The sequence below is a fragment of the Melanostigma gelatinosum genome (genome assembly GCF_949748355.1).
Source record: "Melanostigma gelatinosum genome assembly, chromosome: 18".
Lineage (NCBI taxonomy): Eukaryota > Metazoa > Chordata > Actinopteri > Perciformes > Zoarcidae > Melanostigma > Melanostigma gelatinosum.
In genome coordinates, this window is record NC_136651.1 from 4,574,152 (window position 1) to 4,709,843 (window position 135,692).

The 135,692-nt window shown below is 41.9% G+C and overlaps 1 protein-coding gene across 1 annotated transcript; it reads left to right on the forward strand.

The window, feature by feature from the left end:
• The first annotated feature begins 31,310 nt into the window (after positions 1-31,310).
• lamc3 (laminin, gamma 3) lies at positions 31,311-120,400 on the forward strand. Its single transcript, XM_079289946.1, has 28 exons — positions 31,311-31,829; positions 39,260-39,564; positions 54,835-54,965; positions 57,704-57,870; positions 70,431-70,619; positions 71,638-71,755; positions 74,306-74,404; positions 75,184-75,320; positions 76,077-76,196; positions 83,251-83,449; positions 91,267-91,376; positions 93,673-93,900; positions 105,374-105,562; positions 105,849-106,094; positions 107,408-107,561; positions 107,670-107,812; positions 107,959-108,137; positions 109,620-109,800; positions 110,881-111,113; positions 112,292-112,368; positions 112,666-112,800; positions 114,165-114,384; positions 114,861-115,007; positions 116,348-116,450; positions 116,760-116,962; positions 117,910-118,050; positions 118,134-118,233; positions 118,788-120,400. Exons 1-28 carry the CDS (start codon positions 31,442-31,444, stop codon positions 119,048-119,050), a joined length of 4,905 nt encoding a protein of 1,634 aa, XP_079146072.1. The 5' UTR covers positions 31,311-31,441; the 3' UTR covers positions 119,051-120,400.
• Positions 120,401-135,692: the final 15,292 nt, after the last annotated feature.

Here is a 135,692-nt window from a genome sequence, read left to right on the forward strand (position 1 = left end):
CCATCCCAATATCCAGGTGTGAGCTGGAGCTTTGAATTATTTTTGGTTTACTCTGCACCAGCTTGCACCTTGGAGAGATGCACTGCTGTGCACCGGGTATCTTCTGTTTTGTTTTACATGTTTTAAACAACTTGGTCAAGGTTTGGGTAAGACCATGGTTTGGGTTAAAACTACTGAGTTAATGCTGTGGGACCTTTGCTGTCACGGTTACAACAATAATTAGTCCTTGTTGGGCATTTGCTGAAACAAGGCGGAATTTTCTATTCTTTGGAGGATTTGGGGTCAGGATTAAAAACCAACTATATAATTACATTTCTGCTGTATTGAAGCGATTAATAGTGTTTGTGTAAGCTCAAAACAAAGTTGATTTACTTTCTAAAATGTTGAAAAAGAGAATCATGCACAGCATGCCTGTTTATGCCTCAAGACAGGTGATGCTTAATTCTGCTGTCTTCTGGCAGTGTTCCTCACTCCTGAAATGAACAGAGCATCATACATGTAATTATATAACAATGTGAGTGATGCGATTGAAACCCCGTTTGAAAATTTGTTGTATTTCATAGGGAGCTACGAGGTCAGGGCTCATTGTTGCAAAGAAGTAATGGGCTTCGCTAGTGGGGGTGTAAACTCTATAGCTGCAGGCTAATCTTCAGAACGCACTAGAATTGTGGTTGTGAACATGTTTTGAAAACCAGATATTCATCGTGTTGCTCTAAAGCTGACAAATTTACCCTTTGTATTCATCCAGTAAATTAGTGATCTTATTCCACAGACCTTTCTTTGTAATAATGATAATAATAACAATAAATACATTTGCATTATAATCATAATATAAATATGATTAATAATAATACGTATTAATGTTATTATTATTAACTATATGATGTCTTTGCCGCCTTTTGCACAAATGAGAGAACCGACACTATCTTGAAGGTAGTGGATGCAAAATGAATATTTTGCAAATATCCCACAATATACTCTATTTTACCATTTAGACAACGACTTCCACAGAAGCAATTCTTTCAGATTCCTCCAGTCTTAATAATTCCAGTATTGGATTGTTTGTTCCTCAGCAGAAGCCTTGAATACAGAGGACAACACGTTCCTCTGTCGGAGAATGTAAAAGTGTGACGGTTTTGTCTCCTTCAGAGGACTTTTCTCACATTAAGTTTACGTTTACTGTGGTGAGATCAATCCTGTTCAGTTTGTGTTTCACTGGGATCCATCACTGGCAATATTTAACATCTGCTCTTATGCAGATATATATCTGAGGTGAAATAATGATAACAAGTATATGGGTGGTTGTTTAGGTGGTAGGAAGCCGCATGTAGAGTGGGAATAAAAGATACATGAATGAGCATGTTGTTAAAGACAAACTAAGGTTAACAAACCAATGCCAAGAGAAATAATTCAGGATGAGATGAATGCATTGTCAAAAAGAAGAATATCTGGTCCATGCCATGCCAAACAGCATTTAGGATGTTTTATTTTTATGATTATCTTCAAGCTCTATGATGCTTTTGGTACGTGTAGCCTGTGGTGTGTTCCTCGGGGAAGCAATGATACAGAATAATTGCCCTCCAAATTATCTTCCAGTCGGAAAATGGTAAAACTAAATGTAATGTGGAACCAATGAAACCCGAAATAACATATTGTCAATTAATTTACCTCTATAAATCTTTGTTTGGTCACATACAGGAGAATAGGAATTGACCAAAGACATGCGTCATCAAGCTTATTTATCAATAAGACAACTGTAAAGAATATGACTAAAACATATTTGATTATGAATGGCATATTAAGCCTCTTTATTATCTTTTAATAATGCTCCTTTCCAGAAATCAATAGTCTTTTTCATGATTCATGTCTGGTCATATTAAAGAACTGTATGCCCTGCACAGAAAGTCAATGCATCATGCATGGCTGGCTTTTGTAGCAATGCTCCTGAATGTGAATATGCTCAAATCAAAGGTTATAAACATGCATCACCACATGGCTCCTTATCTCTCAACAGGGAATAGCTTACGCCTGAGATGAAACATTGCTGTTATGCATTGGGATCTGGGAAAACATGATGTAAGCCCATAGTCACAGTCCTTTCGGACTATATGCCACTCATCTTGTTTTTATTTCTTATTCAGCTATCTCAGTAATACGCCACCGGCAATGTTCTCCAAAAGTATTAAATTCCCTCATCACAATCTTGTACCAATCTGTGTACCACTCATAATTTAGTTGCTACAGCCAGCCTGTCTGACCATGTTGTCTTAATTTCTACATTGATGAACTGCTTACATGGATCAAACTTATATGGATCAAAAAGCTTGAGAAGGAATCTGTTATTTGAATAATTTGCTTTAAATAGTCCACTTGCAGTGTTCATTTTGGGTCCTTTCATACATTACAATATATGGAAACACTTTTAGAAGTACGGTAAGTCTATATTTTTTACTCCCATGATACTAGCTCGCTGGTGCTGCGTGCACATTAAAATCAGGAGGAAAAAAAGAGTCTCTGAAAGAGAAACTTCTCTCCTCCAAACGTATCACAAACTGCCAAAAACAAGCCAACGGGATGCAGCAGCAACACTTGGTGTTGAGAGATAATCATAGTGATGGAGACAGAAAACTAACGTGCACAGAGAACGCACTTGTGTTTGAAGCCGCCCTCATCAAGTGGACTGATAAAGACCGGTCATGTAACGCCTCCTTGAGCGAACCCTTGCTGAGTAACAGAGTCATTTGAAAAGTGTTTGAAAGAGTCAATAAAATGAAAAGTGGAGCTGTCCCGTTTCAGTCCTTTTATATTCATGTAATGAATACAAAAAAAGTAAATTACATGGTACTCTGGATGAGAAATAAAGAAAAAGAAATTCCGTTTGTAATAATCAGCCACTTATGGTGTTCAATTTAACTTTGGAAAACTCTGTCTGGACTACATTAAGTCATAATGTTGATTAAGTCCCGGATAACTTCAAATTATGATCAAGAGATAGAAACATATAGAGAGAGAGAGAAAGGGGGGGGGGTGGGAGAAACACAAAGGATTTTTCTGTAACGACGATTAAATACCATGACCCAATGGTATATGATGGCTCTGTGGCAAAACTGATATCCAGCTTTGATTAATACAAGTTTATTAAAAAGGAATCCTTCGACTCGAGGAAACCAAACACGGCTGGCTGCCCTTTCCTGAGTGGAATAACTCGGACATGCCTATTGAAATGAGTCATTGTGGAGTCACAATAGTACGTCTTAGTTATTATATACTGTCGTTTTAGAAGTATATTCTAATTTGCATCACCATTGGAAAACCTTTTTTAAACGGCATTTTGTTTATCCAGAAATGACTTGAGGTTCTTGGTAACAACAGGTACGAACACCAAGGAGCAAAAACAATGGGGCCAGTTGACTGCAGGGTTTTTAATTCGATTCCATTTGCTCAGTAATTGCATCAGGAATGCTCATAATGAACTCTAATTACTTGTGGAGGTCTAAATGAGAAAATCAGTGGCGGGCAGTGGTGGGTGAGGGAGAGTTCAGGCATGCTACTGGTGACTCTCCTTGGGGAAATTTGCGTGACAAATGACTCGGTGTTCATCTTCACTTATCCATATTCAAACAGGAAGAGGGTTCTGCACCACGTGTAGCATTGTTTCGCTATGTTACCTGTGAATATTGCCTTTTGTCTTTTCTGCTGTTTTGCTTCGATGTCATTTGTTTGGAATTGTCATCGTCTGCATTATAGCCTTTGCTCTCAGTATATTCATCATCATCATTTTATCCTTTCACTTCACTTCTTTGTCTCTCCGCCTATATCCCGAGGCTAAACGCACTGCAGTGTTGCCAGGTTGGCCAGCTCCCTCAATCTCCTCAGGCTCTGTGTCTTGGTGTACTTTCAGCCTTGTTATGCTGTCAGAACAGGAGATTAGTCATTCAATCAGGCTGAAGAGGAGTTGTTGGGCAGATAAGGCCTGTGCTGAAGGACCTCCTTTTCCACGCTGCTCCATATGTCGCCTGAGATTGGCTTCTTGCTTAGCGGCACGGGACATTTGCATCTTCACAATTTTCTGTCTCTCCGTCTCCTTGCACCCTTCCTCAAACTCGCCCTATCGATTAGTTCCTCTCTGAACTATGAGGATTACATTCTTATTTTCCTCTGCTCTCCAACTGCTTCTTATTCTGCTCTCATCCTGCCATCTTCAGCGAATGCTCCGTCAAATTCTGCTTTTATCTATAGCATTAGGGGTCGGAGATGTAAATTAATTTTCTTTTCATTTGCTGCCACTACAGTTTTAAATTCAGCCGTTCAAAAGACATAAGAGATCAATTGTTGAGCCTGCAGCCATGTTGGCCCCCCCTCTGTGTATTATAAGCAGCCATTTTTGTCAAAGTGACTGCGCAGCATGCCTCAGTTAGTGAGCGAATAGACATATTCAAGTGGCACAGAATATATGTGTGCACCGTACGTGGAATTAAACATTTCACTCAGCAGACAATAAGGCATTTCAAAGTAAAGGCATGTTTTTCTGCTCATTGTCCCTCCTGTTATGTGTGTGTGAGTGTGCCAGTATGTTTGTTTATTTCAACAGGGACAATGCACAATGAATATTTGCGTTATATAAAATAAAGACAGATGCAATGTTTCAGCAATTTTCTATTTTCTGCCCTTAGTCCCTGGACAGCTCGGTAGAATAATACAAAAACCTAAATCTATATGCTCAGTCAGCTTATCAGACCAGCTCTGCATTAGTGACTGAAGAGTAACCATGAAGTCACATCTGCTGACATGCCGCCATCAAACCAACATGATTGAGGCTGGAGCGTTTAAGCAATGACATTTAGTTGTATTTTTGTCATCACACGCTGTGATGGTTTTCACACCAACACGGTTGAGGCAACGAGCACATTTTGTTTGCTAATGAAAATAAAATTGGTCGCTCTAGTCAGAGGAACATCAATCAGATGGTTTTATTTGTGATCATTAATAGCAGACGTGATTCTATCGTCCCACACCATATGGAGCCATCTTGCAAAAGAAAGGCAGGGGAAGCCACAGCCAACAGTTCTGTCTGTTCACATCTAATACCCACCCACTCAAGGCTATTCCTCAAGCTTACATCTTGGCAAGGTAAACATAACCTATAAATATAAAACAGTGCCATTAAATATATCATTTTTATGGATTTATTCTTCAATCTATCCAAAATGTACGATGTTAGTATGTATCAATTACCAGTGGGATGTGCACGGTAACAGGCCAGACGGATATCAAGGTAAGCAAATGAGCCCTGAGGTGAGGAGGTGCTGCTCTATACTTGATTTTAGCCCAAAGATTCTCACCCCAGGGACACCAGGTGAACGTCATTCCTTCCCGTTCTTCTGTTCTACCTCCTCTGTCTTCTCCTCCTCATATTCCTCTCACACCTCCTCCTTACCTACTCGTCCTCCCTCCTGGGCTGTGTGGCATGAAATATGATCCGGAGTGCAGACAAAGGGCCAAACAGTGCAATTTATCTTCAGAGACATACAGGAGTAAGGCACAGAGCGTACAGCCACAAACAGCCTCCTAAATGGACCCGACTACTAAAGGTAATCAGTGGTAGGCCCAAGTAATTTCTGTTTGTTACGCTGCATCTCAAAATAACTCGACCATTCGAGAAATGTGCAGGGGTGTACAATAAATGAACCACAGGCACATTTACACATGTGTAAATCCAAGCTCTGCCTCTCTCCCTCTCACATTTACCGTTCACCTAGCTCGTCTCTTTCTCTCTCGCGCTCACTTTGTCTTTATCGCTTCATCTCCCTGTTTCTTTGTTTACTTTTCCTGGCCTGTCTATCTCAAGACCCGCTTCTGTTCCTCACTCCTGAGTCTCTGCTCCTTCTCATCTTTATTTCCCTGCATCCGCCGTCTGCGCTGCCAGTCCAGAGTACACAAATACACCGGTCTGCACAAGCAGCCTAAACAACCAAGTGATTCACTATAGCCCCCTGTGTGCTATATTGCTCATATGTGTCCATAATCTCCCCACTCTCACCGAAAAAAATCCCCTTGCGGATCTGGACTGTTTGTTTTGCTCCCGCCTCTCAGCATTAGAGCCTCTCCGTGCCTTGTTTTGAAAACACCACATGGTACGTGTTGCATTTGCCCGGGGCTTGCATTTGCCAATGGTTGCATTTGCCAATGGTTGCAAATAAGCAAAGAGTATATGAATGTCTGAAGGACAAATAATGATTATTATAATGTATGTATATATATATATATATATATATATATATATATATATATATATATATATATATATATATATATATATATATATATATATATATATAATGGACTCTACTATCATTCTCTAAATAAAAATGAGCAAGATTTCATGATAAGCTGTTTTATGTTATTATATTTACATTTTATTTTTACACAAGTTGTATTTCATGCATGGATACTCAAGAAACCTTGACTGTAAACTGAAATAAATGGAACCATGTCTTAGTCCATGGCTGTCTGGTAACCACAGCAACAAATGATGATGATGCGTGGACACACAAATCAACTCGACTGCTTGCAAATTACGGTGTGGACGGTCAATCCTAAAGGTCAGATTTGAGAAACAAATTGGATTTGCCAGGAGCAAATGGACATCATCATTTTTCTCGTGTTGATGACACAAAGGGGTAGAAATAGGGTTAGGAGTCAGCCACTGTTAGCTGTTTACGTCACTGCGTCATTACATGTCTTACATCTCAACATTGCAGTTGAGATCTAATTGTTCTCTGGCTGCGTTTTTAGAAACAACGCAGCAAGATTTCATAGTTTTCACCCTAAAACATCAACTTCCAGATACGTACTTCAGCCAAATAACATTATTCTGACAATCAACACTTGAAATGATGAAGGCACTTGCAAATGACAGGTAGTTTGTTTTTTACAAAATGTACCAAAACACTGGGCTATTGTGGCTCAGAAGGTAGAGCGGGTCGTCCCCCGGTCACAATATCGGCCATTCGATCCCCGGCTCCTCTAGTCCACTTGTCCTTGGGCAAGACACTTAACCCTAAATTGCTCCCGTAGGCTGTGCCATCGACGTGTGAATGGGTGTGAATGCTTAGTTTGCCATCAGTGTATGAATGGGTGTGTATGGGTGAATGACATGTAAAAGCACTTTGAGTAATTTACCATTTACCATACACACCTAAAGAGTTCACCTTTGACGCTTTGAATAGTTTGGAGTGCTATATCTGCAACAAGTGCTCATCCATCATCGATTGCACTTGAACTTGTAAGCGGGATATAAATGAACTGGCCTCAGGAATAGGTGATCCTTAGTATCATCCCCATTTAACTTAATGGTGAGTCCCAGTTAATTGTGTTGTTTCTTCCACAGAGTCTCACTTGTTTCCAGCTAATCCTACGGCCGATCTAAATCAATACTGACTATACTGTATTCAAGAAAGTGTCAATTGTCTGCACATTTCATGCAGCAGGACAGTGGGAAACATTTCATGTGTGAACTCTCTCCGAACATATGAGTAAGTGTGTAGGTGTGTGTGTGTGTGCAGGGGTGGGGCGATGCACAATCACCAAAAGGGCACTTCTGTATGGATTTTGTGCTGCCGTGGAAGGAAACCGGCTAATGAATCTCAATGGCTTGCAATTACAGCTGCTGTACTTACATGCCAGAATCTGCCGAGCATGTCGGGGGAGCGAGGAGAGGCAAGCTGCTGTTACTGCAGTGGGGCGCCTTCCCCAGGTGCTGCGCTGCGTTGTGTGGAGAGGCTCTTATTGATTCCTGCTGGAAAGAGCTTCTTCATTAAAACCCGCATCTCAACCATCTGGTATGAGGATCCTAGAGGTGTCTGTACAAACTTCGTGAAAATTTAATCAGCGGCGTCTGTCCGAAGTGACTGCACTTTACCCTCTGAACACAGCATGGATTATTAATTCGCCGACATCCGTCATAATGACCTTTGAATCACAAGCCCTTTGATCACTTCATGTGAATGTAAAGCTGACATTGGAAATATGATTCGGCATGGCACGATACTGTTGACCTTATGTAACACTGAATATAAAGAACATGCTTAGTGAGGTCATTCACTGCCAACACAAACTAATGTGCCAAGTTGCTTTAATTCACTCAACACAATCATTGTACAGACATGCCCATATGGAATATGTCATGGTCCAACATTGTGTAAAACAGCTAAACCCAGGCTATATGAGTCATGAGGCCAGAAACTTGTCATTTGACCAAGACTGACCCTCTCTTGCAAAATCACAGCAATTCTATTTCATCTTCATACTTTGATGAGGTAGATTCATTAAAGCGGTTTGTTGTCGTGGATGCGAGTGTTGCTAAATTGTCTTTATTTATAAATGATCTGCAAGCTAAGCTGGGGGCTGAGCATCATCATAGCAAGAGCCAAATTAGGGTTTTGGATGCTTTTCATGTTCTTAAGCGATGCATTATAATATCTGTTGATGGGATTGTTGTATCAGTTCCCATTGTTAAAAGGCCTGTTTGTCTTGGCTTTGTCTCATTATAAGTGCACTCAAGTCAGCACTTACCAGTGAGTTTATTGAATCAACGTCTCCTTTAGATCAGAGTAAATAAAATGAACAATACAAAAGCTACTGCTTGCTACAAATTGCTGAATACGCATGTAAAAGAGGACACGTGCATGCATTTGACACACCTCTCACCTTTTCTGAAAAGCTAAAGATGTATCACCTGGCTTGTCTCTTGAATAATTAAAGGCCATTGTGAATAATGATGTTTCTATCAACCCAGCACACGGCTTGATTCGATTTATAATATTTTCCAATCTCAATACATTGATTTGGTAAGTGGCGTTAAAGTTATGTAACTATGAAAGGGCAACACAAAAATAAATGAAGGTGTCTTTCTGAATACTTGTCAATCACAGGTGCTCAACCTAGTTTAATCACATTAGCTCAAATATCATGTGCATCTGGCTACAGATCTATTTTTGTGAGAAAACACACCTCTATGAAGGCCATCAGTGAGTCGATACAGACTAGAAGGGCAGCCAAGGGTATGTCATGCACACTCATAATGCATGTAGTTAATTGCGATTCAAAACACACACTTAACGACTTGACAAATAGTTAAGCGCCCGTGTCTGAGGTTTGGGAACCTATTCCCGATGCACATAACATTTTATTTGTCATATATTCATTGTTGATATGCTGTATGCCTTCAAACAAGGAACATCCACAAGACCTGCAACCACACTGCCAAATCAAGTTGTGCCATCTGCATAATATATCATCACGGTTGTGACAGACATGAATGAGTTGTGGTGGTGTATCCTGGACACAGGATACAGGCCTTTATCTTCGAACCGCTTCCTTCTCATCTGCCCTACCCCCTTCCTCTCCTCTGTCACTGTGGAAATGAATGCCAGCATCTTGCCAGCCATTCCAAAGCTCTAACTTTGAGATATCCTTTTTCCAAAGGCATGTATCAATGCTGTCCACTCTCACCTGTTTTCACTTATTTTGATAAGCACTTCAATGCAAATAAATCCACATCTGGGCATGTAAACCTGGTTGATGTTGCTGGCATCATTGAAAAAATGAACCAAATCCGAACATTAGTGTCTGAAAGGTGTTTTCCTGCTCCACAGTGTTAACTCTCTTCAGCCCTCATTGACATGTGGAATATAAGCTGAATTATAAAAGGTTTAAAAGCACTTTGTATCAAGGCATGTTTAGTCTGCCGGTATGTTTGAATGCTGATCTTCCTAAATGCAATCAAGGTGCACATCATGAAAATTTGAAGAACAAATGTGACTGTCAACCATTTTGAGTCAACCAAGCTTAGAGACAGGACAGAACAGAATAAAGACAGAAAGAGTTTAGCGGGATGGAAATACTGAGAAAATTGGTAAAATGACAGAAAAAGGTCAGAAGGAGAAGCAGAGGCGGATGACAACACGAAGGAACAAAATTATAGACAGAAAAGTGATTCACCAAGATCTGCAGTGGCCCAGCAGCAGCTGTCACTACATTTGTGCCACACCCCCCAGCGCCACAACTGAGTCCAATGAGGAATAATGAGCTTTAGAAATCCACAAAGGTCACTCACTGCAAGGATCTCCCTTCTCGCTCCAACCCAATCAGAAATGCCACCACCAGAGCTCAAAAGGAAAACTCTATAGTTAGGAGATGGGGGTGAAAAAAAAATATTAAAAGAAACCTTAGGGAGAAGAAAAGCAGAGCCAAAGACTCTAACGAAAAGATTCACCTTTAACTGACAACCTGGGAGCAGAGGAGCAGTAGGGGGCTACAGCGGGAGATGAAAGGAGAGAACTCTAGAGGGAAGGAAGAATGGAAGGACACAAAAAGGCGACGAGAAAAAGATAGCATTGATGATGACACAGGGAGAGTGTGTACTAAATGGAAGGCAGAGAATGTTGAAATGAGACAGTAAGGCCTTAGTAGTGGGGCAGAGAGAGAAAGAGAGAGAGAGAGAGAGATTATAGGATTGGAATCATGCGAGGGAGAGCAGGGCAAGAGGGAAAATATGCTCCAGCCTTAGTGTGTGAAAGAGACACACAGAGCTTCTTGAATCGCAGGTAAGTGTGCTGGTCATCCACTCCACACCCGCTCAAACTCAGTGGGAGAACAGAAAAATAGAGGGAGGAATGAATATATTATCTTTATCCAGCAATATATCATTCAGGAACATATGACACTTAATTGTCTAACTTGAACTTTACAACGGTATAACTATTCAACACCCTAGTAATGCATTTCATTTTAATAAAGCCTATATGCAATTAATGTACAGTGCTGTTTCTGTCATGTGGCGTGCATTCCTATGGCAGCTAATGCGGTAGAGTCCACATGATCAGAATATATAATACCTGGACTTTAATTGGAATGCAGACCGTGTGGATAACTGCACACTTTCTTACATTTTTAATGTTAAGGCTAATTTAAGAGCTTGGTGGTAGCAGCAAACCATTTGAGAAAATGAATAAAAAGTATGCAATCACTTAGCATCCAGACTGGCCAGCAGTTTAAGGCACTTCCACATTGGCTTCACTTTTCAGAACCGGAGGTTGCTGCCTGATAATAGCACATCTTAAGCTTAGTTATTCTACCAACTTTGGACTGAGCCAGGCTAACTGATTCCCCGTTTCCAGTTTTTATGCTAAGCTAAGCTAATTTCCTGCTGGCTATATGACCTAAATTTGATGGATACAAAATATTTCAATCCTTTGTGTATGGCAAGCAATCCGTTATTTTAGAGCCCAGTTCGGAGCTGAAACTATTCAAATGTATTCAGAAAACGATTTGGGGAGAAATCAAATGTGTCAAAAACATTTTTACAGTATGTAATTTGGAAACTGTAGGCAAAGACCAGTGACTGCCCAGTGAGTGGTGCATTTGTCCAATCAAGTGTTGGAAGTGTTCATTGTTGATGAGTGAGAGACGGGGAGAACTGTCAATTATCTATTGCACTGCCTACTTGAGATGTTTGTCTCGAGCTAAGTCATCCATGGCACTGCCAAACCAGTGAGGGAAGCAACACTATGGGGAAGGCTCTCCCAGATCACCTCTCTGCTCGAACTCATCAGGCCTCCGCACGAACAATTCTTTATGCTTATGACACGACTCAAATAGATAATTGCACAACAAAACTGCACCCACAGTGCAGAGTTTTTTTCTGCATGCATATAAATGTTGCTTATTTAAACACAGTAGTTTATTGACAGGCTCTGTCAGTAAACTTTGGCAAAACTTGTGGGTAGAAAGTTACACTTCATTCAGTATGTTGCACCCAGGATGATTCCAATTTGCCTCCCATCCCCACATAACTTTGATAAACCAGATGAAATTAGGAGACATTATATTGCATAACATTAAATGTAGTTGTACTCTGTGCAAAAACTAGCTATAAACGAACAGTACCATTCAAAGTGTCAACTGCTCACGTTGCTGGATGTGATGATGTACAATAGAAATAGTTAAACCCCCAACCAGGTAGGAGGAAGAAAAGAGTGCTCTGCCTTCATATTTGATGTAAAGTATGACATCAATATTAGATGAGTGTACATTGCTCATCCTGTTTGCTGTGGCCATTTAACCGGCTGTGCCGTTTCAATCTCCTTTACTCTTGAACTCTGATTCAACTCGTTTCATGTCCTTTGTTCCTCTGCCTCCTCCGGAGAGTGTTGTACTCGGTTATCAGTTGACTCATCACATACGTAGTTAGAGTGAGTCGTAGTTAGTATGACTACTTCAATCCCTGTTTGAGATTTTTACCGTTTTAAGCTTTCCCTTCACCCTAACCCTGGAAAATCTGCGAAACAGAGATTTTGAACCTTTGTGCTACTTTTCGCCTTGTGGAGTTGAGGTAATTTAAGTCTGGCCTGAAAGGCAAGGGCTGCCTCAGCATACATTTCAGTAGTGACATGCCCTCTTCATCATGCCATGCTGCTGGCATCACAAAAACGAAACATCAAAGCAATATATTGCTTCTATGAAGAGACAGTGAAATACTGACACGACTCTAAGGACAAGCTTGTCAGTTTAACTATTGCAATTTTGGTTTAGTCTCTACACACTAGGTTTTTTGTTGATTTGTGATATTGGGAATAGCATGCTGAAATTCAAAACTCTTGATGGTATATATTGTATGACTTGAGTATGCTGTTACTACCACAAACGTGTGTAACTTTATGCATTGCTTGACACTTGAATCATTTGGGCATAAAAAAAACGAATCAATTGATCATAGTTTTAACACAACAACATTGGGGGTGTGTCTACAGCGTTGGGGTTCTTGATATGTAATATGTGGACGGGTATAACACATATACACAAAATGTATAATTTACAAAACAGGTTACGTACTGAATGAAATCAAATGTCAGGGTGTACAACCTGTTTAGTAAGAAGTGTAGGAATGGGGAGTGGAATAATAATGAATAACTGTAGATGGCAAAGTATGAGGATACACACTGATATATGCTGAGGCATGTACTGTCCTCCAATTGAGTTCAGGATGACTTTTTCCTATGCCGCGCTGCAGCATCCCTAATGATTCAAACCACCGAAGTGCTTAGATCATCACAAGTGTGCTTTTACACAACGCACTCATTCAAACTTTGCACCAACTAAAAACACCCACGGACTACATGAGTCGACACAACACCGACATACAGGTTTAAAAAAGATCTTCTCTGAGCTGTGAAACGTCAGTATGAATGACCTCATAGCAAAAATCTAAAATATGAACTTCTTTAAATGACTTTACACTTACCGCAGGTCACTCTGACGGCAGACAAGTCGACAAGGTCTGTGTACTTGCATTTGGAATTATTTGGAAATGGTTGAGTTTAAGATCATTTGCCAAGTTTTCCTATGAATTATGGTTAAATAAATAATAGCATCTTCCATGCATGTTGGCATCAATTCTACAACTTTTGGATGAACGCCACTTTTCCAAATGATAATCCCTCGTTTGGTGTATGGACGATGGTGGTGTCACATAAAACTGCTTGGTTAGGTTTGGTAAAAGATGGGTTAGAATAAGTATTTAATCTGTCGATTCCATAACTTGACGTTATTTGGTCTGGTTGCTTAAATATCAGCTGAGATACATTTATTTCAAAATTGAGCTCTTTAAGCTTGTCTGAGATGGTGAAAAAAACAGTTAAGGTCACTAATTTAAGCAGCTCAGAGATGCATACATTTACCATGTAGTCCTAATCTCCTTCAGAGATTTAATTGAGCTTGCGAAGGGGTCATTACCACTAGCAGTGACGTGAGCATTCGCTAGAAAACATGCATCCAGAGCATACATCATCAGGCACTGAGGAGGTGTTAAGTAGATATGCATTAAAGCAGTTATTTACATACATCAATACACCAGCTCCTCTACCTTCCTGTTACAAATAAGCAAGGCATATCTCTCAATAGATATGTATTCAGCTACAGCACGGGTGTGGAGCCAGTTTTCTGTAAAAATGAAAACCTCTTGGGCAATTTCACTTCAAATTCTTATTTTTTTAGTATAGTCTTCTTACATGTAGAGGCTTGGCTGTTACAGTGCTTATTTCTGTCAATTGGCATGAGAAAACGTTTTTTTTGCGTAAGACTGAAAACATGGGGAGGTTGGTAAGTGTTCGAAGCTGTAACTGAAGGACTTGTCACAGAAGTTTATAGTTTTGTTTCAGTTGTATGCAGAGTGAGTCAGTAATCACAAAGTACCAACCTGTATGTTCAAAAAAACACATACTAGTTCAACTGCAAATGTTGGGAGAAAACATGGTGTACCGGTCGTTTAATTACACCAGCATGCAGGAACATGCATTATCACCTTGGAGCTATTCATCACAACTAGGGCACTTCCGAAAAAAAGCTGTATTTGTGACACAAGGATGTGCATACACAGACCCTAGTACACACACACATATTATCTCACTAAGCAGAGAGGGGTGCAAGAGAGTGTGTCCAGACCGAACCGTGACAGGTCAATCTTGCAGAAGAACATTTTAGGAGGAAGGAGTGGAAAGAAATAGGACAGTTATATAAGGAAAAGAGGGAAATTAGCCGGCGGACGTCACAGCACTTAGCCTCGGGGTTGATCACAGTCGCCACACTGAGATAAGCCTTGGAGAGGTCAATAAGGAACACCATTATCTGACAAGTGGCCTCCGCCATACAATGCCATTGTAAACTAGGCCTATAGGAATCAGAGGGTGCATATCAACACATTAAAAGGAATAACAACAGCCTGGACATTAAGACTCATGCTTCCCAGTGATAATCCCTCTTACTTTGAAATGGTCATTAAATTGCACCACTCTGATACAAATGGGACATTTCAGTCATTTCAGTACTTTAATCTATGCTTCTATAATCCCCCATTCTGTACTAGAGGCTCAGAGGTCAGGCAGTCTCACTTAAGGATAAGGCCAGCACCAGGCAAAATCATTTTCTCAACTTTCAATGTCTTTTTTTATGTCATCATAAAAACTGCTGATACACGTCGAATATTGAAGAATAACACTGGGCAGTAGAGGCCCGGTGATATCTTCACATTATTCAGGGTGCCTCAGTAGCCTCGTTCACACATACACACTCTCACCCTTCAGTGATAGCCCTGATGTGGGATTCATGTTGTCATTCGCATCTATTGTTTACTCGCCCCGCCTCCTCTTCTCCATCCATATGGCTGGTCCCCTTGTGTTGCAGTATTCTCTGTAGCCTCTAGCCTCTCACCATCCTCACCTCCTCCCAGCCTGCCTCCTTTTCTCCCTCCACTGACTTTTAAATGAGCAGAGCACCCAATGGATATATCACTAACTCCATTAAGCAGACACTGTTAGCCTTAAGGTGCAGCCCCGTGTGTGAGCATGTGTGCTTCTGCATATGGATGTACAGTGTGTGCATATAGTGAGAGAAGGGAAGAGAAGGAGGAAAACGGGCAAATAATGGCGTTAAGGAGTATATGCAATGGTGTTTGTGGATTAACTGTGTGTGGGAGGGCTGCAGTACTGAGGTAAAATGTGCAAAGATTGAATACAAGCACCCACCGTCACCCTCCTCAATTCGTCTCAGGTGGAATAGCCATTCAATGAATGACCTGGTCTTCCCGCTGGCATGTATGAGGCTGTATGTGTGTGTGTAAACAATGCATGTGGGTAGATAGGAGCACAAACAAGAACCTCAAATAATGTAAAATATTACATGAAAGATGAGTAGGGATAAAAGACCAGACAGAGGTAAGACCGTATGAAATGAACATGTGATTTACAGAACACCTCAAAACAGCCCTAGGTCTAGCTTATGAATGAATCATATCTGTCCGTCAAAACAGACATACCCCATTAGTTATGGGTGCTGGACTGGACGATAATCATCTTTATGTGTTTCTGAGGATTCCTAGTATACGTACTGCCTGTAGATACAGGAAGAAGCTTTCACAATATGGAACTGCGGCAGCAATGTGAAAAGACACACTCTTTCCCCGTGCGTCACAGATCACCATTAGTGCCATCACCTTACCTGTTATCTCAATGGTGGAGTCAGATTTGCTGGAGGAACTCTGAGCAGGATGTGTGTAACTTCAAAGTGTTACATTATTTGGATGTATAGGAATCATCAGACATTCTGCGCTTTAGCGAGATCTACTATTACTGCCTATATATTGTGAAGCGAATGAACAACATTTTTTCACATTCATGTGTTCTTGGTTTTTTAACGAGGGAGAAGGAATAGCATCAGACACAAGTTGTTGTTCCAAGCAGATATTTTTAGTGTGTCATAAATTAATGAATGAATGAATGAATGAATTTTATTTATATAGCGCTTTTCACAGACAGTACTATCACAAAGTGCTTAACAGAGCAGACATTTAAAAGCATAAAAAACACAATGTGACCCTAGGGTCAATAAATTACATACACAGAGTGAATAAAAAATGTTAAAGAATAAAATAAAAATAAAATAAAAATGTAAAACAAATGTTAAGAGCAGGTATAGGACATGGGTTTACTTTTACACAAACGCCAGCCTAAACAGGTGGGTTTTTAGCTGGCATTTAAAAGTATCCACAGTATCTGCGAGGCGTAGAGTTGCAGGCAGAGCATTCCAGAGCCTCGGGGCCACTGCCTCAAAGGCTCGGTCACCACGGCTCTTAAATCGTGTGCGTGGGACTGACAGAAGACCTAGAGCATTTGACCTGAGAGTGCGGGCGGGTGAATAGGGGCAAAGTAGATCAGCTACATAAGTCGGAGCCTGACCGTGAAGTGCTCTGTAAGTGATGGTGAGAATTTTGAAGTGTATCCGAGATGCTACAGGAAGCCAGTGGAGAGATCGGAGTACGGGGGTAATGTCTGGAGGGGACCTTTAAATTATGTTACAGCAAATAAACTCACCAACTTTCAGTTTCCCCTTCACCCTATACTCACTACTGTACTTTTTAGGAAGGCAGGGGAGGAAATTAATAACATTGAAAATGGACTTCGGTACGGCAGAAAAAAGTGTTTTTTTCTCCTTCTTGTCCAAACCTGTGTGGCCCCGCAGTCAGTCACACACAAATAGGAGGGCAGAATATTGGCTCCACTTACAAACCGACTCAAGCACAAACCGGCTATGTCCAATTACGGGAGGCACAAATAACAATTGCAGTGTAAAAATGTCAGAGTCAAATTTAAATGTAAACGTTGAAACCAGAGTGCGTGGAGCATTCTAATGAAGCCACTGAAGGGGATTAATATGCAGGGTAATTGCCGGATCTCTCCTTTCTCTCTAAAGCCCTTTTTTAATCAACAGTCAACTAATTACTTTTCCCACGGATGTTAGGAATAAAAAGCTGCTGGTTTCAAGAAGATGGGCGGACAGAGAGATAAGACAACGTGGCCTTCCCTGCTGTCCATTTTAAAAAAAAAGGGAAGAAAACAGAAGGACACTCTGCTCTGAAGGATGCAAGAGCCGAGACGAAGCTGCAAATTCTCAGCTCAGCTCAGACACAATAAATATCTGCAATCCCTGTTTTGTTAGAGGGCCTCTGTCCAGCTCTGGGACCATTAAATCGTTCAAATCATTTCCCCCCTATATGGCACCCCTGTGCAAAAGTGTCATATTACCATGTTTGCAGGTCTTGTGAAACTTTAAAGCTCTTTTGGACAGCAAGCTCTAAATCGATCCGTTTATTCCGTTCAGTGTTCCCAACACTGTAATGGTAAATTATTTTATATCAGCTTTGGAAGCTGGCAAATCCCTCTGAAGGAAGACACAGTGTGAACTAACACTGTATGGAGCAGCAAAGTGGGCTGAGTTGTATTGGGCAGCCGGCGAGTTAAGGGGTACAAGGCCTCTGCAGTGCACTGACAAAATTTGGATGGCCACAACATGGTCCTGATAAATTATTTGTGCAATTTGTATCAGTGTTGTAAAAAAAAAACGCTTTTTGAAACAAGTCAAATGTAGAAAAATGTGTGAATTAAATATTTCGTGAAGAAGTTAAATAGCAGTGCCACTGAGCATCGCATCTGATGGCCCAGCTTAAAAGCGTGTTCACTGTGCCAATAATGGAAGGTTTGCAGTCGGAGGTTTAAGCTTTTTAGAGCTAATTAAATGCATTCAGCCATAGATGAGCACTGTCTATGGCTGAAAGGACAGACATTTATAGACACACAAAATATAAAAAGGATAAGTAGTGTACTTAAAATGAAAAATAATTGTTGTTTTCAACCCGTGTGGGATGGTTTCTAAACACTAAATCTCCTGGTTAATCTCATTGACATGCATTAACCACCACTTGTCCTCAGTGTGTCCCTACCTAGCAAGTTGGGCTAAATGTTCCTTGAAAAAATGTCACATATTCTGTACTATTTAACACCTGTAGCAGAAGAAAACAGAGGCCTATAGGTTTTGAAGGTATACTTGCTGATTTTCAACAGCATTTCTCAAGAGAAGTCTAATAGGCCTCTTTCAGGCAGGACTGGTGCACTGATGACATTCCGCCGAGCTGTTCAGTATAAAAGGTACGGACACGGAATGCGGGGGTTATTGTTGTCCCGCCCCTAAACCTGAAAGGTAGACACAGCGCTACATTGATGTCTGTGTATGAGGGAGATCAGGTATGTCGTGAGTACACATACACACTAGATGCAGCATTATGCTGCCATTGTTTGGTTCAAGGTAAAATAGAAAAGCCAGCGTACTGGCGGATCTTCGTTATCTCCTGTTTTTGACTAGTTAGGGAGTTCAGTATTGTGTTTTCGTTTGGTTGTAGTTCAGCTGATCTCTTCTTTTCCAGTTAGCATGGGGGTTTTGTTTATTATGTTGGCCTTAGAGACCCTGACGGCTACGCTTCCTTATTTAGTTTGTTTGTTTCTGTTCATCCATAACGTTAATAAATGTGTCTAATTGCTGCTGCCTTATCCTCTTGGTTTTTGGGAGTTTCTCTTAACTCAGATAGTTAGGAATACATTTTTGCCTCACACTATATTGCTCATGCGGCACTTTGCGTAACTTAAGCACTGATGGTCAGAGGAGCACCGAGGCAGACGGTAGAACATATCTTATTTATGACAATATGTCTATATATATATGACAGGAGGGCAGATCATTTACTATTTATATTCCTCTACACACCCCTGACCTGCTGCGTAGACATTTAGAGGAGAACAATGTAAAAGGTGACATCACCCCCGCTGCATCACACTGAAAAAAGAAAGTAGACGATCACAAAAAAATGCAAAAGCAATGGGTCGTTCCACCCCGTCTGGCATGGTGTGTTGGATAACTGCTCCGATGCCATAGGCGGAGGCATCGCATGCTAAAGTCAGTGGGAGACTGGGGTCGTAGTGGGCTAACACCCGGTCACCAGTCAGCAGTTCTTTACACTTGACAAAAGCAACCTGTTCAACCTCAGTCCATTTCCAAATCACTTGTCCTCTGAGCAGTCTGTACAATGGTGCCAAGACTGTGCTTTGCTGTGGCACAAATCTTCCATAGTAATTAAAAAGTCCTAAAAACGCCTGGAGCTCTTTGACGTTAGTAGGAGCCAGAGCCTCCTGAATAGCTCTCACTTTGTCTTTTGAAGGGTGTATGCCCTGTTCATCCAGCACATGTCCCAGGTACTCTATTCGAGTTTTGCCAAACTCGCACTTGGAACACTTTCACGTTCCATCCCTCTCAACTGACGTGCGTCTCTGTCGGCAGTCTCCATGTTGAGCGCGATCTCAAAAGACTTTGCAAAAGTAAGATCATTTTCCGACAGTAGTCTCCTGTGGCAGCCCTCGTTTCTTATTCCACTGACGAACCGATCTCGCAGTGATGCGTCCAAGTTGGCGCCGAACTCACAGTTAAATGCGCATTGTTTCAATTCTGCTACATACTGAGCCACCGGCTGGTTAGCTTTTTGGTGACACCGGTTAAAGCGAAACCTTTCAGCTACTAATAAGGGCTTGGGCTCATAATGTTCCTTTAGAACGGCCACTATTTCGTCAAATGTCTTATCTTTTGGCTTCCTGGGCTGCACCAGATTTCTCAAAAGCCCATAAGTAGCCACACCCATTACACTGAGAAGCGTAGCTACTTGCTTATCTTCGGCTACGCCGTTAGCTTCGAAGAATTGTTCCATCCGTTCAATGTACGCGGACCATTGTTCATTTTCTGGCTTGAACTCGTCAATTCTCCCAAACAGGGCCATCGTACTCACTAGTACTGACACCGAGTGTCTCTCCTTCCCTGCGAGAACGTAGTTTTATCCTCGTCGCCAATTGCTGTGATGTATTCACGAGGCGGACACACACGTAGCGTTGTTACTTTATTCGGCCATGGTTAACTCTTAACTCAGTACTGCGCATGCGCGCTACATGTACTATGAAAGGACCGTGTTCACTGAGGTCCAAAAAGCATTTGTACTCATTTCAACCATGTAACGTGTAATGTGATCAATACACCACACTTACGGCACTTTAACTGGAATTCTAGCTCCTCTTTCCGTGCTTTTTCTTTTGCTTCAAACTCAAGACGAACTAAGCGCACCTCTACACGGGCACCTACACTAGACAAGGGAGAAGAATCGAGAGACAATGGATCAAACCAGAGAGGGGTGGTTTTTCCTCACGTGGCCTATCAGATCCTCAGAAAATGCTTTGCCTGTAGCAACTGCCTCAGGATCATCTGCTGGGGTCTGTTGCTCAGGACCTGCCAGAAGAAACACACCCTTTTCTGCCAAGCCATTCCAAATAATAGCCTTTAACTCCTGCTTAATCCAAGACCTAGATACAGGAATCGCATAATGCGCAGCAATTAAACACAAGTCATCTTTTTTACAACTGTCAAACTGTTTCAAAGTAGGATTATTCAAAAAACATTCCAAACTAAACAGAGCCATATCCCGGACGAGCCCCCACTTATGTTACGGCCTATATAGTGTGCCTAGGGGTACACAGGAAGTAACATAAAAGGTGACAGAAAACCTTCGCAAACGTTCACCAAAAACCAAGAGGATAAGGCAGCGGCAATTAGACACATAAGGCAGCGGCAATTAGACACATTTATTAACAGTATGGATGAACAGAAACAAACAAACTAAATAAGGAAGCGTAGCCGTCAGGGTCTCTAAGGCCAACATAATAAACAAAACCCACCATCAGGTATGAAGAAGCAACATGTGAATACAGTGACTGGAGTTATGGGGAGGAACATTCCTCTCGGTACGCCTTCAGCCCATCAAACTCTCAGTAAGACGGCAAGCAAGCAGAACCCCAAATTGTTGAAGGAACAGAGCGTTGATTTTTAACTTTAGACGGGTTCCCTTGCGACGTTTTGGGGTAGAAAACAAACCGTAATGACTGACTGCTAATGAGGGGATCATGAAAAGTTGTTTTTACACTGCACTACACTGTACACTGCTCAAATTGCAAAAGTAATGGGTGGAAAACGTTCGCTTTACCGAGATGGAAACCTCCCTGTTAGCTCAGACGACATAATTAGCTGTAGTATCTAGCAATCTGGTCTGAGTCCTGGGTTTTAATAAGGTGGTGGACAGTTCTGCTCGGAAAATGCAGGAAGAAATGTCGAATTTAAAACTGCTCATATTGTTACTGCACGTTGATGGCTAATTATTCAACACATTCTCACTCCCAACTCGTCACATATGGACACTTGGTCAGGACGCCTTGCCGTCACATTTTAACAAATGTCATTTTGAATATTTAAGGGTTTTTTTACTTCAGAATCTTGAATCCATTTTACATTAAAGTGAAAGTTGTAACGTTTTATATTTCAAGGGATTGTTATCTGTTAAAATGAACCAATTTTAACAAAAGCATACAGTGGATCCAATAAAAAGCCTCATGGCAGGTTTAATATATGATCTATGTTTACATGACCAACCCTTCTATCCCCTGCAGAGTCAGTCAAACAGCCTGCAGAATAAGACTGCATATGTAAAGTGTTAACAAAATAAAGCAAAATGGCCACCAAGCTAGCTGGCTTACGAAGCTAGCTAGCTTGTACTCATTTAGACTTACCTTCTCTCCTTGTTGGAAATTGAAATTCGATGACAGGAATGTGCAAGTTGAAATTCAGAAATTCGCAAGTTTGATGGTGAAATTCACAAGTTTGATGGTGAAATTCAACGTGAAATTCGCAAGTTTGATGGTGAAATTCAACGTGAAATTCGCAAGTTTGATGGTGAAATTCGACGTGGAATTCGCAAGTTTGACGTAGAAATTCTGAAATTCGCAAGTTTGACATTGAAATTTGGAAGTTTGCAAGTTGGACTTTTGAAGCATACATTCATCACATTCATTCCTGTGTGTCATACCTCAGGTCAGTGGTATGGAGCCCAGGTCTCTCGGGTCCCAGCTGGTGGCTTCCACCATTGGACAATCTTCACAGCTGCTCAATGGAACAGAGAGAGAAAGAAGAACAGGCTGAAGCTGCAGAAACCTCACCTTCATTGAGCTGCAGTGAGAAATTGTTCACTGGCGTAAAGCTGTTCACAATGCAACATGATCTCACTGAAACCTTTTCACACTGAAACATGTTCACCAAAATGTTTTCACACCAATTCTTCACAGTGATCCTGAAAGCATGTCTCTGAGTTAGCTCAGCTCTTTAAGGCGATGTTCTGCAATTAGAAGGTTGAGTATTCAAATCTGTCCTGGAGAATCTATTTTTTATTTTACCAATTTGTTTACCAATTACCAATTAAAACCCTTTTGATATATTGTCATCCATACTCCTATCCATTTACTAACCTAAAACGTGACGTGCCTGCCTCAAATGTGGTGATACTCCCTGAATTTAAACATTAAGGTTATTTTATAGGTGTACCTATAACTTTGGCGGACTCTGTCTGAGAGGCAAGGGCAGAGCAAATGTAAATGTGCACCACCTGCATGCGGTGGGGCAAGTAGGGCAGCTTATATAGCACGACATGCATTTTCTCCACATGGAAGGGCACCATTTTATCACAGTTCATCTACCATAGGGGCATCACAGAGGGCACTTTTGCATTGTTGCATGTTTTAGTTGGTGCACTGGTCGACATGGCACTGACATGAGTCCACCAGTGCATGACACTGTCTTTCTCTGTCTTTCAATGGCTGTGTACCACTACTCGGTAAGCTGATCCAAGTGCTGCTCATCCATACACACCATCACATCCAGTCAAATCCAAACAGCAATTCAAACAAGTAATTTCAACCCTTAAAAACACTGCTGTTCTTTAAATAGCAGTGTTATCATGTCTCCGTTATATTATAAGCATTCCTCAGCATTGCCCACGTTTGTTTACTTGGCTTTGCAGTTGGTCTTTTTTTCCCATTCACATCATATCGGAAGAAGCAGACACATGGACTTCTTATTGTGACGGCTTGAAAGCATTCCTCTCTTTTACTTATGTATGAAATCAAATCAAAAAAATTGGCTGAGAGTGAACATGACAGATGATTGTGAACGTTCCAACATTTTTTGATTCCTTGTTCTCTTGGGAACAGACATTCATTAGTTCTGATGCCAAAACAACACCGTTCTCACAATTATTCTATATTCATCCATACAGCTTTGGTCATCGACATATTTGTGCTTCTCTGACACCTGCATGTGAGCAGGTGGTTTTGTCTGTGTTTGTCGACAAGCATCCCTTCTCTGCTCATGATGTACTGCTTCATTTGGCATGTACTGTACCGGAAGAGGGTAGCGTAGACCCGAGGTCAGAATCAGAATCAGCTTTATTGGCCATGTGTGCTTACGCATACATGGAATTTGTCTCCGGTTTCCACTCCACAGATGATTGGTCATTTTCAATCTGAATTGCTCATACATAAGGGCATTGTTAACAGTCAGTGACTCTTGGACTCCTGCTATTATCACGCCATATGTGGTAATAGTCACGTCGTTGGACATCTGTCTCTGAAATGACAGGCCTGATGGTGCAGTATAGTCAAGGTTGTGGCATCGTGGATAATCAGCATGCCAGATTAAAATGGACTCGAGGCCCACTGTCCATCTTTCATTATCACATTTCCTTCAAGTACACTGGTGGCCCGATAATTGGTTTCATAGGCGTCCAAGGTTTATGGTCATGTAAGTCGTAGTTGAAGTTAAATCCACATCTCCTGGTCCCTAACAAGTGTCCTCCACCACTAGATCATCTTCACAGCTGACCAAAATGAAGAACCAGTGATTGAAGCTGCAGAAACGTCATCTTCATCAAACTGCAGAGAAGCTACGTTTACAGGCTGAAACACTGTGATGCTTTCACATTAATATCTCATCTCTCTGGTGTTGTCTTTTAGATAGCTCAACTGGTAGAGCAAGTGTTCGCTACAGTTAAGGTTGCTAGTTCAAATCCCCCTTTGCCTTTCTGTGCTTTTGAAGGAAACAACCAATTTAAGCCATTTTAAATGTTCTAATCCATATGCTTAAATGTTTACATTTCAGCAGTTATGTCAGTATAAAACAGCAAAGGTTGTTATTTTCAAATGTCCTCTGTATGTATGTAATGTAATGGACATTAACTTGTATTTAGTACGTTGTATGGAGTTAAGTGAGCCATTTGTCATCTTGGAGTTGAACCAGGCATCTTTGAGAAACAAGTACGGGAAGAAAAATGTGCGTGTATCTCCTGCGCGAGTGACAATAACGGGAAAGAAAGTGTCGTGTGATTGATTTGTGGCTGCATACTGTTTTGCTAGTCGTAGTTTAGAGGCTAAGCAGCAGTACTGCTGATTTCATTCCTACTGTAGTCAAATTGTTGACAGTGAGGATGGTATTTTTTTATCGCGGGTAAATCTAGTTTATTGATGAATTCAGACCCGTGGCATGCTCCCTCCTTGGTGATGTTGATGTTGTTGCCGTTTGACAAATTACAGTGTGGATTACAGCCTTGTGTGGCCTCTAGTTTCACGGTGGTAAACTGGTAGTAAAAGTCGTCCTGGGTGTGTTGACCCTGACGTGTGTGTTTTATGAATATTCTTGCCCACCCTGTTCAGCTGCTGCTGCAGCACCTGAGACTGGCAGATAAATCTCTTCCCCGTTATCTGAGGAGACTCTGGGCAGCAGGCACATTCCATATCATCAATATGTAAATGTCGGATATTCTTTGTTAGGTAATAATATTCACATCATATTATATGATAAAATAAAACTAAGACAATGTTGGGTACGCTGAGGTACACGAGGATTAAATACAACAGAGCAGTTAACGACTATATATCAGTATTTTAAAGTGATAATAGAAACTATGTAGCAGAATGTGATATTACATTACAATCATTTAGCAGACGCTTTTATCCAAAGCGACTTACTATTCAGATTCTATGACATACACCGTAAGCACAGCTATGGGAGCAATTTTGGGGTTAAGCGTCTTTCTCAAGGACGCATCGACATGTGACTAGCGGAGCCGGGGATCGAACCTCCGATCCTCTGATTGTAGGACCACCCTGCTTTCCACTGAGCCACATATCGTCAATATGTGTTGCCTTTAACCTTTAACTTAGGGCTGGGCGATAAATCGATTTAATCGATTAATTCGAATGTGTGCTTTAAGGCGATGTGTTTTATTGAAAATCGAGAAAATCGCCCCCACCCCTTTTTCCCGTAGTAGAGTGCGCGCGCATTGTTTACAAACTAAAACAATGGCGGCCAGCGGCTTCACTGCTGCCGCCGCCACCTCACAAAAACAACCCAGCATTTTGGAGACATTCACCAACTGTACTCCGCATGAGAAGAAGAGTGCCCGGTGGAAAGCCATCACGGATGCAGTCGCGATGTATATCGCAAAAGATATGGTGCCCATATACACCGTGGAAAAGCCGGGGTTTATTCACCGTCTCAAAGCTTTGGACCCCAGGTACGTGCTACCAAGCCGTAAACATTTTTCTGACGTTGCCTTGCCTCGGCTGTACAATAGTACACGCCAAAGGATCTCTGCGGAGCTGGAGGGGATGTCATTCTACTCCGCAACAACTGACCTGTGGTCCAGCAGGTTGACCCAGACACCGATCCACTTGACTGGTGGAAGCGTCACCAACTTAACTTTCCAAGGCTAAGTACTTTAGCAAAGAAATACCTCTCTGTGCCAGCTACAAGTGCCCCCTCTGAGAGGCTTTTCAGTGTGTGGGGGGGGGCATTGTTACATGCCACCGTGCATGCCTGAAGCCAGAGGTAGTAGACAGGCTTGTCTTCCTGGCAAAAAATATTTAGAAAAAACATGCACTACTGTTTAATACTGTTGCTTATGTTGTGAATGCACTTGATTTTGTTTACATGCACTTATTTACTGTGCAAAATATGTTATGTTGATGTTAGATCAGATGTTGCACTTTTGAAAATGTGAATGTTAAAGGGTCATATACATTTTATTTCATGCTGTGTTTGTATCAGTGTATTCAGTTAGAAAAGCTTACTGTAAAAAGTTACATTTGCACAGTTGTTTACAATGGAAGGCTACTATTTAATGCCATTTAATGTTATGTTTAATTTAATTTTATATTTAAATGATTCAGGCAAACAAAAGAGTGACCAAATACTTTTTGTATACTACAGGCACCTTTCTACAATGTTCAGGTTTTGTTTGCACTTTATTTTTATCAACCTACTTGGGAAAATCATCACAAAATAAAAGAAAAAATTGTTTTCAACAGCTTCTGTCATCTGCAAAAAAATTTTGGGGAAAAAAATCGATTTAAATCGTGAATCGGATTTTTTGTAAAAAAATCGGAGATTTTTTTTTTAGGCCATATCGCCCAGCCCTACTTTAACTAATTGTAAATTAGGGAACTGTGCCAAATATTATTCAGGATTTGAGCCAACATCCTTCAGACTGTCCAACTGTTACTCTACCTGGACACAGTGAGTCAGTGTGAACATGTTTCAATCTGTAAAAATCTTGTTTGTTTCTCCGCAGGTTTATGACATTTCTGCAACTTTAAATCTGTTTTTGCAATTCAATCATCTTTCTCTCTCTGGTTCTCAATGGTCAGCTGTGAAGATAGTCTGGTGGTGTAGGACATCAGCTGGGGACCTGGAGACGTGGGATTGATCCCCCACTCAGACATTCTGAAATGTGACACATGTGAGTGGTTGCATTGTGCGACGGTTCACTGATCAACTGATCGGCGCAGTTGTGCAAGCCCCTGCTGTGTTTAGGTAACAAAATCAACTACTTGGTAAGGTCAAGTGAAAGGTCTGGGTTAATAATAAGTGTAATCGTTATGAGAAAAATAAGTAAACTAAGACTTCTGGGTTTCACATGGTACACTAACAGCGGTCTCCTGGGTGAAAGTCTTGTGTTTTTAGACCCAACCCTCCACTCTGACCCCCTCCCAATATAAAAATTACTCGGTCACTCTTCCTGGCTCACAATTACATGGATTACATACAATTTGATAATGTGCGTTATGTATGAATTACATTGCATCACTTTTAGTAAGAATAGCTAAAGAGTTAATGAGAACAGCCTGGTGTGTGTGATGAATGTGTGTTTTTTTTGTGCGCTCCAAAGAACAAAAACAATACATCTCAACTTGCAAATGTCCACCATCTACTAATGAGGAGGGAACAGAGAAACAGGTGAGCCCAGATGGGCCAAAGCAAGCCAGTGAATTAAAAGTGCCACAGAATGAATGAATGAATGAATGAAATTGATTTATAGAGCGCTTTTCACAGACATAACATCACAAAGTGCTTAACAGAGCAGACATTTAAAAGCATAAAAAACACAATGTGACCCAAGGGTCAATAAATTACATACATATAAAATAAACACAGAAGGCACGACTGTTCTCAGAGGTTGAGTTGGGAAACAAACAGAATTTTCCCGGTAATATCTGAGAATTATTCCGTATTCCATTCATAATATTTAGCGAGTGGAAATATTTTTTAGGCACACTTTTTTTCTGTCACCAGCATGTGAACATGTTTAGCTTTGTGCGTGTCAATGTTGCGACCACAACATAATTAAACACAGGCATACAGTATAAACAGAGTCGTGATACATAAATGCAAAAGCTTGTTTTTTTTCACTCTGTACCAGAACTTTCATAAAGGTGTGTGATGCCAGGAAATCTTTGTGACGACGCAGCGCTTGTGCAGCGCTCATTATTTTGTCAGATAAAGCTTTCCCTGCGGGGATGTGGCAGCTGCCTCCTGCATTGCAAAGTGGAGCGCTGACAGCTGTGACATCAAATCACTGTTTGAAAGCGCGACTCATTGCTACGACATTGTGGCATGATGAAAAGGAGGCCGTACCTGCTAGTCTCGGTGCAGCGGGCTTCACATGGTGACAGCCCGCTGCACCAATCTGCGGTATGAAAGGGGTATGTGGCAGGTGCAGGCGAAAGGATCTGTGGCACTGAGGGAAGTGGAAACGAGGATGTAAGACGCAGAGGGAAAAGAGAGTAGAGAATGTGGGAGGGCAGAGAGGAAGTTTGAAGTATGACATGGCACCGGGGGAGAAAGATGTCAGTGCAAAGGCAAAACAGGACAGAAAACAGCAGAGTTACAGCAAATCTGAAGTATGAACAGACTGACAATTATCTCGTTTAAAACGAACTCCATCGGAAATTAATATTCTGTCCATATTCACATTGAGTTGCAGAGAGGCTGGGACCAGTGTATTATGAGAGTCAGACGCTTTGTCTAATCACTGGTTCCAGGCAGGGGTTCAAAAAGAGCTGGCCTTGCTCTGGTTAACACATATCATGCATCTTGTCTCCTAAACAGAGATGTGTCAGTTTTGTGACATCATGATGCCTATCTTTCAACAGAATAAAAACGTTTTGTGACACTGGTTCGGAAAAAGCGCATGTATACGAGGTGTACGTTTCTACATTTATATCGTAGTGCGGGTATTTGCGCATGTGACTTTCAAAGAGAACTAGTTTGTATGAAGTCAGAAAAAGTGACTCTCCTGCTCGGAGTGTGCGGCCTATCGTCTGTGCAGCTCTGTGGTTGGCTTGTCTCAAATGGTTTCGAAGCAGCAGGGGGTCCCAGGGAAGAGTACCGGTATACCCTTGGGTGCTTTGCAGACGTTCTCCCCTAGTTTCTGCAGGCCCCGTGCTGAGCTCATTCACCAAACTCAAACACTGCCCACAATTTTCAAGTCAAGAATACGACTCTGTCTGTTGATTGAATTTTTTTTTGTGGGGAAGAATTTGATTGTCCGCAGCTGTGCATCCATCAGGGCGGTAGCAGTGGGAGGAGTCTGGAGGCAGGTCCGAGAAAACACCAAGCACATGGCATAACAAAACAAACAGGGGAATGACAGACACATGAGGAGAGGAGATTGGGGGGGGGGGGGGAAACAGAGGTTAACACACAATGGGTCAGACAGGGATCCTGACACACAGGTTACATCGAAATCATTATTCTCGGCAGATGGATTCTGCAGTATCATGCTGACTTAACAGACCTAGACAGGCCAACTCATCTGCAGCTGCCCACAAGAGAAACTGCACTGCCAGGTTCTGATGTACAGCAACATTTTCCCACATCGCCCCTTCCTTACTCAGTGAATACTATTCTCTTTTTTGCATGTCGTTTAAAGACGTTGTCATCCCATGCAACAGTTGTGTTCTCACATACTGCATGTGGCGTACAGGTGGTGTCATAATGAACCTACTCAGTGAATGAAAAGAGTTTTTCCAGAGGGATTAGATTATTCATTATCATGGCTGATCCACACGCAGCCAAACAGATTTGACGGCGAGCGTGCTCTCATCCAGAGGATTTCACTGCAAATTGATGTGGTCCCTTTTACAATGTCCCCGCCTGAGTACTGATAGAGGCCCAATAAATCAAGGCAATCACAAGGAGATATGGGAAAGACTTTGCTGTAAATCCCACCGGGGGCATAAATGTACAGCATCTAAATGTGTCTGTCCACACTACCTGTCCCTCTCTGTCTCGACCTATCTGTCTCGATACAACTTTCTTTTGTTGTTCTTCCTTTTCTCTCTCATCTCAAACACTCCCATGACGACAATGATCCAATCATCATTCAGAATGTACTCGTCGTGCCGATGTGTGCTATCACAGTAAATGTTCCCGGGTTTTCTGGGTGATTGGGCCACATTTCTAAAGGGATTCGATGACAGTAAAATCATTAACGAAAAGAGGATTAGAATGCGCAGATTATTATGATGGACTTGTTATACCACTTTGACGATGTAGTCTGCACGGCTCTCTCATACTGCGGTTACCACTGATAACGCCGTCCTGACCCACGGCGGCCCCCCAGGTCAACACTGTCGGCTCTGTAAACACTCTTGCTGCTGTTTGCACTGTTCTTGCTGTTAGCTCTGATGGCTGCCTGTCGCTAGCGCAGTCCTCGCCATGTTGAACACATAACTTGAGAGCAAAACATTCCCAGCGATGGAACAATGGGGATATTACCACAATTGAACCAGCAGATAAAGAATCATTAACGAGTAGATGTGCACAGGAGTGGTGACCGTGGACTCCAATGCCTCTACTTTCCATTGTAAACTGTTGAAATATAGAACACGCTAGCATCCCTGCCAATAGGTGATCTGTTTATTGGTGATGACTTACATTTACTTGTCATAGTTCCGCCACCTTTTAATTCATGGGTAAGTCTAATCAAACACTGGCGGATGGGTTGCATAGGACCCCGAGCAGTCCGTATGAATTACAGGGACATGCAAACCAGTTCTCACTTTCACGGTGGCTGGGCCTTGACTGGATATTGCTGAAAAAGCAGTGCAGCTGCTTCGCTCGTCTATTTTTGCAAATAGATTGTCCCTTTAGGTCACAGAACTCCCCTGAGCGACATCTCTTTATGGAGATGACCCGTGCCGGCTGAAATATTCCAGACACTTTTAGCACCTCCAGTCTTCCACTGTGAATCACTGCAGTCAGCATTTAGCCGAACGTCCTGCTGCGAGGCCAACTGCCAAGCACATTTATCACCGTATCGATGATATTTTGCGTTCCTGTAAGTGCTGAATGCAGGTGCTTTGGTACTCACTACCTCAATGCCAAGAGGTGTAACAACAAGGTCTTATAGAATGTTTTTTTCCTGTCAAACGACATTAGTGCAGTCTGCTTTACATCTGAAGATAATAGTGGTGCGGAGCTTGTGTTGACCAGCAGGTGGAGAAGTTTTCATGGACTGTTCTACCCTCCGGCCCCCACCCCTGTCGCTCCTCTGTCCGTCTCATGCTGCCCCTGATGAGGAGTTCCTGCACAAACTTCATTCCACTCCACAAAGGGAGAACACATGTTGGAGACTCACCGGAGTTAGGGCAGAGAGAGCAGACAAACAACAGTCTGGACTTATTTCTTGTTGGATTTCTTCTCTCAAGTCAGGGTCTGCATGCGTTTGTCTTTGCATCAGAGTGTATGAATGTGAAAGTTTGTGTGTGAAGTGTGAGTGTAATTCAAAGTGCTTTTAGACATGGAAACATCCTTTGCCGTGAGGTCTCTTCTCCTGGCCCTGCTTCTCGCTCTTCATCTGCACTGCCGCCTCCTTGTTTGGGCCGCAATGGACTCCTGCTTCGATGAGGAGGGAGGCCAGAGCCGTTGCATGCCCAAGTTCGAGAACGTTGCCTTCAATCACACTGTGGTGACATCCAATGTGTGCGGCTCCCCACCTGAGGACTACTGCATGCAGACCGGCTCCACACGCTCATGCCACCACTGTGACGCGTCAGATCCAGACCGGAACCACAATGCCAGCCTCCTGACAGACTTCCACAGGAATGAGGAGCCCACATGGTGGCAGAGCCAGTCCATGTACTATGGCATCCAGCACCCCAGTTCTGTCAATCTGACCCTCCATCTGGGTAAGAGCACATCAGCACATCCATAATTCAGCCTCACCCTCCAGAACTCTTCGGTTTGACTTCCCTCCACTTGCAGTGTTTGTGGCCAGGCTGAGTGATCTAGGCCAAGCATGTGTGTCCTCAGGGTTCAATTATGGTCTCTGTTACGATAATGTTGTATATAATGTCCTATTTCATTTTAAAGTACTTGAAAGCTCTTCATGTGCACTGCATTTGCTGTGTCCTGGAACGAAATATGATTATCAGTAATATATTTAGCGCTCTACAGAATGCAGGTGTTTTTTTTAGTGGTGTATGGGATTTCACATCGATGCATGTTAGAAGTATATAGCCAAGTTGAGGTTTCAGCACTTTTTTCACTTTTCTTTTCTTTGCAGCAAGTATCTCGGTACATTGCTTTGAGTACTGCAAGTACATTGATGTGGAAATCTTTAATACAAAACAGCTGTTTTTAACAAACACATTCTTTGTATTATTCAGTCGCTGCTCTGAGCTGTCTTCATAAACACACACTTTGGCCCAGACATGGCTTAGACTTGGAGTGTTTGCGAGCACATATAGCCACAAGGGCATGTCTGAGAATTTGGTTGGATTTAAAGTGGATGAGAAAGACACGCACTTGCATCTGGCATGCCTAGATTAGCAAATGACTGATGGTTCAGTGCTGGCCCTAGTTTACATTTTAGCCCACGTACCACCATGGGTATTGGTGATGAACCCATCCGAATCTGGCTGCCACAAGCTGACAAGGATTTTTTAAAATTGGGCCAGAACTCAGCTAGAACACAGCCACCACACGCAGCCTTCACAGAAAGATGTAACACGATTTGGACCAGGCCATGGCAGAAAATCAACCTTTTTGTCAATATTTTGGATTGCAATCCACATTTCACATTAGATCACATTACAAATTCAACATCTTCTGCTGCAGGCTCCATTCAATGTTTTCATCTCAGCAATTTTCAGGTTTCACCGCAACAAATATACAGTGCAACGGGCTGAAAATCAACACTGAGCCACTTAGCAGCTGATGATCTTAAAAAAAAAGCCCCGACTTCGGCAGGAATAAGACTATGATAAGGAACCAACTGAAGTTAGCCAGGCATTTACATGAAATGTATTTAGAATTCTAACGATACGCTTACTTTCTAGGCAGGTACATTTCATAAACCCCCCTAGCCAGAGACGCTTTTGCATAGCCAGGGATTTGGCCAGCAGGTCTACTGTCACTTGAAATTATGCAAATTGTCCCTTTACTCTGGGGAAGGTTGTCTCTGAACTTTTGGAGACAACCCCTCAGCTATGCATTTTAAACAAAGTTCAGCTTTTGGAGTTTTTGAAATGTTGTCAAACGCCTGTGGTTAACACACAGTCACTGTCAAAACTCAGTTAAGCAAAGAATTACAGCTAAATATCTAAACAACAAACTAATTGTCTTGGCTGGATTGATTTAGACCAGCAACATATTAAATAGCCAAGAGCTCTTTGGGAAAATGTGCAACTATTGTACCAATTGAGAAAGTCTCAGTTTCTGCCTTTTCCATTTGCAATGGTTTTAATTGATACAACTTATGATACAGTAAGCATGAGTGCATTCTTAAACGGAGACCTTTGGGCATTTCGGGAAAAGATGTTGATCATATTTGCATTATGATATTTTGTAAAATTAGCCAAACTCGGAAAGACAAAATCATTTGTTGTTGGCACAAATTATGTAAACATAATTTCTCTCCAGCAGGGAGTGAATTCTGTGGCATGTAGTTTAATTCAAACTCTTTTCTTTTGTTCAGCATTTGAAAAGCTTGACTAACAGTTGCTCATACGCATGTCCAGGGAATTTTATCTGAGCCAACTCTCCTTTGTTTCAGATAAGGTTGAGGCTTTCTTGATTACAGGAAGATCAGTCAAGAAAAATGTTCGGGGTTAGGATTTAACCATCGTATGTAATGGGAGAACCATCAGTTTAAATAATTAGACTTCACTTCATTTTAACTGAACCTGGGTCTTCGCAGTTCAAAACAAATACCATGCTGCATTATTCCTGTGTTACAAATACAGAGTCTACGATTAACTCCTTCACGCACTCTTTGCCTTTGACTTACTTTTTTGTACACCGTGTATATATTTGCATTTGAAGACATTTCTCATTTTACAAAATTGTATGAGACCAGCTTGAGCCATGAGCACCATTATCCCATTGCCATGCTGTGCAAAGCTGCTGGAATAAGTAACAGACTGCATTTGTCACTTTAACTGAATTAAATTGTGGCGATTAATGTTACAAAGCATCATGAAATTACCTTTCCTACTTTCATTTATTTGCTGAGCTCTGTGTGTGTGTGTGTGTGTGTGTGTGTGTGTGTGTGTGTGTGTGTGTGTGTGTGTGTGTGTGCGTGTGCGTGCGTGTGTGTGTGTGAAGGAATGTCTCAGGAATGTGGGCCCCTCTGAAGAATATTGCTCTGGGGCCCCTTTGTTTATCAAACTAAATGAATACTAACTATTCTTTTTTCCGGTAAAGAGTACATCTGATATATTTCATTTATTCTCAGTTAGAGGTTGAAGTCAGCATTTCTTGTGGTGCTAAAGTTATGTCCTCTGGCTCTGTAAATGTGAAACACGATACAATAGAGTATATTACCAAATTAAGAGAACTCAGAAGTGGCTTTCCTGTAACTTGCAACAGGCCGGCTCCAAACAAGCCGGCAGTCCCACAACAAGAATAAACCTTTTCACAATTACTCCTCCATCTAATCTTAAAGAAATAGTCCTACATTTTGGGAAATATGCTTATTGGTTTTCTTGTTAGATGAGAAGATCGCTACCACTCTTGCAGTTGTCCATTGAACATAAACATGGAGCCAGGAGTTGGTTTAGCTTAGCAGAAAGAATGGAAACAAGAGTGAACAGGTAGCCTGGCATTGACCAAAGGCAAAAATAATAGCACCTGTAAAGCCCACTAATAAAATGATGTAGTTATATTTAGTTTCTTTAATATGTTGTCTTCTGGACCACCACCATATGGCAGCAACACACAAATGTTGACAGGTTATCAACCTTCCTACCTAACTCTGGGCAAGAAAGTTAATTCATTTTTTTTCCCAAAATGTCAAACGATTCGTTAGTCGTGAGAGTGGGCACTTGTTAAATAGAAGAGGGAAATCAATCAGCCTGAACATAGTTCATTTAAAAAATGTTCTCAAAGTCATAACCAATTAATTGTGTCATCAGACTAATGTTGGTTGATAACTGCTTAGACCTTAGTATGCATGCAGGGTGAAAAAACAGGAAAACAATACACAGGGACTTCTGACAAATCTCAGATTGACAACTCAGATCAGCGCATGGTAATGAATGTAAGTGAGAATCTGTTACCTTGAGGTAGACTAATGACCTGTCCGGGTTGTACCCTTATTTGGCCCAATGTGAGATGGGATAGACTCCACCCCTCCCTGCTTTGTACAGGATGACTTTATGGGAATTAGTGGACGGATGGATGGATATCCATGGACCCCTCACATTTTGGATCGGAAAGGTAACTAGATTAGGTTGAGTGACTGCTTGTCTAATTGTTAGCAGCATTTCGTTGAATTAAATGCAATGTAAAAAGGTAGGGCTATTTGAATATCACCGTAAACCTGTTATAACTATTTATGGCCACTTGGGGGCAGCGACAATAAGCTGTAAAGACAGACATTAGTAATAACCTTGAATAGGCGAGCTTGTTAGCTAACAGTTGCCAATTTACACTTCCAGTAACTGTTATTTGCGGAGCAACATTGCAGAGTTGTGTTTTTGGCGACTAACCTGGCGGAAGTGCGATATTAACTCTCTTTTAGTTTTCCTTCATTGTTGTTTATCTCCACAATGTCCTGGGAAATATCTGGCTCTTTAGCCGCTAACGTTGAATGCTAACGTTGAATGCTGAATGCATACAGTGGCATGGAAGGTTAGCTAAAAACAGCTGCCTGCTGTGGCCGGAAATGAAAATGAAACGAAAAGAACGTGTTTAAGAAATGCTTACAAAAAAAGAAGCTCAGGAGGGATTAAGGAAACTTCAGAGTCATAGACATTTTCTGGACAGTCAAGATTTCCTCCCTCCTCTTCCTCCTCTGTACCGGTGAAGTGGTCGCTGCCCATCAAAAAGCCCTTCTTCAAAGGAACAAGAGACGGGGACAAAATGATGACAGAAGTTGAAAATGTCAGAGCTTTGACCATTGCTGAACTGTCACATCACGTGCTCTGATAGCGAGCATGGCTTCCATCAACTGGAGAATATTGATTTCCAATAGCAAGCAGATGTCTGGCTGTGTTTTGAGGCTTTGTTGTTTGGAATCTGTCGTTCTTTTAGAGAAATCCGCCAGTGTTTGCTGCTACAGCGGTATGTTGTGCGCTGTCTGGAGGGTTTGTTATTCTTCAGACAATCTCAACACACACATGTCTGTCTCCCTCAGACTAAATTCACCTTTGCTCCCCTCTCCCAAACATGTGTTTTACTGGACCGGATGCATTTGAATGAATCTAGAATTCTTTAAAGAATGATTATGTTTTCTTAACACGCAATTTCATGTAAGTGAAAATCCCGGAATTGTGGACATATGGCATCTCTTTGGTTCATGTGAAAGCTCTGTGATCCATCTGGGTTGGTGGTGGGGGGTGTCTTCAACCGTTGCTGTTTTCTTTTGCCTCTCCAAACAAAACAAGCTCTCTCTGAAGGGAATACAGGCAAATGCTGGGATGATAAACACAGCAGTAGGACGCAGGGACACACATTGCAGCCAGGTCAGACTGGTCCTGCGAAAAGACTAGAAAGAAGAGGGGGGGAGTCGGGCTGCTTCAAGGGGAGTAAACAAAACATGATGAGGAAGAAGGGGGTAGAAAGGAGAAAATGCTGGGCGGGGTGTGCTGGTAAGGAATTGGGGTCAGGTTTTTCCCACAAAGACTTGTTGAGATACACACAGACCCTGCAGCTGGTTCTCATTCAGTGCCATCAAAGACGAGCAACATCCTGTCTCGGATGTAAAACAATGATAAAAGTCTGCCACAGTTGGCATGACGCTCTCACGGCCAGAATATCGGCGTGCTGTATGAGTCACAACTCTTTGTAAAGAGTTGTATTCTACTCAATACGCAATCTTTTGAGACGCAGCATGATTGGAAGATGAACCCACTCATCCGTGTGTTTGCTGATCCCAAAGAAATCTCAGCTTGGAGTAAACAGATTGTAAATATTGAGTCTGTGGTAGTCGTGGTGAGTTTAGTCTCAGCCTGTCTCGGTCTGGGCAGACGAGAGCAGCTGTGTTAAGTTGACACTAATGACGCAGAGGAGGGTCGGACGCTGTGCTTCCGCAGCTCCCAGCTTTTACTCTTAAAGTCGGTGTCCAAACAGTGGTTTTATTGGTGCGCTTGTGTGCAACACGAACAGCTTCAGTCGGATTTGTGTTGCCACAAGATTCTGGATCAGCCCTGAAACGTTACACCATGCTGTTCTTCTGGGTTTCCAAACTAACCCTCAAAGACCTATCGCTTGGCAAACAAAGACAGGCTTCTGCTTCAAACTGAGCTGTCCAAACTGCCAAAATAAACGTGTGAATTCAATCCTAGGGCGTATGTTATCTATAGTATATATGTTTTGCTTGGTTTGCGATTTGATATCTGAAAATCCACCTCTGTTGTGCCCACATAAACTCTGATGAACACAAAGTGTGCACTCCTGAAAGACAATGAATCACGAATCATTACACATTATGCATAACAACATACAAATATCATTTGCAATTACTCTGCATTTCGTCACGGGATATCCAACAAATGTTTCATCTTCTGCCTCTTTTATGTTTTTGCCTCGGTCCCAGCAGGGCTGAGCTCACCTCATGCAGGGAGTAAATGAAAGCTAAATGATCTTGGGGCTCCTGATACCATTAGAGAGAGCTGCAGAGACAAGAGGCAGAGCTGCTTCGATCTGACTTGGCAGAGAAAAGCAACAGATGTCATTATGGCAGTGCCAGCGGATGGTATCCCTCTATGAATGTGCAGAGCAGCAGAGACTTAGTATCTAATGATGTAGAAACAATCCCCAAGAGTGCAATGAAGACGCCCGTTGAGAGAGTTCCTACATGTTACTTATCATTCTGGTGTCAATAAGACTTCAGTTTGTGTCTGCCCAGTCAAAAGTAAAGCTGCTGAATCTGAATGTGTGCTCATATTCAGGACATATAACTCTGCAAGCCTCTCTGATACGGCTCCAGGATTACAGTTTGAAGTGTCCACAGTGAGTAAACAATGGGAGGGAATGACACACTCCATCAAAAACAAGCACTGACTCTGTGTTTGCGCTGAGATTAGGGAAGAAGATGCCATCTTTCCTACAAAACCAAATGAGGACAAAAGTTCCCACTTTGGTTTTCCACACAAGGAGACATCATGAAGCAAAATCACCAAATAATTCAAGCCATCTGAGGAGGCTCAATGTGAAAAAGATGCCAGAAGGCATTCTTTCCTAACCTCCCCCCCCCTCCCCCATTACCTGTGAGACTGATCCCTCAACGTATTACACCTTCAGAGAATACTTTACAGGCTTTTCTTCAATTACAATGCAACACCAATTACATCGCAACTTAGTCAGATCTGCTAAATCCCCCAATACCAACTCAAATGGAAAGACGGCCATACGCTATATCTCCTCGTCTTCAGTGGATCTTCTTCCATATGAGATTGGAATCTGAAACCCATTTTCCTTCTTCACAGATTGAAGGCAAATTGCTGTTTTAGGTAGAATACAAATCTATGAAAAGGTCTCCCTTCTCTCTCTGTCTTTCTCTCCCCTTACAAACAAATGGCTGATGTACAACTAAAACCTCACGTTTGGTATATCAATCAATGATGTTTAATTCTATGCCATACTCAGCGCCCCATGACACTCGTTAGTGTTTTGCATCTTTGACCAATCACTTTTTTTTCTATTACATCTGTTGCTTTTCTCCAATCAGGCTACATTGTAAGTGAGTTGACCAACAATTTCCACTGTGATTTTGCACTCTATTGGACTATTCTGTCCGACAGTTATTACAAGAAAAAGAGAGAGATTTAGTCTCTTTTCCTTTGACCTATGTTTCACTTCTGGGGCCCATTATAATCTGGATAATGAGAAAATAATCCTGAGTATTGTTCTACTCCTGCAGGAAGGACATTCATTTACCTTGCATAGAGGCATGGGAAATTAAGCCTGTCCCCCATTGTTTTTCTTCTTTCTATAATGCAATTATGTCCCCCCCCCCCCGTACCCTTTGCTCCCGGGCCCTAAACTATCACCCTGAAGTATTTGTCTCTTATACAACCAGCCCTGATCTAACTGTGTAACTAAAATGGATCTAGTTCCAGCAGTAATTCTTTCAACAATTCCATTCAACGCTAAACATATCTGTTTTCCACAGGGAAGGCTTTTGAGATAACCTATATACGATTGAAATTCTACACCAGTCGGCCGGAGAGCTTCGCCATCTACAAGCGCACGGAAGAAGACGGGCCCTGGCTGCCTTACCAGTTTTACAGCGCCTCGTGTAGGAAGACTTATGGGAAGGATGCCAAGGCTTACATTCGCCCAGGAGATGATGAGAGGACTGCTTTGTGCACGGACGAGTTCAGCGATATCTCCCCCCTCACTGGAGGAAACGTGGCTTTCTCCACGCTGGAGGGACGGCCCAGTGCGTACAACTTTGACCAAAGCGTGGTGTTGAAGGTGAGGGCACATTTTAGTTTTGTGTGTTTTTAGAAATGTAATGGCTATGATTCTTTGTTATCCACATAAATAATCATAATAACATTTGTACACATCACATATGCATAGCATGTTGTAACAGTGCCATGCAACTGACATCGTTACCACCACCTAAGGCGTACACTTTTACAAAAACAAACATGTGTACCAGCACGACTTCAAACCTATTTTCAATGCAACTGAAGGGAATTTAATGTTATATTTAGCTGATTAACATTGATGAAGGTTTGAGAGGGCTGAGCTGAATTAATGGTGGCCTCTTGGGGGAGAGTCCAGGAGGGGTGGGCACAGTAAAGTGTGTCTAAAAATGAGTAAATATAGCACTTAATGCAGCCCCTCCTCTTTCTCTGACAGGGCTGTAAGGCAAGGCAAGGCAAGGCAAGTTTATTTGTATAGCACATTTCAACAACAAGGTAATTCAAAGTGCTTCACATGAAACCATTAAAAGCATAAAGGCAAAAGTAAAGGAGATTTAAAACATACATTGAAACAATAATCGATGTCTCCCTGAGACATTACGCTGCACGCAATCAACCATACACTGCCGCAATTCTGCAATTACTCGCACACAAACCACATCTGGAAAAGATCTCTGCCGATCTGCGTTTTATAGTGTACGGCTTGCACAAACTCGGTCCCGGAGGAAATGGCGATATATTGTGCAGTCCTTTTAAAACCATTAAAAGCATCAAAACATAAGGCAAAAGAAAAGGAGATTGAACAGCAATTAAGAACAGTGTAAGAAATAAAATACAGTAGTAAAATGCAGAAATGCAGGAAATTGATTGATATATTAATTGAATGTGGTTCAATTAAAGGCAGGTGCAAACAGAAACATCTTCAATCTTGATTTAAATGAGCTGAGGGTCTCAGCAGACCTGCAGCTTTCTGGGACTTTGTTCCAGATATGTGGAGCAGAAAAACTGAAAGCTGCTTCTCCATGTTTAGTTCTGACTATGGGAACAGAAAGTAGACCGGTCCCAGACGACCTAAGGGGTCGGGATGGTTCATAAGGTAGCAGCAGATCAGAGATGTATTTTGGCCCTAAACCATTCAGCGATTTGTAAACCAACAGTAGGATTTTAAAGTAAATTCTTTGTTGGACAGGAAGCCAGTGCAAAGACATCAGAACTGGAGTGATGTGATCCACCCTCCTGGTCTTAGTGAGGACTCGAGCTGCAGCGTTCTCAATCAGCTGCAGCTTTCTGACGGACTTTTTACAGAGACCTGTAAACACACCGTTACAGTAGTCCAGTCTGCTGAAGATAAATGCGTGGACAAGTTTTTCCAAATCCTGTTGAGACATAAGTCCTCTAATCCTTGATATATTCTTCAGGTGATAGTAGGCTGATTTTGTAATTGTCTTGATATGGCTGTTCAGGTTGAGGTCTGAATTCCCAACTACACCTAGATTTCTGGCTTGGTTTGTGGGTTTTAACATCAGTGATTGAAGCTGAGCGGTGATTTTCAATTGTTCGTCATTGGTACCAAAAATAATTACTTCTGTTTTATCTTTGTTTAATTGAAGAAAATGCTGGCACATCCAGTTGCTGGTTTGTTCAATGCAGTTACCCAGCCCTTGTATGGGATTATAGTCCCCTGGTGACATAGTTATGTAGATTTGTGTGTCGTCTGCATAATTATAATTATTTGTGGAAGCATGTAGATGTTGAACAGAAGAGGCCCCAGTATTGAACCTTGGGGAACACCACATGTCATTTTAGTCAGCTCTGATGTGTAATCAGCTACAGACACAAAGTATTCTCGGTCCTTCAAGTAGGACTCAAACCAGTTAAATGCTGTGCCAGAGAGTCCCACCCAGATGTTTAGTCTTTCTAGGAGTATGGCATGGTCGACCGTGTCGAATGCAGCACTGAGATCCAGTAACACTAAGACTGAACTTCTGCCATTGTCTATGTTTAAGTGGATGTCGTTGAAAACCTTAACAAGAGCAGTTTCAGTACTGTGGTGCTGTCGAAAGCCTGACTGGAAAACATCAAAGCAGTTATTTACGGCCAAGAAGTTGGTCAGCTGTTGGAAAACCGCTTTTTCAATTATTTTACTTAAAAATGGGAGGTTTGATATTGGCCTATAATTTTTCATCGTTGCGGAGTCTAAACTAGCCTTCTTTAGGAGCGGTTTAATAACTGCAGTTTTTAGGGCTTGTGGGAAGACACCTGAGAGAAGGGATGTGTTTACAATTTGTAAGCGATCAGTGGTCATGCAGTTTGAAATATTTTTCAAAAAAGTGTGTTGGTAGAATATCCAAGCAGCAGGAGGATGACTTCAGATGTAGTATAATGTCTTCTAGGCTTCTACGGTCGATTGAATGAAATTGTGTCATGATATTTGAATGGATGTTATTCAGAGATCGGGACAACACATATCCTGTGGTTGATGTGGAGGCACTGACTGCTTGTCTAATTTTCTGAATTTTGTCAGCAAAAAAGGAGGCAAATTGATTGCATGCCCAGGTGGATTGGAGCTCAGCAGCTACCGACACTGGAGGGTTTGTTAGCCTATAATCTAGCCTGTAAGCATGCATGTGTGCATCTGTCCGCCCTACTTCAGTGAAAGACTTTTCTGTGAAAATACAGTATTATTGATCGGCTAATTGACATGAAAATACACAGTTGGAATATATGCAACAAATGCATTAAGTTAGCCCATTAGAGCAGAGATCATAAGAAGATGGAACGTGTATGTGTGTCCAGAAATACGAGGACATGAAATAACGTTGGTCCAGCTTCACAGAGAATCCAGCCGATTCTCAATCACATGCAGAAATCTACAGTAACATTTAATCTGAGACAGCTGTTGATAATTAATCTTCAGGAAGTTTTGCGGAAGTTTTATTGCATTTTGGCGTTTCCATACAGCTTTTCTAATGCGATACTTCAAAATGCATGTAAAAATATGTGAATGAAAGGCTAGTGGCGAGATGTTTTGGCACCAGAGACCAGAGGTTTGCATCCTGAGTGCTGCATGTGATTAGGGTTCTGCAACAAAGGCTTGTTGGGGAAAGTTAGATAAAGATCAAGGTTTCGATTAAATATTACAAATGTAAAAACATTCTGTTTTGTCCTTCATTTAACGGTGGAGTTTTTCATTATTTAACCAAGAACGACCCGTGCTTTGACCGCTTAAAAGTCATTATGTGTCCCTCAAAAAGTATTTGCTGTTGGACGTAAGAAGTATAAATAATGTAGTTTTTAGTTTGAGGCAACAGCATTACTGCAGTAAAACAATGTAAATGCCGCATTATTAAGACCCCGCATGGCATTGTATTGACCAGGCGTCCATGCTCGTGGGAGGAAACCCGATTTATTCAGATCCTACGGCCTCATCAACAGGCTCAGTAAAAGGCCCACCACTACCCCATAACCTGTTTTGCAGGATGTGGACACACTACAGGCCTCCCACAGCCCCAATGTACTCATTCTGCATTTTGCATCTTTCCGCTGTCCCTTACAGTGCTATCTGAACGCTGCTATTTTTATTCCCTGTCTCTACAACAACATAAAATCTACCCTACCATGTAGTGGACATACGTCATCAACAATGATCTTCAATTACTTTAGGAACTATGTGCCCGCGATGATCAGTCCACAGACATTGCCCCCTCATGTTAGCTAATGACAACCTATTCTTCTCTGTGACCTTTCTCTCAAAACGCTGTGAGGGAATAGGTCTGTCAATGCAAGACTACCACCTCTGTAGAGGAAGCTGTCCTCCTCCACATCATTAAATTGGACGAGTAAGGTTGTCTTTCAGAGGATGTGCGGAGGATCTGCAGAGTAACCCTGCATGACCACAACCCGCTCCCAAAGACAGAAACCATCGTCCAAAACTTAATAAAGTTACAATGAGGGTTTTTTTGTTGCTCGGCCTGTCAGTATATTTGCAGTGTCTACTGCATATGGCTGTTATAAATCAATTTAAAGATGATTTAGCTATAGCACACCTGGATTCCAATATTCCTCTCAGCTCACTCTTGATGTTTTGAAACTATGAAATATGTTCAATTCTCTGAATGCAACCTTCAATGAAAAACTGCTGAAGCAAACTGAAGACTAGACGCACAGCAGAGTAATGACTGTGTGTGTGCCATCGCTAGCGTTTTGATTTTTTTCTTTTTTATCCAATCATTCCCTTTAACAAATTATATTTAGTTTGTGCACAAAAGATTTGAACAAACTACTTACATGTAATCTTCAAATACACAAACACACATTATGCCAGATGTGTAACTGATGAGGATTTGTTGTGATGCCATCCTTGTTTTATTTGCACTCTTAAACCTCACTAAGCTGTACGATTTCAAAAGCACAACGGTGTGATGCAGCTGACGAGCCCTTAGGGCTACATACGGTATCTCTGCCTGCACACATACCTTTACCCCAACCGCCAGCCACCCTTACACACACATGTGCCGGATGCTGTCTTCTCATAACCCTCCTCTCACCCCTCCCATCAACCACGGCACTTTGAATGGGTGACATCCCTGAAACCTCCCGCAGAGTAGAAAGCAGCAGCTTTCCTCAACAGTCATCCCATTTATAACTGGGAAAAGATGGAGGATGAAAAGACATCAGTGGTAAAGCCACATCAGCTCTCAAGCATGAGCTAAGCTGCACTGAGGAGCAGAGTAAAGATATTTTTGCCTCACGTCTGCTATGTGAGGTCCTCTTGCGTCTATAACGAGTGCAAATGCAAATGAAATGCTCCGTTTGGATTAGCTTTAGCGATGCTAGGGGTGGAGCACATGTGTGTGGCATGCTACTGTAAGTAAGGCCACATACAGTCACAGGAAGGAGTAACCTGTACGCAGGACTGGATTTGGCTCCTAATCTGAAAGTGCAGTGAATCTATTCCTCTCCGTCTTGTTCGGACAACCAAAAAAAATGAGAGTGAAGTAAAAAACAACTATTTGTACATCTATTTATGTTGCTGAGCAAAAGCCACTTGTCCCACTGTCAAAAAGAGGCCTCTAGAAGTTTCATGAGCACAAGGATGTTCATCATCCCCTTCCTGCTCAGAGTGTTTTCCTTTGCTTCACGTCCTGCGCTGTTAGTTCTACATTTTTTTCTTTTGCTGCAAGAGCAGTTACAAAATGCCAAGAAGAAAAGGTGGCAGCAGCCTGGTTTCGGTGTTCAGAGATTATTAAACTGTCCTTTTCTGATTAATCCCTTCACACTAGTCTTCTACCGCTGTGCTATTTGGGCCTCTCGCTCTATCTGTTGTATAATTCTGGACTCTGGAAGGCTGGGACAATAACAGACTGGAGAGCTATAGGTTTGTAGGACATACAGAACTGAGATTTTGTAAAGTGCAGCATTATGTTTTCAGTTGGGAAATACATGCTCCGTGCTTGAAAAGAGCTAGAAATACATCTTCTTACCATGAAAGGATGATGTGGGATTAAAGGATGAGGGGAGTAAGGAATATGCAAATGTAGCATTGGTAGAAACAGGTAGTCCGAGAGTCAACAATAGCACGATGGCAAGAAATGGTACTGTGGTCAGGGTGAACTCGCCTTAATATCTAATGACCCCGTAGTCATGTAACAAGTCATGGAAGAAAAAGAAAATACAACGTGTACTTGTACATGCTGCACACTGGATAAGTGTAAAACAAGAGGAGGACATTTGGGGGCACTTTAAGCAGTTAAACATACTCATCGTGAGGGTAAATCACTGCGTGAGTAGCAGTGTTTACTGGGCCTTCTACGATGTTATCACACCTCCGGGTGCAATGTGAGAGAATCCCAGGAAACACCTTGTTGTGTGAATAAACTGTTGATGTTCTCCACACCAAATAATTCAATAATTCTATTTTCTTTGTGCTCTGAAAAACAGTATACATGCTAAACATCAGCGTGTTGGCATTGTGATGGTGAGCACGTCTGTAGACTTTGTAGTTGACACTAAGGGGGCGCCACTGACCCTGCAATATTTTTAAAGAATTCCACTGATAATTTCAGCAGAAATAAAAAGGTGCTTTGACACCTGTTGAACCGTTGAAGTCCAGAGACTTCAAATTAGAGTTTTCAGTGGATCTTAAAGCTTTGCACTAAAGTTTTGCACTAAACATCATGTAATATCTATCCCGGGACATCAAATCTCTCCTGAGGTAAAATACGAATACATTAACTATTATCGTAAAGGATTGAATCATTTATTGTTTTGTGTGCAAAGTACTTACGATCACTATCAAAAGTCCAGATCAGAGTCCGTGTATCTTGATGTGAGGGCTGCTGTCACACATAAATGAATTATAGAGAGAAAAAATGTTTTTTTTTTTACAAATGCGATGTCTACTGCATCAGATTTGAGCACTACTCCACTGAAGTAAAGATAAACATTACTATTACTCTCTCTTTTGCTGTGTACACATTATTATTGAATTCATGGCCGCTGTTATGGAAGCTTTGCAATGAAAAAACAACATCAATTAGCAGCTGAGTGGGTTGTTATGACATTTGCTTCGATAAAATGCTATAATTGCATCTTTATTTGTATTGTTATATAAGTTGCTGTCTCTGCAGGATTTCTCCCTTCATTTCAACAACTTAAGCCTGTGGTTGCTCGTGTTGATTGTAATTGTTGTACAGAAATATACAAGCCGACTCTTTCCTTTCGTCTCTAGTCTACAAATTGGAACTTTTTTTTCCCCTTACCTGTCGCAGTTTTGAAAAAAGCTTGGATACTCTTTCATAACAACAGAGCGTATTGTATTTTCACATGAACCGATTGAACCTTTCGAGGTTTTTAATTTCACGGTGAGGCCATGTAAAGACAGACATACGGGTGTCTGGTGATCGGTAAGGAGGCCTTACAGTACTTACGTTAAGACCTGCCTACTAATGGTGTTGTTGGCTGGATTTCAGTATGCTTTGGATGACATCGACCCACTGATTGTAAAGCTGTGGGGGGATCAATAGAAGCCAAGAATACATAGATTGGGTGGTAAATCTCTCAGCAGACCCGCCAAACACCCCCGTCTCCTTCACTCCATCTTCCCCTCTCTGCCTTCCTCTAAAACAACAAGATGAGAAGACCCGTAATTGACTGTGATCTGTATTCCTATTAGTATAAAAGGCGGCTCAATTGCACAATTTCTTTCATTAAACCTCTGATTCCCATTCTACTTTGAGGGTGATGGGACAGATGGGTGTGGTGAGCAAATACAAAAACCTATCAATGTCGGTGAAATGTTCAGAATATTCTTCTCCTTGCGGTGAATCATCCAAAAAAAAAAAAGGGTGGCAGGGCTCTTCTTCTTCAATGACGACATATACTGGTTGCCAGTTGAGCTGCAAATCCTCGAAAAACAAGAAGAAAATGGGCAACGCAATACAAGGGTCGAGGGTGAGAGCAGCACTCAATATAATTCCCACAACAGCACTATTTCTTCAATATAAAATGAAGGGCATAAACAGGAGGGAGGAGAGGGCAATGGAGAAGGAGTACATGTAAGGGTGTAGCTGTTGGTTTTAAACAATCAATACAACCTCTTACACAAATCCAAAAAGCTTCTTTTTTTCTGTAGTGTAAATAGTGAAAGGTTTCCACTCAGTATCCTGAATAATAGTGCATCTAAGAAACAATTAATAAGACAATTAATACATTTCAAACAGGCTGTACAGTGTGTTGGTCACCTGTATCGTGTACAGATTCTAGTTTCCATTTGAAGGCCTGTAAGCTGCTTTGTTGGCTCGTTGACCTGTCAAGCTGATCGCAGTGAGTGTCACTACAACACTGCAGGCTTTTCTAGAATGCAGCGTTTTTGGCTCCAGGGACTTCCAGGATTCGTTGGTCCCGCCCCCTCCGCAGCTTCTACTGCTAACCTTGTGTGAACATTCTGTCAGTTCCGTCATGAGGGCAACATGATGCACAGATTTTTAAAAAAAACAACCACTGTCAGTAAAGTTACTGTCATTCTGTCCACTATTCTGTCATTGCCAGCTTTTTGCAGAAGTTTGTGACTTTTCCTCTCGCGCCACCAGCAGGTCAACGTTCTAATTTGGCCAATACTTTATGAACAAATACTTCCTGAAACAATCAGCCTCAGGTTTACTTTGTGTTAAGTGAGAGTTAACCAATCTTAGCTCACTAACAGGCTTACATTGGTCGAACCTTGTCAACATTACCTGCTTCAATTCAGCCATGTCATTGTCGGTACATTAGGATGCTAATGTTCAATTGAGCTGAAAACCCCTGCTGTGCCTGCTAGCATGGCTCCACACGCTCAGTCTTGTTGAATACAAAACTCCGAGAAAACACAGCACAATACTTTAATTGTGTCGCAGTCCAGTCTGGCAATCTTACTAAATAGCCCACCGGCATGCAATCACCTGAAGAGGTCTTTCAGCTTCAGATACCGCTGCATTAAGTCAAACCTTGTGTGAATGTGATTATATTGCCATATACAGGTGATATTGGCTGGTTTTTATGTGGCTAATATGGGATAATGCTCACGGGTGCCTAATTATAGTTAAAAGTGTAAGGTGCAGAGTAAGACAATGTTGCTGAATCCTGGATCTGTGCGTAAAATGTTCGCTCGGTTTAATCACGGAATCGTGCGTATACCAACTTTGGAATGTAGCCCATCGTCGCTGAGCTTGACATTTCCTCATGTCTTATTGAGGTGAAAGAGCTGGAGAACAATCTGTAATATCGCGGGGTTCGGTGTCAGGGATTGAACTCTTGAATTCCTCAGAACACAAACCTCCAAGAGCTAAGCCCAAGAAGGAAAGATGTCAGTGTTGTGATTGTAAAACAAAGCAAACGCCTCAGTCTCTGATTGTATGACTGTGTTGCTCAGGCAGTTTGTGTTGTGTTTTTCATTAAGTTGATGTAATCAGAGGAAATGCTCGAAGCACTCACTTTTTCCAGCATTGTTTTTAGCAATATTGCATTTGACGTCAGCAGTTATCCCGCTAATGCACTAAAATCATACCCTGGAGGTACAAAAGAGGCCAAAGCCGACCATATTTCACCCGTCTGACTGACACTAGACCACAGAAGAGGGACGCATTTAAAAATTTGTATCTTGACTAAGTCTTGAATGTGTGGTTTCCTTATACTGTAAAAAAGCCACTTCTCTGACAAACATAGGTTTTTCCAAATGTGTCTATGGCAGATCATGAATTATCTTTTTCTTGCAGTGAGATAAAGATCGGCCATTTGTGTCAGGGGTTGAAATCACAGTCTTTATATACGGAGCATAAAATGATCCCTGTTCCTCTCTGCGGCATGTCAGTGTGCCATTTCCTCTGCATATGGCTCATACAGAAGCATGCATATTTCATGAGGCTTAAAACAGGAATTGCATCTCGCCTGTTTTATTAGCATTTTAATCCCTTTGCAGATTTAACGCTTGTGCCTCAGTCTGAAGAGCGCATAGTTTCAATATAGAGACTTCACACGCTTCATCCGCTGCTTTTTAAATATATCTCCTTGTCATTTTGAGAGGTCAAAGCTAAATTACATTGAAAAACAAAAACATCACGTGACACTTGAATGCACAGGTGTTTTTATCTCACGTATATGTCATCTAAATAGTGCTCTGTGGTACACCAGTCATTTAACGTGTCGTCTTTGCGTTGCAAAATGATTTGAATTTGGAATAAACAGTTACCTTGTAACACGGCATTTAGATGGGTTTTTTTTTAAAGTAATGGCTTACTTCAAAGTGGGTTCTGTTGTCAAGTTTGTAAAGCTCTCTTTTTTTTAATAATAACGCGGAAGATGAAAGCCGCTTTTTGAATTCAAATTTAATTTGTTCAGTCATCCATTAAAACGGTTTGTCTGTCTCTTCTGCCACCAGTCCAACACCCCCCCCCCCCCCCCCCCCCCCACACACACACACACACACACACACATTTCTCTCTCTCGCTCTCTCTAGAAAGCTGTGTGGCAAATTGGAGCTCCGGCGTTGAATGCCAATGAGTAAAAGGGGAAAAAGTACATATTGAGGCCACAGTGAGCATAAGCAATTCAATTAAAAAGTTATTAACTTGAGAATGAGGGACACTGCTCTCTTTTCCGTCAGTGCCTGCAGCCAGAGGTTCTGCAGCCAGAGGTTTCCCAGTTCAAGGAAACCGACTGAAGGAGACGAAGGACGAGGAGGAGGGAAGGAGACAGACGTGTAGGGAGGAAAGGTAGAGACAGACGGGACGAGAGAGATTTTAGAGGGGAGGGTGACGGTTATGAGCCCCCGAGCAGAAAGTGTTTGAAATCATCCAAAAATGAGCCGTGTGTAGCCTCGTGCATGTCTTCGTGCGTGTGCACCTGCTAGTTTGATCATTAGACCGCGATTGTCTTAAGCCAAGGACTGGCTCATTGCCACTCTCAACGCCTCAGCCTATCCCTAAGTCAGCATCATTGTAGCATTGTGGGCCCAAATTCCAAGGGAGTGAGAATCAAAGTTAATTAAGCTTTTGCTGTGGTTGGCAAAAATAATACGTAATGGGCTGACTACTAATTAACCCTAAGAAATTGCTTCCTTTCAGTGCAGTACGTGATATTTGCAACTATGTCTGCTTTTCCTCACATAGTTAGCACTGTTCTACCAAGCACAGCTAATAGCTCTTCCACATGATAATGGTCTTGCACTCTATGATGAATGGAGGAGAGCGTTTGCTTTTATTGTGCTGTAAGTAAGAACTTTAAGATGCGAACAATGCATTTAAGAGATGTTGTCCTTTCTGTGCGTTCTAAAGCGTGGGAGCTGGATGTGGGACATAATGGTAATGCAGTACCAGTGTTCAGACTCCCCTCTCATTATGAGCGGCGAGCATATCATGCATTTTAACGTTCATGATCGTCAGCTTGTGCTTATCACTTTATAGAATGATATAGAACAATATATATAGAATGATTTCACCAAAGGTCAGGTCACGTCCATTGTGACCTTCCCTTATTATTTTATCACATCAGAAAAAAGAAACAAAAGCTTCCCATAGCTTGGAGACAGACCGATTGTATAAAAACAAAAAACAAAAAACAAAAAAAAAAATATATATACCTATAATATATATAATATATATCCTTATGGATCCTAAGCGATTCCCATTCACACAGAATGGTTTGCGGCTTTATAGCACCATTTATAGCACCATTAGCTGTATTTGCAACCATCATCTGCCCCGTTTTGAGGTAGAATTCACAAAATACAATGTGCTAATGATATTACAACCCAAGCCCTTAATTTGTGTCTGACTGCAATTATCCATGAGGCAAAGTATAAATGCATTTTTGAGGGGTGAGAGTCAGCGTCAGCCTGAGCCAGAGGCCTTTTCAGGAGCAGCTTGCCAGTGTGCCATTTCATCCAAACCTCCCACGGGCAATTAAGAGAGAGGAAAGGGAAACATATAATCCCAGAATTTTGGAAAGGAGGGAGAGGGAAGACATACTTTGTTTATTTGCAATAAACAAAGTATTATATACAATAACCTCATTGTTCATTCTTTTTTTTCTAGTTTGTTTTTCTCATGTAGTGGAGCTTCATTCATTTATTCATCATGACGCCTTGATTGCATCCTGTTACCGCATCCCAAATGAAATGACTTGTAACGGACGCCCCTAGCCTAAATGCGCTTCAGTTACCACTCTCTGAAAACGCTAATAATTCCACTGTAATGCGTGCGTCTATACGTGTAGATCTTTGTGAATTGGACTGCATTTGCAATGAGGCTCATTTTCATAGAAAGGGCCCGATTTTGCGCCAAATGTCTGCATATTACCTACTTCAAATGAGTGCAAATAACAGAGGAGCACCGACACTATTTGCTTGGCAGCACAGTTAGGGGTTATTTCGAAAATTAGACGGTTTCTTTTTGTCTAATTTGTGCAGGTATGGCACCCAATTTACTTTCCACAGCGTTGCTTCTTTATTCAATACCTTCACTGATTGAAAACCTCACGTATTGTGCAAAGGGCATGTATTATCATTATGAGAACATGAGAAGAAATCATGGTTATTTCACTTCATGCCAGGAGTGCAGGCTCTGAGATAACCAGGCACGAGAAAAGTATAGCATAGATGACAAGATGAAAAAATTAGCATATCGCACAGGATGAGAAACTTTTCCTGTCCCTCCTGTATTCTCTTGTTCTGAGCCCTTGTTTCTATTGGAAAGTTAAACCACACGTTCTATTGCCTCTCCATTTTATCAGCATAACTGCCCCTCACTTCACCTAAAAGTGTTGCCTTGCAGATAAGTTTCCCATCCCGAACCCCACAGCTCACATGGATGAAAACCATGTAATGTCCAGGTAGTGTAAAATAAAATATGGAATTAGCATCTGTTTTCCCCGGCAACTGCAGTGCATCAGGGGTCATTCAGTGTCTTCCAAACCCCATTAGCCAGTGGAGCCATGTCAAGCAGGGGCAAAGTCGATAAGCATGGGCCGGAAAACAATAGCACGCCAGCCAACGGCACTCAATTCTCTGCAACATTGTCATTACGGTTCCTACAAAATAAGAGCTCCATAGCCCTCAATAGGCTGCTGAGGCATAGAACCGTCTGGAAATCCTGAAGTGCACTCCAGCTAGCGGAAGAGTGCAGAGATAAGGCTGGGAGAGGGAGAGAGAGGAAAAATGACACACGGTTTCGGGGAAAGCGAGAGGGTATTTCAGGTAATGACACCAAAGGTGGGATGACTTACGACTGCAGAACACTCAGCATTGTGCTGAAAGGAAGCCACCGGCTGGCCTAGTTAAAATACAAATAAAAAGAATGTCCTCTTGCTTTAAAATGACCTGGTAATTAGAGTTTTTTATATGCTTTGCCACTCATTGCACATTTCTGAGTACACAAAACACCTCTCTGGAAAGTCGTCTTTTCACCGACAATGCTGACGCCATTCATGCAAGGTTTAAACCAATCAGGAACACATGTCTGGCATATTCACACCATATTCACACTCACAAACAGGAGGACTGTAGTCATGCTGGCAGAAGAAAGCCCCTGAAAAGCAGCTCTTTTAAAGAGAACTTGGTTCTTAACTTTTACTGCATTGTTATTTTAAGCTGAGAGAGATCATGTTAGGTAGCTGTGAAGAGAGCCTCAGGGGGCAGTAGTGTCACCTTTGTTCAATTTCTTGCTCCTACCCAATCAAGCCCCTTTCTTCACTTGCTAAACAGAGAGTATTGCTTTGCTTTACGTGGTAAATGAAGCTAACGAATCCAAATGTTGTTACATTATCTCAATGCTCATTATGGGCTTTATAGATTCTGCAGAGGCAATGTATCCTAAATGAGCCAACCAGCTATTCTAGTGCTGTTTAGTCTATTAAACACAATCCTGTAAACGTTGTCCTTTTACATTGACTTTAACCACCAGAGAGATCCTGCTAATGTTATCTTCTCTATAGTATGAACAACTTGCAGACATTTAAAACTTGCTTGGGATCAATAATCCACGAAAGTTGACTCCTGCCAATGTTATTATCTCATAATGATAGTTGTCAGCAGGGACTGTTGACGCCAACAAAAGACCCAAGATCAGAGTGGGCTGCCAAAAGAACCATGTTTGGTTCTTGCAATGTTGGGAGTATCCCTAAATGCACTATACATTGTCAGAATGGTTCTTTGCTATCAAATGCAGTAACTTTTACAAAACATACACAGATAGTCAGTCTAAAACAAGACTAATAGTCAACAGTCACGCTAACAGCTCCGTCAGGCTGCACTTAGGGCACAGTGGTGCTTTAAGCTAAATGCTAACAAGCTCGCAGTGACAATGATAACATGCTGAAGTTAATCATGCATAATGTTCACGATGTTCACCATCTTCATTGAACAACAAATAACAATACAAACAACATTACTGCAGAATGACACAACCCTTAAAAATGAGCCCTCGCTGCCGATGCAACCTCCAGAGGCTGCATTACGCACAGGCTTGCACTCGGGCACTGCCGGAGAGAAGGAGCGCAGTGCGTGGAGTCACCAGCCTCAAAACACGGCCGTTTACGAGGAGAGGGTACGTCTACACTCGTACACACAGATTGATGAGGAGAGGAGACATCTGGGCATGTGCACTGTCCACTGTTGACCTGATGGTGGCGCCAGTTGAAACGTCTGGGGATCACCAAAGTGATTAGGATTCATCCTCTGGAGAACATGAATGTCTGTACATATTCCCCAAGGGCCCTGCTGCTAGCATGGTAACGCTATATGGTAGGGTATACTTTACATTGTGCAGTACACTTTACCAAATAATATAAAGCACACAGAATTTGTGCTTTTAATTACTTAAGAGGCTTAAATAGGCAAAAACCCGGTGCTATCTGATGGGCTTTAGCACTACAAAGCCAAGCTGTAGTGTCTGAGAAAAACATGAATGGATGAACTCATCACTCGTGTTTTTAAGTCTGAGGCCCATCCGTTCCAATCTCCTTCTCTCCCATTGCCACACTTCAAAGACACCTTTGGGAGAAGCTTCAAAACGTACAGCATTATAGACTTTTTCAGGACGGCCAGGGAGTCCCAAACCAGCCAAGAAACAGACAGAAAGTTTTGTTTTAAAGTTCTGGAGTAAGAGATTCCTCATGTCATTTGTTCTCCCTTTACCTGGCCTCACTTTCATCTTGCACCCCACTATTGCACTTCCCGTTAGCTTTTTCTCTATTTCTGTTATCTCTCTCCACTTTCTTCTCCCACTCTTGCTTCATCCTGTCTTTACCTTTGCAGGGAGCTCAAACAGAGGAGCTTAAATCATATCAGGGAAGGGAGCTTTACCATGTGCCATCCATTATACTGAAGTAGTGCTGCAGTGTTGTCTCTTTTGTCACGTTTTGTTTTCTTTCTGTTTCATATTTTGTCTTTTGTCTCCATTAATCCCCTTCTTTCTTTGCCCCTCTTTCTGACATTAACTTAATTTCAACACCAAACTCATTATCTCCCCATTACAGCTGCTCTCTCCCCTGCTGTTACGCCATCACCCCTGTCTCCTTTCCTTTATCCACCAAATCTCCATTTCCTTTCTTCTTTTCTTTGGTCTGTCCACTTTTGCTGGCTGACATATCCTCACACCCCTTGCCTTTCTCAACTGAAGCCCAGTTTGTGTCCTCATCTTCTTACATCCTGTCTGCTTCCATGTGGCTCCAATAGTGGCAGCAGCCAACACACTGGCTCAAGTGGATGACATCAAATGGTGTTTTCTAACATTACTCTCACCTTTTTGGTCCTTTCTTCTTCCCTACCTTTTTTCTTTTCCAGGAATGGGTGACAGCCACTGACCTGCTCATCTCTTTGGACAGGCTTAACACCTTTGGAGACGAGTTCTTTAAGGACGCCAAAGTGCTTCGATCGTACTTCTATGCCATCTCTGATTTCTCTGTGGGTGGCAGGTAAGAGACACCAGAAAATGTGCCATCCAGGATAATGTCACCCTGCACAGCCGACACTCTTTCTGAAATGTAAAAAAATAGTCACTTTAGTATTTTACCATGAGCATGGTCCCATGAAACTGGTTGAGCCCAAAAAACGAATGAAAACACAAAAAAGTATTTTTTTGTGCCACGGTGTCTTGTTATTTATTTGCCGTGGCTCACTGGGTTAAGAGGGTTGTCTGGTAACCGCAGGGTCAACGGTTCGATCCTGTCACGTGTCGTAGTGTCCCTGAGCAAGACACTGAACCCCCGGCTCCCCGGGCGCCTATCATTGGCAGCCCACTGCTCCCTATATACAGGGATGGGTCAAATGCAGAAGTCAAATTTCGTGTATGACAATAAAAATGGCTTATTTTTTGCCTAAATCATTTTGGATTGCCTGCTTCCAGCTATCTCAAACATAATCGAACACGAACCCTGTTTATTACAAAACACATTGACATGATACAAATTGTCTTCGCCAAATATGATTTGGAGGGAACACAACTGCTGCCTGAGGGGGTAGGGGTGGGTGGTTAGGCATACAAAGTGCAGATTGTAAGGCCATAGCATGGCATAGCAAGTTGGTTTTGACTTTTTCATTATTTAACCAACAGTACAATCAGAGAGGGTAAGGCGATTAATCACATTTTATTTTCAATTAGGATTTTGGCTTCCAACCATGATGTCTTGTGTTATTAATCCAGCGCGCCTGTTTTTATTATAGCCGTGCTCTTTCGGTCCTGCTTGGCGGGTCAACAGTGACCGGCCCTCAGCGGAGCCGATTTATTCTGTGGTGGAATAAATACAACCAATGGGTTTTTGATCCATTGTTTACAATCGCACATTCTTCAAGGATCTAGCCTCTTCATTGTTCTTTCCAAGTGCACAAAATTGATGCATTTTACTTTAAATGTACAACATATATTTTTTCTTTCTAAATGCATGTTTCCAAAGTCATCCAAAGTGGTTAATCATGATAAATAATCATTATTTCAGAATTGACCAGAATAATCGCCATAATTGAGCAGCCCTACTTTCAGTATGAACATGTTGCATTTGCAGTGAACAGTTTGCAGATATACTTCAACTAAAATGTCCCTTTCCTCTTTAGAGATAATATTATCCCGGCAGTGTTACCTTTTTGTTCAAAACATATTTGGATACATGCTGTATATGTATGAATATCACTTTTAGGGGACAGGGTTCCGTACCACATGGATACTGTATGTGTCCAAAGCACGACAAGCAATCAGCACCTTCCCCTGGAAAGCTGTTTGCAAAACTGATTAAAAAAAGACAGCTTGCTGTCTGTCAAGTTGTCATTAGATGAGAATAAAACCAAGATAGTCGTCCGTCCTGCTTCCATTTCTTTTGCTTTATTACTCAAAGTAATGAGAGACGACGTGGTGCCAAGGACCAGGCTGCACTTTGGAGCTTTAGATGGAAGTCGACGATTAAGTAGTTGAGATGAATCCTTCAGACAGAATATAAATGTAATCTGACACTTGTCATAAACACTTAGGATCACTGCAGGGACAGGACAAATTACCCACCAATGCCGCAACACCTGAGGGAGAGACCCACATGACAACATGTTAGCCTTGTGCTTTCTGTGTGAGTACACATGCCTTCACACCTCAGCGCTACACCACACCAAGTCGGCCCGTCCTGCTCACAGATGCTTTGAAAGACTCCTCATGATTTGTATTGAATATCAAACCATAACCCAAATTGGACTACTACAAAGATACATATGCTGGATTTGTGGTGGCAACAATCCTCTTGGGGAAAATAGTGTCTGTTTCCTTATCACTCGGGTAAAACATGATAACTCAACATATTGTTTATGGAGCAGCACATACGCTGACTGTACAGCTCGGGTCACCTCCCTCACTTTATATTCAGTGTGAATTATCGCCGAGCAGCTCACGTCTACTCTAGCAGAGAGATCTGATATGTGGATTGGAAGCACTTTGGAGTTACTAGGTTGTTGTCCGTCTCTCTCCGCGACAAGAGCAATAACTGGAACTGAGCCTCAGGCAAGCAAGTGTCTGGATCCAGGACAGTTGGCTAAATTTGGCAGAGCCTGCCACTCAGCGACAAGTCCCCGTCCCCTATCACAGCCACTTGACAAAACCCGACGACGCTGCCAGGAAATATTACACACAGGAGGGCGTATAGCTGCCACCGTGCTGCAGAGGAAATTATAGGCTTTCTGCATGCAGTGAGAAAATAAATTAGCTTGTTGTGAAAAAAATAAATCATGTATCCCATTATCTATTTTTGGATAGGTGTGAAACCATCCACGGGTTTAAAGATGCTATGTGCACAAAAAAAGACAGACATGCATGTCGACAAACACACACCCTTCCGCTTACATGCCTGATGCTGTGTCTTCTACTGTTGGACAGAGTGAGAGTGCGCAGTTGAATAGTGCAGTTGCTAAAGGGAAATGAAAACCCCACCTCATCTCGAGCCCTGTTTATGCCCGTTATAGATAATAGGAAGTGACAACTCCTTAAGGTGGAAATACCTTCTCACTTTGCCGTCTCCTCTGCCTTCAACACCATTCACCGTGTGCATTAGTCTGTCTACACTTGAGTCAGTGGGGAGAAGCAAAGAGAGAGCGAGAGAGAGAGAGAGCGAGAGAGAGAGAGGGTATAGGAAAATAAGTTCTGACCTCTAACATAGCTATGTGCCTGCGTTTCCCTCAGATGTAAGTGTAACGGTCACGCCAGCGAGTGCGTTGAGTCGGAACATCGGGGCCTGGTGTGTTCCTGCCAACATCACACGGTGGGAGACGACTGCCAGAGATGTCACCCCTTTTACCAGGACCGACCCTGGGCCAGGGCCACTGGGGACTCCGCCAACGAGTGTTTGAGTGAGTAGCCGGCTCCTGGCCCTCTGTCACAAACCTACCGGGGGAAACCTGTCGGGCAGATTTTGCATTTGCTGGTTGAGCGAGACAGATGCTGACAATCAGTATTGCCTTTAAGTATTTATAGATATTTAAATTCATTGATTCTTATAGATAATGTAACGTGATGCGGAAATGGCAGTAAAAATGGTTGGAAACATTCATTTTGCACACAAATTTGCTCTTCTCACGATTTATAGATTAGGCCTTTTGTAAAATTGGGGTCCTGATGGTTTGCCATTTTAAAGAGGGGCTCCCCAGGAAAAAAAGTTTGTGAGTCACTGCCGTAAAGTAGACTGAGTACGGCCCGAGTGTTCACCGGGAGGAAATGTATTTCTTTACAGATGGATAGAAACACACAAGACGTATGAACCACTGTAGATGCAGACGATACGTTACACAGCTAGCATTCTACCAATAGTAGCTATATATGCGATAGAACCTTTCACTTACAAAAAATGTATAAGGAGATCTGTAATACATGCAAATCACCAATTCCATTGGCATACAGTTTGGACCTGATTGAATGGACTTCCTGTTGGCTCTCGTTGACTCAGAGCTATGAGGGAACAAGGCGTTTGTCTTTATCGCCTTGTAAATACAGAATTAAAATAAAAAAATACAACATTGTAACTTATAACTGCAAAGAGGAGTATAACTTTTATACAATTACATTATCGTCAATAAAATCACACAGCGCCGAGGTCTTTCTTTTTTTCCTATTTCATGTTGAACTCATCGTCATTTACCGGCACTCCTAAAGAATAAGCGACTTTTTCCATCTCAAATGTTTCTTGTACCATAACTAACCGCTGTCTACGTCTGTTTCTTGTAATGGCCTTTCTGCCAGCTGTGAGTAGGATTTTGACCAAGTCATTGTCTTCTCTCAGCACCACTTTAGCTATATTGCCCCGGTATAAAATGGAACACTTCTTGACGATTATATATGTCTTAATATCTCATTCAACTCTGAATTCACTCGATCCCAGAATGGCTCTGTACTTTTGAGAAACCCCCAGAGATGTGTGCACGATTTGCATGGACACATTTCATCCAGCCTGTTTGTTGCATTAGAAGTTGTTTGCTTTTTATGTTAGTTGTAATTAAGTTAGACGAATACGATTGATTCAATTAAATTCATTTATGTGATGTTGTGGTCTGTGGTGAGATACACACGTATGATGCCAGTCTTCTTCTGAAAAGGTGATGTTCAATCCTTTTTACCACATAGGTTTTAAATTACATGTCGTTTTAGCCTGATATTCTATTCCACTATGATAAAGGCCCTTTTTACTTTTGTGTTGTAATTTTAAGTCAGTCAAAGATATCTCATCAAGTCATGGTTTGGAAGTGCAAATCTATCCTTCAAACTTATTTATCAACAACAGGAAAAAAAATGCAGTCATTCCATTTTCTCATCCACTCCTGAAATGTTGAATTATACACCCCTACATTCACTATCATCTTTTTGACCTTTTTCAAGATCTCTGAGTGAACCAGATTTCTAATTTGAATATTGTAATTGGATTGATCATGCTCGTAATATGTCCAAGGAGCGCTTTTCCCCCCAAGATCGTTTGGATGAGGTAGAGAGGGTTATACGTCTCAGTCTGATCTCGCTGTTACGCCATCAACACACCAATTAGTGGTCCTCGATAGGCTGCATAGCAATATATCTTAAAATCGTTATCCTTTGGCAACTGGAGTGTTGTGTATCAGACTCTGGCTTTCTTCCCTCCCCAAATAAATCCAGGTAGTAATTAATCCCATTCTGTGCAATGCTTTAGTGGTACCTCTATTGACAGGGATTGAAATGAATACAATACCCTCGGCAAAATATTCATTTTCACCGCACTGATCTGACAGTTAAAATCCATGTGGACCGTCTTTCTATATCTTTCTCTTTGTTTTGGTTGATGTGATTATAATTGGCCCCATACAACATTGATAATTGTTTTGTTACATACACCCCTAGGTATTCGATTGATTTTGAATCACATTTAATATTAAATCTCTCTTTCGGAGTGCGCATAATTGAATAGAAGAATTTGAGTTTTTTAAATATTCATTGTGTTTCCTGCATATAAATTGCATTTCTCAAGATCCCCATCATCCTTGGAAACAAGGCATTGGCATCCATACAAAGGACAACGCTATGTCCCCTGGCCATAATAGCTCAGTTCCAAATCTTGATGGATCTCTTGGGTAAATGGTTCAATATGGAGAGCAAACAGGGTATAGGACTAAGACAACATTCCTGTCTCGTTCCTCTTGCTAACACAAATGTCTCAGTTATGGAGCCATTCACCTTTACTTCGGTCAGGTCGTCCTTCAATCAGAGGATCGGCGGTTCGATCCCTGGCTCCGCTAGTCCATGTCAATGCGTCCTTGGGCAAGACTGAATCCTTGGTGTGTATGTAGAGTTCTTGTAATACGGTCCTGTGTTTGTTGGCCTGTTATTAACCCAGTCTGGTCTTCATCAATTGTCTTCATATTCCTTCTTGACGGGGCAGTCTCGCCTTCTTTGATGAAGTTTTTTCAGCTCATTCTGAAATGCTTTGTACCACTCAAAAAGGAAAACCGTGCTGCTCGGAGCCTTGTTTGTTTTTAACCTGCCGGCAGCCTTCTCTGTCGCCCCAGTGATATTTCTGATCTGATTGTTTTTGTATAAAAAAAAATCCTCATTTATTCCCCATCTTCTGTAGAGGTTTGTGTATATAATTATTTATAATACCAGGGGAAGATATATGCTATATCTTCTGGCCACTCTTCAATTTGTGTGTAAAAGGGTCCTTAATATTGTGAGTGTGTTGTAAACCTGTTGTTTGCGTAGCCTTCAGCAAATCATTCGGTGGATTTAGGGCCCAGCTCGTAATATGCCTGTTTTATGAATCTTGTATTTTTCTCTAACTTTGGACTGAATATCTCATCCATCTATCTATTGGTTTATGAATCGTGGATGTAGCGTGTATGTTCTCATTCTGAACTGCTGCATTTGTGTGGTCTTATTAACCAATGGATGAACCTCAACATTGTCATTTTCCTGAAGAAGTCTTTTTATTTCCATTTTAACGTCACAGTTTTTACAGTTGTTTATTTATTCGCCAGGCTGTATACTGTCCATTTGAATTGTTGTTGGTATTGTTCGGGATATTTCATTATAAGCCAGGTCAATTATTCAGTCTCTTTGCCTACAGCAGTCTTCTTTCTGCCTTAAAAAGTCGTCTATTTTGCAATAAAGTGTGGCATTATAGTTACTCTCTGATATTTACGAGCATCATGACATTATTTTCCACTTTGCTCTTCACTACGATACGTCTCCATTCTTCTTCTCTCAGTTCCTTACAGTTTTCAAGCTCGATATCCAGATTACTTCCCCTCTTCTATGGCTGCATGTATGTGAGGTGTAATATATAGTTCTAGACCCAAATCTATTCAGCTTCTCATGCTCTTGTTGTGGTAAATGAGTTTCATGGAGAACAGTATTATGCATCTTCTCTTTTGTCATTATGTTGGCTTTTTAAATGGATTACCCAAACCATGAACATCTAAAGACATCAGCGTAAGTCTTTGATATTGTATCATTACACTTGATGTGATTGAGTTCACTGCATCCCCTCAATTCAACACTGGAGCATTTTTTAACCGCAAACTGGATTATATATCAACAAACAAAATAACATGGAATCCCAAAAAAGGGCATTCTCTCTCCCCCTCAGCTCCCAAATCCCTTTATATATTAGGGGGAGGGCCTAACACAATGAAAGGGCCCCCTCTTAGATATGTGGAATCCCCCACTATATGGGCCCCTCCTCTCATTCTATCTCTAAAATGGTTCAGTTTGATTCGTTGAGCATGGAAGGTTGTGTTTAAAGCACTCTCATGTCTGTAACGTTTGGTTCTATTCTTTGAACAAGGATGAAAGCAAACAGACTCGTTGTATAAATGCGTGCATATCCATGCAGCTATATCACGTCTGTAAACCTAAATGTTCACTATAACTGTAGGGTCTCACTATTTGAACATATTGTGGTGGCTCAGTATTTGAACATATTGTGGTTATCACTTTTTAAGCATAAAGACACGGCGATACAATCACTTTTTAATTGAAGACGTGTGTGTATATAAAATCAGCTTCTACAGGTCTCGTTTTCAGTAGATATTTGCACATATGTTTGCCCCCCCCCCCCTCCTTGAGAGCTTCACTATGTATGAATTTGCATTATTAGTATTATCAGGTTTGGCTCATCACACTGTGCACATTTACTAAATGCTGTTGAGGATGAATTGTAATTGGCAGAGGGATAAAAGCCATAAACGAGAGTGGCTCACAAATTGTATTTGTTTTTTGTTGAAATTCCATTAAGCACCAAGCTTGTTTTAATTACTCTGACTCTTGGTTCCAAGCAGATGGCGTCTTAAATAGAGTACTGCGCCCAACTTAATCAATGCGGTATGTTAATAAATAAACACACACACACACACACACACACACACAGCATATAAAAGAGACAGAGAATATGGAAACAAAATGCTGAATGCTCAGTGTAATTGCATATGTCTATCTGGCACAAAACTCATTTTGTCTCGGTTTGCCCCACTAACCTCTTATATGTTCCTTTCAGCCACCGGAACAGCCGCACAGCATTCTCTCTGTGACATCGTTTTGTGTGCTGGTGATGTTGATCAGCTAATTTGCATGAAGGAAATTAAATACACTAAATAAACCAAGATGTTAAATATGAACTGAATGTTTAATAATGAACTTAGAACCGTAGAAATGCAGTTGCTTTTTATATCTCTTGACAGAATGAGATCATAATCGGTGTTATTTTACGATCAATTAAACAATTGCGTCATCCCAAGGTTGGAAAGGTGTCAATCACAGCATTATGCAGTTTGACAGCTAACATGAAAGGCTGAAAGGAGAACTGCATTTGAAACAACGTGACATCTAAACCACAAAAGAAACAACAATTAGGATTACAAAACAGTTAGCATAAAATTGCAATACAGTTTTTGGAATTAATTTCTTGATACAATTATCTCAAAATGTACCTAATTCGGCATCTTCTCTTTGACAAAATGCTTCTTTCCTATTGATTCTCTGCTTTTAAGATAACGTATTTTCCTGTGCTGTAAAAACCGCATCGACTCTACACATGCTGTTATTTTGTCCACGTTTGTTGCTCCCAAGAGGTGAAACAATGTCGAGATGGTCCCGCCTCTCTTCTGGCTGGGGAGAGATGTCTTCATACTAACAAATGCAGGCTGAGAGGTCTAAGGGGTGAAGCATTTGTGTGCTTGAGCGGACTGAGGCCATTTGTTATCCCTCTTATTAAGTTTGGGCAGCAGCAACAGCACCATTTGCAGCGTGAGACTGCTTCGGCTGCACTAATTCTGAAATAAGAGATGAGGTGAATGTTCAGAATATATAAAGCAGGTTGAATCGAATATAGGGAACATGATTCCTGGCTTTGCAGGAACTAAGAGAAAGAAAGTCAAAAGGAAAGTCATGCACGGTGTTATTTTTAGACATTCATTTGCTGAATTTCAATACATGTGCTGTTTTTGTTCATGTATTTGCTGATGTTTGCTGTTTATATAGCCCATCTGCCATTTACTGTAGCACCTGTTGGCGCATGGATTGATGTGCATGTTTTGGTATGAATCGGTTTTGTCCTGGAATATGGATGAAAATCCATATCGATTAACAGAGAACCAGGAAGGTCTTGTGTGTCACACACATCTATAATGAAGCAGCTTAGGAAGATCAGTGACTCGAATCAAATTGGGAGCTTCATACTTTTGCCTACTTAATGCTAATCTTGCTTTGTATATGCTAAAACCTTCTATAGATTAGTGATGACCGCAGTTGTATTATTCTTTCAAAAAATGGACCATTTCTGACACCTTTTACTTCCTAATGTAACTGCATTCCCTGTGGAAATGTCAGCGTTACGACTGTCATAAGTCAAAGCTGATGTAAAGCACATTTCCATATTTCTTACATCTTCAATAGTGTGGATTTTAACTTGTTTTCGACATACCAATATGGTATACACAAGAAGTGGAATTATCAAAACTATAATTAATTTATTAAATAATGTAATACAAGTGTTGTCGTTGTTATAACAGCAATTGTTCAAAACCTTATACTCGTACACAGTGCAGGAACATATTGACAACACAACAACAGAACCTGACAGTGATATGGTTATCTATATGGCGCACTCATGCAAATAAGAGGCAGCCCCTAATTCTTTGCAACATCGACTGCAAATATTGCAGCACAAAAAAGACATTTTGAAAGGTGGTGGTGAATCAAAACACGTGCAGTGCAATCCTGTTGGCTGTTTACAATGACTGCCATCGCTGCTGATAGAAGCCGACAGTTTCCTACAAATCTTGCAGAAGTGTCTCTTTAAAGCAATGTTTAAAGCAAATAATCTTTGAGCGGGAAGGATAAACCATGACAGACTCATGACATGACCTTTTGGGGCTAACAAAACCATGGAACCCACGAATAAGAAAATAATTACGATAAAACCTGAACTTAACAAAATAAACAAAGTGACACACAGTTAATAATTCACTTAAATGTTTTTTTTTCACCATTTAACTCTTCAACTACACAACCTCTTGACAAGCATCCTGGAAAATACAAATGCAGCAATCTTTTTTTAAATGTGCGTTAGTCTCCGTCAGTGCAGCATATGTTTGGATATTTGTACATACACGCATATAATATGAATTAAGCATCATATTCCTCAAACCCCTCCAATGAATCTCCACCTTAACTAATGGCATGGAATTTCTCAAAGGTTCTGCGTGTCAGAACAAGATGAAACCATAGTGGGAGGTGCCTGATTATGGACATTAACCAGAATGCCTAAAATAGCGAACAAGCATAATTTAAAGTCGTTAAAGTAACCCCAGTGGTGACCCTTGATGGAGTGTGTGAGTAAAATGCTTTGGTCAATTCGGAAAATTAGCATATTCCTCCCACATACTATGACACAATATATCAACTTGCTTCAGTGATGCAGTACGGTCCTTCTTATTTCTCTTCTGTATCTGTTTGTTCTGTCTCCAGGCAACCACACATTGTCGTTGAAGTTGTTTTAAGACGTTTATTGCTTCAGATTCAGAATTTGTCTCAAAGAGCAAAAAAAAAGAAGAACGGTTGTGACAATCATGTCTGATTATTCCAGTTATCTCTGCAACTGTTATTGAATCGTGAGTAGTAGTAGCAGGTGGTAAGCAAATGGAGGCTTCAGGGGGCTTTTATGTGAGTGTTTTAGTGTTATGTGAACATGTCTGAGAGATTTTATTGTCAGTCGAGGCTGTTTATCAAAACTGGATATTGAACGGCTGAATTGTTTTTGCTTGCTGTTTGCTTTGTGGTCTTAAAATGGGTGTGGATAAATATGCAAAGGGTTGTTATGTGTGTGTGTGTGTGTGTATCGGGGGGTGAAATGTGATGTCATTATCATCAAGTCTCCCCCTATGAGGCTGAAACTCATAATACTGCAGATTCTTATCATCTAAGGCTCCTGGTAGTATTCCTACTGTGACATATATAATAAATACAAGATTTAAATCTGGTTTAATCTCCTCCTGTATGTTTCTTTTGGCTTTTGTGTTTGTTTTGTGAACTCATAATCGAGTAATTTAGTAATCCACTGAACTCCCAGCACTTCTGCGCAACGCTGTACTCATTTACAAACAATCAAACAGCGGGTAGGTAGAAAACAAATTGCCGAAATGTCACGATAGCTTGGATAACAAAACACACTGAATTTCTAAATGATGCAACTTGCTGGAAATCAGCACAAGGCTGTTTTAGAGGTGACAGCAACACCTGATCAACAACAGTACCACCGACCTAGGCTAGCTCTCCATGCTAAGCTAAAGAGACTGGTATCAATCATATCTAACTGCCATCAACAGAGCAAATAAAAAAGTCATCATCTTAACCCACGCACAAAGGTATACAGGCGCAATAGCGTGTGGGTTGGGTCGAGGTCTAATTTGTCAGTACACTAAAGGTCGCACAGATATCTATGCAGCATGATCACTCATAGACCGCTTTCTTATCGCTGCTGGTGTCCTGCTCTCTTGGCTAGTCCGACATCTCATTCGTCCAGCAAATTAGATGTAAAAATGAGAAATGATTGTGCCTGCAGGGGCCGTGGATCCTCTATGCAATACATTCTGCTCCAACACTAAGAACGCATTCATATAAAGGGGAGAAGACAATAAGACGGTGAATTGCATCACCTCTCGTGCAGGTGATGTGAGGTGGCAAATTCCTTTAGGCTCCAAAAAAAGCATGCCTTGCTGCTGAAAGACGGCTGATGCACATTGCTACATTTCATAATCCAATCACGAAACGTTAGTGCAGCTTGTTTGTCTCTGACATTACGTGTTTCATCAACCACGAAACTTCTATAATTCCGGCCTTTTTGCTTTCGCCAATAACAAAATGAAACATTCATAGTTTGGTCTCAAACATAACCTGGGTTCCACTTGATGATACCACTTACACGTTTGAAATCAACCTTGATATTCCATCATTCCATCCTGATTTTACATAGTGCTACGATACCACACTGGAGGTTATTCTGCTGTTAAAGGTACAAGAGATATAGAAGGAACATGGCTTTCACGATGTGTCCAGGCTAATCTCCACGAGACAAAGCCCCAAAGAGCAATATTAGGGCAATGTCCACATCTATCTGAGCTTGATATGTAAATTAAAGAGTCCTTAAAAGCCCTCAGCAGGTGTAGGAAGTACATAACATATAGGTGCCCTCTTAAAAGCCTTCAATCAATCTTGAATACATATCTATGTAACCATTCAGAGGTTCATGGATGCATTTAGCTGAAAGTCACCAGTTACCAAGGTTACTCGTGAGACTTAAACACCTGTTTAACATGCGCATACCGATGACCGATGAGCAAAACCTCCCATCTGAAAAATGCGAGGATCATTTGGCAGATAGGATCTTTGCAATCTTTCCATCATTTGGTGCAAGTTGGAAGAGGTTCTACAACATGATGCTCTAAATTAAGTTTCAATAAAGGGCGGGATTATTTTAAAACAGACTGAATATGAACAGCCTTCCTTGTTCTCATCATCCAAAATGAAATCCGGCAATCAGAAAATCCTGCAGATCGGAGGTTTTGTGCTTTGGCCCTCGATACATATTTTTGATGATGTCGGCTGTAAAAACGTCTATAAACGTACAAACACAAGCGCACATTTAAACCATACCAGACAAAACTGTGTGAGACATTTCAGTTTCTTTACTTCTTCACCTTCTTCAGCAAAAATGCAACTACCACGTGTCCCTGTGTCTATGCGATTGAGAAAAAGAGAATGTATGCCTGAAAAAAGCTGCAGGCCGCCTCAAGAACACTCCATAGTGTGTTCTTCTAAAGTGTTTCTATTGTAATCCTATCGATTTCTCACACAAAAATGTGTAAGGCATACTGTTTAAGGAGGTGGCTCCATCAATCACAGGAAAAAGTCCTTTGGGCACTATTGTGTTCACACCGAGTGTGGAGCTAAGCCTGCCTCCTTCCTTGTGTGGAGCCTCCGCTGTGACAGTGATGCACAGGCTGAGCAAAGCACGTGGAAGAGGTGGTTGTGGGCGGGCAGGCCTAAATGTGGTCAAGATGGACGAACAGGCTGTGGAAAGCTTTAAGTCAATTGCCGTGTCCCAGTTTCCCTCTGCCGCACTGTGTGTGTGTGTGTGTGCACAATCTTCATCCCACATGCACCACCTTTAATACATGCATTCATTGTTCACTCCTTTACCTGGATAGAAAACATGCATTTTACCATGCATATTATGTGTGTAATGGTTTAATGTTTCTTCGTTCAACATAAGAGGTTGACATCAACACATTGCATTGACATCAAAGGCTGTTAATGTATATTATTCTGTTAAAGATACGCATATTGTTATAATACACAATTGGGAATGATCCAAAATGCTTCAAGTCACATGCCTATTTTTTATTGTAGATAACCTCACAAAATTGCAAACTAATAGCACAACAACACCAAAAACGTAGTACATCGGATCCACAAGTAATTAAATCATGAGCAAATATACTTTTGAACTTAGTGAGAGGGATGGCAAGCCAGATGTTCAGTTTGCTCTGAAGCTCATTTCAGGATCAAGGACCATAATTAATAAACAAAGTCATTGTCCTTGCTTCGGTTCACAACTTTTGACATAACCTGTTGATACACCTGAAGTTATGTGAGTGCATCTGCAGAGGGATTGCAGATGTGATGACAAGGGACTCGGCATCAGCCGAGAGGTGCATGTTGTGTTCAAAAGGCCACTGCAAGCGGTGCAAAGGCCACTGGCTCCTACAGTATCTTCGAATTCCATCCATCAGGACGACAATTTCAAGACGGATGCTTAAAAGCCGCATCAGTCAATATTTTTATGTTAACAATGGTTCACATTCCCATGTGTAATGTGAAAGGTGTAGCTCGTAGTAAAGAACCTAATCACCTGACTCTGCAGTTCCCTTCAGCTTTACGAGGTGATTTAGCACCTTTCAGCTCGTCGCTTTAGTTTTTTGGCAACGACCTTACCGTATTGGATCATTCTGGAAGCTCTCATCGGGGTTCTTCACAGACTCAGATGGCAGATGTTTTCAGTGATAGAACTCAGATAAATTCACTGTACTGTCAGTGTTCAACAAGTTCCCTGACTACCCTTTACAGGTCACCCATAGAAAAAGTAATTACCTTACTACTCAACACCAAAAGTGATTATGTTTCATTATTTGTTCATTAGTTTCTTGACTTACAGCTCTATCAGAGGTGCATTTAAACAACTCCACACCCATGCGTCTCATATTTAACACATCTAGGAATAGAAAATGAGACATTACGGTTCAACCAACAAGCAGTTCACAGTTTGTCAGCTAAAAATAAATGTGTGAATTAGACAACTTTAGGCCTTTTTACACCGGGGGCATGACAAATAACGCAAAGATGCAGCGATGCAGATTTGGGACAGTCACTAAACCTTTTCCATTAAATGTTCGAATCGAGTTGTGTGGGCAGAGGACCGATCACCAAGATCCTGTTGACTCAGAGCAGCGTCTGGCACTCTGTCTGAGGTAGGTTGTTGTGTAGCCTATAAGCTGCTGTAAGATATGTTGTTGAGTTTCCTTTTAGTGAAATGGTCTGAGTGGATTTGAGTTTCCTCTGGTAAACAGTCACACAGTGTATCTGTCTGTGGCTTTTATTGTGTAAGGTCAGAATGGAAGAGATGGATCTGGTGTATAAAAACATCGCTTTTTTGCCAAGTAATATTCACATTCAGTGTGAAAGTAGTCATGACAAAAAACAACAGTTAGAAAAGATATGTGGATGTGGAAATTGCTCCTGTTTTGGTCGAAGGCTAACCTCTCATCCTATGGCGCCAAGCGAAACGCTCTGAATCCAGTGAATTCACAACGACATTTAATAGCTTTGTCCTAAGAGAGTAAACAAGCTGACCACACAATTATAAAGAGTAATTCTGTTGTTAGCTGAGAGTTAGTCTCCTTGGACTAGCAATCGTACTAAAATGTCTAATTGTAAAGCCTTACGTTACTCGTTATTGGAAATAAATCACATTGGAGAAGTTGGTAAGCACCAAACTAAGCTCGAGGGAGAGTGAATATTTGGATTTAGTCAGGTGGAATGAAAAGACAACCCCAAAGGAATGCTTATGTTTTCTCCTGCTTGCTGTGTTGGTTCACTGTTTGTTTACATGTTTGCAATATCAGCTGTGTGAGGTGATGAAATGCCAATGGCGTGTTTATAGCTTGTGTCCAAGTCGCCAAAAAAAGATGTCAGCTTTAATGAATGTAACATTAGTGAGATCCAAATGAAACATTAATGCCATTAAACCCATTTTTCACCATCAAGCCAAAGTTTTTAACGCGTTGGCTTTCAAAGCAACTGTTGATCTTCTTTTTTTTAATCTTTAAAATAAGGTGAACACTGCTAAGACTCCTTATGAACAGGGAGAAATAATCATGTGGTTATTGCAGGCACAACAGAGAGCTTGATTCATAATAAAATGGGCAATTTCACCGAAATACCCCCTCAGGTAACGGGTGAACTAAGGAGGGATTTGATGTGAGGGGTATGAGAGCTGTGATGGTGTGCTATCACTGAGTAATTTGCTCTTGTATAAACATGAATTACTGTTATCTAAGCGCCCCCTGACAGCCGATTGGCTCCTCATTAGGCCTGAAATGAGATTAGCAGCCAGCCTCTAAATTATGATCCAATCCCAGAACACATAATCTCTCACACACACACACACACACATATTTGTCTCTTTCCACCGTCTATTTCTGGATCCGTCTATTTCTGTCTTCTCTCTTTTTACCTTGTTGTCTCCTTTGCCCACTTCTTGCCCTGTGATTGCTCCTTCCTCGTTCTCTCCTCACTTGACCTCTCGCGCTCACTCTCGCTCTCGCTATCTCTCTCGCAGAGTGTAACTGCAGCGGGAGGTCAGACGAGTGTGTGTTTGACATGGAGCAGTACCGGAGCACTGGCAGTGGGGGGCGCTGTGTGAGCTGCAGAGACAACACTGACGGGCCCCATTGTGAGCGCTGCAGAGAGAACCACTTCAGGACATCTGCCGAGGAGCCCTGCCGACCATGCAACTGCAATATTAATGGTAAACTGCGGCTACAAAACCCTTCATTGTTTTGATAATAACTTAAAAGCCCCTATTATAATCCATGCAAATATCATTACTCACTATTTTTGTTTTCTCTGGCATGAGAACATTTTATTATGGTTAGATTGGAATGCTGTATTGGCACAATTATGCAACCGTATGCAAGATTTAGCTACTCATAGGATTAGTTGTAGCCGATTTTATGGCTAAATGCTTTTTAAATCATTATTAATATTACATTACACGAACCCATCGACTACTCAACTGTCAAACCTGAGAGAAGAGGCTTTCTGGTTCATCATTCATACAATCGTGTTCGTCTCATGTCTTGCACATCCCATCAGATATATCCTCGCCTCAGCTTACCAAATGACCATTAAATAAATCCATGACTTTGCTGCTCCAGCCTTGCTGTTGAAATTGATCCGGTTGACTCATTGAACTTCATCAGTGAATAGACTCAGTGTGCATTTAACAGTCGAATTTTAGGTGGAGGGACATTAAATGTGTGGACTCTTAATTACACCATCGCCCGGGTAAAGAAAGAGAACAAGATGAAGAAATGGGCAAATACATCAGCAATCTTGTCCTCTACATTTACTAGATAGTGTCAGATGATTGCCAAGAGTTGTTGGAGTCCATTATATGGATCAAAGGTTATACACATCTCATCAGGCTTCCTCTTCTCATCCCAGCTGGTCTTTTTCTCCATTAACTAAAGCTACAGTATGTCAGCTGCAGTGTGGTTGCAAGGTTTTACTCCGCTCTTCCAAGCTCATCTCCAGGGTTTTTGAACAGAATTCAATAACAGGTATTCAGTTATCCCCGTCATGACAATTATTGATGATACATTGATCCATTTCATGTAATTCACCCTGTGGATTACGAGGTACTTTCCTCCATTTTCTTGAAAATGCTCCCCGTTTCCCTTTTGTCGTCCTTCTCTCTGTGTACCCTTTTCATTCCCTTTTCTTTTTTTTCTGCCTGCTGATCCATATGCTGCCCCCCCCTCCAGGTTCAGTGAGTCTGCAGTGTGATGTAGAAGGAAGGTGTGCGTGTCGTGTCGGCGTGACAGGGGAGAAGTGTGACACATGTCGGGCTGGCTTTCACTCGCTTGGCCATGGCGGCTGCAGGTGAGCGACACGCATACACACTGATGTGCTCACACAAGAGCCATCAAAACAAAGCAAACATTTAAAGCATGACTAAATAGTAGACAATAGAGAGAAGGGGTTATTAAAACTGGTATAAATATTATGGAAAAATACAATTAAATAGTTTTCCTTTTCAATCCAATGTTCAAAACTGGAAACACATGGAAAAAGAAGGAAACATTGGTCTACTGCTCTATGGAGACTGTCCTGTTGCTGTTGTTTTGGTTGGTGAGCCGGCCCTCCTCACCAGCAGAAACACACCCGGTGTTTGAAGATCCCATGCGGTCTCCTCCACCTGTTACCATGGTGACCGGATCGAGCCTCACTGCCTTCAGAAGCTTCAGAGAACCATTTCAGCCGCAGACAACCCCAAGGTCAAACTTGACCTGAGAAACCTGCTTTTCTTCAAAGACAGTGTTATGCATGATGCGTTAGTGAGGAGAGGCTCGTGTTGTATAGTTGTGCATAGAACATTATGCCGTGCTAATCTGGCTTCATTGACCCGAACATCCATAATCTCTTTCTACTGTCACCAACTACTATCAGTAAGCTATCTATAGATCGTGAATAATTCAACTTAGTAAAACAAGCTAATTCCTGTTTTTTTCTTATGTATTTAATTTTCTAGCATGTTGTCAATAAATGATTCTATTTATTTAAAGAAGTACTGTTTGGTGTTCCTTGCAGAGACAAACGAATCACTGATTGGAAAGAATATCACATAATTGTCAGAGTCATGGCTGACCACAATTGTTCTCTGTTAATTAGCATTCTGAGTAGGAACAAAACGTCTCTTGAAATATTGTTTCTTTTATATTTGTGCTTGGCTCTGATTTGGATTGCTTCAGTGTGCTACAAGAATGAGCTCAGCGGGTTTAATTGATTTTAAGACAGGCAGAGTTGCTTTCATCCCAAAGATATGAGGCTGATTTACCCCTGAGGCTTTGCACACTCACACTCAGTCGGGGTGCTTTTCTTTTTTTTGCATCCTTTGTTGCAGCTTGAAGATGGACTGACCTGCTGCATACATTTTGATGATGAAAAGCACATTCCTACTTTCTCTGACCTGAGAGTTCTCATAGTATGCATGCATAAGAGCCTGCTTGTAAATGTATATGATATATATATGTGTGTGTGTGTGTGTGTGGGTATGAGAAGTATGTTGCAGTATTTATATTCATGAGAAGTCTATCCAAGCTTTCCCTGACCTCCTCTCTCTGCCGAAGGAATGCTAAGTTGCGATGGTGTTGAATTGCATATCAATGGCTGTTTGGTGTTTACATTATTTCTCAACACCTAACTCTGGCAAAAAAAACAGTGGAACTGTTAAACAGAAAAGTAGAACTTCATTTGTATCTCTTGAAAAACGATCTTAATATTTATTCTTGTGACTTAAAAGTTGCTACGATCATTATTTTGGTATAAACAAAGGATGTGTAAATGAAAGGGGTGACTCGAAACCAATTGTGGTCCTTTGGTTGCGGTTATTGGCCACCATCTTTTAGCGTATGAATAAATAGGGACAGCAAACGACAAAACATACAGCCCAAAATGAATACATTTTTTTATATTTGTTTTATGAGTGACTTAAAATATTGCTATAACAAAAAAACAACTCCAAATGAATGCTAATGTTACTTCACATCTGAATGCGTAGGAAACTGTCAACAATGTTCAGCATATCAACTTTAGTGGTTATTCTATTCAAGTGCTGTGTTTACGGCTTGTACTCGACCACATACCGGTAAAGTTAATGAAGGTTGAGAGTGAGGCTCACGATAAGAGGCTTTTCTCAATATCACAAGTTTGGACAATAACAAATTCATGAATCAGAAGTGTACAATAATTGTACAGCTGACTCTTAGTTTGGATTATCGTCACAGATTCTTTCAATACACACATATATGCATGCACACACACACAAACACACTGTTTTTTTCTCATTCATGCAGCAAAATCAGGCTGTCGAGTTGAGGTGTGAATCATTCAGACCACTGGAGCAGAGACAAGTGGAGACGGCTTGCCTTGGGATGATTGAATTATTTGTATAGTGCCGCATTAAAAACATAGATTCTGTTTTTCAGTTCCAAAGAAAAGTAATCAATCAATCAATCAAGGTGATCAAGCGCATTTTGACGTTGTCCAAGTCACCGCTGACGCACACTGTGCACCTCGCTTGCTTTTCTTCAACGTTGGTCACACAGCCTTTACTGTTTTCTGATGCATTGTGCACTAAATCTCGCCTCTGAGTGTTGATGATTTGAAAGTTATTAGGGAGACCCAGGTTCAAAGCCCAGGACAAGTATCCATGTTGTCGAGGCGTCCTTGAGCAAGACGCCCCACGGTTTCCTGTGCAGCTGACCATCTGTGATGTGGAGGGGGCAAGCCAATAGAGAATATCCTCGTGGAGTTCAAATGACATTATCCCGGTCCTTTAAATTCTTGTTCACACACACACACACACACACACACGTTTGTTTGGTGCAGTGGATTTAAATAATTCATTTTTACGTCACTTGTTGTCTGTAGGCCTTGTGAGTGTGACCCCAGCGGGACTGTGGACGACTGCTCTCCTCTGGATGGACGTTGTCACTGTAAGCCAAACGTGGAGGGGCAGAGCTGTGACAGGTGTGTTATAAGTTCGCTGCTTACGTCACGCATGTGCACACATATCACCCGTGGTTACCCTCCCCTATAGAACAACTGAAACCCTTCCTAACCATGTACAGAATATCGTGTTTTTAATAATGTATGAGCTTGAAACATTTATGTTATCACTCCTAGATTTGATAGTGATGAATACAAATATTTGCTGCAGTATTTTCCTTCCTGCAGGTGTGGCAGTGTGTTAAAGGTTTGAGAATAATTTGTCTGAAAATCGCTCCATGTTCTGGGGCTGTCCGTCACTGCTTTGACAGTGAACATGACTTTTCCAACATGTCAACAACCCCGTCTCTGCTTCCCCTCTGTCTGTTTCCGTCTTGCTCCTCTGGGATTTGGGATCAAACGGATAAACCCACCGTGACTTCAGCAACACACACAGCTCCCGGTCTCAAACTATTGAACAATTCTCTGCTCCATGTTTGCTGACTTTTTTTTGGCTGATTTCACGGCTCGTTGAGCAAGCCCCTCTCCTGTGTAATGTGACCAGTGTAGTGGCTGATTTTTAGCGGTGTTCCTCTCCCACCCATATGGCAGCTAGTGTCTGTAGGTCAGAGCTCAGGGTCCTTTCATCTGAGCTCCAGTTGGTCCCTTCTTCCAAAACATTGCAGTCTGCAGCACTTAAAGCGATTAGTAAGAATAACACTACAGCAGGGATGTGGTAAATAGCTGCAATGAGGTGTGCAGCATATGAATGTTAATCACTTTTTATGCATGAGGGTATGTGTGTGTGTGCCCACCCACAGATGCAAGCCAGGTTTTTTCAACCTACAACAAGTGAACCCAGCAGGATGCCAAGCGTGCTTCTGCTTCGGCCACTCGCTGGTCTGCTCCTCCTCCGATCACTTTGCTGCTGTCAACATCACTTCTGACTTCTTTGAAGGTATTGTCCTTGACTCACCAGATAATAATGAGGTTTCCTTGTTCGTGTGGGATTGTAATTACCCGGCTAAAATGAACAAGACCGACGATGTTTACTTTGTTCTGACTGTCTTAATTCTCCTTAACTACCATGTGTTTTATTGTGTGTTTTATTTATCAGCGAGTGTGTACTGTTCTGTCGCTGTGTTTCTTTCTGGATATCAACTTGTTGGATATGTGGTTTTGTTTCATTTGGCGAGAGCCTTTTTAACATGTGGCCAAGAACAGCTGAAAACTCAAGAGCTCAACGCTCTGCAACTTAAGAAAAGGCATTCAAACAGACAAAACACTGACTAATTAGAAAATCAATTCGACAACACATATGCAGCATGACGAAACAAGCTGCAGACGCAGAAGAAAACAACCAATTTTAGAACACACATACCTGCCAATGGTTGGAAAATGAGCGATTTAGGTTGATTTCATTTCTAACATTCTGAGTGCATGATTCATATAGTATTGCACATAATCTGCTGAAAGCTATGTGTGTTTTCTTTAGTTGCAGTGTGTTGAGCCCTTAGAGCCACTGTGCACAGTTGTTGTATTTTTCTCTGTTGTTGACAGACAGAATAAAACGAATAGAAAAACAATCTGAATTCACATCTCCGGAAAGAACTCAAATGTTTCAACTGTTTGCGAACACTGGTACGTACCATATCGATCCAGGCTGTTTGTGATGCAGAGGAAATCTATGATTCATGTTTTCTGTTGTCTCCAGATCAGGATGGCTGGTTGGGAGAGTTCTCCGGAGGGCAGGAGTACCCCCTGCTGTGGAAGGAAGGTGAAGTCTACCTGCTGCCTCTTACCGAGGAAGACATCGGCTTCTACAAAGCCCCTGGTGAGTCAGAATGGAAAATAACAGCGATTTGAGTTCATCCATGGAGACGGATCGTTACCTCGGGCTGGGTCAAATGGGTGGGATACTGTTCCCAGGAAGCAGTGTTAGTATTGTTGACATTTATGTTATTCTGTAAATAAATCCTCCAGTTGTTGCTCCTCTAGCAAATATGTAAATTGTATTGGTGTTAGTAGAGCATCTTTAATACCCGTAGCTTGTTCCTGTTGTTCCTCAGTGAGATTAATCAGGTTATTTGGCAGCGGGTCATGCGGCGGTTATTCTGACACCATTTCCTCCAATCCGTTATCGGAGCCATTAGAAGATAAGGGAATAAGCTGGCCCAGCTACAGGACTTAGGGCCCATTTCTATCAGCCGCCCCAGCAGCAAAGGCCTGATGGAATTGGATGTCTTGGCCATGCTGGAGAAGCAACAAAGTGAAAATTGGCTTGGTTTCTTCTTGGCTCCACTAAGTCGATTCTAGGCATCAACTCGCAGGCCCTCCAGCCGCCACGCAGTCCACAGCCAACAGCAAAACAGGAGCAATCCCATTAACTCCGCATCCTGGAGGTTTAATGCCCAAAACGCGCGATCACAGAGAACAACTCCATTTGGAGGAATCTTTTTTTAGAAAGATGAAACGCTAACAGCAGGATGTGACAAAGCCTGGTGGTCAGGCATCATTTGTAGAATGTCGTTATGAATGCACTCATAAGACATGGATGTGCAAGTTTGATTGCTGTGTGTGTGCGTGCGTGTGTGTGTGTTTACATGTGCAAGTCCATAATGAATGCCTACAGTCTTTGCCATATATATGTGCAATTATAAATGTACATATTTAACAGCGTCTTTTAAAGTTGCTTTCTTCTTCACGCGGGCTATAGTGACGTCTCTGTGAGCCACAACACACAGATTAGTGGCCCAACTGGCCGAGAGCAGCTTTATGGCAGCCTGCTTATCTACTTCGCGCAGTGCTTGTTTATGTTGTTTGTCCACATAATAAATGCACAAATCTATTGCCTTGCCATCCCTATTAATGATCTCATTTCCTCTCCGTTTTTCATCGTGGTGCATGTGTACAGTAACTTTGAAGATTAGACCAGAGTTGCAGTGGCTTTGAAAGCAGCTCTCAAATGATCTCTCTTTGCCAATGCTTCTGCTCTTTTACCATTTAATTTGTATTTGTGCTGAAATCCGTCCGCTGTGTTCTTCACCAGAGTACGAGATAATTCTGAGTGACAACTCCGCGTCGAGCATCATGCGAAATGCAATTTCTGTGGTTCCCATGAATGTATTTGTCACCGTAGTTTGTCTTGGGATTCGGCTGTCACACAAGGGACCGGATTCAATCATCGGCTCTTTTTATTGAATTCTTAGAGAGAACGGGGGTTTGGGATCTGCGTAGCTCACCCAGCTCCAGAAATATCAGCCGTCGCTGCAGAGGACAAGAGGTCACTACCAGTATGCCAAGTGCCAAAGTCCTAAATGTATGTAGGTAGACGTGTGAAATGTGTATACATGTGGACACTTGGGGACACAGTCTTCCTCTGATGCATGTGCAATGCCACTTGTCCTGCTCCTGATCCTGGACATCTGCTGACAGTTGACACAGGCTGGGCTCAAGTCCCCGTCAACATACTGAACACTTGAGCTCAGCTGCCAGGAACGATCATAGACAAACATGAAGTACCTCCCTAAACAGTTGCTTTGACCTGCCTCCAACAACTGTGGTCACCACTTGATTCTGCTGGACAGCAACTGTGGCTCTCTTGGCTGAGCAGCGTTTCATGCTGAAGGGGAGATCATCTAACATAAGTCCTTACAGCCATCTGTTGAGGAGCTTGCAACGTTGATCCTTTTCATATCTGCAGCACAGGCCAACCTGCTAAGCCCGAAGCAACAGGGAGTCGAGAAAAGGAAAACAAAGAAGGGAGGAAAAAACGTCTGAATTTAAATGAAACAACCGTCTTGTAGAAGGCAAGAGAGCAGCATATGGCTGCTCTTGTGTTCGGTTTATGAGTGGAAGAGAGTAAGGATCCTTGAGAGCAGCTCCAGGCTACCTGTCACTGTGATTCAAGCAGCAATTGCTAAGCTAAGAGACTCAAACAACCTGCACCCAGCTCTGCATGTAAACCAGTCTGGGGGCTTTGTCATCTGGAAACAAAACAGAAAGAAGACGAAGCAAAGGGAGATGATACAAATGAGTGGGGGGATAGAAAGAGAAGGTAGAAAGAACAAAAACAGGGGGAAAAAGAGTACCCAAAGACAAGCAGAGGGCCAGTACTCTAACATAGAAGGTGAAGGAGTGCTTGAGTGTGGCTTGAGAGGTAGAGTAAAGTATGCTTGAACAAACTCAGTTGTGCAAAGTGTTGGTACCCATTCCAGATGGCCTCACTCAAAGGCCTGGTGTACAGCCTGCCCTCATAGCCTCCTCCTGGCTGCATCCCAATGCATCCCCAATCTCTCTCCGAGGACTCTGCGTCTCCCGCGTGCTCTGTTGTCTTGACACAGATGATTCCTCGGCCAGTGTCTTCATCATGTTGTGCTTCAGGGAGCTTGAGAGAGTGATGCAAACCATGCCTACTTTCTTCCCCTCCAAACACTTGACCAATCACTGCGTGGTCCTGCCAATTCCAAGGTTGGAGAGATTTTGGCTGGGAGGACTTCAGATGCTTTTGACAATCTGTCGGCCACTTTGTTAGAGCATTCTGAGGACTTAAGGCTGTTCCCACTGACAACAGCGCTTTGTCAAAAACATCCAATATCTTCATTCATTTTAGATCACAGCATTGGCACAACGATGCAGAGTGTACGGTGGAGTACATGGCATTAATTGTTTTGTTTTTTACGTGGTATCGAGAATTGTGGAATATCAGTGGTATCGGTATCGACACTAGAGTTCTAGTATTGCAACATCCCGAGTTAGACTTGTTTGAAAGTTTGACAGCCGGTGGACTTCAGATCATTGTGAAAGGCTCGGAGAAACAAATTGAAATATCAGCAACAATTACTTTCATTTTTTACATTTTAAAATGTTGGGATTTTTGCTTTAAGGAATACTTTGGCATGTTGAGGAACACTCAAAGTTTGCACTGCTAACACTGTTAGCACCGTTAGCTTTAAGCCGCTCCCTATTTCGCATGATGCACCTTTAATAAACCATTTAATGAAGAATTAGCTGATCAATTCATTGCCTAATGGTTGAAGTACTACACATGTTTTTTCAAAGAAAGTGTATCTCAGTTTTGTGAGAAGAGAAACATCCTCATATACTGTATGTGCAGCCGGCACACACTGGTATTTAGAGATTGCTAAACTTTTTAATTCTCTCCAATTTGTCATGTGAGGTATAATAATGAATATAAATCCACGGCAATACACAGACAGCAGATCACGCATACACATGATTAATCCTTTCATTGGTTTCTTTTATAGTGATTCATTGCTTTGGAGTGGGGCCCGCAAGTGCGGCCATTTTTGGATGTTCTATTAGGGTTATAAGTAATTATGCTGTGGTACCTCCGTCCTCGCAGACAAAGAAAGAACCACCAGGAACCACACTGATGCAAATCCAACCCCAGCAGAATAATGGCCAGCAAGCTGAAACATGACCACTCACAACCATAAGGGAGCACTTTAGTAAAGAATATTAGCTTAGCCACACAACAGCGTTACTGGGCTCATTACCCACCGTTATGCAAGGAATGTGCAGTATATATTTACTATTAATCATTTCAAAAGTAATATCTGTTGACTTTTATTTTCTGTGAACACGAGTTTCCTATATATTACTCATTGTAACCCAAATATAGACAATTGCCTCTTCTCTTTTCCCAAAAATGGTGGCTCTGCTGAGACTGTTTTCACTTATTAACTTAATGTAACAATGATCATCTGTTGGCCGATGTCAAATATGCAGCACCTAATAGAGGAGAATGTAGAGATTGTGTCTAAATTGTATTAAAATATCCACACAAAGGTGTGCTGTATGGAGCTCAGAAACTACAAAAGGCAATTACTAAATGTTATTATTATTATTATTTAGTAAAACAACAAGGCTATTTCACGCTTTTATCTATTTATTTTTCAGCCTTTTAGTTTTAATTTTCCTAGGTCTTGGTGCACACTTAATCATTCATTGATTCTCTCGTTTCATCCCCAACATTTGCTGTTCTCTTGCCCGCATGTCCTGAACACACCGAGCGCCAGACTTCTTAGCGAGCTACCGAGCTGCTGCTATCTTTCCTTATGAAATCATCCCAACCAGTGGAGCTGACGTGAATCATCATGCTAAATGAGTAAACGTAATCCATATGCTGTAGAAACAGCAAATACGAAGTCAGAAAATATATTTTTTGGGGAAATTTGGGCAAATAGTCTCAATACTAAAAGCAGTCTGTTTTGTGTTTGGGTCTGAATTTGCACTGGTATGAGTGGTGGCTTGTTGGAGTCAGGAATGAGTATTGATCTGTTGTTGTTTTCTTTACCTCTCGTCCATTTCGGTTGTTTTTCCACTGGGCAACATGTTTCGATGTGAGAGAGCTCATTGAAGGCAGTCCTGTCGAATTGGTGATGGATTTAATCTCACGCTCTTTTATTTTCCCGACTGACTGATTTTTCTTATTCTTTGTCATCAAGTATTGATTGTGAAACTACACTGAGATGTTTGGGACCTCATTTCCCTTGAGAAAGCGCTTTGTCTTTACTCCCCCTGCTCCTGATTGGATGTAATTATCTATTTTCTATTGATTCACATTGACATGAATGATGCCTGACTGGACTCAGAACAGAAAGTGCTATTGATTGGTCATGTAGTTGAAGCCTTTCCCCTTCCATCACTGCTTGTTTTTCATTTCTTACAAATACTGATCCCACAGTGTTGAATGGTAAATATAGATAACAGTGTGTTGTGCTTCATTCATGTATGCTCTCATTGAAATTGAATTGCTTAAAGTAACAGCTGAGACGGAAGGCAGCAGGTTATTTTCTTTTATCTACGAATATGAAAAAAAGCTCAGCTTTTTGAGTTTGGTTTGTTATTTGTGAAAGTTTGCAGCGTATTAGAGAGAACAGAGACGCAGTAATGTGTCACTTGTTTCATGGAGAGTGGAGCAGGTGGACTTAAACGCAGGAGACGGCAGGCAACAGGAATAGAAAGAAATAACTTTTTTATTGAAAGTCTGTGCAGGCAAGGCAAAACTGAACATTACAAAACAGAACCAAGGATTCAACCAGGACTTAAATATGACACGACTACATACGAAGTGGACGTGTTGTCACCGTGGCGTCACTCATTGGTTTGTGGAATACGGATTGAAGCCTCGAGTTCAGCATATTGGCCGGTTTTGTTAGTCGCCATCTTGGTTTTTTGGAACCAGAAGTGACACGAGAGTGTGGAGCTGAGTATAACCGCTAAATAAGACACTTTCAGGCGACCAAATTGTTAAAAATGACTTTCATGAACACTGTGAAAGGGTTAAAGTTCAAAGACTAAAAACATGAACAACGCTCAGACTGGACAACGCTGTGGTAGCAACCTTTCAAAAAGCCATGCCCTAAGCATGTTTTGTTGCCTATTTTACTCTAAAGGGGCCCCCTGATGGCCAATAGAGAGAATGCAAGCTTAAGGCACTTGCACAAACGCTTCACTTTTCAGGGCCAGAGGTTGCCGCCTGATTTAAACACAAACTTATCTAACGAGGAGTGAAGTGCAGGTGTAGAGATGGGCAGAGAAGCTCAGGTGAGGGGAATGTGTTGATTGGCAGGGGAACAGGAAAGGACTAACGAGGCTGATTCAGAGCAGGTGTGTAAATAGACAAACAGAAAACCCAAAACCAAGAAAACAAAGTCTACAACTATCCCCGGTCTTCACAAGAAATCTGAAGGCATCTGGACACGGAGCCAGAGTGTGACAATTTCAACACATGAGAGCAGTTTAATTTTAACTCGATGATATATAACTAATATATATATATAATAAACCAAAATAAGTGATTTGTAAAGCTAATATTTATTGGACCATGAAACAATAATAACAACAAAAAAACGATTGAAACCAATTGAAATACTAATTACATTGCTCGCCACTCAAAAAAAGTAATAACTTACTCCTAATAACTTCAACACATCACTGATTAGTACATTACCGACAGCATCCAAAAACCAGATTTTGGCGTGTCAAAACGTGTTGCAGGTCAGATGAAAACACTGACTAATCTGGCCGTCACTGTCCCAGTGAGAGTGGGCTTGAGATGTACAGAAGGGGGGGGGCGGTTGGTTGAGCAGATATTAGACGATCAGACTGTTGACTTGCTCCGCATGACGCCAAAGGCACCTCGCAAGCAAAATCACCCACTCAAGTCCTTAGCCCTCCCAACCCCCAGAAGAGCTCATGATGTACTTCACACACGATTACACTCAAAAACAAGGTGGCAACCAAGCGTGCAACCTGTCTGTTTTGCCCACTCGCTCACCCAGAGCAGGTAGCGAATGGCAGCATAGTTGTTTTTTTCCAAAGATTGTTGTGATTTTTTTCATTTTTGCAGCTCAAGTGCAAGATGTTCTACAATAGCAGGTGATGTGTTGGACGGCAAGACTTCTGTCTACTTTTACAGATCAAAAGCACCACTTGTGAATGTTTTTTCCTTGAGCCAGCTTTGGGATGTTGGTGGTGAGGTGGGGGTATGTCTAGTGGTGGCTAAGATCTTTGAAGTCCTGTAAATGTGGTGTAATGAGCCAGAGATGAGAGGGTGGGTTATTGACTCTTGCAGTGCTTCATGTGTGCTCAAAAAAGCCTGTACCCCTCTGCCCTGATGAACACACACACACTCACTCACACACACACACACACACACACAGACTGAAAGAGAAAGGAATGGGCTGAATATTTCTGAACATCCACGAAAAATAAATGCTAATTAACCTTCCACCACAACACACTTGCACAAACAGAAACCCGTGTGCCCTCTGTGTTTACTACATTAATGGAGAGTTGGCTTCAATAATAAAGCTGACTCCACCCACCTCTCTGACATCCAACCTCTGATCGCCCACCAGAGAAATTCCTGGGTCATCAAGTCTACAGCTACGGCCAGCTCCTCTCCATCACCTTCACCTCCGAGACCTCCGAGCTGCTCCCCGACCACGTCACCTTGCTCCTCCAAGGCTCTGGAGTCACCCTATCTGCTGACCTTTCACCCCAACCCGTGCTTGACCACGACCCCGGCCTCACGTTGCAGCACTCCTTCGTTGTCAGGTACTGGGACGCAGGCATGGGGCTGTCAGTTTGTAAGTCTGTGCACATGCTTTTCTTTTTCTTTTTTACTGTTGAACTTGTGTCTCTCGAGAATACCAAAGCGTCTGCCTTAATGTGTGCATAAGAATGGATGTTTGTTTTTCTCTGCAGCTATGCAACTCCCTGTTGCCTGACTTGTTCCTTGTTACAATATATACATAGAGTCCGCAGAGTACAGACTATCCAGGACACCCAGGCACTGACTGCAGCTCGACTACGTTGACAGTGCTGTCATGGTCCCAGCAGAATGTCAGGATATAAATGTCGCGATGAGCCTGCTCCCCCATGCGCTAGCTGTCATGTAGATGTGCAGGTACAGAGCAGCAGCATTACATTTACAATTTTCCATTTCATACATTTAGCAGATGGTCTCACACAGAGTAATGTGAAATGAGTACAGAAGTGGAATGACACAAAAGTCACCAAGAGTACAAAATAGGTGCTACTAAGGGAGCGCAGGAGTCAAATTTACACTTCGCTGACAAATTATCAAGGAGGTAAAATTAAGGGATAACAATTATTATTGCAATTCCTCCTAAAGGGGATGTGAATGTGTCTACTAAATCTCATTTTACTCAAAACCACAAATTTGAACCTTCTTGAGACTTGTCTGCACAAGATTTTGTGTCAATCCATCAAGCAGATGTTGAGATTGTTCACTGGAGAAAACTTTGACCTGCTGTTGGCGCCAGTTTTGAAGTCAAAGGATCACCTAAGCCTTTATGGACTCGGGGGGGCCGTGTCTCGACCGAATTTCATGGCAATCCATCAGATTGTTGTTGAGGTATTTCAGTCTGGACCAAAGTGTTGGGCCCGTTGACCGGCCGTCCCTTGAGCCACGACGCTATCATGGCTAAAAACGGGTTAGTATAAGAAAGATGGGATTATTCTTTAAAAGGTCACATCAGGCCACAAATATATAAATAGAGGAAAACTTCTCTGGAGCTTGTAGGAGTCTGATGTTGTGACGGGACCGGCGAGGTCACTCTACCAGTTTGCTCCAGGAGGCAGGGAAAGGAGAGCTCAGTGGATTACAGCGACAGCATGCAGAGTGTTAGATTGAGTGCCCGTGGCCTGGAAGCACAGTTATATGGGCAGTGGTCCCTTTGCAGCCTGATATGCCAACCCCGGGGCTTCAAAATGCATGTAAGCAGCCACGGAGAGACAGCAGAGGAATTCTGATATGATTGATTTTGATGAGAAAAACTCTGTCATTGAAGGAGCAAAGTAAAGGTGGAGATCATACAAAAACCTTGTGACGAGGCATTACAATTCTGACTGATATTTAGACCTTGGAGGTAGGTGTGGTTTCTATTAGAATTCAACAGCACCTCTTTGAAAACTGCAACAATCAAAATCAAGCTGTGACACAGTTCCTGTCACAAAAAGCTGATTATGTTTACATTACTTGTAGCTGTCAGTCTGCTGTTTATGTGTTCTTGTTGCCTACTGTTAGATTAGATTATGTTTTTAAATTGTAATAGTTTGTTTGTGTTGAAGACAGTCAATTAGCATCTCTATTTGGGAACTGGTACTAAAGCGAAGCAAGGTAAAGATAATAGAAAATATTAAGCTAAAATAGAATAAGAGGGGTATAGAAGGCAGCGGCAAACATAAAGCCTTCAGCCTTGATTTAAAAGAAGGGAGAAATGCAGCTGACCTGCAGCTTCTTTGGGGTTTGTTCCAAATATATGGTGCTTAAAAACTGAATTATGCTTCTCCGTGTTTAGTTTCACCTCTGGGGACAGAAGGCAGACCCGTGAGGTCTGGACGGTTCATAATGTAGCAGAAGAGCAGATCATAGAAATGTAAACTATTACGATCCACGTTCTTGTTCCTAGTGAGGACTCATCCATTTTTTATGGAGACCTGTGAAGTCACTGTTACAGTAGTCAAGTCTTTCGAAGACAGGTTTTCCCAAATCCTGCTGAGACATAAGTCCTTTAATCCTTGATATATTCTAAAGGTGATAGTAAGTTGACTTACTAGTTGTCTCAATGTTGAATCTTGCAATTCATGTCTGAGTCCATGACTACACCAAGTGTTCTGGATTGGTCTATTGTCTATTTGCCGATTGGAGTTGAATGGCAACTTTTAATTGTTCCTTCTTGGCTCCAAACTACCTCAGTTGTATCTTTGTTTCATTGAAGAAATTCCTGGCACATCCAATTGTTTGATTTGATTGGATGAGAGCCGTCTTGTGCCAGCATGCATTTAGTTTTTCTTCACTATATTATGACCCTGAGTTTATTTGTATCACTGTTTAAACACGTTTGTTCTGAGACATTTACAATTGTTTTTAATGTATTATTTATTATCCCAGATGCAGTTATCTGAAATAATTCTTCCAATATACTTATGGGCATGTGAGTACTGTCAAAAGACTCAAAAACATGTGAACCTATCTTGAGCTTTTGCCTTCGGCCAAGAGACAAAATCAGCCTCTTCCTTCAAGATGCTCATAGCGTCTGCCTCACCGACATACCAAAGAGGCAGACGGTGCTGGAACATGTCGTTCCTTCCTAAAGGAAGCAGCCTACTCTCATCGTCTGTCTTGTGAGACCAGTCCAATTTGTTGCTGTGACTGACCGTCAGCTATATGAAGGACTGTTCCTCTTACTCTGCTTGAAATCCTCCACCCGCTTGGTTCTCCTTGCAACAATTTGCTCTCTCTCTCTCTATCCTGCCGGCCTTTTTTCCTTCTTGCCCTTCACTGTAAAGTGGCCAATCCGGAGGCGGGAGTGAAGGGGGCGGAAAAGATGACCCCTGGTGTGACGGCCTGTAGGGAAGCGGGAGCGTAATCAGTCATATTGTTCGAGAGAGAGAGATCTCATATGGTCCGTCAACTTGGGGGGTGTGGGTGGGTCTCCACATTCAACCTGTTAAATACAGACTTAAGTCATTCACTCTATTTTTGTTCTCTTCCCCCACTTGGCATGGCGTCTTGTAGCCAGTAATCCTTCTCATCCCACTCAGCTCCTCCTTCACACTGTTTTGTTGCAATTTGTCTTCAATTTTGCTCCAGTGTTTCTTTCTTTAATTCTCCTCCTCAGCACACGCGGACCAACATAACTTCCTCCCTGTAGCCAGCTCTGCAAACCCTCTTCTCCCCTGGGTAGAGATTTGATTTTCTTTGTTTTCTACAGTTTGTTTGAACTGCAAGAAACAGCAAACTGTTCAATGGCGTTGAAGGGTCCACATGGAAATTGACATGTTATGCAGCCAGGGAGCTGGATATGTTCCGGTCCATGAGCTCGAAACAGTCCTGTAGAGCCTCCACATACGTCTGGGATCACACTCTTAGAGTCGTGATAACAATGGGCAGCTGTCTGTTGGCTGCTGCTAAAAGGAATCAAAAGAAGTAGGGATATGTTCAATTTTAAAGAAACTGAAGCATGATGACACATGATGATTAAAGCATGAGCAAAGCGCTGGCCAAACTCGGCGCTGAGGACTGGTCTGACTGATAGCGGTTGTGAAGTGTAAAGCTGCAGAATCTTGTTGTGATTGTAAGGAAGAGCTGATGCAGCAGTTGGTTGTCTGGAATCCCACTGAGACTGTTGGCAGCTTGGGCAGGAGTCAATATACTCGTACCGTTGTCTGTGGTGGTGGGAAAACACAATTTGACAAAGGCCAGGACAGTGCTGTTGAAATTGCTTTGAGTGTGGTGGGTAAAAGAAGAGATGCCCCCTTCGACTGGAGTGTCAGCTGATGGGAAAGTTTGTTACTGGCAAAGTAATGGCAGTATGATGGAATAATACCTGCTTTAATGTGGAATATGTCGCTTTGACTCTGCACACTCTGCATATTTCATATTAATGCATTTATTTGCTGCATGCAAGCCATCTATATCCTTTATAGTTTGAATAATTTTAGCCACAGGCTTCACATTTATGGTTTTGAATAAATGTTTCACCAACTATTTGATGTTTCTCTGAAATCTGGTCCAGCTCTCCACATGTTTATAGGTTTTGGAAGCTGCCCAGTTTCCCGTACTGGGCTGACAAAGACTGTCTGATTACAGCTTCTCAAAATGTTGCATAGAAATGCAATTTGAATTCAAAGGACATCCTTTGCAGCCTCGAGAATCCCTGCTCGACCGTTGGCTGGAGTTCATGCGATCCTATATATGAAATATCACACATCTACATTGTATTTACCAATTATTACCACCTAGGTGGTCATCAGCCACTTGTACAGTATCATTAAAATATAAAGCCAATGCAAGTTTAAAACAATATAACCCATGCTCAAATTTCTGTATTTTATGAGCATCCTCACCATTAATCTAGGACACAGTTTGCCAGATGTCCATCAACTGGGACACTTCTTGTGTCTTCCTGTCCCCTCCAATATTTCCACGCCTCTCTCTGGTGTCTGCTCACAAGTAATGACTTCCTCCATTGCACCATGAGCCGCTGGCGAAAGAAGCTCTTTGGTTCCTTTTCTGAAATGCACTGGAGCTTGCGGGGACAGAGACTGTCATTAAGTGTTCGTCTCCGGAGAAGTTCTCCACAGATCTCATTACGCGTCTCAGGTACATGCACAGATGCACTCCAGTGCATGCTCTCTATCATTCCCTCACACTTCTTCTGTCTCTTCCTGCCTTTCTCTGCCACACACACACACACACACGCTCACACACACACACTCACATGTGTCTGAGCTTTCACACAAGCACGTCAATCCACGTGGCCATCTGGCTGTGTGATTTGCAACAATCCGATGCAACATGTGTCGAAAATGATCACGTTTTCGAAGATGTATACAGTATGCACATTTTCAAGCGTTTCGCTAAACGCATGCGAAAGCTTAAATTAACATGAGCAGAAACACACACAGTCCACGTCTTTGTTGACTGACAGCATCTTTGTTCATGGCTGACAAACATGTTGAACTGTTAAGTGGCCATGTGTTCGCATGGTGTAGAGATCATTTCAACATCAGATGATGGGTAAATACATGGTATGTTCTATACAGTGATCAGCTGTTCACTGCTGTCACTGGCAAAAGAAGTGTTGCAGGCAACTGCTCATATGACTGCCTTTCAAAAGGTATGAGCCAATTTGCAGGAGTCAGCAGAGCTGTCGCAGTGCAGGCATGTGGTCCATCTGGCACTGAGCTCATTTCTGTCATGTTTTCAAAATTCACTGATTTTGATCAGAGATCAGGGCCAGCTAAATATATTAAACAGAAAGCAGGCCCATTGCTGCCAAAAAAAATTAAAAATGCGATGAGTGACTGAGCAAAGCGAGAAGAAACATGGAGTTATATGGGCCTGGGTAAACCTATGATTCATTTCTGATTTATTACATTCCCAAGCTCAGTTCTTGTGTTACTTCAGTTTACGATAACGTTTTGTGGGTAAACAGAGCTGTTGTATTTGTATTTAAGCTTTACTTGAGGGAACTTAGACTACAAGCCATGTCACGAATCTTTCTAAATGTGTCGAGGTCAAAACCAACAGGTTGAAAAGTGAATCAATAAATAAAGCAGGCAACTCTTCAGTAAGCTTTTTACAGTCTCTTCCGTGGAATGAGTCACACACTTTGATGAGTGCGTGTTGCTTCAGACGGCGGAACGATCAGGAATAACAACCGAGCATGATCACTCATTTTACTTGTGAGGATCAGAGAGACATTGAAAACTTGGCTGACAGTCAGATACTCACTGGGTTGGACGCCGTAGTCGGTAGTTCTACAATTTGTATCGACAATCCAATTAAAATGTTTGTTTTTTTCACAAGCAGATTGGCACAATTAGAAGAGGCTATTGGAATATGTTCGTGATTTGTCCCCCTGCACATTTTATTCGAGTAACTCTTTTGTATTTTCGGTTTCAGACCAACTTGCATGCATACGTATTTTCCCAGTTATCATTTCTCTGCTTCTCTTTCTGTCTCTCACGCATGTCTTGCTGTCTTGCACCTTGCATCTCTATCTCTGTTTTCTCTCTAAGGGTACTTGTACGTGTGTTTGAGTGTGTGTGTGTGTGTGTGTGTGTGTGTGTGTGTGTGTGTGTGTGTGTGTGTGTGTGTGTGTGTGTGTGTGTGTGTGTGTGTTGGGTGCGCAATTGTCCAGTTTTCTTTTCGGCTTTTCTCTCCCGATGATCTCCTCTCACCCTCAGCGGAGCAGGCTTAATTACAGTGTGGCTCTCCGCGCTCTGCTTGGTGCTGATTAAAAGGGACACTGACGTCCCATAGGGAAAGCATGACTGGGAGTTTGTTCACTTTCATGCACACCCTGCTTATCTCTGTCTGACCAGCTCCATTACCATGGCTTTGAGGCCCAGTTTGTAATTGCCTCTCTTTATTACTGCGCCTCCATGTCAGGCCAAGGAACAAGGACCTGCTGCACCGATAGAGAGTCTGTGTGGCAAGCTAGGAATGCACACACACACACACAGATGCTGTCGTGAGCACAGTAAAAATGTGAATGCTGAGACAGAGGCCATGTACCAAAAAAAACAAAAAAATTTGAAAGTGAACTAGTGTCGCGCTGAGAATTGTTGACCTAATAAAATAGAGGCCATTAAACACGCACACGTGAAAGGCCTGACCAAGGCTGATATGGTCAACAAACTTAAGGTTTTACACTTCATTCGTTCCAGGTTGTTCCCTGTGACTACAAGGTCCATATATTATAATTGATTACCACTTTCAAAAAAGACGCCCTCTATAATTCTGATTGACAACGAATGCCTCTACGAGTCTACAGTCACGCATAAGGCCTTACTTAACGGGCCAGTATACTCAGTCAGAACCGCTTGTCGAAGGTCAGATAGCTTTGGAAACCCCCTCCCCCAACTTCTGTATAGATATACTATATACTTACTGTAGTTCAAAGGGGTTTGCATGCAAACATTTGCTAATTTCCTGGTAATTCATACAGTAGTAGTTGTGATGTTTCGCTCAAAACAACAAATGCCGGCACGAAATGAAAGTTCCGGAGTTCTTTATCTGGGGACTGTGAATGTCCGTACAAAATGCCAGCCGCTTCAGCTCTAGAGTGGCCACAACATCTCTGGTATTCCCTGGTTGTGAAAGAATTCCTTTGGCTGGTATTTTTCCTGTTCTCCGTCTGGAAAAGAGCTGCAGACCACCTGGACCAGAATCCAGTCATTAACACCTGAATTTATAACTGCACACTTAGTGGCTTGTTTGAAACTGAGGCACTCATGAATTATTATTAATAATTAGGGAGAAAATGTTACCTGTAATTGTGCTTCGTACACCTGTACGTGAAGATTACATGAATCTGTTCCTTCACGCTGCAGCTCCTCTCCCTTGGGGCCTTCAAACGATACTGGGAGAAAACGTTGTAACACTGCATCGCCTATGCTGACACAGCACCTCTCATCAAGATGGAAAGAGTGCATGATTCCTGGAATAAAACAGGCAGATGTCAGCTGTGCAGCCTGGCTTTGCGGAACATCCCTCCGCAGATGGCAAAGTTCAGTGATCAAGACCCTGAATATGTGTTGAAGTCAGCACATTTCAATTTTTCGTCACACTGTGTGTGTTGCCTGGTAGTGCTGTAGATAACCTCCCATAGAAAGGTTAAGCACATTTGTGACAGGCCGTGCGGTAGCTTCTTACTTGTGGAGAGTAATTAAATTGCTCTAAAAACCACTCCAGTTGGTGATAAGTCTGCCACACACACATTTACACCGTTTAGCCTTTTGTCCCTTTCAAATGTTTGTGGTGTTCAGTCACAGTTTGTTTGCATGTCCATGCACGACACTGTTACTGATGTGTTTTCTGTTTTCTCGTCTCACAGGCTTCATGAAAATGAGATGAGATTTAAGCCTCCATTGTCTGCCTTTGAGTTCCAACAACTCCTCTACAACCTGACAGCTCTCAGAATCAGCAACGCCGGAGGACAGAACTGTAAGTCTCTGTTTGTGTGTGCAAAAATGCAATGAACACAACTGGTTCTATTTTGTCTTTTAAATGAACCACTTTGTCATTTATACTATTACAGTAGGCATTATGGTTGGAAAATAAACATCATGTAATATAATTGTTAAATGCATGACCATTTCCAAACAATATCGGCAAAATTTGAAGTGCCACAGAAAGATATCCAACCTTTGACATTTTTATTTATCAAATATACATTGACATCACAAAGTAGCTACAGCTGCCCCAAAAATAGTTGCTAAAACAATGTCAGTGCCTGTATTCGGGGAATAGATCAACTGTTCCAAATCGGGCTCAGCAAAGAACGGGACATTTATTCCCAGATGTTCGTAACTAGTTCTGGAAATCCTCATCTTATCATCATGTCCCTGCTCCCTCTCCATCTGATAGTCTGTATAGTAAAGTACAGGCAGCATCTTAGAGGCATTACCGCGGATTAGAGCACCAAGAAGACAGAACAGCTGGTCAAAATCACCAGCTCCCGCCCACTTACTGACACCATTTTAATTAGTTGCTCAGTGCAGACGTTGTGACACACACTCTTGTGGTGTTCCACGGGCACTTGCAAAAAGACTGGCACAGAAGTCTGAAGCCCAGTCATGCATATTCCACCAAATTGTTTCCTGTAACCACCCACCACCCACATGAACGTGCAAACAAAGTCATACACACAGTTTACACTGCATCTACTGCACATCACAGGGGAGAAACTCTGTTAATGATTTTTGTTCGGTCTCAAACATTGTGTTGGAAGTGTCTTATCGCTGCAGGCTGCACAGCAAACTTTAATTCCAAATTCTCATAAAGCTGTCCTCTCATCTTTCTCGCCTCTCCCTCTCACACGCTCCTTATTCTTTAAATGCCTCTGCATCACAGGGAGAGAGAGAGTCTCCTCGAACAGAACTGCATTATTTTAATGAGAGTATTGTCTTTGAGACTATAAAGGCGGTCTTTGACAGGAAAGTCCTTTCATTTTTTCCGCCACATACAGAGTTTTGAAAAGAGCGCATAGCCTTATTGGAAATTTATGATAAATGGCGTAATGTACAGTTACCAAAAGGAAGTTAAACTGTCATAGTCCACAGGGCTGCAGCGAGCCATTAGAGATTCAAGGGAATTACAATCTTGACTTGTCTGACAGGGTTTCTTGTAGAAAGGATTGATGGCTCGTACTTGCACAGCATGACTTTAAATTAAATCATTTTAATTAACTGCGATATAGGGTTCAGTGTCTGAATATTGTTTGAATTGCACATTTTCCCCCGCGAATAGAATTCAGGAGGTAGAGGGGAATAGAGGGTAGAGGACAGGCTTGCCTTCTGATTATCCCTCAGAGGTGCAAATGAACTGGGTTTCATCACCACTGAAGGATTGGTTGGATCATGACTTCTTAGAAGTCAAGGTCCGTCCTCTCCTCTGGATCTTCCGCATAGATTACCTTCATTGTGCAGCCACCCATTCACACGTGGTTAATTCCTTATCGGACAAAGCTACATGGTCAATCGTGCAGAGCATTCGATCCATCCACCCATCCATCCTTCTTGTGTGTCTTCAGTGACAGCAGACACAGCGTTGGCCCAGGAACAAAAGTCATTTTTGTGTTCTGTGGCTGTGGTTGAGGGAGTGTAGGGTGGAAGGGATTCGGTTCAGGATGGCCTGCCGCCATCACTATTCATGAGAGGAGAGAGGGATCTTGAAACCCCACAGGAACTGCACATCTGACATACATCCACCGAGTCTCCTGTCTTCTTTTCTTCTTGTCTTGCTGCAGTGATTTATTCATTTGCTGTATCAAAGATTCCCTGGGTGACGAGTGTGCGTGTGTGGGCGTATGCGTGCGCTTGTGTGTGTGCAAGTGAACATTAAGTGTGGCATTTACAGGCGTGTGGGAGAATGAATCCGTTATTGTGTGAGCGTGTGTGTGTGTGTGTGTGTGTGTGTGTGTGTGTGTGTGTGGGTGGGTGTCAGACTGTTAACTGTAAACACAGGCCAGAACCTGTAATGAGACAGGGAGGGAGGGACAGCACTTCAACAAATGCTAATAACCTACTGCTTAACGAGATACAGAGACCCACAAACACGGACAGACACACACACACACATATATATCTCCACATATGCCCCTGATTCCAGAGCAAAGCAGATGCCCCAAACACTTAAAAAGCCCACTGAGGCAACGATTGGTCAGTTTAACACTGACCTTTGCAAGCATCAGTTTTACGTCAAAGCGATCTTCCCGTCTTCTCTCCTCCTTCCTCTCCAGACACATCGCAGCTTGCGGCGGTAACCCTGACCTCAGCTCTCATCTCCTCTGGTCCGGCCAACCTTCCCAACCCGTGGGTGGAATCTTGTTCCTGTCCCCCGGGGTTTGCTGGCCAGTTCTGCGAGCGGTGTGCTCCGGGATTCACCCGGGAAGACTCTGCCAGAGGACCTCTCTCGACATGTGTGCCATGCGACTGCCACCAGCATGGAACCTGTCACCAAGAGACAGGTGATAAGTGAAACATGAACTGTATATTTGTTATGTACACAACTGTGTTGAAGTATCTGCATGCATAATGACTTTGGTGCCAATTCCCTGACAACCAATCGACAATGTTTCTATTTCCTTGATACCTGTACATGTAGAAAAGCCTTTAAAAAAAGCCGGAAAATTTAAATGCAAAACCTTTTATGCTTGAAGGAGGACTCCACAAGTTTTACATGTCAAAGTCAATGTGCTCCACAGCCCGTAAAAACAGCTATAAATAGTTTCCTATGGCTTTTGAGTAGGTTTGCCAGGTTTAAAAAAATAACGGTAACAAGTGATATTACTGAAGTATTTCAGCTTGAAGTTGAGGCTACAAATACTTACAGAAAAGTTAAGTTTGAAAGACACGTGCTGTGCCAAAATCACTCCCGTTTAACGCTGGGTGAGTACGCTAGATTTTGAAAGTTTCCAACTGTGAAACCCAGCCCAGTGTTGCCAAGTCCCTTCAGATGAAAGTAGCTAGCAGCAACAGTTGCTAAATCTAGCGGGAAAGTCGCCAAGTTGGCGACACACTTACAGCCCCGTCCCTTCAGGCCTCCCCCCAAAGCCACTCCCCCAAAATGATCATTATGATTGTAAACATATCATGAATGTAAACAGCAAACATGACTGATGTTAGGACTCACAGCTGTCAAGCTAGCAGCTTGTGGAAAACTCCGGTGACACGCAATGAGTGCACTGGCAGAGTACGCTGCAGCAGGTAGACAGGCAGGTAGAGTTATTACAGTCCTGCGACCACCACAGGTAACGGATTTCAACAAATATAACAAAGCGGTTTCCAAAGTATTAGTTTTAACCGTATACTGCACCATATTCAGTGTGCACCATTTTATCATATCGGAATTGTGTGCGCAAGTGTATCCACTATGTAGTGCTCTCAGAAATTCCACACTGAAAGAAAGATGCGGTGTATTCGTTGTGCGAGGCAATTTAATCATACTTGTAAGACAGAAATGTTCTAGTAAAGTCATTTAAAAGTCCACCATTTCACAAGTCAGTGCTGAAAACTGTTAGCACTCATAGTATTGGCCATGACAACAAGCTTTGCTCATTGTTAAACAGTGTTGTAAAATATTAAACCGATCCAAGTTGCTCGTTAGGCAACGATACCCTTCTTCCGAAGCGTTCAGCCAGCGTTTTATGAGATGAGGGATCATCAGAAGTTGTTGAGACAATGTTTTCTGTCACTGTGCCTCAGAGAGCAGAGAGAGCATTTTTCTGTGTCTTCCCAGAGCTGACATTCAGTTATCATCGCTTCAAGGGAATGTAACTCATCATCCCTCAGGTGTATTGGCAAGCTATCACTCAAGCTGAGAACTGGATCGCTGTGCTAATACAGCAATCCCTTCATTTCACACGAGAAATCTTTATAATGACAGCTGAGCGAGTGTATTTAACGCAGCAGACATCTTTATGGGGGATAATAACAGCCGCTGCAGTATTCTTGCAGCTTCATATCCTAAACGCAGCGTCCCGTAAATGACAGAAGTAAAACAGCAGCTGTTGGGTGTGTAAACAAGTCAACCTCTATGCAGTTATTTTTCCACACTATCTCACTCTCCCAGCTTTATATGTCTCTCCATCTCACCACGAACAGACAACTCTCCCATCCAAGGTCCCACCCTCCATCTCTTATCTTTCCTCAATCTCTCTCTTCCTCTCTATCTTTGCCTCCTACCCTCAGACTTAAAGTATCAGAGATCTGACCTAGTTAGGAGATGCCTGAGGCTTTGGCTGTGAGTGTGCTTTGTGACTGTGTGTGTGTGTGTGTGTTTTTATGCGTGTGTGTGCATCTGAGGTCCGGAAGCAAGTCTGGTATCGCTGCCTGCCTGCTTCCCCCCGAATTAGACTTGTTAGCCGCCTCTTGGCTAATGATGTCTAATTTGCTTACAGATTTCCTGTGTGTCTTATGTCTCTTCTCAATCTGGATGTCTCGCTCTCTCTCTCACACACACACACACACTTGTTCTCTGCCTCTTCTTGTTCCCCAGACTCCCTAGTCAGCCGCTCTCTGGCTTCCTTCTTCCTCTCAGCTAGGATTGCACCTGCATTCCCCAGTCACCTTGACTTTGTTTTTAGCATCCTTGACTCCCTTCTGTGCAGTCTCCTCTCAAGTTTCCTTGATAAATGTGTCTTACACAGACACATTTCCGTTGTATTAATACAGTATCCAACAATAACTTCAACATGAATCCAAGAGCAGATGTGAGAAATGGTGTGGTTTTTCCTGTTCTTTAAAAATATGGAAAGTGTCAGAAGATAGGAGAGATTGTGGTCTGAACACAAATGTCCTTGTATTCTGAGTTGTTTGAAAGAACCCCCCCCCCCCCATTATTTATTAATGAACCCGTTCAACTGCAGGTTGAGCTTAGCTGCATTTAGCATCTTAACGGAGTTCACACCTGACAAGTCCCCGCAGGCTGTGCAGATTTTTTTTATACACCCACAAACACACAGTCGCTGTAAAGGATGCTTTTGACATATTTTGAGTGTCAAATATGGAACACGATGTGTCCTCTGAGTCATGGATCGAAAATTCCTGTGCTTGTTGTGTTCTTTGGCATGACGCTCTTGGTTCGAATAGCATTAGCTCTATTTTTCCAATGTCATGTCATGTTCTGACAGCCGGCTGGCTTGTCTTCAATAAAAAGAAAAAAGACGCTCTCTCCATGAATCAGAAAGTTCAGGTCAAGAGGAACTATCAAAGTGAGTTGATTAGAGACACCCTGTTCATCATTTGTCACCAGGAGGGCGGACCCATCTGCTGTTTCTCCTATCCAAATCTTAATTGCTGTATAATTACCTGACGACTTGCATCATCATGCAGGATGTGCCCACAGACAGAATTGGGATGGAGTTTATTCACTGGCTGCCGAGGGAAGCTGCAGCCAATGGTGCTTCATAATCATGATTTATTAACAGTCTCTGAGTCGTGTCGGTTCTATTTGCTGTAGCGCAACACAACAGATTGGAAATGTTAATATTTGTGGTGGAACGAGCAAATTGCGGTTTCTGCCGAGCACTTGTGCTGGGGGGGCTGATGAAGGCAAACATATGTCCTTCAGATACAACAAAAGTGTGTGTAGTGCATGTGTTCCCACAGCTATGGACGTACGTTCATTTCGGTGTACCACTGGCCTGGACATGCGTCTTTGCTGTGTGTTCACCGTGTTAATTGCATACACACCATCCATAAAATTGGGCAGAGGACATGATTGATAAGGTGGAGAGTTGAGGAAGGGACGAGATGATTGCAATGCATTGATAAAATGGAGACACTCAATTTTCACTGCAGCCCACTAGGGGAGCGCTCATTAATCACCTAAACAAATGAAACACCTTATGCTCTCGACACTGTCTAGTCTCTGCTGGGTATTGAGCAATAGGGTACTGTATTCAAGCTCCTCTCTTCGCCCTGCTTCCTAATAGACATGTGTAAGTCCTCCATTGTGAGCCAACTTACATCTTTAAAGAACAATGGCATCTGAAGATGCTTTCTTTTTCTCAAGAGAGATGCCAAACATGAATCTAAAATTAAAAGCTGCCAAGTAATTAGGCTTGCAAAGTCAAATTACTAGCCACGAGGGGTACTGCTATAGTCTGTGAACATAGTCGTATCATGTCTTGTGTGGATCTTGAGGCAACTTTCTGAAGTCTGAGGCATTTACTCAAGCTCAAGAGGGAACACATTTTTAACAGAAAGTCTGTGTTACAAACTGGGGGGATGGAGTTTGAAAGATGTGGGTGTTTAGCAAGCTGGGAGGGTCTGATGAAAAGATGCTCTGTGGTTGCATTATGGTAAGCGTGTGATGCAGTGGTTTTTTTTGGAGTTAAAGTCAAGAGATCTCGGCCTCTGGTGCTTTGATTTGGACCGTTTGTTGTTAACCACGGGGCTTCAGGGAATGCAAAGTCAGGCTGTCGGTTGACCCACCACTTTGGTCCACACTTAAATACCCCAACAACCACATTGGATGGATTGCAATTAGTGCACAGCAGCTTGACATGACATCTACATCAGCCTCAGGTGTACTTTGTGTTTAGTGCCAATTAGCAAATCTAATATCGAATATGTTTTTAAGAAACCCACACACAATCAGTGAGCCAAACCGAGGGAATCATTTGATTGATTTCCTCTTCTCTTTTTAAACGACACCTCATAGTATGCATGAAAGGTTTGACGTGGATCTAAATGATCTTTATTTGGGTCTCTAGCTACATCCAGAGACTGGCTGCTGTGTGATCATTTGCCCAATGCATAGACTTCCAATTAAACCACGTTTTCAACACTTACTTTGGATCTAGCGATAATCTGGCGCCTATTAAGAAGGCCAGCTAGAGTTAGGCCAGCTAGAGTGAGCCCGCAAGTACCTGAATGCAGCATGTGCATCTGCTCTACCGACCCCAGAGTAAATAAGGTTCCTTGTTCTGTTTCATAACAGCATATGCTTGTTTCTCACCATGACATTTGTGCGGGGCCAAATGTTTTGAATAATGCACACTGGTTTTGCATAGCTAAATGTCACGCCCACTGCAGTGTGGTGGAGGAGGTCGGGGAACAGCAGCTTTTGCTTAGTTCTTGGTCTGTGAAGGGGAACGGACCACCAGGGGCTCCAGCAGCGAAATACATAGAAGTGGTCCTCATAAAGGCCATCACCTAGAGTACCTGTCTCATTGCATCTATTAGGGTACAGATGAAGAAATGACCATTAGAATGCCAGCTTTACAAATGGAGGATACTGTGACTCAGTGTTTACCAACAAAGGGCTGCTTCAGAATGAGACCGAGTAAGCCAGGGCGTGCATTTCCCCAAATGCCTGCCTACCGTAAATGCCATCTTCAGCTCTCTAAGGTCATTAGTTCGAAAAAGATTGTATGGGAGAAAGTTGAGGCAGACCAACTGATAGAGAGTGAAGCCGGCTCTAGCACTGGCTTATTCTGCTCCCTAATCTCTCTGGTGGGCTGCATTTGTTGCAGGCTAAGCCTTAAGATGCCCGGTCTGTGTCAGCGTGATGGGATATGAGGAGCGGCAGCGAGGGGGGGGAAATAAGTGAGAAAGAGCAAGAAAGACAGATGTAGTCAGTTAGAATGAATCTCACCATGTAATTCCTCCTGCTGATCCTATTCAGCACGCTCTACTTATCTCCTCACAACCAGCGCATTTATTTTACACCAAAAATAAACAGAAAGATAAACAATGTGCACACTCTGTCTGCCTGCCTTGGTTCACAGTCACACTGTCAGAGACCGCTGATTTGAAAAGGTTTCAACCTTTCCCTTGATGAAATTGGTTTGACAAGGACGACTTAGCACAACCAAACCGGTCCATCACCGAAATGAATGAAAATGAGGAAGTTTCCCCCTGCCTAAAAACAGCAGGTATGAAAAGAAACCCTCTAGAAAAGAACAACTACACACTGTGTCTTACAGAGGAAGCTACAGAAAAACATAGAGCTCTTCCACCTTGTTGTGGCAGGTGATAGAAAATGAAAATAGAAGGAATTAGAGAGATGCTGTTCAATCAAAGGGACATTCATTAGAATTGCACTTCTTTAATGTCAGGGGATGTTCAAGAGACACATTTAACAAAACTCTGTGAGAGCTGTGCTCAGGCACCTGCTAAACGTCAGCATGTTTCGCATGTTAACCATCTTAGTTTAGCGTGTTAGCGTCGTTATGAACTACAGCATTAAACAAAATGGAATCACCAAAGTCGTTAGAATTCGTTATGTGGGTTTAAAAAATGTTCCATTTCATGGTGTAGCGAGATTAGATCGACCCGACTGGATTAAATCTGTGAGGGTCAGCCCGCCACCGCGGGTAAGTGCTTCAGAGACATTCCAGTGTCTCTGAACTGGCCATTCATCACAGCGGGGGAGTTTGTGAATAAACTTTCTCAGAGACTCTTCACACAGACCGGCTTGGCGCTCTTTCTCTGCAGCCAGTAAAGGCGACAATTGTTGGCAGTCAGAAAAAGACCTCAAGACAGGATGTGAAGACAGCTATTGATTAACCGAGGTCTTTACACGCACACATAACCTCTCTCTGTCTCTTTCCCCCCCTCTCATTCTCTTCAACAAATGTCAAGAAGACCCTGACCAGAACAAGTCTTAAACCTTGGAGCTGCAAACAGGAACCGACTCTAGTTGGTGTCCAATATTCTTAGGACGGAATTAGAGAAGTCTTCAAGTTATTCAATACACACGCTAAAAGTATTCAACAGATGATTCCAACGGAGTAGGTCTGTTTCTGTGAGTAATAGGTGATTTAACGATTGATCAAACTGTGGTTTGATCAATCGTTAAAGTTAGTGATAATAACCTTATGTTACGTGGAAGAACATGTACTTTGCCATCGTGTTATTGCTGTTTGTTTGCCGTTTGCTGTTTGTTTGTTCAATAGTTTCATAAAGTACGTCAATATTAAAAGACAAAGACGTTTGAATGGTGGCTGAGAGTTACATCACTGTTCGGTCGTAGAATATCGCCTCACCTTTCTTTATTCGTTCTTCGCAGATAATGTCTGAGTTTATTTTCCCTTCGTAACTTCTTACTCACCTTAATTCACGACAATTGCAATCCATCCAGTGGTTGTTGAAAGAGTTCACTCAGGATCACAAATGGCAACATCATGATGGCACTAGAAGAAAGGTCAGCTGATCATCAAAGTCATAAAGATGCATCATCTGTTTGTTTGTGCCCATCCATCCAGTCGATGTTGAGATATTTCACCGGTGGCACTAGATGAAATGTCAGGGGATCACCAAAGGATTCATCATCTGGGGACCATGAATGTCTGTAGTAGAAATTCAAAGATTCATCCAACTGCCAGCGTGGCTAAAAAGAGTACACATATAAAGTCAATGCACGAGGAAGGCAGAGAAAGTCTTAAAGTTGTTAAATCAGCTGAATAAAAGTGCAAGATATTCAAACACTGACATTTGATCAGAGTAAAATACACAGTAAATCGTTTATCCAGCTCCTCTAACAACTTGGGGACCCAGAGCGAGACAACATGAAATATAACCCATGCTGTTAGGGTTTGCGTCCCTGATACCCCAGGGCCTTGGACATAACAAATTGGATGACAGCCGCTATACACAAAACAGGAATTGATGCATTTATTTTCCACAGTCACAGTATGACAAAAGACTTATCCCCAGTCGTCCATATTGTGCACATTATGTATGGGGGTGGACAGAACACACACACCCTCCCTTCCTCTGACATCCTCCTCTCCTCTGCAGCAGTCCCCCCCCCCCCCCCCCCCAATTCAGACCCCACTGACGAGCCACATCTGCAGCAGCAGGCGCTGGCAGCAAATCTGTGTTAAATTAGAGAGCAACATCCCCATCAAACAGTCCGGCAGCAGATTTACCCCAACTTTTTACCCTCGAGGCCTCAGAGCTGCAGACCGACTTTTCCTCTCACTGCCTCTCTCTGTCCGTTGTGTTTCCTTCTCTCCTTCATTAAAGGGAGTTCACATGCATTGGCGAATACATTTCCTTGGCCCGAAGCTTTTTAATGTTCCACTGGGCTAAGTAGACAAGCCTCCCGGAACATATGTGTTGAAAAGCTCATGTTTTTGACTTCACATCCATGCTGTGTATATGTAGAGCATGAAAGAAATAAACTATTCTAGTTTAGAACTATTTTGTTGAAAGCAAAAAGACGCCTCAACAGTCATATAACTCACGCAACCATGTGTTGCTTTGAACTTGCGACTTGTTTCTTTTTGTATTTCTGGGCTCACACATCATCAAAGACCCCACACATTCAGAGAGACCTCCCAAGATGGTGCACAAGGACATGCAACGATTTTTCGAAACTCAATTTGGTCAGTAAATAAATTTCGATTTTGGGCACAAGGATGTAATAACAGAAGAGAGGCCCGCTCTTATCTTCTCCGAAACAAAAGCATACTTATTTAAAATCCATTTCTCTTTGGATTGTCTTTCCCACGTTTCTATCTCCATCTGGCGTTAAAGCTGTTACAAGCTACTGCAAACAACGATAACCCCCATCTTTGGAAGAGCTACTGGTCGCACTTACTTTGAGAGGGACACTGAATGACGCACAACACACTCAATGAGGGAAATGTGGAAAAAGCTTGATAGCAAAGCTGCCAGTCTTTCATCCGTTCTCTAGTGCCTCTCCATGCCGCTGTGGCTGTAATACAGCGATGTATTCAGTCCTATCCTCCACAAGTGGCTTCCTTAATGAAGTGCATTAGACCTGGATGTGTGTGTATGTCTTCAGAGAGTACAATGAGGAGTGCAGGGACGAGGTACAGGTAGAATGAGCACTGGTAGAAAGGAGCTCTGTGCAGTGGCATGTGTATATCAGGCTCTTTGAGAAAACAAAAGAAACACCTCTATACTGCTTGTCTCCCATACAGAAATGTTGCTTTGCCATCACACAACAGAGAAGCTTCAGGCGGAGTACGAGAGGGCCGGGCGAGGGCAGGATAGCGGGATTGTGTGGATTTGTCGAAGGGTTCGAAATGTGCGGCGCCGCGGGGGGGAGCTTCGCAGAAATCCCAAATCATTAAGGCTGACTGAACGCTCATTGATTCATTGATGAAATGACTCTGAAGTAATAATGATCAGCGTGACGATGAGGAATACCATGTGAGGAGCCAGACTGCCATTCAGCGACAGTTTGTGATGCATGCCGTTAGCTTTTCCGAGAAGCCGATGGAATGATAATGGTGTCGAGGAGGCCCTCGGTGGCTCTGCGGCCCCATATCACGCTCAGTCATCTTCACACTCGGTAAAGTCAGCACATTTCTGCTGCCATTAAATTTACTACGGCTCATTGGGGATTGACACTGCACGCCATCAGTGTCATTGTAATGCCTTGTGAAATTCAAGAAAGATTCACTTCTTTCTGCGAAAAACAATCATTACTAAATACTCTGTTTAAATGACTGGCATTACATGCTTGGAAGTCATGTATTATTCACCTCACCTCTCCGAGAAACGAATGATTTTTACCCAGACGTTTACACTTCATCGGGCAACGGGGATAATTGTTCCCCCTTAATGGCAGCGTGATCAGTTTAGCTTCGCAGCCGTTATTCTATCTCATGCACTTGACTTGCAGGTCTGAAGTTAACGGGGCTTTATTTAGTGATGGCAGACATTGGTTGCAGTGACCCTATAACTAGCAGCAAGACTTGCTTTACTCCCGTGCTCAGTAAAGAGCTGCTCACTGAATCACACCGTAGGCGATGAGGGAGTGATGGGACATTTTAATAAGGACTCTGTAAAACCGCATGGCCGCCGATTATTTGCCATGCATCGAGACGTCATTGGTGTTCTCTAGAAAATCAGCGCAATTGTTATTATCAGCCCATGCTGAAGTCCTTTCAGAAACTTTGAAAGTTTGAAAATGATCAAAATAATTGTAAGTTCTCTGATACACCGGCACCCAGTGAATACTAAGCACCATGCAGCGCATCAGGAATGCTAAATATCTTCTTGCAGCAAAAACAGCAGTTCTTTTTTGTTACAATTTAAACCAACAAATCAACAAATGTTGATTAAATATTTCATGAATGTCTGCTTATTGTGATCTTCTGAGCAGCATAGCAGTTTGCTTTTTTTTCTTCGTGGTTTTCCGAGAATGTAAACACTGATTACTTTGTGGTCCTCTTTAACCCAGTGAGCACTGACCCGGATTTCAAAGTTTATTTCTGGTTGAAAAAGCGTTGATATGGGGTCTGAACGTCTAAGACGTATTTTAACCGTCTTTTGAACCGGCTAAATTACGGTTACAATGTCAACGTGTCACAAAACACCAATTTGTTTTAAAATATTGATGGTTTGTTCAGTTGTAGGTTGAAAGAGACTCGATTTTTGTTACTTTAAACATATTTCTCCAAAATCATATTATGCTGTCCGTTCATATGTGGTCTACACAAAGACGTTATTTCAACGCATTCAATGTCTCATATAAAACGTCGTAAATATGGAACTATAGACTGTGTGCTGTCCACAAGAAGCTCACAGGACATCATAATGAGAGCAGAGCACATTATGTCTGTATATGTTCACTAAAATACAACTCAGTGTTTACTGCTGGAATACGCATGCGCACAGACTCTGCATTGTTCTAAGTTAGAGGCTGGAAACACGACAAGGTTTGAGCTAGCTCCCAGTGAGCATTTTTCCGTTTAAAAGACGTTTAAAAGACGTCTATGCCCGACGTTGAAAAGACGTTCAGAATTGGTTCAAAAGTGAACGTTTTTCGCCGACTATTTGTAGACTTTGATTCAAAGCTCACGTTTAGACCAGATATCAACGTGATGTCCAATACTGGCTTTCAACTGATAAATGTGGATGTGGTTTCTTAGTAAGCCTCTAAATCATGATATATTGGTATTAGCACAATGTAGAGGACGAAAAATTATAGAATTGCAAATCACATTTAAATCTGGTCTAAGCATGAACGTCTTTTCAACGTCTACAAATAGTCGGCGAAAAAACTTTCACTTTTCACCATCTTTTCAACGTCGGGCATAGACGTCTTTTAAACGTCTTTTGAACCAAAAAATGCTCACTGGGAAGCTTTAGTCAGTCAGTTATTAAATTAGAATTGAACGTCACACTTTCACTGTTTCATTTCAGAAGTTGCCGTTGCACAAATTCATCAACACCGAGGAGCTTTTGAGGGTTCACGTGGGTCCGATCATCTCGGTCTGTGACGTTAGAGCCGCTGAACTGCAGCAGGAGACAGAGTTGTTTTTCTCTGAGTCCTTTTGCTATTTCGTAGTCGTACAGTGTGCTCCGACACGATGTCAGTTTCTTCACTGTTGTCGATCTTTTCCCTGTTTGTCATGGTATTATTATTCAGCTCTGCCTGTACCTTGCTAGATTTTGAAATGTGGTATAATGAGGACTGACAATCTGCTCAATGAACTGAGGAGAATTAACCAGAGATTTGGTGTGTGTACCTGTATATCGACACATGCTGCACGTGATCGAATCCCTTTAAGTGGTTTAAAGCTGTGAGTTGTTTTTGTGAGGCTTTTGAAACAACAGTTTGTTTTTCAAGACATCATAGAATTGGTAATCTCTCCCACTTGGTGGCGGAATTGCTTTACTTCTTGAAGGTCTTTCGGACTGCATTTGGCTCTTATATTTCCCAAAGCAATTATAGTCGGGGGGACTTTAGTTGTCTTCCGCTCTCCATGGTGGGCTGTGGGGAATGTTTTTTTTTCGGGTTTTTTCCGGATTGTGCTGTGGAGTAAAATGTTTGCATGGACTGGCTGTAGTTATGGTCAGAGACACAGCGCACTCTGCTGGTGATGGAGAAAACACCACCGTCTCTGGTCTACTTGTGTCAAACCTTAAGCGTGAAAAACAACAAACACACACAGGCAGGTGTGTGTGTGTAGTAGGAGTGTGTAATCCTTACATTCCTCTCTGTTGCAGGTGCGTGTGAGTGCTCAGACTTCACCACTGGGATGACCTGTGAGCGCTGCCTGGATGGTTACTACGGCAGCGCTTTGATTGGCACGCCCGGTGATTGTCAGCCTTGCCCTTGCCCGGACCGGACCAGCTGTGCCGAAATTGCGAAGACAGGACAGGTGGTCTGTACCAACTGCCCTACAGGACAGACGGGTGAGCTGAACCACCAACAACGAAACAAATATTTTTTTATTCTGCCGCCTGGGCTTCATGTCGAGAACAAAGCTATGAGAGCAGCTCCACCAGACAGCAGATGAGGAAAAGACTGGCTTTAAAGCAGCTCGTTTGCAGGACCTGTCATTCGACAATGTCACCTGTAATTCAGACATTTTTAAACTTGAATTATGAAAGAGTCTGTGGTGACATGGGGATGCCCTCCAACAGTGTTCAAGCTCAGTCATCTATTTTAAATCCTCCTTTCACCTTTCCCCCCATGTAGGGATGCGCTGTCAGGTGTGTGAAGATGGCTACTCCGGTGACCCCCTGGGACAATCTGGCCAAGCTCAACCGTGTGTGAGATGTGACTGCAATGGCAACGTGGACTTCAACGCTTTGGGAATATGTGACCACGTGACTGGGCGATGTCTGAAATGCCTGAGACACACAGAGGGCGACCAGTGCCAACGCTGCCAGCGGGGTTTTTACGGCGATGCCCTGAACCAGACAGCTGGCCAGAAGTGCAAGTGTGAGTAACGGGGAAAGAGAGGAATTGTATTTCTGCAGGACAAAGTCGCCCCCCACTGAAAATGTGCTTACTCTTACTTCCCCTGGATGTTTGACCGTCACTGTGCAGAATGATGGATGTGCAGAGTCCGACACTGGCAGGCTGTTTTTACATTCACCTGCTGAGGGGGGGGGGAGTTTATCTGCTCTAACCTTAAACAAATACTTAGTTTTTCTCGCGTGCATCCATCAAAAAACAGAGAAAGGTACAGGAAAGGTATGGGGGCCACGTCTAACAAAAACTAAATGATGACTGTAAAAACTACATCAAAACATTTGTTTACAAAATCGGCCCCGCACCTACTTTAATTCATCAAGACTTTTCTTCCGTTTTTTGATTAGTAGTTCACTGTGGAGGCATGCGAGAAAGTTTTCTTTAAGAATTCACGGTAACAACGGGAAGAGTAATTGATATACACATTTTATAAGTGAAGTATTCCTTTAAATCTGAGTTAAAGACGTTTCCGTGAAGCATAACAACGTGACATTACAGCTATGAAGTGGCGTGGAAACTTAAAGACGGCAGGACATTTTTTTTGCGTATTCATAGATGAAGATTTTACAGCGAGGAATAAGAAGTTGATATAATTTAATAATGTTCAACATGATAATGTCGAAAAAATGATACCATGATATTCGCTGAGTATTTCCTTTTTTAAATCTTAAAAGATGTTTGGAGGAGATGTTTACAAATTCTTGAGTCGTCTCTCAAGACTTGCATGACATGACATGCCTGTTAGGACTCCGATTGTTCTGGTCACCAGATGGTAGCTCGGGTCAAGTAATAGTCAAATAATTCCATTAGCTACATGCCCTTGGGTGTAGCTTTTAAAGTAATGCAGAAAATGGTGCATTCACATGGATCAGGAGTTCATACTCGGTATAGGAGACTCTCACGTCTCTCCTTGACATTATTCTGTACAGACGTTTTACCCGAGGCGTACAGGTAGAACCGAGGTATAAAATAAACCAGAGGATGAACACATCACAGCTATTACTCGTTGGGCCTCTCTCTGTCTTTGTAGCTTTATTTCAGTGTTTCACTCAATTGCACCTTTTTCTTTTTAATTCTCCCCACCCCAGGATTCCCTTCATCTTCTCAGGCATTTATTTCCCCTATTTGCAGCTTTTGCCCTTCACAACTCATGGGTAGTGCTGTCTGTCATTTTCTTCCATTTTTCCCTCAAGCACTCCGGAATGAAAATCAATGAAAAGTTACCAACATTTTAGTGGTTAACAACGTAACATTTTCATTGTTTTATTTGTTTCTTCTAGCGTGCAGCTGCGATCCCAGCGGAACCGTTGGGCATGTAAATGAATGCCACCCTCAGACAGGAGATTGCCAGTGTCTCGGTCATGTGACCGGACGGGATTGCAGTTATTGTGAAGTTCACTTCTTCAACCTCCAACCAGGTGTAGGATGTGAGAGGTATTGAGCTCACCTTTGAACAACTGGGTGTTTTTTTTTTGTTCATAGACATAACAACTGAGCTCATAAACTGAGTCTATCATTAAGACATTTCCCTGCCTTCCTTAGGTGCAAGTGTAGTCCAATTGGCTCATCGTCCATCGCGTGTCATCCAATCACAGGGCAGTGTGTGTGTCGTGCCGGAGTGGAGGGGAGACTGTGTGAGTCTTGCCGTGTGGGCTTCTTTGGATTCTCGTCACGAGGTTGCAGAGGTACAGGACTTCACTTCAGGCATCACAAATGTGCCATCCTCTAATCCTTTAATACAGATCACACAGGAAGACATTTCTAACTCTTCAAATGTTTTCCTCTGCTCCCCCATCTTTCCTCGTGGTCCCATCCTGCTTTCCTCTGCCAGCCTGCAACTGTGACCCAATGGGCTCCATTTCAATGCAGTGTCACGGCAACGGTACCTGCCACTGCCGCCAGGGCTTCGTGGGTTATAAGTGTGACAAATGTGAGATGAACTACTTCCACAACAGGGCCACGCACCAGTGTGAGGAATGCCCAGTTTGCTATGGCCTTGTCAAGACACAGGTGAGTTTCTGGTTGTTTGTGGTTGTTGTTATGTGGGGTTTTTTGAGCACGGGCCAACACAAACAAGATGTGAACACAACATTGAAATGCTGCAGGATACAAGATTGGGAGCATTACACACATATTCCACTATACTGACACTGTGTATATATATATATATATACACAATACACTCTACTCCACTCTATCTTTACTCAGCAAATAGATGTTTGCTGCTTTATTAATGCTTTGAATGTCATATTGCTCCTTTAAGTTAACTTGTTACTCAACACTTACTAATGTGTGTTTGCTGCACAAATGTATAGAACTGTTTTCCTCACTATTGTATTATAAGCTGCAATTTGTTCCTGAAATAGCCCGGTCCCCCCTGCACATCTTGCCTTTGTAGACCCTCATGAAAGCCGCATGGCTCCTTTGTATTTGTAGATTGCAAGTAAACAGTAGATGTGCAGTGAAACAGAAAGAGACATTTGCCCTAATGATCTCCTGGGCAGCTTCTTTCTGTCCCTTGAGATTTGTTGCAACCCACGTCTGTGTGCTGAGGTGCTGCGTCACTGGACTTGCCTCGTGAAGTCAATCCAATTCCACCAGCATGTTCTGTCTTTCCTCTGAACGCATTCTTTTTCCAGCTAAAGGGGCTGTGTGTTCTCCCTGGACCGACTTGTACCTGTGTGAATACCTACTGTGATTTCTGCAGTATCAGCAATTCAGTGAACAACCCAAGCCTTGTCTGCTCTGAACACCTGCAATTACTCCTCAGTCTCCCCCGGCTCCCCGGCTCTGCCGCTCCCACCTTCTATCTCTGCTCACATTTTCATCCGGCTTTGCACACAGAAAGGAAAAGACGAACAAAGTCGCAAAGAGAGGAAGGTTGGAAAAGGCAGAAATATGTGATCGATGATCAAGAAGGCACCGGATAACAGCGAAACAAAGAATGGGAACGAGCTACATGGTACTTATTCAAAGACAGAGGAGCACAGTTATTTCTGCTACCAGAGCCGACACCTCGTAACCACAGACATGTAAAACAAAATACAACATGGTGGTGTGAAAAAGAGACCTTTTATAGGTCCGGACCATTTAACTTCCAGGCTCAACAAATTGGTGCCAATCACAGCGCCGTAATTCAATTTTCAGACCTGGACTTCCATTCTCTACGAAGCCTCAGCCAGCTATCTTCTGACGCGCTTTCTTTGGCCACATGCTATGCAGAGAACAGTGTGAGTGGACGTGGATATGAAAACCGTGTTCTATCCTTATCCTGTTGTTGCGTATTCATTTATTCATTGCTTTTGTTGAAATGCTACATTTTAATGTCATGCTGTACCACGAATCAAAGTCCCATCTCAATCCTTGATGGATATATATTTGTGGTGTAGTAGTTGTTTGTGTGTTGTTGTTCTTTTGTTCTGTTTTGGTCTCGCAAAATCTGTATTCTCATTGACGCCGTCGGTGATAAATCTCTGTGCTATTACTGTACAGGCAGAAAAGATGAGGACTCGCCTGCAGGAGTTGGAGAAGCTGCTGGCTCACTTTGATTGCCGCGGTAGATTTGGAAAGCAGCAGCACCTGCTGAAGTATCACATGTCCAGGCTTTATGAGCACGAGCACCAGAGGGAGGATGCTCTACCAAATGCTCTGGAGGATTTTCTGGCCCTCCAAGGTAACAGCAGATGGAAGATGATCCCACTTGGCCTGTCACTCCTTTTAATGTTTCCTGTGTGGTCACGCAAGAGACGCTCGGCAGCCTTTGCTTTGTGAAATGTGAAGCTCGCTTTATGTGCCTTTGTAAGTATTGTGTCACATTTTGGCTGTGAGACGATAATGTGCCATATCAGTACATACAGGACCAGCGAGCACGGCTGAGAAATTTGACATGAAACCGCCCACGAGGTTCTGCAAAACAGGCTGTTGCGCTGTCTGTGTCGCCTGGTTGTGACACTGTTACAGATATAACAAAACAAAGCGATTAAATCAGGAAGCAGGCAACAATACAAACCTCTCCCAATTGCTGAACACAATGCTGATATATCCTCATTATCTTTGGGCTTACAGGCTCAGCTGCACAGGCCAAATGGAGACAAATCATGACAATATAGAACAAGGCGCCGTGTGACCAACTTAATCCCTATTTCTATGACAGGCGATGCATCTCTAATCCCTGGCTTATTATGATTGTAGTTGCAATCACGATAATAGTTGTCTTACGTCCCAAAACACCCACATACTTACACGCACATACACACATATAGTTACCAGCCATGGCCTTTATGACACTGGGTGGCCCAATAATGATTTAATGAGTATGTCGGAGCGACAGGCTCACTGTGCGGGCACACGGGAGCCAAACAAATCACACTGGGGCTCACACACACACTTGTTATCTCTTATTTTATGTGACACAAAGTCAAAGAGACAAGCAAAAGCAACAAACACCCAGACATATTGTACTAATTGTACTCGGCTCCAGACTGGCTAGGCAGCCAGTAACACAAGAAATACCACTGAATACAAAGTGAGACTGTGACAAACGTGGACAGAATTCCCTGTGGTTTGGGGGTTTTTTCTGTCTACCAACAGGTAGACAGAAAGGATGAAAGTGTGAATTCACACAGAACATGAGTGATGTGTTAAAATACTGCGCTCTAGCTACAAAGAATTGGAGGAATGAAGTTCTTGGTGAAATAATCCGTGAAGGATTTAATGTGTTTTTTTTTTTGCTTTTTTCTCTTTGTTCTTTCAGAAGCTCGGGAGGCCTTCATAAAACAATTTTCCTTGCTGGAAGCATCCGCAGGCACACTCTTAGCCCAGCTGCATGGCATTACTTCCACTTTGAACTGCCGCATCAGCATGACGGAGGAAGAGGGGAAGGAGGAAGGAAGCAGGAGTGTGTGTCAAACCTTCACTGAAACTATGTTCACGGTCAGAGCGTCTCACAAACAGCTAAAGCAGGCAACACTGGACCTGGACAACATGGTAGGCGAATTAACCATATTGTTTCTTCAACATTGTGTTCATGGTCCACATAGTTAGAATGTATTCCAGGTATGTCATTGCAGCTATAACGTAAGGGTTCACCCAGTCCACCAGCAGGCTGATATTGTCTGTAACACAAGAGATGTTTTGTCCTTATTACTGGATACTGCAGTTTACTCCTTTTGGTGGAGCTCTTCTGCATAGATCAGAGTTCCCCCAAGGCAAAGCAATATGTCTTACCCACACCTCCACCACCCTCCTCCCTCCTCCAGCTGCCTGGCAAATTCCTGCTTCCAAAGGAAAATCCAAAGACTTTTTGATGGACGCTAAAATTAACAACTTCTCACCATCTCACCAAGACGCTTTGCAGGAATCTATTATGGATGCTGCTGCCATGTTATTCATATTGTGGGAGATGAGAGAGAGCTTGTTTTGCCAGTGTTTAACTCTCTATTTCAGATTGTGTGTCTGTGTGCACGCAGGCACATTGTACCTCCGTAGCCCTTATCACTTGGGTAAGCCTGAAGCGGCTGCAATTTAATTCCATATTAATAAGCAGAGCAGCCATCCAAAATGAAGAAAAAATGCAAGAGTGTCAATTGGTGATTCAGTTTTCCATTTGTATTTGCATTTTCTCAAATGAAATGTCACTCGGGGAAGAATTCAGCATTTGACTGTACACACATTACATTCATCAGGAGAAAACTTGAGGGGATTTATTTTGAGGGAGTTTTTTTTCCATAAGCGCCTGCTTTGAACCTTTTAGAATACATATGCTGAAGCGGTTCATGAGATGAGTTTCACTATTTGCAGAATTAAAGCAATCCACAGGACACCATTTTCAGCCTTGCCTATGACGGCAGTGCAGAAAAGCATTTTAAATGGAGCCAAAGCGAATCTAATGAACCTCTACTCTTTATACAAATCTGTGCCCAGATTTACAGAACCGCTTTCACACAGATGCTACATTTTCTGAGCAAACAGCACAGGGTCTAAAGAAAAACTCTCCACTCAGCTGATGAAAAATGCCTTCATGATTAGATCAAGACTCGAGTTCACGTGATGAAAATCGACATGTCAAAACAGTCTGAAGTCTCTTCAAGGCCGGACCTTTCATTTCTTTTTTCATCTCTCAGGCCTGCTCAGCATGTTGCGTTCCCTCTCTTCCTTTTTCATAGATCATTCCTTTTGAGGTGGTGTCAGAACCCAACAAATGGAACAATTTGGTCAACGACTCACAGGCCCTAATGAAAAGGTAAGACAGATCAATGGACCATTACAAGAAAGGACCACTGAAGTAATCTGTGGAACTTCGTCTCTCTTTGCTTCTACTTTTAGCTTGTCTCTGACACTGGGGGTTAAGCCATTGTGAATCGATGCCCTTGGCCACTCAGAGTACCGGTATGCAGCATTATTATGTGGTAGTTACAGCAATCTGGACTGCAGGAGGAAGTCGTTGACACCGAAATCCATTTCATCTCTCCTCAGGCGGTTGTAATGCTCTGTTATTCTCTGTTACTCACTTCGTTATCCCCCCCCCCATCCTTTGTAGCCACAGAGAAACAGCAGACCACATTGAGGCCATAGCCAGCAGGGCGGTAAGAGCCTCGGAGCAGACCTTCGGTTTCCTGATGGATCTACTGCAGGACAACTCCACGGAGGAGTACATCAGGAACCTAACGGAGCAGTGAGCACAATAAGGACTCCAAACACACGCCCACCCAGACGAGCACAAGAGAGAATGTCTCCCATTCACATAAAGCATCCTGTATTGAAGAATCCCAACAAGCTGCATGACTCCCTAAATGATTGTGCTTTCGCAGTATATTTCTAACAAAGTGCACCTATCCTTGTATAACAGCTCGAGGTCCTCTTCTTCACAGCAGCCTTTCAAAGCACATTGGAGTTCAGGAGTAAGACATTTAGCCACAGGGGGACAGCTTCTCTCCACTGTAAGCCTATTGCTTTCGTGGATTTGCCGCACGCTCGCTGCATCTCCTAGCGTGTGATTGCTCTGAGGATTATCCTGAATGCCAGACAGAATGATGCAAAAAGCCCTCCGGTGGCCATGAGGAGAGCAAGAAGCGAGCAACTCAAAATTGATTACCCCCTTCTAACAGTCGTCAGCTCAGTTCAGGAGAGTTCTGTTAATCTCTGGAGAGCTGCTGTATGATAGTGTGTGTGTGTGTGTGTGTCAGTTTACAGGATGTGAATTGAGCAGTTTATGCACAGATGGGCAGCATGAAATTGTATTTCCTACACATATGTCCCCATGCGTTAGTACTTCAGCAGATCAGATATATATTTTTTTAGGCAGGACAGCGATCCAATCAGAGAAATGACAAAAGAATCGAACCAGCCGCTAACAACAAGCATGTATTACAAGGCTACATACCGCTGTCACTAACGGGAGTTTAGAAATGTTTGTTCGAGCACTTAAAATGGCCCATGTTAACAATCAACGTCATCCTTTATATTCAGACAGCAAACGCAGAAGTAGTGTGACATTAAACCACCGCGAAAGTGTGTGACTTTCCTCTTCAGAAGGAGTGTTTTTATACTTGTTATACTTAAAAAGTATTCATGTAACACTTATTTTACTTGCAATGGAGTATTTTTACATTGTTATGTTGATACTTTTACTTTACCAGACCTTTTGCCATATGGGTTGTTTTGAAAGGAATGGATATCATTACAGCTGTGGAGGTGATACAAAATGGCACTTTAACATCTACTGCTCTGTGCCTTTCGTGAATTCGTCACGCTTTCTTTGTCAAATGCTGCCTTCCCTTTTAATCCTCTTTACTCAGTTATAACAAGCTGCCTTGTCTTGTTCCCACATGTATGTTGATTTAAATATGGCACAGCATGATGCTTTTTAGGTTTCTCTTTCAAACGCCATATGAAATTGAATATACTGAATGAGTCTGCAGCATTCACAGTTATAAATCAAGTGAACAGAAAACATCCTGATGTTTGATAGTGTCCATTACAGTCCACTATATCTTACAGCGTTCTCTCTGCTGTCTTTTTCTCCGTCTTATATCTCAGAATAACACAAATGCAGCAGCAGAAGGAGAACCTGACAGCACAGGTGAATGAAACTGTGGCCAAACAGCTGGACGTGGAGGAGGAAGCTGCTGGTTTAGAGCTGGCGCTGGGTAACATCACATCATCCTTACATCAGTTGGCTCTGACAGATGCCAGCCCGTCACGGGAGCCTCAACAAATGCAGCTCAACCAAACACGTCCAACCAACCGTACAACAGAGGTCAGCTTGGACAGCACCTGCAGAGTACAAATGGAGTTTCAAGCATTATTATGTTACATTATAGACCCATGAGTGGATCATTTAGTCCAATTAAAGTTTGATAGCGGCACATATTATATAAGAAACACATCTGGGACGTGGAATAGGCTAATATACAGATACACGTATTTCATTTTTTGAAGAGTGGGCAGTTACCTCCACATTTATTTTTACATTTGGCACTGAGTAGGCACAGGAGAGAGGATCCTGGCAGGATTTGTTGCTCATGGGGGTACATGTTGTTCCAGAGGACGGTGATTAACCACCACAGCCTCTCTGAGCAGACAAAAAATTGAAAAAGGACACAGAAATAGGCCAATTTGCTCTCTGAAAATGACTGATTAAAGGCAGAATGCTTTGTAAAACTGATAGAGAAAGCAAAATGGGATTTGTTTAATAAAAGCATTAAAGTTGTGTGTTGTTTGCTTCCTGTTTAGTGGGGCGAGGACCTGCTTAAACAAAATGAAGAGCTGGACAAGCAAATTCAGACCCAAGACAATCTCATCAGTAGGATCAGAGAGGAGGTGGAGCCTCTAAAACAGGCCGCCAGTAAGAAACTGGAACTGCTGGATGACATTAGTGAGGTGAGTAAATATACCGCACATGTGACTTCATGTCTTTATACTTTGAATGTATTTTGAATTTGAATTTGTGATGCTTGGTGTGAAGTTTGTTAGCCATGCTAGCAGCTCTGTGAACAGCTCTGTTCACTGTCAGACGGATTGCCACGGCATTTTGTACAGATATTCAAGGTTCCCAGAGGATGAAGTTAATGAAGTACCACTGTGAGATTCACTTTTGTAGTTGAAAATGAAAATTGAATTTCCAACATTTTAATTGAATCATAAATCCCATTTAACATCTGGTCAACTCCTGGAAGGATTTCCGTCATACTTGTTGCAGACGTTCATGTCTCCCTCGGGACGAATTGCAATGACTATCCATTTTGCTCCGTCATCAAATCAAAATTTCAATTCGTGCAATACTTCGCATGATTACCAAATACCTGCAAAACTTTTTCATCAGCCTCTTTGCTAATTAGCATATGTTTGCATGCTTACTAAGGGTGACCCTGAATAGTCGACTACTCGAGCTACGGAGCCTGACTTGACGACCAATCTCGCAATCGAATCTCCTCGTGGCGGAAAAATGTGGTTATGAAACAAAGGATCATTCCATTCAGGCTATATGGGGGTGATGAATGTCTGATTTTACAAAGAATTGCTTGGTTTCTTCCAATAAATGTGGAATAAATATCAGCCTATCAATAATACTGTTAATCAGAATTTGAAAACAAATCATGTGCTTTCAATAAATCTCCTTAGAGTGTGTAAATAAATCCCCATGTAGACTAAGTTGCACGATCCAAATAACAACAATATATGGCGACTGTTACAAAATCAAAGAACACATTTATATTTCAAACCACTCGCATGAGAACGTAACACTATCAGAGAGCTAGATGTGTTTTGAATGTATGAAGGAGTCTCTTCAATCAGCAGGGGGAGGCAGGTAGAAACAACTTGTTTCTTCTCTCTGTGGATTGCTGCAATGGTGGGAAAATGGAATTAGGGCCAAAAGTCCAATCAACTACCACAAAAACAAGCAAGCAGGATACGAAACCGTGTCTGTCGCTCTGTTTCAGCACTTTGGACAGCGCCACATCTACACACAAACACAACACAAACCGCGCCGTCTATTATCTGAAACAACATTTTTTTGGTTTTATAAATTTTCTTTCAAATCAATGAGCAAGAGAAGAAAGCTTGCAGACATTCGCATTAAGCACAAAATATGACATCACAGAGCTGCTAGCATGGCTGTAGACTATGTTAATGCTGTCGTCTCCTCGGTTCGCCTTGATATCAGCTTTGAATACACTTTAGCTGAGGTCATGTTTCGTCTTACGTGTCTTTCTTTCAAGCTGCAAGCTCGCGCTCAAGGGGCAAAGCTCACGGCGTTGTCGTCCGTGGTGACAGGGAAAGGGGTGGAATCCGACGCCATCGCCCTGCACAGAGAAGTAGAATGTGAGTCTCTTCCTCGCGTCGCTCTATCTATCTGGCTTGTTTCTCTTTTCACTCTCTTCGCTGTCTAGTCTTGCAATGTCTCCAACTGAATTATTCCACTCAAATTGAAATGCCAAGTGCAGAGTCTGAAAACAAACACAAGAGAAACTGAAATCTTAGGATAATAAATATGTCATCACCGTTGTCTTTTTCCGAACTTTAATTTTGCTTATTTATTCATGATTATTTTATTTAATAGAAGAATACCATGGATTTAACATTCTCCGGGCTTTAATCCTACTGCCGGCCTTCTTCCCGATCTCCACCCAGACATGGTGAGGGAGTGGCCCCGTCGGCAGGCCCAGACCAAGGCTGCAATGAAGAAGGAAAAAGCCCTGGAGGAGAAGGTTCTAGCTGATGTCAGGAAAAAGGTCTCGCAGATCAAGAAGATGCTAAAACCAGCGCTGGAGAACTCCAGCCTCTCCAGCAACACCACAATGGAGGCGGAACAGACGGCCCATGCTGTGGCAAAGGTATGTGTGCTGTTTGTTTTGTTTAATCTAGTGTCATAACAGGGATCAAATTTGTAATTCATCCAATTGGTGGTTTGATACCTGGCTCCTCCTGTCGACATGTTGAAGTGTCCTTTGGGCATATCGGATGGGATAAAAGCATTCCGTCCTCTTTCTGTGTTTGCGAGTGTAGACGTAGGCTACTTCAAAGTTTGAGCCTCATATCTCCGCTCATTACAAACCATCTCTCCCTCAGAGCCTCGCTGCAAGGCCCGAGTGTAATGCAGCCGCTATATTCAGCACCTTCTATCAATGGGACAAACAGCAGACGGAGTGCCATTTAAATCTGTAAACACAATATGAAAGGCATTGAAGACAATTCTAGGGCCGTACCGAATCGTTGGAAGCTTCATAGCTTTATTCATAACGTTTTTATTCAAATTTGAAAAACTGCACATCTTTTTTCTTTTGCATGCCCATTCATTCTGTTTGAATACAGCATTTCTGCACGTTTGCAGAGAAAGATCAGTCAACACTGATATTAATAGTCTTATTTGTAGAATGAAATGCCAGTGGCGGCTGCATAGGATTCCAGTCGTGTGATCCAAACATGTCCAATAACTCCAGAGCTGAGTGACACATGTAATCATTTCCAAAATTCACAACATGTTTTTATCTGACACAATATTCTGCTTCAATCCATATTTGTTGGCGTTCTACCTTTTCCACTTTGCTGAATCCGCCATTTAGATAGCGACGTGCCAGGTGCAGGCACATCACCCAGATTATGGGCCATGTAAAAGTTGAGTTGGACACGCCCTAAATGCACTCGCACCATTCTCTTTAGACCGTGCGCTGTGGTTTATTTAAGGTCCTTCGTCTTGCTCTGTAACTAATCAAAACATCTTCAATATTCGGGTGTCGTTTGTCTTTCCTTAGTTCTATTTTTCCTCTCTCTTTGTGTGCAGGAATCCAAAGCCATTCTGACGCAGGCCAGGCATACCAGGACTGCATCTGCTCACCTTAGCTCCCATATAGACGCCGCTTTACAACAGCTGGCTGAGCAGGAGATGCTAGCTGACACAGCCAACGCCCAGATCATCTTAGCGGTACCTAACACAGACATATATACATTCAAACAGCAGAGTCTATGCTTACTGATCTGTTCTTCCCGTGTGCACCTCATTTCCAGCCTGACGTGTCCCTGAACAGCGTTATGGAAGACATGGAAGCAGCCAAGCTCCAGTTAAAGGCCTATTCTGTTACACTAACCGAGCTAATCAGCAAGATTGGTAAGTCACTCCCTTATAGATCATCTTCACTGTTGGCACCTTTTTAGCCTTCCATATCTATAAAACTCGTTAATCTTCATTATATCTTAAATGTCAAATCACTAAAGAGCTCTTTGCTTTTTAATGCCTCATTTAACATGGAAATATTTCCCAGATTGGTACCCCCATGATAAAGTAAGAGTAACTGCCGTTCATGTTTTCCAGCAGCGTTTCCCCTGTGGGTAAATATCAGTGTGTAAGAATCATTCAGTGGCGTCTTTCTGACGTAATATTATCTGACCTGTTCATTCAAACACATTTCTTGTATCATGTTTTGTACAATCTGTTGAATTAAGTATAATGACAGGGACCTTTCACTCCGTGGTGCTTATGTTAACATGATTGAGAGGATAATGACCAAATCACTGTAATTAGGTCATCATGGCTGATCCCCCGCACTTCAATCACTGCTGTAGGACCGACGCTTACAAACCACCATCGAGCAAAACTTCTGACGCCTCCATCTGTGGTTGCCTCTTTCTCCAACTGTCCTCTCTCTTGCATGTCCCGAACAGATGGGAACGTGCCGCTGGAGCGCTTTGACCGGATCTTGGATGAGACAGCGCGCCGCCTGAGCATGCTTCGCGGGAGTGTTGAGAGCCCGACGCTGGGCTCGAAGATCCAGAAGCTGCAATCGGCCGCGAAAGAACAGCACAGCAGGATGTCCTTCATTGAACAGGACTTACAGGAGATCAGGGAGGAGAGAGACAGTCTCAGGGACATCACTTTAAACCTGCCTCAGTCATGCCCCCAGGCCACAGGTGCAGGTAAAGGCTAGATACTGTAGATGACAAGCATTGGCTCATGATAAAACAGCTGAACATCATAGAAGTCTGAGGATTTTCTTTAATAAAAAGGGGCTGGGCCGTTTTTTTTATTATTATTCTGTTCAAAAGGGTCAGTGATATCCTTAAATTCTTTTATTTTTCCATCTGTTGCCCCAGGGTACGTTTTATTTTACCATGTATTTTGTTAATAAAAGGGTCTACGGTCATTTTTTATTATTCAACTTCAAAAAAGTCAGTTTTATCCTTAAATTCTTCCCTTTTTCATGCTTTTGCCCGAAGGTACATTTTATTTTACCACCTTGATACACTCACACACACACACTCCCACCAGAAGACGTGGATTCTCCACTGTCTCCTATGATTTACACCTAATCTTTTTTTTCTCCTTAATTTCTTTCTCCCACTCAACAACATCAGAACTTTAATTTCACCGTGAATAATAAGCAGCCGTTCTGAACTGCTGGAGTGCCCTGTCAAGTTTAAAATAATGCTGATTTTCCTTTTGTGGGGGTAAGAGGTGAGTCTGAGTGCTCCTTCAGACTGACACATTCATTTACACTTGAGCTCTCTTTCATCAGCCTGGCTTAATTAACAATTAGTCCCCTTGGCCTCAGTGGGGTTCAGGTCAGGCTTCAAGAGCACACAACCTGTGTTTGGGATTCTCACAGTGATACCTCTCTGTTTTTGTGGTTACTATCAAATGGTCAATGTTCCTTGTCTTGGGGTCACGGTCTTGGTCACACTGTCTGACTTCTGATGACCAACATGTGAAAGCTAATTACCTTTGTATTGTGAATATGGCTCATGGAGTGATGGTTTACCAAAATACACTTTTTTCCTGTTTTTAATCATGTTGAACAACTGATCAGGAATCAGATACAGACAAATGGTCTCATCCAACCAGTTCCAGTTAGACATCAACATCTACTTCAACATCTACGTACAGTATGTAAGGCCTTCACATAGAAACCATTGCAAAATAAAGTATACTTGAAAAAGGCCATTTTGCACATTAAAATGGAAATAAAGGAGCTGCTCAGATTAAAAGCTAAAAAGGATCGATGATAGTTCAAGGAATTCTCCAAAAAAAAGAAAATAATAAATTAAATATTCAGCCCTTCGAAAATATTCTTGCTGTTTGTGATATTTCAAAAATGTAATGTGGCCGACCTCCAGAAGGACATCAGAGTTTGATTAACATATATTAACTCACATCTTGTTTAATTTCCTCGAATAAGAAGATCCTTACCACTCTCATCTCTGTACGCTGAACGTGAAGCTACACCTTTTGGACTTTTTGCCAGCACCTCGACAGCTCACTAATCAACATGTTACATCCTATTTGCTGAATCTATAAAAAAACAGAGTGTAAAAACCACAACTCTCCAGTGTCATATTTAAGTGTTATATCTCCTTAAACAAGATAGGATGTTAATTAGACCCTCTTACACATAGACTGGTGGTTTACTCTAATTCAATACTGTACAACATTTGTAATCAGCGTTTACCTTTTTGAAACACCAGAAATGAAATGTGCACAGCCGGTTTCTTTTCTTCGACACATCTCAGGCCGATGCGCCGTATGTTGTACAAGTCAGTGAACAGCAGTGTCTCTCAACATTCACGGAAATTCATCATCAATGCAAAATGTAATTTTCAGTCCGTTTAGAGGCAAAGTAGAGACGAGTGCCATTGCCATATGAAAATGAAATCCAAATTCAAGACTGGTGAGAGGTAAGGAGATGGAAAATGGCAAAGTTCTTAAGACCATTGCGTTATTAAAATATTCATGCTTCGTAGTCGTACTGTAGTAAACATTTCTGACGGGTTCCAAAAACACAGACGATGTGCGTGTATTGATTCATATAGCTGACATTGTCTCGATTTTTGGTAATTTCGGGTCCAACTGAGTGGATGCATCACCTGCTGGACTGCCGTTGAGCTTCGGTTTCAGATGTTAGAGTCAGTAAGTCGTCGGCAACGATATCGTCGAAGGTCATTTTGGCTCCACATATTTTAAATTGATTGAAATTGCGAGAAAGCCTTTTTAACGACACCATTACAGCTGTATTGCTGTGGCACAGGGAAAAGGTTTCAGCAAATGTCTTTAAACTTGAACGATTCGTTCGACAACAAACAGTTATACTGGAAAAGAAAGACGGTTGTGTCTCCCAAGTTTCATTTCTTTACCTCACACATCTCAGATCTGTTACTTGGAGTTCTCATTAAAGGAGTTAAAAGGGGAAGAAAAAGTTTGCTGCCGAACAGTTCGAGAAGAGAAATGAGTGCATCAGAAGAACTCTCACTGATTATGATGCCACCTATTTCAACACTTACAGAATACAGTAACAACAGTCTTCCAGCCTGTAACGTGTTTCTATCAGTGTTGCTTCCTGCTAACTTTCAAACCGCATCTTCGTCTTTCATTCTTTGATGAACTCGTCTCCGTCGTTCTGCTGAAAACACAAGCAGTTGTATTCTAGTGTCCGTGCTGAAGATGTAAAAAGCATGGCACCAACAGCAAATGTTAAGGATTTTAAAGACAATAACTGTGTTTTGTCACATGTACATTTTCCCTAGAAAATGATGTGTTAGGACAACAAAATTCTGCGTTAAAATGACAGACGCTAAAGCAACTTATAATGTGCAGCTCCTTGCAAAATCGCTGTACCTTTAGATAAACCTAAGAGCTTCTTGTCTTTGGGATATCTTTGGGGCTGTCGATGTAAAGGTAAGAATGAAACACAGACAGTATACATGAATAAATATGCTGTTTGATTGACCGAACAGTATTTTAAGACATTGTAGGAATCAATCTTCAATCAATCCCTGTGGAACACCCCCACCCATAACATTTCGACTGTCAAAGTTTTATATTTGCACAAATATGAACTCTGGTTTTGCCAAAAAAAAGTTTCTCCCACAGAGAAAACCCATGTCCATAAAAGGGAATCGCCACGAGCATAAAACGTAAGAGTTGGTTGAGTGATATTGAGCCGAGAGCCAAACAGAAACTGGCAGTGAACCATAGATGCTATTTGGCTATCCTGGTGTGTGTGTGTGTGGGGGGGGGGGGGGGGTAATTACCAGCCACTCCTTGACATCTATCGGATACATCAACCTTCACGCTTCTCCCCTCGTTTCTCAACATGAGCGCTGGCAGTCAGACAGTATGTTGGATCTCTTTCACACAGCTACCATGTGCTGAGGATAGATTGCTAGAATGAACAAACCTTATACCTTCCCGGGGAAAAACATGTCGATGTCAATTTAGCTGTTTTAAAACCAACAGAAAACTGGTAATGCCACAAAAAAAATAGCACAGAAGCCAGATACCTGACATGGTCTGAGCAGGCAACACAAGTGCAAATCCTCGACATCAGAGATAGTCGCTGACACGCCCCCTACTGCGCCTCTCGTCCCACCTCACAGCTACTCATCAAATGAGTTAAGGAGAGGAAACTAAATATGTGACCCTGTGTGTGACCCTAAAATATCTTTTCCACCCAAAACCATGACATGCCCCACGTCAGAAAGAAAAACTGAGCCGCTGTCTTCCTCATCCCTGTTATTTGCTTTGGTATCGAGCAACAACACAGTGGCTGTGAGTGTGAGCATGCTGTAAGTACGGACTATAGATTAAACATAACAAGAGGAAAACTAAATGTCAGATGAGTCTTGAATATAAGTCCACATAACTGCAGAGGGATTTGTGCTGTGACTCACCTCTTCAAATCATGTAAACATATGCAAATAAATGCTTTTCAGTTGCCACCAATGCATTGTTATTTGTATATAAAAACAGAAATGTATTTTAAACCCTGTCTCGGGCATATGTCTCCTTCTTGCAGCTCGTTATCTGCCCCACAAGATTGTATTATTTTCAAAACATTGAAAACAATAAATCTTGCTTCATTTTACTGCAGAGCGTCTCTGCACTCAAAACATGCTGCAGTAAATTCCTCACCTTTAAAGTTCTGCACAAAAGCTGTTCCAAAATGTTCGTATATGTGTGCTGTTGAAACCAAAGCAAATTGACACAGTTACAAAATATTCGTCCTTAAAATATAATAATTCTGTGTGTTGGAGTGGTTCCACTCATGATCGTAATGGAGGAGTCAGGACTGAAAACAGATCATCTTCTCGCATTGCAATGCGTGGAATCATTCAAGTTGAACTATAAAGAAAAGGGCTTTGCATGATGAAACCATTGTAACCTCATTTACAATCACACCTTGTGCCGAAAGTCCTGTTGTATTTCCCACTGATGATGAACACTCTGTGAGTCCTGTTGGGACATGTTAAGCTTTAACAGAGCTCAAATGAACTATGAAAGCTAGTGTGCGTGTGTGTGTGTGTGTCTTCAATGGAGAGTGATAATGTTCATAAATAATTGGCAGATGACAGTGAAATGTTAAGATCAAACACAAAATCATATGGCACCAAAATGATGCCAGAGGTATGTTTAAAAAACAGAAGCCACACATAGATGATTGATAGGAAAGCTGACCAATATTTTGTGAATGTAAAGATTATTTGGGGGCAGTGCAACAAGCTGTAAACACAACACTGACATACGATTTAGCTCTGTTTTGGTCGCCACCAACTCCTGAGGGAAATATCTGTGTCTTTAGCTGCTCTTAGCTGCTCTTTTATCAGAGCAGAAAACATCTGCCTGCTACATCTAGAAACATTCAGAGCCCTGAGAGTCAACCAAAACTGTATTTGTGCGCCGTAAAACCAAAACAACGAGCTGAAAGTCGCTGAAATGCACCGTAGGGCGAGATGAACTGTAGAATCAGTGATTTGTCACTCCGAGGGACACCTTTGACTTCACAGTCATCTGATGTTACTATAATGTTAAATAGTGCAGCTTTAAGATTAGCTGTTCAAAAGAAACCCATAATAACTAAATAAGATTTTTCTTTAAGTTCTCTCCTGACACCTGACACTGTATGTTACAACCAGTAACATTAGTTATTATTTGGATGAATAAAATATTTAAAATGACCTTTCCAATTATTATAAAGCACTTTTGAAATAGATTTTTCTTGCTAATTAGAATATGAAACACTGAGATACAAAATACAAAAGTGGGGATAAAGAAACAGAGTTAATTCAATTCAATGATACACGTTTCAGGCACTTCCATTACTTTTAGCCTACCTGCTGGCCTGAGACCTTTTTTTAGGTCCCATAATTCTCTTGGGGGGGCTGTCAAGTTGTCATATGAATCTGATTGTGGCATGTTTTTGTGTTATTCTTGGCTGGAGCTCATTTTGAAAAAAACATATGCATTAAAATGTTGTTTGAAAAGAAATGGCTCAGGTTGACTGACGTGTTATACCCTCTAGTACAGGCAGGTAGACGATAAAGCAAACTTCTACACACTCTCCTTGCTGTTCAGGTCTGTATTACAGATTGATCACTGCTCTCTCTCATCACATATTTTCTCATTTATTTTTCACAGTTTAAATGGAATTTTTAGCTGTGCATGGTCTACTAAATGTAATGGATATGGAAATGGGAAAGTGTTTTATGGTAAAGCAGTCATGCAAATATAATTGTACTTGAGAGATTCTCTTGCGAGATAGCGACTTGAAGTTTGGGAAATCTCAGAGGTGGAACAGCTTTTTTTTTGTCATGGTTCAGCTCTGCTGGAGTTTAAATGTGTCCTAGAAACACAAGCACCTGCTGGGGAGAGATGAGGCATAGCTGTAGGCGAAGTACAACATTCGTCATATGTGTGTTTACGTGGATGAGGAACGCACGTTTAACAGGTCACCCTCCCTGCGGTGAGGATTGATTGTGATTGACGATTGGAAACAGGTGTGCCACTTTATTTGACTCCTTTACCTGAGCGACTGTCAGATGATGAAGGAAAACCGTTCCGCGTCAGGTGATATTCTGCTCTTGGATAAATGATGCGTGTGTGCTAAATTCAGACGTCATCAGCAACTGATTTGTGGTTTTGTACATTATGTGACAGCGTGCACCTGTTTAGGTCACCCCATGTTTACCCGGGCAGATGGTACGACCCAGTTTAGGTGCGGCTGTTAAGGTGGCATGCGGGAGAAAGAGGAATGCTTGAAGGTGTGTGATTTATTTTTACTTCACTTATAAGTTGTTTTTGTTTCACCTCCTGGGGTTTGTTTTAAGCATTTGGTTCTTTTTCATGTAGAATTTCATAAAACTGGGGATTCTGCCGACAGTTGTTGTTTTTTCATCATCCCTCCCTAAGTTACCACGTAACAACCTGCCAGTTTATATTTGGGGTGTCAGTGCTACAAAATTAAGAATAGCTCTATAATCGCTCCCTGAATTCTGACAACATGCGATATTTGGTAAAATATGTCTCTGTGAATAATTACATGAACATGGAAAGAAGTAGGAACCTTTCAAACTAAAAATCAAATAAGTCAAATATTTGTCTTCAAGTGTTATCCAGCCATGCAGATTGTGTTGGTTGTGACTAAACAATGAAAGGAATAACATTTTCCAATGATCGAAAAATGGAAAAACACTGTTCGAAGAATATTGGACTGTAACGGATGGTGTGATTTACTGTATCTACCAAGCTCAGTGCATTTTTCTGGGGTTGAAAGGCTTAGAAAACCATCCCAAGGACAGGTGTGTAATGCAAAATATGATGGAGGAGCTTTCAGTTTTTAGTCCCCATATATATATATATATATATATCCAGTATGCCTTGCAAATTGTCAATGATAGAGTCGGGTCATAAACAACTTTGGAAGTTCTGTTGAGAGCGAAACCTGAGAGAGTCGGAGGGAATGAAACCTGAAGCCAAGTTGTTTTTCTCCTCGACAGGTAAGTGCAGTTTACGTTATATAGCGTTTATTAGCTGGTCTATTGCTGTCAGGGGAACTTGTATCGCCTCAATAACTCCACTTCTCATGGAGAAAAAAAACCCACAGTGCCGAGCTGTGAAGGTCTGAGCCTTAAAAAGACAAAAGCCCAGCTGGTTCGTTATGTGTGTTACTCAACGAATACATGTTTTTGTCCAAGTGCTTCTTTGTGATTGAGGACTTTATGTGTGTTGTCTTCTTTATTTTGTGCTGCAAAAAACTGAATACTGCCGGTCCGCAGAGCAAACATGTCTTTCAAGGAACAAATAGAAATCCTCTTTCATCAGTTCTTACAACCATGAGAACTTTTTTTTTTATATATATATATGTTATTCAGTGTGGAGAAGTATAGATTTTTCTCAACATATTAAAGGGACAGGTACCATTAGGAAAGGAGATATTTATTGTAATGTGACCATTTACAAGGTCTACAACCCTCTTACAGTACAAAACCCGACAAATGTGGAAACTGAATTGAACTGAATTATTTCACTATCCAGTTGAAATGAAGTAGCAGAATGAGTGGCTTTGACATTTCGCTCATCTACTCTGCTGTGTTCCAACATGCCACTCTCTCCAGCTGCTTGGGCACACCAGGCAAAAAGTCGAATACCCACCTCAATCACCCCACTAATCCCCACATGCACTCAACCTTCACAGAGTCCAAGTATACCGCTGACACCTGGACACTGACATCACCCACTCAGCTTTGCGGAGCAGAATTAACAACTGTGGAGTAGCAAGAGACTGGAGAGGTGGGAGATTATTCACCAAGGGGAACAAAAGAGACACGGCACTGCATCTGTCTGCGCTTTTGCCCCGGCATATGTCCTTCTGCACAGATACAAGTGCTTTATAAAGAACAGTCTCCTGTCCAATCAGGTGGCGTTGTTGCCTGCTGACGGCAACTACTGAACATGGTCTACAAAGGATCCATCCTCGCCCCATCGCCTGCTTGGATGTCTGTATAGAATACACAATCGCATGGGAGATGACACGTGCCTGTAAGTGTCAAATCAAAACAGCAGTTTTATGCTCAATAAAATGGGGTTTTTTTTGTGAGCCCAAGATCTACGTATCGTGATGTCACCACAGAACCCGTAGAGGGCTGCAGGGTGTCTTTGTTGCCCCGGACGTTTACTGATCAATGATGAATGATAAATTGAAACAATGGGTTCTTGGTTTCAAACAGAGGTGGACAAAAGCAGCTCATTCTCGTTTTCAAGCCATCAAGCATCATTGTTTACTAAATGATGCTAACGTTAGCTCCATGATGTATCCGGCTGACTTTTTAAATGTTTTCAGCTTAATCGTTCTAAGACAGTCAATCTTAAAATCAATCGTAAAAAATAGGTCCTTAAATATGCACTTTAAAGTCTGAGGTTAAAGCTACATGTCCAACGTTAAAGAAAAAGAGAAGTAAACATCCTCACTGGTGGATGATCCGTGCAGAAGATATGTATCCTAAATTAAGAAGAAGTAGAGCATTGCTTGCTAGACCGAATGAATTGCATTGAGTTGGCAAATACGATTCGACTGTTATTTCATCCTCAGTGAGGCTGCTCAGCTTACACAGCCTGTTGTTTGTCATTTTAAACAGCAGGATTATGTTTTCACTTTTTACATTACACAGAAATAGTTGTTAACAGGGAATTCTAAAGTACACTGTATCCCTACGAAGTAACGCAGTTAGTTTATTGCCTTGGAGGCTGCGCTTGGTTATTACTGATTACCAGTTCTGGTCGTAAGTCGATTGGAACATTCTTGCATGGGAACGGTTAATTGGTTTTGAAGATATTGGGTGAAGTCTACCTTAAGGACAGGTAGCAGATGTTTTGGAGGGACCTTGCTTCAGGCCCCTCAATGAATCCTTTTTCTTTCTTTTGTGGGATTTCAATAGTTTGTCTTATTATTTGTGTTACAGGAGAAGGACAGACTCAAATACGTACCACTGGAAACAAATATATAGGCTACTCAGACAGGGAAAGCAAGAGCTGACGCTCTCATTCTGTCTTTCTATGACCATGCTGTCGGTACAATAACAATCTTCAAAAGAACTGCAATTTAAAAAAAAAAAGGTCTTTGTGTTTGACTGCCACTATTTACTGTTTTCTTTGAATACATTGGACAGACATTGTATTATGTCTCTTATGTGTTGTACTTTTCAAAAGAATTGAGGAATGAATGTGTACAAGCATGCTAGGTCAACTTGGCCTTTGTACTGATGCAGAATGTGCCAGCCCACTCTTGGATGGCACATTACAAATAGTGAGCGTGACTCACAATTGAGGCAATACAGAAAATGTTGTTTGATTTTTAAGGCACGGTGGTGCACATGTTGGCCCCCGTGTCCTGTCAAGCTACAGGGGTCAATCTGTCCCTCGCCCAGCTGTGTTTATTCTGGGAACAATTTTCTTCACAGCCTCCTCATCAGATACCAGTTTGCCTCAGGTTTGTCCGTAACAGCAGCTCATGTTCCTGAAAACGTTGCTCTCAGGGTCACCGAGCCGCACGCTCACCGGCTCCGCCATGACGTGGTTACAATTCAAGAAGCGACTGAACAAAAAAGTGGTTTATTCACAAGGAATTGTAAGAAGGATCACAAGACTGACCCCAGGCAAGAGCATCGGCTGCAGTGATACAGACTTTGTATGAAGTGCAGTTGTTCACAGGCAGCTGAGGCACACAGTAAAACGTTCAACTTACCGCTCAATCTTAAATCTGATACTCGCCCCACCAGCTTTGGGAAGTGACCAACAGATTGCACACACGGGCAGATAAAATGAGATTCTTCCAGAGGGTGGCTGATTTCTCTCTGCTTGAGAGGGTGAGGATCCCGCAGCAGCTTCCTCACAAGTGTAATCTGATCAGGTAACACAGAGCTTGTATTTATCAAATATTTGGTGGCGTTCCGTCGTCACCAATGCGTTCAGAACACAAAGATGTTAAAAAGATGTTGCATACGGGAAATCCTGTCAAAAAGGCAGAAGAATTACTTCTCCGAGGCAGAGACGGAGACATGACAAACAATGATTTATTCTTTCGTAGCTGACATAATGGGGTTGTCAGGGCTGCTCTGCTGTTGCCGTTATCGCTTTTACCTGAAAAAAAGCATTGAGAAAATGGTTGTATTGACATTATAATTGAGGTGTCAATAATGACACAGTTAGGACAGCAGCCACACTCCTGGCACGGTGAGGCTGTGCTGACATGCTGATGTTTAGCAGGCATGATGTACACCATCATGCGTGTTAGCATGCGAACGCTTGCTGATTAGCACTGAAGACAGCTGAGCTTTATTGCAATGGTGTTGCATGCTTTCGCTCATAAACCAAAGTATTGGACAAAACAAAATTGTGAAAAAATATGAAGTGACCATTTTTATTCCAGGAGGACATGAATGTCAACGATGTCTAATCCCCAATGGATGTCAAAACATTTCATGCAAAACCTTAAAAGTCAACTTCATGGTGGTGTGAGAGGAAAAGTCAGAGGATCACTAACGAGAGACGGATATATATATATATATATATATATATATATATATATATATATATATATATATATATATATATATATATATATATATATATATATATATATATATCGTCTGGGAACGGGGAATTTGATACATTTCATCATTTTCAATAGTTGTTGAGATATTTTCCATCTGGAACAAAGTGGCCGACAGACATCGCCGTCCCTGCAGCCTAAACCAGCAATGGCACATTTGCCAGCTGAAATGATTCAGTATGGGAGAGAAAAAAAGGAAAAACATCACAATTTCGATTTTCATAATTTGATGCTGTAAACCAATTACATGATCCAATCAAAGATAAAGGTAATGAATATTGGTAACACTAATAATCAGTTCGAGGCAGTGCATCAGTCATCGTTTAGAAGTTAATTGCCATCTAATTAAACAGCGAGGACTATTTATTGATGTCCTACATTGTTTACTGATAGTGAACGATTTAATGAAAATTGCGAAGTTAATTATCAGTCACGTGACATTAAGAAAGTTGGCCTAATTATCTGTTTTGTATTTACAGCTGTTTAAATCGTGGACCAGTCAGGTTTTCTTCAGTTAACAATTTGAGATCTCTGCAAAAGTCTCACTGCAACACTTTAAATGCGTAACTGTTGGGTCGTGAAAGATAAATAGGCCGATATTATCAGAAGTGAAGTTGAGACTAATCTTTTAAACACACAGGTTCAGTGGGGGAGATGAGTAATATCTGAAAGGGTTTTGGCCTCGGTTCAGTCTGTTCATAATCGGGAAGACTTGATGTGGATTTTCTGATGTGATTTCGTCGAGAATTTACCCGCATTTGACATTCATCTTTGTAATCTCAGCAGCTCAGCAGGAAGCTCAGTGAACTAAGTCTCGTACTCCATCAAATATATATGCTGAAGAGACGGGTAGCTGACTACTGCAGCAGTATCTGGCCTTTATACTCCTTATGATGAACAGCATGGTGGAATATGCCAATATAACTTCCCTTCATCGGAAGGTTAACTCTTTGGCATCCAGCATATATAAGGTTGTATGAATCTACCTCAGCCCCACATATGCACACCTGCGGAGGATGAGGTTTGCATGATTGACAGTCGTGTCAATACTGTTTTCCCTTCTCCGTGCTCTGTGTTGTTGTTGTGATTTATTTTTGACCAACTTGTTGTTGCTCTCGAACACGTTTTATAATTGTTGTATGACTGATCCTCTTAACGCTCTGCTTTTGAGATGGTGTACTGCATGCGGTATAAACGTGGCTCCACTGTCAGAAAGGCGACGGCGGTGTGAGTCAATGCTGCCCTCGTGTGGTGTGTTTGGATTCTCAGTATTTTATTTTCAAATTGTTTCCATGTGCCCGTGGGGTCAGAGACTTGATTACGCACGTTTGGGGTGTTTTGTTTATTTACGCGCTGACGTATCTCACAGTCTGGTTCTGTATTTTCTGCAACTAAACCATCGTCGTATCTATCTTGGCGCCTCGTTTGGTTCCCAGCTCATCAGCTGGTCTTGATCTCCTGAATGATGGCGTCCTGTCGTTCCCCTCTTGTCTCACCTCATCGTATGGGAAATGCATACTGCCCTTCCCTTTCCGTTCACTTCTCATTTTCTCCTTCCTCTCACTTTCTAGATTCTGATGAAACCTTTTCTGACCTCAGTACCCTGTTCTCTGTTCACTGCGGGCTGTGTCTCCCACTTTGAGAAGAAGCCTGACACCCTCCAAGGATGTAATTACCCTTTGACCCTTGACCGAATTCACAAACGATCTCCTTTTTCATCCAGTGATTCTGAATTAACATCTCCCTCTACGGGTTTTGCAGCCTGCCCTAGTTTCATCTTCCCCCATCAAAAGTCTGATTGTCCTTAACCTGCATGACATCAAACTGCAGGCAAAAATGTTCCACCTCCTCACACAAATGCCCGTCGAAACCCAAGTAGCCGGCTTTCGAAACAGGCTTTTTGCTGAAACACCAGCCTCTGACATCTCCTCGCACTGCTGCAGATGTTCCCCCCCCCCCCTCTTAAAAAACTCTTAAAAAACAACAACAAGGAGCATGTGAAACTCACCAGTTGTGAATCATTAAGTCCGAACACCCCACACATAGGCTACATGAATTAGCCCACCTATATAACTCTATAGTTTATTTCTTACTTTCTCTGTGGCACTCACACATCCAAATTACATTTGTTCCAGTTTAAGATGTAAATCTTAGGATTTCTTAAGATTTGGTCAGAAATAAACATTTAAACAGCTAGACACTATTTTTTTAAAGCTAATTTGTGAATTGTAAGTAAAGTGTCAAGCAGCACACTCACAAATCGACCTTATTCAGGCTGCACATTGTCTTTTCCAGTGAGACACACAACCTGATTAGAATTAGTATGAAACTGGGAGCAAACTTAATGGAAGTCTAACTGGCCGGCTTTTCAAAAAGTGTTGTGATAAATATTAAACTGCCTTAATGTGGGATTTACCAATAGAGTTTTGACTCTAATTTACAGTTCATTGTTCTTACTTAACTGTCAGTAGGTTGGAGAAAGCTTTGGGCCTGATCGAGTCTCATTTAAATCAATCTTTCTTCTTTTATTCTACGAGTCAAACTGTTGGCAACATACTAAATATTCAAGTGGAAAACATGTTGTCCACACACTTCTGAACGTCAACAAAAGCACGAGATAGCTCAAAAATCCCTGGGAGGGCAACTTATTGTGATTTGAAAGTGTTTTGCAGTCGGTTCAGTTCAGCAGCGGACCGTGGTCTTGCCAAGGTCATGATTTATTTAAAACCAGCTGCCCTGTGATGTAGCACTGAATTAATGAATGTAAAAAAGAGCTCCAGTAGCCGAGTCTCATCATTTATACGATGCAGGCTAATCTCTTTAGCTGTAATTAAGGAAGACCAGTAGACCCTTTCATGTAAATCAAAATGAGTGTAAAAAATGTCTCCTGGGATAAAGTAAAATGCATTGTTGTAAACTGAATAAACCGGCTTTCAAGTCTACTCCCAACAGAACACGTTTTATTTTATGTAAATTCTGTGTTTTGTTGTGCAGCTACAGTGACAAGAGATTCAGTGTAACATGTGAATAAACATGTCTTCACAATCACCCACACACCCCTGATTGTACGAATATTACTCCTGAGTTATCGCCATATGACTGTCAATGAATGCATGAAGGAAGACTGCGCCTTTTAAATGAACATGTATGCCCTGAAACTGTGTTCGTACTACTCACTCCTCCTCTTGTGAGCATCTGTCTACATATGTTCGGTATTCACAGGAAGGTCCATTACATTCACACAACTGACCTACTTTCTCAACTTATTTTTCTTTTCTGATGATGTTGACATTTACTTCAACAGCTAACATTGCCTTGAGCTAAAACTGTCATTACATTTGTTAATTTAAATCTAGTAAAAATAATTTACTGGGCAGGAATAAACCACAATCGGGTGTATTTATTAATGTTCTCGCTGCTTGTCTAATACTCCAGGATCAGTCAGTCCGATAGAGACCTGAGGTATTAGTAGATTTGAATTTAATTATATTAATAAAACAAACTGAAACAGAGTAACTCGTTGTGGAAAACATCTTTCATACACTGTAAAACATTCCAACGTGTTTTACAAATGTATACATAATGGTAACAGCCCACAGCTCTGCCGTATTTACACATGTAGTCGTGTGTTACCCAAATTTCACCAAAGAAAGAAAGTGCTGAAGTGCCCTCATCCGGATGCAACAAGAATAGAGGCTTTTACAATAAATCACCACAAGGGGGTGACAAACTACCCCTAAATTACTCTAACACAACTTTACTGTATTATTATATAATAATTAATAATAGTATTGATCATATGTCATTTATCTTATTGAAATTATACATTTAGTTAAAAAGAAATGGTGGAAAATTATGAAAAAGTTAACTCTGTTTGATTTGTGTAATATCTACACCTTGCTTTATGCTTTGGTGCAAACTAGAAAAAAAATGAAGATAATTATTCTACTTAAAATCGAAAATAGTGAGGAAACAACAATTTCAACTGCCATCCCGTTTAGGAGCATGGTACATATGTGTCAGTCATAGTTGGGATGTGGAATAGATCCGACTGCACTGAACTGTGCATGTTCCAGAAATATCATTTCAATGATACACATTAGATGTGCTCTCAAGGCTGCTCATAATCTCTCTGGTCACAAATCATTTCCCACATTGGTCTCTGTGTTTATATCGAGAAAAACATACGGACCACTTTTAAAGTCTATTTTTTTTAGATACGTTTGTTGTCTACAAATCATTGCTTTCCATTTATGTCAGTAGAGTGCAACACAGTAATGCACCACAGTGTACATTCGTTAAAGAGAGCATCCCTGACTGCACCCAGATTTGCTTTTGTTGCTTGTGAGCTTCAGTTTGACAAAGAAATAAAACAAATGTAATGTTTACTGGACTTGATTACTTGTGTTCCATATATTTTCTTTTAACAGACAGAAAACATGCCTGACAGAATCCTGTTGTTACAGGTTAATGATCGCCACATCCACCACTCTCGCTCATAAACAACTTTACACCACCAGTGAAACCCCATCAACAGCTGAGCTGTATTTTTATTTTTATTTAGATTGTTTGTACTCTGTGGTCCAGTCCAGCCTTCTCAGACAGCTGGAGACAAACAAAATCAGGAAGCACAACTTAATCCTCATTCTAGCATTTAATCTGCAGAGTTAAAACGATCATTTTAAAATAACAAATGATTTAGATAGAATGAAAAACAATTACCATATATTCATAATTTCAGAGTATTCTAATGTTTCCAATGTATTTCATTGTATCACATAGAATAAGCTTTATATCTTAAGTGATTTAGCTCTTTGAAATCGGCGACTTAAAGATAAATAATGCATCTTCATTTGTGTCATATGATAACATTTTATTTTTGCTGGGATGAATAAGGTAGATATGGTATTGTGGGACACATTGTTTAATTGGCTATCATGAGGAAAATACATGGTGGGCCCATTTAAATACTAATTAATACTATTGATGTTAGAGTTGTGGGTATACTCTTCAAAGGCTTGAATGCACTGTAAAGAGGTCTGTTATGCTTTGTTTGTGAACAGGCAGGTGGATTTGAATGGCACTCATGAAATCATCCCAAAGTGATTTGGAAATGTCCTCCAGTGAACAATATGAATCCCCAAAACTGCTTTGCTGTATGAGCAAGTGTGTCTTTATGAGGCTGAAATTACATCACATTAAGAGGCACACAGCCTCATCTGGGGCATCATGTTTTCAATACCCAATTATATGGAGACAAAGAAACAATTTGGACAAAGAGAATGTGAATTGTCTGCATGCAATGTGATGATCATTTGTGTGGCATTATGGGCTTCATATCACAGTGTTTACAGGACATTTACTCGAAAAACTGGCTTTTTAATTGCGGATTGAAACGCTTTGTTGGAGGATGGATATGAGCTATACGGCTGTCTTTCTTTTATTGCTTTGAAATATGTATTCTGCTCACTGAAAATGATTTAATTCGTTGGAACGTGTGCTGCTGTTCGCGGTTAATTCAGTCCGTTTACTTCATTCAGTTCTGCCGAATTGTGCCTGCCCGCCGAGATTTGTGGAAGCATTACGAATGAGACAGCATTTTGCTGCAACATATCACGTTACAATGACAATGTCAAAAATATTATGTGCCATTGTGGGTATTTATTTTAACTTTTTACTCCCTGATTTGAACGTCTACCAGGCCCTTTCCTCACAAAACTTGATGTCATTTCAAATCATCTATTTACTCGTTTTTGTCAAAACTAAAACTAAAATTTCCATCTTTAATCCTTAATGTTTTTGGAGCAAATGTAATACCCCAGGCTGAACACATGTGCGTCCTCTTTGTTTACCTTTTTTTTTACGTCACCATGCTTCCACTGGTAACCCCATGTTTAACGTCACATTGCAGTGAATTGTGGGTAATTCCCTTGGGCAAAGTCTGCAGAAATGCGGATTTACGGAAAGGGTTCATAAAGGGTTTAACAAGTATGCGAGAGAGCCCTCAAACACCCGATGGTTTGACAGTGGGACAGCTCTAAACGCTCACGGACTTAAAAATCCGTGCGTCCGTGCGTGTGGAGGTTGGGTTTTGGGCCATTGTCTGAATAACGCCAGCATTACGTGCAGTTTTTCTCATCCGCCACATGATGGTATGCGCGAGTAAGAGGCGTCCCAGTTTACTCCGAGAGCA

Excerpts from the sequence above, each read along its gene's own strand:
- lamc3 (XM_079289946.1), top strand. The coding sequence starts at position 31,442 with ATGGAAACATCCTTTGCCGTGAGGTCTCTTCTCCTGGCCCTGCTTCTC. Across the intron at positions 31,830-39,259 it reads CAATCTGACCCTCCATCTGG|GGAAGGCTTTTGAGATAACC; the intron begins GTAAGAGCACAT and ends TGTTTTCCACAG. Across the intron at positions 108,138-109,619 it reads ATGGCCTTGTCAAGACACAG|GCAGAAAAGATGAGGACTCG; the intron begins GTGAGTTTCTGG and ends ATTACTGTACAG.